Source organism: Ylistrum balloti, unplaced genomic scaffold, assembly GCF_031769215.1.
Source record: "Ylistrum balloti isolate Yb309-2 unplaced genomic scaffold, AGI_CSIRO_Ybal_v1 Utg369764, whole genome shotgun sequence".
In the NCBI taxonomy this organism is placed as follows: domain Eukaryota; kingdom Metazoa; phylum Mollusca; class Bivalvia; order Pectinida; family Pectinidae; genus Ylistrum; species Ylistrum balloti.
The window spans coordinates 478,752-622,930 of record NW_026781961.1 but is presented as its reverse complement, the minus strand read 5'-3'; the positions used below and the strand labels follow the sequence as shown (position 1 = coordinate 622,930).

Sequence of the window (144,179 nt, the reverse complement as noted above, 5' to 3'; positions counted from 1 at the left end):
GTCGATATAATGACAGTAATATGTCGATAGAATCACAGTAATATGTCGATACAATCACAGTAATATGTTGATATAATGACAGTAATATGTCGATATAATGACAGTAATATGTCGATACAATCACAGTAATATGTCGATAGAATCACAGTAATATGTCGATACAATGACAGTAATATATGTCGATACAATGACAGTAATATGTCGATAGAATCACAGTAATATGTCGATATAATGACAGTAATATGTCGATATAATGGCAGTAATATGTCGATAGAATCACAGATCACAGTAATATGTCGATATAATCACAGTAACAGATGACAGTAATATGTCGATATAATCACAGTAATATGTCGATAGAATGACAGTAATATGTCGATAGAATGACAGTAATATGTCGATATAATCACAGTAACAGATGACAGTAATATGTCGATATAATCACAGTAATATGTCGATAGAATCACAGTAATATGTCGATATAATGACAGTAATATGTCGATAGAATGACAGTAATATGTCGATACAATGACAGTAGTATGTCGATATAATGACAGTAATATGTCGATACAATGACAATAATATGTCGATAGAATCACAGTAATATGTCGATACAATGACAGTAATATGTCGATATAATGAGTTATATGAGAGAAACAGTGCTAAGTAATATAACGGACGGAGTGTTGTCAGAGAAATGTACAATGTATAATTACAAACACCCTACCTTGCTAAGTAATATTATGAAATTAGGTTGAGAAGAAATCCCGCTACTTACTCGGGTAGTGATGACACAGCAGTATGTGATCCTCAGCGCGGTCTTTATCCTGTAACAAGAAATCCTCGCTAGGAAAAATGACAACGCAGTCCTGATCAGTCTCTAGTTCTGTGTTACCGTTCGGTTGCTCAGGTCGCCATCTTATCCAGTGAGCGAGCCCAAGCTGTGTAACAAAACTGTTTTCTGTTTCCCTGTCATCAATATCCAGCCAGTATCCAGTTGAAGACGATCCGAAATTGAACTCCGAGTCAGTTGTCCTGATTCAAAATCAGAAACAACGTATTTGTATCTTAAACGTTATTGTCGGAATGACCTTGACACATATAGTTTTGCTGTATTCGGTAATGACGGAAATCAACTGTATTTCAGCAAGTGCGTTAATTAAACAAAATTACTTTCTGAATATACTTAAATATTACCTTTAAAAAGATAAAAAGTGATTTTACATATTTTAATAAACAAGTTGATGTACGAAAATTTGAAAAATCGATGCTATATTCGATGAAGTTTGGAATTATATTTCCAGGTGCAGCAATTATTTTGGTGTCCGTCATCAGGCAAAATTCAGCGTACTGTCAACGTCATGTAAACACAGATTGAACAACAAATCTGTGGAAGTTTCGGTAGTCAGATTTTCAATCAGTGTTGCATGATACATTGAATACATGGTCAGTGTCTTAAGATATAAGCTGTATTTTGGCTCGGGACAGAAAGACAAAATACTGCTTACATTTTAAGACATTGACTATGTATTATCTATGAACAGGTCACAGAATATTTAAAAATACAACTATCAAACGACATACATACTAGAACTCCATGTTAAGACTGATTATCATTATCACGGGGCGGCATTGTGAGTCAGGGTATTGTGGCGTCGTATTGCGATATTAGGGTATTGTGACTTCATTTAAGGATTGAACTTGTTTCAATTGGCATTCATGGGCTTATGAATCAAAATAAAAATAAAAATTCCCCGCCATAATTGTCGAGGGACCTGTCAGCAGGCTTACCGTGTGCTTCCACGTAAAAAGAATAGTGCGCTGGATAAAAGAATATTCATCAAAAATATTCAATGTACTAACAAAATTTAATACACGTGAACAAACGGATAATGTATATTTCAATGTTTAATTCAATTGTCATCTACAAAAGGTAATATTACAATCTTTTAATTTTGTCAAAATCGCGGATGAGTGCACTCCGCTATTGTGTAACGTTACAACGGAGGTCTAAGCCTTCCATATGTTTACAAGCTGTGGAAGTTAAAACAAGGTGCTTAAATGAAGAACTGGTGCAGAAACCAGGTGTCGACATTACATTATTTTTGTTGAGATTCACATTGCTATTTGAGGTGAGTGCTACGGTGTGCTTTTTCGGTTGTATCGTCTCAGAAGGGGACGGTGACTCGACAGCCTGAAAGGGCCAACATTTCTATCGGACGCGAGGAAGTGATTTATTAAATGAAAAAAAAAAAAAAATTTCAACTGTTGCATAAGCATTCAAAAATTAGGCAAAAGTAATCTCTTACTCTAACTGTACAAGGGGAGGCAACCTCAACTAGTTTCCATTACTGTTAAATTCGTACGCCAGTTGGCAGTTATGAAGTGATATTGCGCAACTACAGTTGTTAAGGTTATTTATTGGATGGGCTATTGTGACGTCATTTGACGTGAGAACCGCGGCAGTAGTGGTAGACTAAGGAGGAGTGACGTCAGGAGCGCTATCAACCTGTGGAACAGTGATGCAGGTTAAGAGCAGTGTCGTAGTGTTTGTGTTGTCTTGGTTTCTGAACTGTGGGTCGTTGACTGTAGAGCAGGTGTCGTAACGACATTTAACACTGCAGGAGCAGAAAAGATGGCGGTCCTGACGACAATTTTGGGGTTTGACTGCGATGAGGCTTGCAATATTGACTGTGAGGTGTTGACTTTAAGAGGAGTGCCATTTTCTTCGAACAATGCATATATACGTAGAAGGGTGCAACGAAGTGTACAAGAGGATTGCATAAGGAAAGGTTGGAATCATTATCGTAGGCAAATACTGACAACTGGGATATTGGAACTGCCCTAGTATAAAGAATTAACAACCAATATGGTCATCAATTGACACCAGTGTATCTCCACGTCATATCTAACTGTACGATAGATAATTCGTAATAACATACAGATGTTCGGGAAGCTGTTTCGGGCAGATCATTCAGCTTTCCAAAGTGTAGCTAATCTGGGATGACCAGCCTTTTATGGACCTACTCGACAGGTGGGTTAAAAACACAAGACTTATGTTGTGTATTCTGTCAAAGTGGGTATGTACAAACGACACCAGACAGTGGCGGCCATTTCAGGAACTACCCTTTTTATTGTCATCCCCTATTCATACGCCAGGATAGTGTAATACATAAAACGACATTCCGGATCTACACCCACATATATGTAACACTCCTCCCCTTTTAGTTCTGAAGACAGTTAATTTGAAAATTGAACAAATGTCACGTTCATTTTTTTTTTTTTTTTATAAAAATGAATAAAGCAACTTTCACCACTGACCAGTCTTACATCTTCTTATTTCAGTCAGTCAAGATTATCACAACGGTTAAACTAAAAACAACTAGCTACTTGACTAGAAACAATAAATGAGAATTATGCTAACTGACTAGATTAACAAAGAAACTCGCGTAGAGCCCTGGGGCTCTGCAGATCACACAGGATTATTATGCCCGTACACACCATGATCTGACCCTACAAATCTAACCTAACCGGTGCTCTCCGATTAGTTCTCACGGGGTACCGATGTTCAACCCTTGTCATAGGTGACGCTTTCTTGCTTGAGTCCTTTGGGCTGTTTACTTTACCAACATCCTGGGGAACACTGGAGTTTGTCACGGTTGTAGGCTTGGCAATCACCATATCAGCCTCTACGGGATGCTCCACCAATGGGTTCCCGGATACATCCTTAGGGACCGACCCCAGAATTTGATCGGTGTGGCGTCTCCAGACCTGTCCTGGTGAGGTTTCCACTTTGTATGAAATGGGACCTGTTCTTGCCTTTACAATTCCATGTGCCCATTTGGTATCTCCTCTGTAATCCCTTACTTGGACTTGGTCACCAACTTCAAAACGCCTAGTTTTACCCGGATTGCTGTCCTTACACATTCGAGCTTGCGCCTTTTCCACTCTCTCCTTCAAGTTAGGCCGTAGCAAGTCCAACCTTGTCCGTAAATTCCTACCCATGAATAGGCTTGCAGGTGTCTCTTCTGTAGTGGATTGGGGCGTGTTCCTATAGGACATCAGAAAACATTGTAGTTTCCTCTGTATCGACCCGTTATCCTTCAATGCTGACTTTAGTCCCTGTTTGAAAGTCTGAACAAACCTTTCCGCGAGTCCGTTCGTCCTTGGATGATATGGTGCCGATGTAATGTGATGGATCCCATTTCCACGCATGAAATCTTGAAACTCAGAAGAAACAAATTGCGGCCCATTATCACTCACTAGTTGCTGAGGGATTCCATTTCTGGCGAAAATACACCGTAGCACTTCAATGGTCTTTGAGGCTGTTGTAGAACCCATCTGAACGACCTCGGGCCACTTGGAGTGGGCGTCCACCACTACCAAGAACATACTGTTTAGGAAGGGTCCAGCAAAATCCACATGGATCCTTCGCCAAGGTGTCATGGGGAATTCCCATGGGTGAACTGGCGCCTCTTTTGCTGTGTTTCTGTTACCCTGACAACCATTACAGTTCTTAGCGAGCTGCTCAAGATCCTTGTCAATCCCTGGCCACCATACATGACTCCTGGCGAGAGCTTTCATCTTGACAATTCCCGGATGTCCTGAGTGGAGTTCCTCTAGGACTCGAGGTTGCAGTTCTTCTGGAATTATCACTCTAATTCCCCACAGCAGAATGCCTTGTTGAACGGTAATATCATTCCGTCGGTCATAAAAGGGTAATGCTGCTTTGTCCTTCTGTGACCACCCGTGTAAAACGTCATTCAACACTTTACAAAGAGTTGGGCTCTTTCTGATCCCTTTCACAATATCTAAAGCTGAAACAGGTAATGTTTCAATCTGGGAAACTTGGAACAGGTGTGACTCATCTAAAATCTCTCGTTCACTCTGTGTCCGAGCTGATTTTAACGGAAGACGTGATAGCCCATCTGCATTCCCATGCAGCTTAGTGTTCTTGTATTGTATGGAGTAAGTATAAGCCGATAGGAAAACTGCATATCTCTGCATGCGTGCTGACGCACTAACAGACATTCCTTTCGACGGACCAAAAATAGAGACTAATGGCTGATGGTCTGTGATTAGTGTGAAATGTCTCCCATATAGGTAAGCGTTAAAATGTTTAATTCCCCAAATTATAGCCAAAGCTTCCTTATCAATTTGGGAATAATTTCTCTCCGCTGGATTTAACGTGCGCGAAGCAAACGCGATCGGGCGTTCAGCGCCACTCGGCATGACATGAGACAGGACTGCACCCACGCCGTATGGTGAGGCATCACAAGCTATGGAAACAGGTAGGTTTGGGTCATAATGAGCTAAGACCTGCTCTGATGTCATCTGTTCCTTTACCTTGACAAAGGCCTGTTGACACTCCCTAGACCACACCCATGGTGCATTCTTCTCCAACAGTTTATGTAAGGGTCTTAGAGTTGATGCCAAGTTCTGTAGGAACTTTCCATAGTAATTGACCAGGCCCAAAAAGGCTCTGAGCTGCGAGACATTTCCTGGTACTGCTGCCTCAACAACAGCTTTGATTTTCTCCTGAGTCTTGTGTAAGCCTTCCGCATTGATGACATGGCCACAGAACTCTATCTTGTCTTTAAAAATGTCACATTTCTCAATGTTTGCTTTTAATCCATACTTCTGAAGTCTACCTAGTACACTACCCAGGTTCTGTAGATGTTCCTCCTCAGTGCGTCCTGTAATTATCATATCGTCAATTATACATTGGACACCTGGGATGCCTTGTAGGATCTGCTCCATAGTGCGCTGCCAAATTGCTGGCGCTGCAGCGATACCAAACACTAATCTGTTGTAGCGGAACAATCCTCGGTGTGTATTAATTGTCAGCAGTGGTCTCTGTTCCTCAACAACCTCCATTTGTAGATAGGCGTTCTTCAGGTCGATTTTAGTAAAGTGCTGACCCCCAGACAGATTCGCAAATATGTCTTCAATCTTAGGCAAAGGATACTTGTCAATCACAATCATTGAGTTAACAGTAGTTTTGAAATCCCCACAAATGCGGACCGACCCATCTTTCTTGGGCACTACTACAATGGGAGTAGCATAGCTACTATGATCAACCGGTGTAAGTATACCTAGGTTAACAAGTCTATCAAGTTCCTTGTCCACAGCTGGCCTAAGAGAGAAAGGCACGGGCCTCGCTTTCATGAACTTGGGTTGACTATCCTCCTTTAATGTGAACCTGGCCTGAATATCCTTTACTGTACCGAGATTAGGTTCAAACACCTCCGCGTATCTCTGGAGAATGGATTTTACTGAATCAGCACGGTTACTATGGTCTGACACTGTCGAAACTGCATGTATTTCTGCCCAGTTCAGTTTTAGTTCACTTAGCCAACTCCTTCCGAACAATGGAGGTCCACCGCGCTCCACAACGTACAGAGGAAGATCACTTATTTGGTTGTTGATGTGTACTTTGACTTCCTTTACCCCAATCGGAGTGATAGTCTCACCTGAATAGGTCTTGAATACCTTTGTGGTGGGGTTTAATGTAACTTTCCCAAAATGCTCCACTAAATCCTGTTTCCGGATTACTGACACTGCTGAACCGGTGTCCAGTTCCATCCGTAGTGGTGTCCCATCTACTCTGGGCTTTACCCAATAAGGACCTGGGGACTGTGTATCATGTACCGTGTATATGCCACCTACAATGTCACCATAGTCATAATACTGGTCATCTAGAGAGTGTACTTTCTTCCCATTTTTCTCTGTGTGTACCTCTCGCCGACACGCCCTTTTAATGTGACCTACTTTTCCACACTGGTTACATTTTTCATTTTTGAAGAAACATTTTTGAGGATCATGTCCTGGACGTGTGCATCGATAACACGGCTTCTCGTGTGAACTCACCTTGGGTTTGTTTTGCTGTGATGATTTCTGATTTCTAGAGCTGAACTTTGGATTCTTTGATTTCAGGCAATGTACACTCAGACCCTTGTGTTTCGCTTGTAATTCAACCGCATCCCGTGCGGCGGTTTCCATGGCCACTGCAATATCCACAGCTTTATCAAAACTTAAATCTTTTTCCGACAGCAACTTTTTCTGAACTGTCTCATTCTTCAACCCGCAAACGAACCGGTCCCTCAGTGACTCCATCAACACGACTCCAAATTCACAGTGCTCCGATAATTTTCGTAATTGAGCTACATAATCTCTTACACTTTCTCCCTCCTTCTGATCACGCTTATGAAAGCGGAACCTTTCCGCGATAAGTAAGGGTTTTGGGGACAGATGATTCTTTAATATCGCCACCAGTTCATTAAATGTTTTTGTCGCTGGCCTGTCCGGTGCAGTTAGGTCTCGTAACACATTGTATGTCCTTCCGCCAATCAGACTGAGTAGCGCCGGAACTTGTTTTTCATCTTTTATCTCGTTTACAAGAAAATATTGACCTAGTCTTTCACTGTAGGACTCCTACGACTCCGTGTCGGCGTCGAATGATTCTAATCGACCTATGCGACCTGCCATTATTATACCAGTAACAAAAGTTTATCGAGTTCACAGGCCCCCGTTGATCTAGCGAACGAACCACGTGGTGTAAGCTTCACAATTAAAACAGGGCGAAACTGACCTTCTGTTGACTGTGATGGCGAATTTCAATGCATGATACTGTTACTGTTATGTCGTAACGGCCATCCTCGTCGCCAATATGTTGTGTATTCTGTCAAAGTGGGTATGTACAAACGACACCAGACAGTGGCGGCCATTTCAGGAACTACCCTTTTTATTGTCATCCCCTATTCATACGCCAGGATAGTGTAATACATAAAACGACATTCCGGATCTACACCCACATATATGTAACAACTTATATTAAAGAGGGGAGGCGAATGAGATATACAGACAGAGGGCGTAAAAGTAAACTGCGGACGTACATCTTGACTGCGGACGTACACCTTGACTGCGGACGCACCTTGACTGCGGACGTACATCTTGACTGCGGACGTACACCTACAGGCTATTGAAAAATAACCATCGTCTAACATGATTTCTTTGGATTTACGTATCATGAAAACATTTTAAAATGCTGTTTGCGTTTAAAGATTTGTCAATTTACACATTTCATTAATGGAAAGAAAATTCAGCCAGATGGCCGACAATTTCACGTAACTGTGGCTACGACAGCCCATCGCACAGAAAATATTATAGCTATGCTGGAGAGTCAGTATGTAGATATTTAGGTACGCTCTATTAACGTATAGCTGGCATGTTCGAAAAATAAATAAAGAAAATGCCTTCCTCCCGCAGTCAACATCCCACAGTTCATACCACAGGCCTCTCGGTCAACAACCATATGTAATAAGCCCACTCCTGTAAATAGGCCCACAGCGCACTGTTGCTTCGCGAGCGTATACCGCTCCAGCAGACGCCTTTCCAAGGTACCTGTTGAAACAAGCATGGGCACAGTATTAACATAATTTATTCATCACGGATATTCGTAACCTGTTGTGCTTCCTATGTTTCTCTCGATAGTGTGACGTCTTTGGTTGTGTGATGTCTTTTTGGTGTAACGTCTTTGTGTTACGTCTTTGCTTGTGTGAGTTTTATTGGGTGACGTCCGTGATTGATGTCTTTGGTTGTGTCATGTCTTTTTGGTGTGACGTCTTTGCTTGTGTAGTGTCTTAACTTGTGACGTCTTTGTTTGTGTAGTGCCTTAACTTGTGACGTCTTTGTTTGTGCAGTGTCTTAACTTGTGACGTCTTTGTTTGTGTAGTGTCTTAACTTGTGACATCTTTGTTTTTGTAGTGTCTTAACTTGTGACGTCTTTGCTTGTGTAGTGTCTTAACTTGTGACGTCTTTGTTTTTGTAGTGTCTTAACTTGTGACGTCTTTGCTTGTGTAGTGTCTTAACTTGTGACGTCTTTGCTTGTGTAGTGTCTTAACTTGTGACGTCTTTGTGTAGTGTCTTAACTTGTGACGTCTTTGTGTAGTGTCTTAACTTGTGATGTCTTTGTTTGTGCGACTTTTTTGTTGCTTGACGTCTTTGATTTTGTGAAGTTCTGTTAGGTCTTTGTATCTACGATTCCTTTGGTTCTGTGATTACTTAAATTATGTATTTTTTGTGATTCCTTTGGTTCTATGTTTTTTTGTGATTTCTTTAAATCTGTGTTTTATGTGATTCAGTTGGTTGTGCACTTTTTTGTTCGATGTGTTACTTCTGTTAGTTAATGGTATCAACCTATTCATAAAATTATGTGACAAATCTTGTACGATAAATTTACTTTCACTGCTTTTCATAGAAACTTTCTCTCCATATACAAACAATACCCAGTGTATGAGAAATACCCACAGTCTGTTTATGGACTAATCATTTTTCGTTAAATATGTATTTATGACAACGAAGAAATACGGAGAACTACAAACAACACGTTTTCTTTATTCATAGTTTGTCCTTGTTTTAATTACTGACATGTTGACATTTTCCTTTTTTCTAGTTTATATATCTCACGAATACTAAACTTACATGAGACTTTCCAGACTGACCATGACAGATTCGCTTGGTATGATCGCCAGCCCGCCACTTTCGTTCTGACATGACCTGAAATGTTCCAAGGCGGAGGCATTTATGAGTGTGTCCTTGGCCCAGTAACACACGTGGTATTGAGGAAGTAGAAAGGATGTGGATGGACACACAGCTGGAGTAAAAATTATATAACAAAAAATCTCATTAACGGTACCTTAAAATGAAAGCATTTATATATAACTGTTTTATTGTAAATAAAACCTTTTGTACAACTGCTTTATTTAACTCGATTCTGGCTGTATTTGTATTTCACTTCACTGTAAAATCTATATTAAGATTCTCTATGTATATGTTAAGGCGAGAATCAGAATTCACAGATATAATCTATATTAAGAATATCTGTGTATATGTTAAGACGAGAATCAGAATTTACAGAAATATTCTCTATTAAGAATATATGTGTATATGTTAAGTCGAGAATCAGAATTCACAGATATAATTAATCTATATTAAGAATATATGTGTATATGTTAACTCGAGAATCAGAATTCACAGAAATATTCTCTATTAAGAATATATGTGTATATGTTAAGGTGAGAATCAGAATTCACAGAAATATTCTCTTTTAAGAATATATGTGTATATGTTAAGACGAGAATCAGAATTCACAGAAATATTCTCTATTAAGAATATATGTGTATATGTTAAGTCGAGAATCAGAATTCACAGATATAATTAATCTATATTAAGAATATATGTGTATATGTTAAGGCGAGAATCAGAATTCACAGAAATATTCTCTATTAAGAATATATGTGTATATGTTAAGACGAGAATCGGGATTTACATAAATAATATATATTCAGAATATATCTGCATATGTTAAGACGAGAATCAGAATTCACAGAAATATTCTCTATTAAGACGATGTCTATGTTAAGGCGAGAATCAGATATTATACATATCTCGTACACAATTTTGTAAAAATAGCACCAAAAATTTCAACTGATATAATTCAATGACTATAACGTCATTTCAAGCATGACGTCATATGCACGAGAATAATAGAACGTGTAACTTGTATGTGTTGAGACCGATTTATTTCGCCCCGAATGAGATGTTACAGAAAGCCAGTCCGAGACAGAGATAAACTTAATGTTAACATGTACGGTTAATAGATTCTATTTCTTTTACACATTTTGACCAAATTTGGAGCTCTCTACTATTATCAGTTCTACCTCCTTTTGCGGTAACACGTCAGAGAGACAATCAAGTATGACGGCATTTACTATGTCGCCTATAAAAAAAAACCATAGAACGGTCGAGAACGAAATAACATCTGAATAATCCACGTGATTTGCGCGCTCACATGAACGATTGACAAAGTGTAGACTTGTAAATTTCATATCAAGTCACTGAACTATTGATAGAATTGGAAATAAAGTCACTGAGGATGACATTACCGAAGAGTTTATCAAACCAGACAGTGTGATAAAGACCTTGCTTATTCGTGCAGCTACACCTTTTGATATACTGCTGATGTTTGTCTTTAAATAGGTACAATATATTGACCATATCCATTGTATAAACCCATCAGAATCGGGATACAATTAATTCCACTAATACTACCACCATCATGCTTTCTAATAAACAGATTGATAAGCTTAGTTATTTTGATTTCTCTTTCGTTAATCTTCCATTTCTATGTAGTAGCCATCCTGCACTAAGACACCGCTGTCTGTTTACAAAAACAACACGATGGAGTGTGCAACTGTAAAGAACAAATCCAGTCTACCCCTTTATCGTAATGTAGATCTCTAAAATATATATAACACGATGGAGTGTGAGGCTGTAAGGAACATATCCAGTCTACCCCTTTATCGTAATGTAGATCTCTAAAATATATATAACACGATGGAGTGTGAGGCTGTAAGGAACATCTCCAGTCTACCCCTTTATCGTAATATAGAACTCTTATATATATATGATTAATTTTTCTTTTTTTTTTACATACAAAATGCTGCAATCTGATTGGTCTAAATAAAATTCATACCTCTATGAAATAACATAATAAGCCACGCCCCTCTTCGCCGGAACTATTCCCCCCGGCAACATCAAAGGCTCACAGAAACCTTTGATCTTCACCTTCAACTTCCGGTTTGTGTCAAACCAACTGTACTTAAAATTGTTTTCAAAGGAGCCAAAATATACACTGTACTACTGAAAAACCCCAATAAAAGGCATTAAAGGAAAGAATAATAATAATAATAAACAAAAAGTTTATTCTAGCGTCGTCTGCTACCCCTTTACCGTAATATAGATCTCTTATATGTAACAAAATCACAGAAATACATATCGCCTTTATGGTTGCTTTGATAAACGAGATTTTGATTGTGACGGAGTGCTAATATAACTTTCCCATTAGCAACAAACTTACGTCACATGACTACAATCTTGATATAAAGATCCAAAACGAAGCACGTGAACTAAATGAAAACAATTTCGCAATGTTTTATTCAAAATGATTTGTCTCCACGAGTTTTTACACTATACCATTTCATTTTTTCATGGGTTTTATTGTAATCCTACAAAGTCTATAAAACACCAACTTGTTTTCAATAACGTAAAGTAGGAATAATTGTCTCCTAGTCATATACCTAACGGTGTATCTTCTCTAATCTGCAGCATGTGGTCTTCTTTTGCAAATAAGAATGCCGACATATCTTCCTATTTGAAAATAAAACGTAGAAGGTTGAACTCCTGTCAATATATATAATAGAAACAGTACATACCTGCTAAACTGGCTTGGGCGGTACAGACATAATCAATCGGATCATAGTCGAAATCTAACGAAATCAAACTTTATATCGCTTGATAAGCATGTTATTTTTTTCTTAAGATAAAAAATATGGCAGCTATTGTTACTTGGCACTTCAAATGGAGAGACATTTCATCTTCGTGGGGAAGTATGGTAAAAATGACAACAGAGAGCGTGTCAACTTCACTAAGACCGGTGTCGTTAGACGCGAGTTTTCATTTTTGTGACACCTCTAAAACTTTCTACTTTGTAGTTCTGATACATATATAAGTAAAGATTCTGTTTTCAAATAAATATGTGAAATTAACAAGAAGCAGGAAATAAAGTCAACAAAATCTTAATTCATAATCAATGAGTCGAGGTCAAACCAGGAGCAACACAAAGATTTGTATTGTTTAATCAACTGAAGACCAGACCCCAACTGCTCAAAGGTCCACGTTAATGAAAGGCAAGTGAAAAATCAAAACTCTTGCTATTGAAAACCCAAGAGCGTTAAAGGCAAAATTAGCACTCAAATTATTTCATTTTGACCTTTCACTACACAATTGCAGAAATGAAATGATGAAAAATGTTTCAATTTTTGTTTAATTCATATTTGCAAATTTTCACCAACCACTGATTAACCGGCCATTGAATAACCAGAACCAGGAATTCTGAGGAACGGTAAGCGTGTTCTACTTTATCGACGAAACAAAACATGCACCATTGAAGATCAACCTTCATATTGTTAACTGAAAGATTTTACAAAACATTCACCATTGAAGATCAACCTTCATATTGTTAACTGAAGGATTTTACAAAACATTCACCATTGAAGATACCAAGACCTGAAATGTTGAACAAAACATTCACCATTGAATGTTAACTGGCAAAACATTCACCATTGAAGATACCAAGACCTGAAATGTTGAAACGAATGAGGCAACCGAGGAATAAGTTGATTGGTCGAATGAAAACCTAATTTAAGGCGCATTGATTTCATAATTCAATTGATTTCAAAAATTTTAATAGTGTTTTTATAAGTTACCGTGGTATGCTTTTACTGTGAATTTTACTTGGCTTACAGCCTAATTGATGTGTCCACATACAGAGAAAAAAATCTTCTCAAATGAAGTGCCTTTATATTTCTAGGAAAACCAATTGTATCATAATGCTTCGGTATATGTCTTGGCGTGATATGTTTTATCAAAGATAAAAGACGTGCTGATATCAAGTGATGGGAGATCTTTCCTTCACTATTAACCGTTTGCTATTGATCTGTATTTTAAGAAATATATTAAAATAGGATTCTATATTGAAAAGTGATCCATTTTAACATGTTTTCTAAGGAAGGGGTTCGGATGTGAACTGTTATTAAAACAATCGAAAGAAAGAACTTGCTATAAATCTGATTACCTTGACCTGGAAACAGCACTTTTCACGAGCGAATAAATCAGTACAATTGAAAGTTGGACTCAGGACGTGATAGAGTCGACAGCCGTATGATAGGTCGTTCCAACAAGCCGTGTACGCAAAACACGAACTCATCAGCGCACATGTCTTCGCACACTCCAGGCGGGACCTTGTGTTTATCATGGTGAAATTCAACTGATTTAACATTCCGGACAACTGACCACATGGACTGTAAAACCCAACTGAAAAGCTCGCACATTGCCCAATAGGAATAGCCAACAGAAGGCTTACCACTACACGATACATGTCGTTCTGTAAAGTGTGGCCACAGACACGATGAGAGACGGCAATGGTAGCGCTCATTTATTAAGGCAAGGTCCAAGGATATTCATCAGAACTTCATAAATCCTACTTCAAATTGATGTGAGATGACCTTTGGTATTTTGCTACCTAGATACCGAGGTTTTTTTCAGTCACAAAAGTGAAGAAAAGAGTGTCCTATCGACCAGTTAAGTGTGCGAGGTATCTGTATGTGTGAGCCGGATGTAAATGATTTTATCAGTGTTATTCGGGCTATGTAATGTGAACAAAAATAAAACAGATTTGTTTGTTTCTCAATAGAAAGGCGGGGTTTTTTTTATCAAACTGAAACATGAAGATTCCTTTTTTTTTATTGATGTCGTGGGTACTCTTTGTTCAAGGATTCGTATTGAGTTATATTTATTCTTGAAATCAAGTGTCCACGAAACAGCGACATTTTCCTTTTTTCTTTAACCGAGAAAATTGAAACACACAAAAACACACAATTCTACAGTAAACTGATGTGTGATGAAATATAGTGGTATAGCTGATAAAACAGTGTTACATAAACGGTACGCTGGGCAGTTACACAAACGGTACGCTGGGCAGTTACACAAACGGTACGCTGGGCAGTCCTTGTGATGTTGTTACACAAACGGTAAGCTGGGCAGTCCTTTTGATGTTGTTACACAAACGGTACGCTGAGCAGTCCTTGTGATGGTGTTACACAAACGGTACGCTGGGCAGTCATTGAAATGTTGTTACACAAACGGTACGCTGGGCAGTTACACAAACGGTACACTGGGCAGTTACACAAACGGTACGCTGGGCAGTCATTGTGATGTTGTTACACAAACGGTACGCTGGGCAGTCCTTGTGATGTTGTTACACAAACGGTACGCTGGGCAGTCCTTTTGATGTTATTACACAAACGGTACGCTGAGCAGTCCTTGTGATGGTGTTACTCAAACGGTACGCTGGGCAGTCATTGAAATGTTGTAACACAAACGGTACGCTGGGCAGTTACACAAACGGTACACTGGGCAGTTACACAAACGGTACGCTGGACAGTCATTGTGATGTTGTTACACAAACGGTACGCTGGGCAGTCCTTGTGATGTTACACAAACGGTACGCTAGGAAGTCCTTGAAATGTTGTTACACAAACGGTACCCTGGGCAGTTACACAAACGGTACGCTGGGCAGTTACACAAACGGTACACTGGGCAGTTACATAAACGGTAGACTGGGCAGTTACATAAACGGTACACTGGGCAGTTACATAAACGGTAGACTGGACAGTTACACAAACGGTACACTGGGCAGTCCTTGTGGTGTTGTTACACAAATGATACGCTGGGCAGTTACAAACACGGTACGCTGAACAGTTAACAAACGGTACGCTGGGCAGTTACACAAACGGTACGCTGGGCAGTCATTGTGATGTTGTTACACAAACGGTACGCTGGGCAGTCCTTGTGATGTTGTTACACAAACGGTACGCTGGGCAGTCCTTTTGATGTTATTACACAAACGGTACGCTGAGCAGTCCTTGTGATGGTGTTACACAAACGGTACGCTGGACAGTCATTGAAATGTTGTAACACAAACGGTACGCTGGGCAGTTACACAAACGGTACACTGGGCAGTTACATAAACGGTAGACTGGGCAGTTACATAAACGGTACACTGGGCAGTTACATAAACGGTAGACTGGACAGTTACACAAACGGTACACTGGGCAGTCCTTGTGGTGTTGTTACACAAATGATACGCTGGGCAGTTACACACACGGTACGCTGAACAGTTAACAAACGGTACGCTGGGCAGTTACACAAACGGTACGCTGGGCAGTCCTTGAGATGTTGTTACACAAACGGTACGCTGGGCAGTTACACAAACGGTACGCTGGGCAGTTACACAAACGGTACGCTTGGCAGTTACACAAATGATACGCTTGGCAGTCACACAAACGGAACGCTTGACAGTTACACAAACGGTACGCTGAGCAGTTACACAAATGGTACGCTTGGCAGTTACACAAATGATACGCTGAACAGTTACACAAACGGTACGCTGGGCAGTTACACAAACGGTACACTGGACAGTCCATGTGATGTTGTTACACAAACGGTACGCTGGACAGTTACACAAATGGTACGCTGGGCAGTTACACAAACGGTACGCTTGGCAGTTACACAAATGATACGCTAGGCAGTTACACAAATGATACGCTTGGCAGTTACACAAACGGAACGCTTGACAGTTACACAAACGGTACACTGAGCAGTTACACAAATGGTACGCTTGGCAGTTACACAAACGGTACACTGGACAGTCAATGTGATGTTGTTACACAAACGGTACGCTGGACAGTCCTTGTGATGTTGTTACACAAACGGTACGCTGGGCAGTTACACAAACGGTACGCTTGGCAGTTACACAAATGATACGCTAGGCAGTTACACAAATGATACGCTTGGCAGTTACACAAACGGAACGCTTGACAGTTACACAACGGTACACTGAGCAGTTACACAAATGGTACGCTTGGCAGTTACACAAACGGTACACTGGACAGTCCTTGTGATGTTGTTACACAAACGGTACGCTGGGCAGTTACACAAACGGTACGCTTGGCAGTCCTTAAAAAAGTTGTTACACAAACGGTACGCTGGGCAGTTACACAAATGGTACGCTGAGCAGTTACACAAATGGTACGCTGGGCTGTTACACAAATGATACGCTAGACAGTTACACAAACGGTACGCTGGGCAATTACACAAACGGAACGCTGGGCAGTTACACAAATGATACGCTAGAAAGTTACACAAACGGTACGCTGGGCAATTACACAAACGGTACGCTGGGCAGTAACACAAATGGTACGCTGAGCAGTTACACAAATGGTACGCCTGGCAATTACACAAACGGTACGCTGGGCAGTTACACAAACGGTACGCTGGGCAGTTACACAAATGGTACGCTGGGCTGTTACACAAATGGTACGCCTGGCAATTACACAAACGGTACGCTGGGCAGTTACACAAACGGTACGCTGGGCAGTTACACAAATGGTACGCTGGGCAGTCCTTGAGATGTTGTTACACAAACGGTACGCTGGGCTGTTACACAAACGGTACGCTGGGCAGTCCTTGAGATGTTGTTACACAAACGGTACGCTGGGCAGTTACACAAATGGTACGCTGGACAGTCCTTGAGATGTTATATTTTGTCGAAAAAATGCGTTTATTTCAACTGTTTCTTGTGTAAGAGTGAAAATGTTTAACTTACACTACAAAAACACTAGGTATTGATGTGATTTGATGTGGGGATGTTCAACACACCACAAAAACACTAGGTATTGATGTGAATTGATGTGGGGATGTTCACCACACCACAAAAACACTAGGTATTGATGTGATTTGATGTGGGGATGTTCAACACACCACAAAAACACTAGGCATTGATGTGATTTGATGTGGGGATGTTCAACACACCACAAAAACACTAGGTATTGATGTGATTTGATGTGGGGATGTTCAACACACACCACAAAAACACTAGGTATTGATGTGATTTGATGTGGGGATGTTCAACTTACACCACAAAAACACTAGGTATTGATGTGATTTGATGTGGGGATGTTCAACACACCACAAAAACACTAGATATTGATGTGATTTAATGTGGGGATGTTCAACTTACACCACAAAAACACTAGGCATTGATGTGATTTGATGTGGGGATGTTCAACACACCACAAAAACACTAGGTATTGATGTGATTTGATGTGGGGATGTTCAACTCACACCACAAAAACACTAGGTATTGATGTGATTTGATGTGGGGATGTTCAACACACCACAAAAACACTAGGTATTGATGTGATTTGATGTGGGGATGTTCAACTCACACCACAAAAACACTAGGTATTGATGTGATTTGATGTGGAGATGTTCAACACACCACAAAAACACTAGGTATTGATGTGATTTGATGTGGGGATGTTCAACACACCACAAAAACACTAGGTATTGATGTGATTTGATGTGGGGATGTTCAACACACCACAAAAACACTAGTTATTGATGTGATTTGATGTGGGGATGTTCAACACACCACAAAAACACTAGTTATTGATGTGATTTGATGTGGGGATGTTCAACACACCACAAAAACACTAGGTATTGATGTGATTTGATGTGGGGATGTTCAACACACCACAAAAACACTAGGTATTGATGTGATTTGATGTGGGGATGTTCAACACACCACAAAAACACTAGGCATTGATGTGATTTGATGTGGGGATGTTCAACACACCACAAAAACACTAGGCATTGATGTGATTTGATGTGGGGATGTTCAACACACCACAAAAACACTAGGTATTGATGTGATTTGATGTGGATGTGATTGGATGTTCAACTCACACCACAAAAACACTAGGTATTGATGTGATTTGATGTGGGGATGTTCAACTCACACCACAAAAACACTAGGTATTGATGTAATTTGATGTGGGGATGTTCAACTCACACCACAAAAACACTAGGTATTGATGTGATTTGATGTGGGGATGTTCAACACACCACAAAAACACTAGTTATTGATGTGATTTGATGTGGGGATGTTCAACTCACACCACAAAAACACTAGTTATTGATGTGATTTGATGTGGGGATGTTCAACTCACACCACAAAAACACTAGGTATTGATGTGATTTGATGTGGGGATGTTCAACACACCACAAAAACACTAGGTATTGATGTGATTTGATGTGGGGATGTTCAACACACCACAAAAACACTAGGTATTGATGTGATTTGATGTGGGGATGTTCAACACACCACAAAAACACTAGGTATTGATGTGATTTGATGTGGGGATGTTCAACTTACACCACAAAAACACTAGATATTGATGTGATTTGATGTGGGGATGTTCAACTCACACCACAAAAACACTAGGTATTGATGTGATTTGATGTGGGGATGTTCAACTTACACCACAAAAACACTAGGTATTGATGTGATTTGATGTGGGGATGTTCAACACACCACAAAAACACTAGGTATTGATGTGATTTGATGTGGGGATGTTCAACACACCACAAAAAAACTAGGTATTGATGTGATTTGATGTGGGGATGTTCAACACACCACAAAAACACTAGGTATTGATGTGATTTGATGTGGGGATGTTCAACACACCACAAAAACACTAGGTATTGATGTGATTTGATGTGGGGATGTTCAACACACCACAAAAACACTAGGTATTGATGTGATTTGATGTGGGGATGTTCAACACACCACAAAAACACTAGGTATTGATGTGATTTGATGTGGGGATGTTCAACACACCAGGTTTTTATTATTATTATCCTGTACGGATGTTGATATCTGTAGAGTAATATTTGTGACCAATTGTCCTGCTTGGTATGTCCACTATAGTCACTGACCAAGGCACACATTTCAAACATCCAAGATATGACTGTGATAGACAACCGTGCACACGATTACAGAAATGTATCGAGAATTATGTGCGATACGCTACATTATCCAGTTGACACACTGAAGAAAAAAAAGATAAAATTTTCTGCGAACTTCCAAATTTATCCTCGATAGGCAATACAACTCCATCTTACAGGTGTTCCGTGCCTCGTGATCGAACTGTGTCTGCTTTGTTGTGGTGGTTACGAATGGGGCGTTTAAAAAGTTGGATGTGTTAACCGTGACAAGGCATAGCAAATTAATGTGTAGAAACTAGCTATAGAGACCTATCCTACAGCTCTATGTCCGGTCAGTGTATAACGTCTGAAGGTATGTTTTTGGTATCAGGAAATCTGGTGCGTCAAATATAGGTGAACTAACAAACGGTTTTTAGTTAAGTCTAGTTGATACGTTTTACGTCTCTTTCACACCCTGAAGATGTAACACAAATCGACAACCACAATGTTGAAGTCTATCAGAAATCCTAAATCAAATTTTCGCACACACCATATACGGTCCAGTTTGCTCTATAGTTCAGTTCTCACCCTTTCTACCACACATAGATGATCTGCAAAGATGAGGACGCGTATCCCAGTGCTCCAAGGTGACCCATTCATATGTTCATGTTTTCCTCTTGTCTGAAGATCTCAGTAGCATCTGCATACCAATACAATGGCTTAAAATGTCTGTGTTCCTGGACAACAAAGTATTGATATATACAGAACGACCTGAAACAGCTCTTCCATGGTCGAAACGAACCCGCCTGAGCTTATAACAGTTGTCATCTATAGATGGTTGAATGGGGTATCCTTCCTGTTTCTTGTTTTAGGATCGACCTCAGTTGTCATCTATAGATGGTTGAATGGGGTATCCTTCCTGTTTCTTGTTTTAGGATCGACCTCAGTTGTTATCTACAGATGGTTGTATGGTGTATTCTTCCTGTTTCCTGTTTTAGGATCGACCTCAGTTGTCATCTACAGATGGTTGTATGGGGGTATCCTTCCTGTTTTAGGATCGACCTCAGTTGTCATCTATAGATGGTTGTATGGTGTATCCTTCCTGTTTCCTGTTTTAGGATCGACCTCAGTTGTCATCTACAGATGGTTGTATGGGGGTATCCTTACTATTTCCTGTTTTAGGATCGACCTCAGTTGTCATCTACAGATGGTTGTATGGGGGTATCCTTACTATTTCCTGTTTTAGGATCGACCTCAGTTGTCATCTATAGATGGTTGTATGGTGTATACTTCCTGTTTCTTGTTTTAGGATCGACCTCAGTTGTCATCTATAGATGGTTGTATGGGAGTATCCTTCCTGTTTCTTGTTTTAGGATCGACCTCAGTTGTCATCTATAGATGGTTGTATGGTGTATACTTCCTGTTTCTTGTTTTAGGATCGACCTCAGTTGTCATCTATAGATGGTTGTATGGGAGTATCCTTCCTGTTTCTTGTTTTAGGATCGACCTCAGTTGTCATCTATAGATGGTTGTATGGGAGTATCCTTCCTGTTTCTTGTTTTAGGATCGACCTCAGTTGTCATCTATAGATGGTTGTATGGGAGTATCCTTCCTGTTTCTTGTTTTAGGATCGACCTCAGTTGTCATCTATAGATGGTTGTATGTGGGTATCCTTCCTGTTTCTTGTTTTAGGATCGACCTCAGTTGTCATCTATAGATGGTTGTATGGGGGTATCCTTCCAGTTTCTTGTTTTAGGATCGACCTCAGTTGTCATCTATAGATGGTTGTATGGGGGTATCCTTTCAGTTTCTTGTTTTAGGATCGACCTCACTTGTCATCTATAGATGGTTGTATGGGGTATACTTCCTGTTTCAGGATCGACCTCAGTTGTCATCTATGGATGGTTGTATGGGGGTATCCTTCCTGTTTCTTGTTTCAGGATCGACCTCAGTTGTCATCTATAGATGGTTGTATGGTGTATACTTCCTGTTTCTTGTTTTAGGATCGACCTCACTTGTCATCTATAGATGGTTGTATGGGGTATACTTCCTGTTTCAGGATCGACCTCAGTTGTCATCTATGGATGGTTGTATGGGGGTATCCTTCCTGTTTCTTGTTTTAGGATCGACCTCAGTTGTCATCTATAGGTGGTTGTATGGGGTATACTTCCTGTTTCAGGATCGACCTCACTTGTCATCTATAGATGGTTGTATGGGGTATACTTCCTGTTTCAGGATCGACCTCACTTGTCATCTATAGATGGTTGTATGGTGTATACTTCCAGTTTCTTGTTTTAGGATCGACCTCAGTTGTCATCTATAGATGGTTGTATGGTGTATACTTCCAGTTTCTTGTTTTAGGATCGACCTCAGTTGTCAGCTATAGATGGTTGTATGGTGTATACTTCCAGTTTCTTGTTTTAGGATCGACCTCAGTTGTCATCTATAGATGGTTGTATGGTGTATACTTCCAGTTTCTTGTTTTAGGATCGACCTCAGTTGTCATCTATAGATGGTTGTATGGTGTATACTTCCTGTTTCTTGTTTTAGGATCGACCTCAGTTGTCATCTGTGGATGGTTGTATGGGGTATAATTTTGCTGTTTCAGGATCGACCTCAGTTGTCATCTATAGATGGTTGTATGGTGTATCCTTCCTGTTTCCTGTTTTAAATCGATCTCAGTTGTCATCTATAGATGGTTGTATGGGGGTATACTTCCTGTTTCCTGTTTTAGGATCGACCTCAGTTGTCATCTATAGATAGTTGTATGGGGTATCCTTACTATTTCTTGTTTTAGGATCGACCTCAGTTGTCATCTATAGATGGTTGTATGGGAGTGACTGACTGACTTTCTTTATTTCCTCTTTGCAGTGATTTCATCAGTACATATGTTTGTCGATATAATTACATATTAGAGTTAATTCTACAGAAAGAAAATGTTCATTTTGCAGAGTTAAATTTCAATTAAAGTGTTCATTTCGCAGAGCATAATATATACAAATTTCGCAGTGTTCAGCATCAAAACCGACCATCTTTCGTAATCAAGTGCTAAATCCTGCTTACTTCCGAGAATGAAGCTAGTCTTTTGCTGGTCTTCCAAGTTATCGAAAGCCACGTATTCGTGGACGTCTAGGAAATTGACATAATACTCAAATAATCTGTCTCGGCTTGTGAACAAATATGGACATTGAATAAGGAAATGTACTGCTATGTCGTCGACATGTCTTTTACACAATTTACAATTAACGGGTTCTGTCATATAACGATACGACAATTTAATCAGTTCTCCAAGTTTCCATGTGAAACTTGGATATTCTTTGCCGAGGATCCACAAAGGATGGGGCCCACAACTATCCTGAATTGAGCAAAACGTCTTAAGGGAAGGTTCCATCACGATTCGCTGACTCCACTTTGAATAGTAAAAGTCATGGACTACTCGGTTACAGAACTGTCTCCATGATGAACGTAAGGGACAGAAGCCCTCAAAGACATAATCGAATATGCTAGACGATATACCTAGTTTTGAAGCAGTTATGAATATATCGTATATGAAACTTTTTGGACTAATGTTGTTTCTACCGAATAAAAAGGTACATAATCTAATGATGAACAGCATTTTCCAGACAAATGTATTACTAGCAAGACACAGTTTGTTCCAAAACATAAGCTTTCTTTTTTCAACCTCGCCACAAATATCGAGCAGGCCAATTGCCCGTATGGTCACCAGAGTTGGAGATCTTTTCTCGAAACCCTGACACCTACGAGCCAAATACCTTTGCGTCAGTCGAAGATCTTCTTGTGAGCGATTGGTAGGAGCTCCCCATAACTCCGAGCCATAGAGAATTCCTGGCTGGACAATTGATTCAACCAACTTGCAACTTATGAGAGGGTTCATACCCCCGTCATGAATTCCTGCGCTTATTAGGGCATTTAGCGACTGGCGCCCTTTTGCGCATGATCGTTTAATGTCCTCGTTACATTGTAGGGACTGAGTGAGTATAATCCCGGCATATTCCTTCTCTGTGGCCCACTGTATAGCTTGTTCACCCAACTTACATTCAATTTGTGGAACACTCTTTTTCCTACCTTGATGGAATCGTAGCAGCGAGCTTTTCGCTGGATTATAGGCCAATCTCCACTTGCAGGAAAATTCATATACCGTGTCAAGGAGGTTTTGAATATTGCCGACAGAAGACGAGAGAAGCAACGTATCATCCGCCAGGAACACCGCTGGTATGTGGAGCCCATGAATTTGTAGACCAAGACTAGTAGAGTCAAGTTTTGAAATCAGGTCGTTGATCATTACAAGAAACATCCAGGATGACAAAGTCCGACCTTGACCGACACCTTGCTTGACCTCGTACGCATTCCCCATTATTCCTTCGTGCAATACACAAGATGTCACATCTCTAAAGGAATTTTGTAGAATACGCCAAATTTTACCATTGAATCCATTATGGTACAATTTATACAGTAGTCCATTTACCCATACACTATTGAAGGCCTTCGCATTGTCCAAGAACGCGGCGTACACATTCGTGTGCATTTCTAAATAATGAAGTGCCGCTTCTCTCACTATAAATGCTGCTGTGATGCTACCACAAAGTGGTCGGAATCCTTGTTGCAGTCCGTGTGGGAAGTTATTGTGTTCGGAAACCTTCGCAATTCTCTTGTACATGACCTTTTCAAAAAGCTTCTGAAGAACGGGAGTCAGAGTTATATCTCTATAATTATTCATATCGAGTCTGTCCTTTTTCCCTCCTTTGAATAAGGATATCACTATTCCATGCTTAAATAAAGGTGGATAGTCTTCGATTTCAAGAATAGAATTGAATATTATGGTAACGAGATCTAACAAACAGTTACCAGCAAATCGAATGTGCTCCACAACTACATAATCGTGACCGCCTGCTTTACCGTTATTCATATCCTTTAATGCAATAGAAACTTCTGTCGCTGTAATTTCGTTGCGACAGATTATATCGTCATTGAAAAAGGATTCCTCGCGCAGCCGATTGATGTCATTGTCGATTAGACGTTTATGCTCATTGTCAAAATGAGGCTTGGATGTAACCTGAGCTAGTTTGCTGTAGTGTGACGTCCATGCATTACGATTTATATCAGGATCACGAGATATTTCGCCATTAATTCTGATCTCGGACGATTCATGCCTATTCAACTTCCTTGCGCGAATGGTCCTGTAGAATGTTCCGGAATCCATCTCCGCTGCGGCTTGCAGTTCTTGAAATTGCCTTTGCTCATACTCTTCCCGCGCTCTGCTAAGCTCGTTCCGAAAATTACGCTTACAGCGCTTATATTCGCAATACGATTGAGTCTGAGATCCTCGTGGTTTACCTTCCCCCAGCCATATTAACCGCTTTTCACGCATGACCTTGTGGAGTTGTTTAACTTGTCCATTTTTCCAATAAGGCTTAAGGTATGGTCGATATCTTTTGAAGGGCAAAGTTTTCCTTGCCGCTTCATGTACAGCAAAAACAACGTCATTTACTGTACGTTGTAACAAGTCGACATTACTTATCCTAGCTACATTGTCTGTATATGTAGATAGAATTTCAGAGACCTGCAAAGCATAGTTTGCTTTTTGTTGAGCGGTACATTTATTCCAGTTTACGGCATGTGCACTGCGTTTCCGTCTACTCAAGAGAGCTGGTACCTTGTAACGTAGGATTATGGGAAGATGATCAGAAGCGTTAAGATAATTGTCATCAAGTATAATACATTCACTTACGCAGTCTACTTCGATGAGAGATTCATGTCCATCCTTCGAAACAAATGTTGATAGACCACCTTTAGCCCAAGCTTGAGAATTGACCGATATTAGACTTTTCTCGTCTATAAAGCTTTCCAATAAGCGACCTCTTTCATTTGGATTCACGCGATTCTTTTCTCCGAAACGTTTTCCGATTTGAGCATTGAAATCGCCTACAACAATTACATGTCCTTGGTCTGAAAATTTATCGTAGAGGTCGGAGATATATTCCAATGTTTCTCTATACTCACGCAATGGAACATTCGTAGATGGAAGTAAGACACCGATGACAAAGACACAAGACTTGTTGTGAAGCTGTACAGAACAGCAAAGTACTCTGTCACTTCCGTCAGACAGAACTGGACATACATTTAATTGGTTGCGCCATAATATAGCTAAACCACCATATCCACGATTGCATATTCTATTCTCAGGTTCAACTGGAATTCTTTTGTCGCTAACCCCGTAAGCTTTAAAATTTGCATCGATGCTATTTAAGAAGTTCATCTGCTCTGGCAATAGCCAATGTTCTGTTATAACGGCAATGTCGGTATCTGCCAGAAGTTCGGTTAATAACGGTGTACCATACATTACACCGCGAATGTTCCAACAGAGAACTGTGAAAATTATACATATAGAGAACGAGTATATCTTTGTGGAATGCTTTAACTCCATGATGTCGTAATAGAGCGCGGTACACCATCGAATCGTTTCCGGTACTCCCATTCGCGTACCAGAATATTTTCCGGCCAGAATGTTGGATCTGTAGCTTTCCCGAAGTCACATTCACGAACATTAAGTCTGGCTGTATATGTGGGCTCATCACCTCCCCAGTATTTAATTATTTCCATGTAGGTCACCTTGACACCTCTTTCAGCGGCAAAGCTAACTATGGAGCTGATCACCTCCTCCTCTTCAGCATTGGCTGTGATTCTAGACATAACGAGTTGCCTGTTGCGCTGTTTGCGTTTTACGCCACGAAACTGATATGAGGACGTCCGTGAGTCATCACTGTTCTCGCGCTCGCCGAGTTGCTGTTTAGTATTGTAACCGTGGAAAGTTACGTTCCGTCCTCGTTGATTTGTACCAGGTTTCACGTCGTCACCTACTGTGACAGAGAGCACGCTAGAATCGCTAGCACCTTGCGCAATCTCTGCGTAGCTAGCGTGATGCGATGTAACAGACTGAAGAACAGCAGGTCCTTGTGACATAATATTTGATGATTTCTCATTCAGTACTTGCGGTACTTTGATTCTAGATTCAGACTGATCTGGGCATTGTAGCGTACTTTGTTTCGTCGAATCCATGGACGACCCCTTGTGTTCTATTTGTACTCACAAATCCTGTATGATATTTTCTAATGATTTTATTTCTTTGTCTTTTCGCTCATTTATAGCGCGGACATCACGTATTTCAGATTTCAGATCCCGAATATCTTCATGAAGATCCTTAGTGATATATTCTATCCCCGAAATCATTTCATTTCTCATGTTGACAATTAATATAAACAAATCAGCAACTGTTTGGTCGTTAAACTTGTTGTTACTATCAGAAATGGGCCCATGAGTAGTATGTGGCTGACCAGTACCGTTGTCTTCACGCACGATTGATTCCGTTCTATACACTTGTTTTGGTGAAGTGTCACAGGATAGTACTGATACGTCGGGATTTTCACACTGCGAGTTGTTTTCCATATCGAGTTTGTCTTTCGTTTTCGTCACCATATATTTAATGTCATTGCTTCCATTGCCACCGTCGATATAGTGGTATAATGAAAATATATCATCCAGGTATTTCTCAATCGCAGACGTATGTCCACCGTTAGTACGTTTAATAAGTGACCCACGGGGCGTATCCGAACTTGTCTCTATTGCCAGATCATAGAGTGATTGCCGGACGTTCGCTAGTTCATCAACACTGCTTTTGTAAATCGATCGCAATCTTTTCTTGAATTTGACTTTGTCACACGATCCGACAGTTTCTCTTATATGATTGAACATACTCTTGTCTATCTGCGTCGATGTCATAGTGTGATCATCAATGCTTATAGAGTCACTCTCCATGATGATAAACCGTACGTATCGTATCCTCTAGAGTGATTGTAATTTGGATTGGTCACTTCAAAGGTAATTTGTGATTATATAAAAGTTAATTTCACAGTGTCATACACATTGTAGCATCGAATTCATGTGCTGATTGCTTTTACTTTCAATGTACGACTAGAAGATAGAGTACATGCACTGTATGATGTTCATGAGTGGTCAGTTTAAATACTATGCACGCGTACGACGGACATGTAAACATACATGTAAGATATACTCATAGACTGTTCTCGATTTGGAGGATAAACACATCATATTAAGATAAATGGCATGATCAAGCTGTAATGACGATTGATCTCTGTAACTACTGACAAAATTGCGAGTTAAATAAGTCAATAATTTGACGATGTTACACAAAATTAATTAGAGCATACCTTGAAGGTGTTCACTTGTTCAGCCTCGTTTTCGTTTGTCATCTGTGGATGGTTGTATGGGGTATCCTTACTATTTCTTGTTTTAGGATCGACCTCAGTTGTCATCTATAGATGGTTGTATGGTGTATACTTCCTGTTTCTTGTTTTAGGATCGACCTCAGTTGTCATCTATAGATGGTTGTATGGTGTATACTTCCTGTTTCTTGTTTTAGGATCGACCTCAGTTGTCATCTATAGATGGTTGTATGGGGGTATCCTTCCTGTTTCCTGTTTTAGGATCGACCTCAGTTGTCATCTATAGATGGTTGTATGGGGGTATCCTTCCTGTTTCCTGTTTTAGGATCGACCTCAGTTGTCATCTATAGATGGTTGTATGGGGTATCCTTCCTGTTTCTTGTTTTAGGATCGACCTCAGTTGTCATCTATAGATGGTTGTATGGGGTATACTTCCTGTTTCTTGTTTTAGGATCGACCTCAGTTGTCATCTACAGATGGTTGTATGGTGTATACTTCCTGTTTCTTGTTTTAGGATCGACCTCAGTTGTCATCTATAGATGGTTGTATGGGGTATACTTCCTGTTTCTTGTTTTAGGATCGACCTCAGTTGTCATCTATAGATGGTTGTATGGGGTATACTTCCTGTTTCTTGTTTTAGGATCGACCTCAGTTGTCATCTATAGATGGTTGTATGGTGTATACTTCCTGTTTCCTGTTTTAGGATCGACCTCAGTTGTCATCTATAGATGGTTGAAGGGGATATACTTCCTGTTTCTTGTTTTAGGATCGACCTCAGTTGTCATCTACAGATGGTTGTATGGGGTATCCTTCCTGTTTCCTGTTTTAGGATCGACCTCAGTTGTCATCTATAGATGGTTGTATGGGAGTATCCTTCCTGTTTCCTGTTTTAGGATCGACCTCAGTTGTCATCTATAGATGGTTGTATGGGGTATACTTCCTGTTTCAGGATCGACCTCAGTTGTCATCTATAGATGGTTGTATGGGGTATCCTTACTATTTCTTGTTTTAGGATCGACCTCAGTTGTCATCTATAGATGGTTGTATGGGGGTATCCTTCCTGTTTTAGGATCGACCTCAGTTGTCATCTATAGATGGTTGTATGAGGGTATCCTTCCGGTTTTCTGTTTTAGGGTCAACCTCAGTTGTCATCTACAGATGGTTGTATGGGGTATCCTTCCTGTTTCTTGTTTTAGGATCGACCTCAGTTGTCATCTATAGATGGTTGTATGGGGGTATCCTTCCTGTTTCCTGTTTTAGGATCGACCTCAGTTGTCATCTTTAGATGGTTGAATGGTGTATACTTCCTGTTTCTTGTTTTAGGATCGACATCAGTTGTCATCTATGGATGGTTGTGTGGGGTATACTTCCTGTTTCTTGTTTTAGGATCGACCTCAGTTGTCATCTATAGATGATTGTATGGGGTATTCTTCCTGTTTCTTGTTTTAGGATCGACCTCAGTTGTCATCTATAGATGGTTGTATGGGGTACACTTCCTGTATCTTGTTTCAGAATCGACCTCAGTTGTCATCTATGGATGGTTGTATGGGGTACACTTCCTGTTTCTTGTTTGAGAATCGACCTCAGTTGTCATCTACAGATTGTTATATGGGGTACACTTCCTGTTTCTTGTTTAAGGATCGACCTTTAGAATCGACCTACAGGATCAACCTAAATTGATTGATTTGTGACCCAATACTCTCTCGTATTTTGTAACTTTATCATATTAAGTATGATTCCCTGAATGATATCGAAATTACACCGAATATGAAATCCTTTCTGACAAATGGACGAGTGAACCATAATACATCATTTCTAAAATATAGAAAAATTATGAAACTATATTATATAAAAAATTTGATATTTTGTATTTAGCAGAATAGAATATGTGTTATATCCAGAACCTTATCATCATTTTGCCCAAAGGCTATAGACAAATATACAAGAGGCCCAGAGGGCCTGTATCACTCACCTAGATCTTCATGACCAACATTACTATATCTATGATATGTTCCTTTAACACATGACCTTGACCTTGACTATGGGTCAAATTCATTTCTTGGACTTCATAAAAGCAAACTTTGTATATTTCAGAAGAAATTGTTTAAAATGTTTTAACACATTTGACCTCAGTGACCTTGAATATGGGTAAAGGTAATTTCTTTTTGCAAACTTTGTTTGGTTTCATCAAAGGAACCTTCCAGCCTTATATAACAATTCTAGGCCTTCCGGTATTTTGGAAGAAGTGGTTTAAAGGTTTTAACACATTTGACCTCAGTGACCTTGAATATTGGTCAAGTTCATTTCTTTTAGCAAACTTTGTAAGAAACAAGTTGCATTTAAAGGTTTTAACACATTTGACCTCAGTGACCTTGAATATGGGTCTGCAAACTTTGACCTTGAGCCTAATATAATGATTCTAGGCTCTCTGGTGTTTTGGAAGAAGTCATTTAAAGGTTTTAACACATTTGACCTCTGTGACCTTGAATATGGGTCAAGGTCATTTGTTTTTGCAAACTTGGTTGGGCTTCATCAAAGGAACATTCCAGCCATATATAATGATTCTAGGCCTTCTGAATTTTTGGAAGAAGTCGTTTAAAGATTTGAACACATTTAACCTCTGTGACCTTGGATATGGGTCAAGATTTTTTTTCTTGCAAACTTTGTTGGGCTTCATCAAAGGAACCTTCCAGCCAAATATGATAACTCTACAACTTTCGGTATTTCAGAAGAAGTTGTTTAAATGAAAACTTGACGGACGCCAGACAGATGGACAGGTGGACGGATGACGGACGACGGACGCCGCGCTATGGCATAAGCTCACTTGGCCCTTTGGGCAAGGTGAGCTAATAAATTACCTCTCGATTCGGCAAAAACTTTCTCTATCAATACTTTTAATTATGTCTTAATATATGTCTATGATATATTTGATTATTTTACACAAAATATATTGAAGATTTGTTTGTTGGTGACTTGTAGTGATAATATAGTCCAGAGATGATGATAACATACAGGACCAAACATTTCTCAGGACCAAACATTTCTCAGGACAGGACCAAACATTTCTCAGGACCAAACATTTCTAATTATTTCTATAAATGTAATTTACTTTATGATCTATCAAGTAGTTAGTACTAACCTAGACAACCTATGATTATTTCATGACATGTGGTGGGGTGCTCAGTGGAACTGCTTATTACTTCAGCTTAATGGCAAACTTTTGAATCTAATGAACGTGCAAGAAAAGGTAAAGTACTGCAGTTAAATGGACATCAGTGGCGAACAACTTTATAACTATCTTTTTACCCTTTTTATCATTTTTTTTAAACAGCCATAAGACTGTTCCTGTTGTGATCAACGCAAAATCTTAAGCAACGATTACTAATGTCCCTGTGTGTTAACATACAACAAATAACAACACATTATTTCACCCCTTTATTGTCTATAACCTGATTTTACAGCAATCTACGTGGGGATCTTCTTTACACATTAGTTTGTTTTTTAGCTATGATTAAAAATCATCTTAGATACTTCATTTCCACTATAGATATACATTTATGGGTTAATAAAACATCACTTATTCACATCTACAGGAGAATAACTTAGTTAATCTTATCAGTAATTTCACTGTTATCATGGAAATAAGAAAAACCAGAGAAATAGTATATAGACTGGATCAGTATGAAAAGCTTCAGGTATAGTATCTTCAAATCAAAATATAGTGAGATAGATATATGCAGCTAGGGACAGCAGTAGAGATAAGGCATACCTAAATTGAGCTAGTGTATTTCAGTACCCTACTAAGTAAAGATCCTCAAAAGTTCTGAACAATTGGATAATATCAAACATTTAAAAGAATAAAAGTGACCGCTTATCAGAAAACATGAATTGTGGAACATGTAAACACAAAACTTGGCTTTTTAATTAGCATGTGATTACCCTATCGAAATATATGGCCCAGACTTCTACTTTTAAATGCTTAAGACAGGCTTAAGTTCAATGAAATATCATTTAATTTTAATAAAATCAAATTTTATTTTTCCTACTGTAATTACATTGTAATTAAGTTTAGAAAAAAAAAAAGTCAAAAAGAGACTTTCATCTGTGATAATTCTTTCACTAACAGCTTTTTGCTATACGTAATGATCAGATGTGTTTGATACACATTTTTAAACACTTCAGTCAAACTTTCCAGAAAATACATTGACTTATTTCTATTCCCACAAGTTTTCTTTGGTAATGAAGATAGCAGCAAAATCGCCATGGTACAAACATCTACAGTGCTATCTTACCGATGCCATGTAGGGAATGCATAGATTTGTTATATTGAATAAAGGTTAATAAAACGCAGGTCATAAATAGTGGTCAGTTATCATCAACTGACTTCTATCAGACCCAGAGAAAGGTAGGAGAGCACCATAAACAACAGCAAATATAAACAATTATTACAGACTATAAAATGTAATGTAGTAGCCATGCACTCCAGATATAGAACAATTCAACACACTTCAGTAGTTGATTCTCTCATTTGTAAATCACAAAAATCCTTAACCTTATTTCAGGAGAAACGTACAGGGTGTCCGCAAAGTGATTCCTACACCTTATCGAGAACTCGTATTCTCCAATGTTCACAAAAATATATATGTCATCTAGGGGTTAACTCAAGGTGCTGACAAGTGTCAAAAAACATTTCATATATATACATAACGTAATATCAGAATCAATGGCATCAGTGAAATGAACTATCTCACCTTTCACATCAAGAGTCACACCATGTAAACCTTCAGTCACACCACGGCATCAAGTCGCACACTGAACAGTCACACACAGCAACAACCACAACCAACTATAATCCTAGCCACATCAAGTCTCACATCTAGTCACACCAAGCCACAGCCAAAACTAACCACACACCCAGCCACAGCCAAAACTAACCACACACATAGCCACAGTCACGCCCAGCCACAGCCAAAACTAACCACACACATAGCCACAGTCACGCCCAGCCACAGCCAAAACTAACCATACACATAGCCACACACTTTATCACACCCTTTTTTTCACACACAAATACAATGAGAACAATAACCCTAGACAAATAAAAATAATGGCACACAAATTATTTACACAGAAGCACACATAAAACATATTCCATCTACAGCATCGATGTTATGAGAGTATAACTGAACAGGGTCATTGCAGCTGTGAAGAAGAAGTTGTCATTATTTTGTCCTTACAACTATCTCCAAACCAGAACACCATATCATGCCTATATTCCAAGTGTTCACACAGCATTGCTGAATCAATAAAGGCTACACTCACTTTTAAAAGTCTGTATGATTCTACTGGTAGTAATCTGTTAGTTTAGGAACATATGATCCAGTTACTCTACAACAACAATTTCTTTCCCTAAGATATCATGAGGCACGTGATATTAACCTTATTTTAATTGGTTCCTTAAAGGGGAATAATCCTTAAACTTTCCAAGTTGGTTATCTGTCCTTTTGTTATCGTTTTATTTTCATAGATGGAAAAAACATTATGTAAATATATGTAATATAGATGTAGTTTCAAATGTACCAATATATTCACTGGTCGCCACAGCATACATTTACAAACCGGTACAGACACAAACAAACTGATGTAGAAATATAAAGCACATTACAATTACATCACGTTAGAAAATATTCAATGTTTCTTTAAACACAGATTTGTGTTGAATTTGATATGGTTCTTATACTGGAATAGTAAGTGGTCCTAAACATGTGACAACATAAACAGACAGCACTGCCAGGTACAACAGAATGTAGAAATGTCCTACTTCATGTACAGAATGATCACTACAACTACAAACATTACAACTGTTCATTCAAGTATCAAAGAAAAAATCTGGATGAAGGCTGACTGTACTTCGGTTTGACAATAAACCTTGATTGCTATTCATGCTGAGAAGTATGATCAATAAAGTAGCACTTAAAATGTATATATATATCTCCACTATGGAAATTAACTCAAGGTCTCAAGCACTTAGAACATCAATAATACAATAAATGGCTGGTCCATATCAACAACAAAAACTCAAACTTTTATTTCTTTTATTAGCCCTTCTACGGTCAACCTCAGACCTATTCATCAATGACAAGTTCTGTTAGCTACAAAGAATAGAAATTATGCTGATAACACCATATTTTATTACATAATTATATTCAGTTCTAAAGAAACATGTTTTTATCTCAACCTTTACAGAAAACTTTGACAAATACAAAAATTTGTTCATAGGTTTGTGTTGACATTCAACAATAGAATTTGTGTAATATTGAATGACTGATTTGAACCCCTTTAGCATAATATCGTGTAAATTAGGCTTCAGAATTATCAAGAAACTAATGATTTTGAAATGTAGGCTTAACAATAACAATCATTATCTTAGGGAGCAACAAACACGTCACAATTATTCATTTCAAATATTTGAATATTTACTACATAATGAAAAATATTCAATTATCGTAGATGCTTCTAAAGCTTGATCAGAGTAGTCTAGCCCCAATGTCATTACACGCTGCAACACATAATCTTCAGCACAAGTTAACATAAACCAATTACCAAATGACTGTTACCTCGTCATCTGAATCAACAAACGTAACTAAGGACTTGTTCATCACCTACATCAACCGTAACTAAGGACTTGTTCATCACCTACATCAACCGTAACTAAGGACTGTTACCACAGTAACTTCATAACAATAACTAAGGACTTGTTCATCACCTACATCAACCGTAACTAAGGACTGTTACTCATCACCTTCATCAACACAACTAAGGACTGTCAGCTTGTCACCTTCATCAACCGTAACTAAGGACTGTCAGCTTGTCACCTTCATCAACAAAACTAAGGACTGTCAGCTTGTCACCTTCATCAACAAAACTAAGGACTGTCAGCTTGTCACCTTCATCAGCAAAACTAAGGACTGTCAGCTTGTCACCTACATCAACAAAACTAAGGACTGTCAGCTTGTCACCTTCTTCAACCGTAACTAAGGACTGTCAGCTTGTCACCTTCATTAAACAAAACTAAGGACTGTCACCTCGTCACCTACATCAACAACTGATGATATCTTTGAATTCGTAAACTGAGTTTTTTTAAATTCATCAAATACATCTTCTTTTGCCCAAGAATAAATCCTAGCAACAACACTCGCACAGTTTACTAAGATTATACCCTAGCAACAACACTCACACAGTTTACTAAGATTATACCCTAGCAACAACACTCGCACAGTTTACTAAGATTATACCCTAGCAACAACACTCGCACAGTTTACTAAGATTATACCCTAGCAACAACACTCGCACAGTTTACTAAGATTATACCCTAGCAACAACACTCGCACAGTTTACTAAGATTATACCCTAGCAACAACACTCGCACAGTTTACTAAGATTATACCCTAGCAACAACACTCGCACAGTTTACTAAGATTATACCCTAGCAACAACACTCGCACAGTTTACTAGGATTATACCCTAGCAACAACACTCGCACAGTTTACTAAGATTATACCCTAGCAACAACACTCGCACAGTTTACTAAGATTATACCCTAGCAACAACACTCGCACAGTTTACTGAGATTATACCCTAGCAACAACACTCGCACAGTTTACTAAGATTATACCCTAGCAACAACACTCGCACAGTTTACTGAGATTATACCCTAGCAACAACACTCGCACAGTTTACTAAGATTATACCCTAGCAACAACACACACAGTTTACTAAGATTATACCCTAGCAACAACACTTGCACAGTTTACTAAGATTATACCCTAGCAACAACACTCGTACAGTTTACTAAGATTATACCCTAGCAACAACACACAGTTTACTTAGAATGTATCCCAATAACAACATTCATACAGTTACTATTATCAATATTCAAAACACACATTCAAACATATAGGTTAGTACTATAGATAACAACAAAACACTAAACATCACGGAGTTATCACAGCCATAACCACACAGTTAATATAATGAATTGTGATGTATTGACATCTGTGTTTTAGGTGGTTCCAAACTCAACCCCCACTGTCATAGCAGTACATAAAACACACAGGGGAAAACAGAAAGCATGAATAATCTGAAGATTTTTGATATGCATGTGTATTTGATTTTCCCTGAATAAACGTTCCTGAGATTTAACTGGATGACTGAGAATCTTCGAGTCAGGCAGACTACATATACATATACTCCTATCCAGCCAATTGTCCAACCCATAATTCATACACATCAAGTTGCACAGGGTATGTCTGTCAACGATGAGTACCTCTGGATAATGACGGATATCCCTGTCTGGGGTACATTCGATGATCGAGTGTTTCTACACTTTGTGATGGGCTTCCCTGTCTGGGGTATGACCCTGTGTGATGAGTGGACCATGTCTGGGTATAACCCCGCATAACAAGTGGACCTGCCTGGGTATGAACCTGTCTGATAAGCTACCCTCAGTGGGTGTGACCCTTTGTGACGAGTGGGCTCTGTCTGGGTATGACCCTTTGTGACGAGTGGGCTCTGTCTGGGTATGACCCTTTGTGATGAGTGGACCCTGTCTGGGTATCACACTTTGTGACGAGTGGGCTCTGTCTGGGTATGACCCTTTGTGATGAGTGGACCCTGTCTGGGTATCACACTTTGTGACGAGTGGGCTCTGTCTGGGTATGACCCTTTGTGACGAGTGGACCCTGTCTGGGTATCACACTTTGTGACGAGTGGGCTCTCTCTGGGTATGACCCTTTGTGTCAAGTGGACCCTGTCTGGGTATCACACTTTGTGACGAGTGGACCCTGTCTGGGGATATGACCCTGTCTGGCGAGCTACCCTTCTTGGGTATATGACCCTGTCTGGTGAGCTACCCTTCCTGGGTATATGACCCTGTCTGGCGAGCTACCCTTACTGGGTATATGACCCTGTCTGGCGAGCTACCCATCCTGGGTATATGACCCTGTCTGGGTATATTACCCTGTCTGGTGAGCTACCCTTCCTGGGTATATGACCCTGTCTGGCGAGCTACCCTTCCTGGGTATATTACCCTGTCTGGTGAGCTACCCTTCCTGGGTATATGACCCTGTCTGGCGAGCTACCCTTCCTGGGTATATGACCCTGTCTGGCGAGCTACCCTTCCTGGGTATATGACCCTGTCTGGCGAGCTACCCTTCCTGGGTATATGACCCTGTCTGGCGAGCTACCCATCCTGGGTATATAACCCTGTCTGGTGAGCTACCCTTCCTGGGTATATGACCCTGTCTGGCGAGCTACCCTTCCTGGGTATATGACCCTGTCTGGCGAGCTACCCTTCCTGGGTATATGACCCTGTCTGGGCGTGTTACTTGGTTAGACAAGTGTTTGTTTCTTGGAGTTGTCCTTTACTGACGAGAAATTCTACCATGATAATAACCATCAGGAAGCATGGCGGTTATCTGAACAAAGCATCCAACACTGGGAACGTTAGTGGTACTGTCACTCAATAACTACAGATCTTACTTTAAATAACAGAACAAACATATTCCTCTATAATTTGTAGATATTCCAAGCAAAAGCTACACCAACTTTCATGGAGGGAAAGTTACGCTCCACTGAACCGGGACCAATCCAAATGCAAGGTTGTCTCTATAGGTACCTGTACATGTAACTTTGGCCAGTAGGGGAGCACATCCACATCCCTTTAAGGTCTAGCAAGCAACAAAGTTTAGTGTTCCGACATGAAGCAAAAGGCCTCAGTATATACACACATCAATCTTAAACAGTGATAATCCTTCACCAATAATCATATTGTTAGAGCGCCACCTACAAGCATACATCTTTACCAAGGGGAGACAATACACTGTGGAATAGAAACATTCTAATGCTTACAAACCTATGTACAGATACAAGGTTGAAACGTGCAACACTATTCATTGCCAGTGCCCATCCCATCTTACACCAGGGGAGCTAACACATAAACCATTAGAGCAGTAATCAACTAAATTAGAACTTGGTTACAGACAGAACACGTATCACGTCATGAAAATCTACTCTGGACTCATGTTACCCATTAGCTCTTTACTTAACCAAACATTCTAAACTTGACCAAGTCCTTCCTGAAACTTTGTTCCACCAATGCTCCATGGAGGTGTCATTAATGTTGTAGCTAAAACATCAACTATAATTATCATGTCCAGCATCTCTTCAGAACAGTTTCTCTATTTCCTGTAGCATGCTATGTAGCTGGTAATATGTCGCTTCATTTCTCAGTTCCCGCAAAACTTGCCGGTTTCTAGGGAGACCATCTGTGTTGAGACGTCCATCCCGCAGGTAGTTGAGGATATACCGAAAGTGAGTTCCATCTCGATCGATGAACACTGTGCCGTCTGTCTCTGTGCAGATATTATGACGTCCACTGAACATAGCTGCCAACATTGACTCCGGGTCTTGGGTCAAGGTCAGGCGAGATGTTGTAAAGATGTTCCCGCCAATATCTAGTCTGATCCTTCCCTGAAAGCCAAACCAATACACAACGGTAAGAAAGAGTGAACAGTCCTCAACATTTCACAATGCATATTTGTGTCATAAAAACTTTATAAATTATCAAATTTAAGACAATCAACAAAATGTGTTTTGTAAACATTGGTCGTTATCGGTTCATCAAAGAAATCTATATTAGAGTATAACCAGCATCAACTTTTACAAAAGAATAATGTTTTTGTGTATATAAAACATATATACTAAGTTTTAAGCTAATAATGATTATGACAAATCATGTCTGTTTGAGGAGGCGTCGGTATCTCTCGATGCCGTACGTTCCATGGCTTTGATTCTGGTTGTATTATGTTGTTAACAGTTCCAAACAGTCAGAAATGGGTTCAATCAGAAGCTTAAAACTTAAAATAAATCATATCACATGTTACAAAATGATTACCTTGTTACAGAATATCTAATTCGTGTTGTTTTACCCACGTGATACCGTGGAACTATACAACATGAACATTCTTCATTGTTTAATTACTGCAGTGTACCCAGGTCATCAGTAACTAGGGGTCCTCCCAAACTTAGGTGAGAGCTCACCTATCTCGTCATTAACTCAAGCAGGTGGAAACAGGAGTGTTATCAAAACTCATTGTCTATTGTAGATGTGCATTATAAAGAAAGAAAAAACCAAAACATGTAGCATAACATAAGCATCACTTGACATCGAACAAAAATAATATAAACATCATCTTCATCTCACATTAAACTTACAGCATTTACTTGTAATATTAGGACTTTATAAAGTAGATTATCATCTAATGGAACACATAATGAACAAAGTCCAGCAAACTTGAAATTCCCTGACTTATCTTCTACACTATCAATATGTTTTCTCCTTTTCCTTTTCATATGTATTGTATAGGCCTCAGTATTAAGTAAGTACTCAAGGACACATTAAAGACCATGAATCCTGTATTCATTGACGATTAAAGACCATGAATCCTGTATTCATTGACGAATAAAGACCATGAATCCTGTATTCATTGACGAATAAAGACCATGAATCCTGTATTCATTGACGAATAAAGACCATGAATCCTGTATTCATTGACGAATAAAGACCATGAATCCTGTATTCATTGACGAATAAAGACCATGAATCCTGTATTCATTGACAAATAAAGACCATGAATCCTGTATTCATTGACGAATAAAGACCATGAATCCTGTATTCATTGACGAAAAAAGACCATGAATCCTGTCCTCAGTGAGGCATCAAAGAACATGAATCCTGTCCTCAGTGAGGCATCAAAGAACATGAATCCTGTCCTCAGTGAGGCATCAAAGACCATGAATCCTGTCCTCAGTGAGGCATCAAAGACCATGAATCCTGTCCTCAGTGAGGATCAAAGAACATGAATCCTGTCCTCAGTGGGGCATCAAAGACCATGAATCCTGTCCTCAGTGAGGCATCAAAGACCATGAATCCTGTCCTCAGTGAGGCATCAAAGACCATGAATCCTGTCCTCAGTGAGGATCAAAGAACATGAATCCTGTCCTCAGTGAGGCATCAAAGAACATGAATCCTGTCCTCAGTGAGGCATCAAAGAACATGAATCCTGTCCTCAGTGAGGCATCAAAGAACATGAATCCTGTCCTCAGTGAGGCATCAAAGAACATGAATCCTGTCCTCAGTGAGGCATCAAAGACCATGAATCCTGTCCTCAGTGAGGCATCAAAGAACATGAATCCTGTCCTCAGTGAGGCATCAAAGACCATGAATCCTGTCCTCAGTGAGGCATCAAAGACCATGAATCCTGTCCTCAGTGAGGCATCAAAGACCATGAAACCTGTCCTCAGTGAGGCATCAAAGACCATGAATCCTGTCCTCAGTGAGGCATAAAAGACCATGAATCCTGTCCTCAGTGAGGCATCAAAGAACATGAATCCTGTCCTCAGTGAGGCATCAAAGACCATGAAACCTGTTTTTGAGCATGCCTAATGACCATCAATCCTGTATTCAGTGACATATTATTGACCACAAATCATGTACTCATTGGCGTATTAATGACCATGAATCCCGTATTCAATCGCATGTTAATGACCATGAATTCTGTATTCATTGGCACATTAATGGCCAGTAATCATGTATTCATTGAGGAATGAAAGACTGTGAATCCTTAATGTCACAGTAGTTGTCATGAATCCTGTATTCAATCATGCATTAATGACCATGAATCCCGTATTCAATCGCACGTTAATGATCATGAATCCTGTATTCATTGGCACATTAATGGCCAGGAATCAGGTTTTCACGGAGGAATGAAAGACTGTGAATCCTTAATGACACAGTAGTTTTCATGAATCCTGTTTTCAATGATATGTTTGAATGGCTGTAAATCCTGTATTTTTTTACTTATTAATGATCATGACTCTTGTATTCACTGGCAAATTAAGGACAATAAATTCTGTATTTTTAATGAGTTAATGGTCATTAATCCTATATTCTAGAATGCAATAAAACACAATAAATCCTTACATTGCATGTATCTGTCTTACCCAAATATCGAACCCATGGGGAATTCAAGGTTGCTGTTTGGTTCATTAACATGAATGAATAATGGCTCTAGAAAATGTTACTTATTCTCATTATTTACAATCAGATCGGAACTCGAACATTACCTGGACGTTTGACACCCAACTTCAAATGATTATCTACCCTTACATTTCAAATGATTGTCTACCCCTACATTTTTTAAATGATTGTCTACCCTTACATCTCAAATTATCTACCCTTACATTTCAAATGATTGTCTACCCCTACATTTCAAATGATTGTCTACCCTTACATCTCAAATAATTATCTACCCTTACATTTCAAATAATTGTTTACCCTTACATTTCAAATAATTATCTACCCTTACATTTCAAATAATTGTCTACCCTTACATTGGATGGCCTATCAAGGAAGGTCTTGTTGTGAAAATACTTCTTTCTCTTCATATAAAACCTTAGAGCCCTGTATGTCGTGCTACTGGACAAATAGCAAGTACGTGTGGGACCATGTGACGTCATCGAAGTGGGTAGATAGTATATAATATTACCCTCGCCTGAAACAAATACCCGACAGTGGGCAAAGAGATTAACTACATAGTCATTCAGTGGTTAGGTTAGCTACACAATCATACAGTGGGCAAACAGTTTAACTATACAGTCAAAATGTGGTCATAATTATAGTACATAATCATACATTGGACAAAAACAACTACAACATCAGCGGGGACAGCCTTGGCGAGGTGGGCTCATCGTATTTAAAGCTGCATTGTGGGTGAAGAAGATTCGAGACTTACATACTATATAAGTAGCAGTAGTGTATCAATGTAATTATACATCTGATGCTTTTCATTTGTAATATATGAAATATTTTGTGGAAACAGATTGCTCAAATGTTCATGTTGATGTACGCTGAATCAGTTCCATCACCTACTCTATCAAAAATATGCAAAAGGTTGGTATCCTATTGTCTTAACAGAAGAAACTTTATCAAGACTTTAGCAATTCTCAAATCATTATAAAATGGAATGTTGTAGATCTCGATCATGGTGCAGCTTTAAATAAATAGCGTTTAAATGATGTAAATACTTTTTACATTGCCTGTAATATCTTCATATGTTTTATAACATAACCAATCAGAATTTGATAATTGCAGTTATAATGTCTATATTTAACAAAAGGAATTTTTTTACATTGACGTAAAGAGGAAAATACTTACCAATGTTTGCAAATTAAGAAACATTTAGATATTCCTAATTTGCTGATAATCTGGGAATTCTGTGAGGTATATTATTCCATATTTCGTATCATCTACTTCAGTTTAAAGAGAGCATCTAACGTGTTGCTGAGAAATGAGCAGGTATATTCCAGGCGTTTTATAAACTGTAACATGGTGTGTCACATGACATTATCAACACTGGTAAATAGACTATACCAACACAACATGTTGATTCTATCTCACAATTTTCCTCAAGTAACATTCACAGTACTCCGAAGGATATATTACAACTCCAGAATAGCGTAATTCTGTTATCTAGATGCACAGATTTTGTCTTCAAGTCAATTGTTCAATCGTTTTTTCTTATTAACCAGTTTAATGTTATTCCATTGAAATTCTTAAGCATGAATTCGATCGCCTAACCACCTGTTGTACAGTGAAGTGTCTTTCAACTCGACAAGTCAGATTTTGTTTGCGAACATATGTCTCGAAACCCGATGAATGGATTGATACACGAAATCTAGCCCAAAATATGCATTGTACACAGCACAACAAATGAGGGTACTTACCAATCAATTTGAAATCTGCTTATTTCACTTGTACATTGTACCTACCTTCAATGGATAACAAATGATTCCATCCAAGGACTAACTTTGTGTTTTTCTATAAATACTGTGATAATGTTCGTTTTTGATAAATTTTATACAGATCAGACTTGGTAAGTCAAAGATTAATGGTTTCACCTTATACAGTTTCAATGTTAGGCAAATCCTCCTGAGACAATTTGAGACAAACTGTTCAATTCTATTACACAGAGATACTGACCTGAGCAGAAACAGCCTTTCAAACGTTTACCTACCTTTTCACTCCAACATTACTCATCATCTGATCTTGGATTTCTAACACGAAACAATTAGAATGATTCCCCTCGCATCAAACATATATTCGCAAAGGTATAGATTATCAAGTTTCCGGAAGACCTGTCTCTCTTAAAGATGTGATATACCTTTTGAACATCATGCATTTCTTCCATACGGGCAAGTTCATCCCTCAGTTGTTGCCACTGTCGACAAATCTCTTCTTTTTCTTTGTGCATGTCCTTGTCGAACTTGTCCTTTTCCTGTTCCAGTTTTTTCTCCTTTTCCCTAACTTCCTTCTCTAATTTCTCCAGTTCAGCAGTCCTTGTCTCCAACTGCTGTTTCAGGCTGATTAACGTAGCTTTCTTATCAATGGCGTGCTGGTGGATTGTCTCAATCTCTCCTATTCTCGTGGTTACATGTTCCTCAATAGCTTCAGTTAGACTGTTGTGCTTGTCCTTCAGACTGGCTTTGATTTCTTCCAGGACTTTCTCTACAGGGAAACAAATGTTGTACACATAAAGTAAATATTATGAGGTGACTTCAGCAAGAACATGTAATTACTTCTATTTAAAATTTCAAGCCTATGGAAGATATTAGGAATAATAAAATAACTGGTAACAATGTTGTATGACAATCATAAAAGCAAAATGCAAAAATATCCTAGTACCACCATCACACATGATATTGTAGAGAAAGCTGATTTCTGGTACAATATCTTGATCGTCATTTTCTTACCTAGTCGAGCGTTTATCTCACAAGCTTGCTCCGTTTTGTTGGTCTTCACACTAACGCCACCGTCACACAAGTGAACGCCTAGTTGGTCGCAGTTCTGCAAGAGGTCCTTACAGATGAAGCACATGTCAGACTCGTCTGCCCGGCGGGACGACGAGGAGCTCCTTGGGGAACTACTAGACGAGCGTGATGAGCTAGCATTGTTGTGATTGTGATTCCTGTTCCAGAATCGGGACTGGTAATTGTTAAATGGCGGTGGATGATGGAAATTATTTGGTCCCCAGTTAGATGCTCTGTACCCTGGAATATGTGCGTTTTGTTGATATTGCGGGGGTACCATTTGCATCTGTTGCCCTGGGAAACGATCATCCATCATAGGCATCCCTTGTTGCCATGGAGCTCTGTGATCATTGTTGTACACAAAATTGCCCTGATGAGGTCCTTGACTTGGCATGGTGATGTTGATCGTATCTGTAAAAGGCCAAATCTCGTTTTAATCAACTGAAAACAATAGGATGGTCACTGTTAAAAACTACAACATACAGCTATTTCGTCCTTTTAGGACTAGTCAGAAAAACAAAAGGGCTTTAATTTCGAAAGCGAGGAGTCAACTGAGAAAGTCAAGACTGATAAAAAAAAATGTCAAATTCTAGATGGGAAGTTGCAACAGCCCGTAATTGAATACATTTCCTTACTTTTACATATCTCATAATTTCAGAAGAATGTCAAAAACATGTGTATGATTTAAAACGTAGCATGCAGGCATCGTCAAACCTCAGGGACTTGCATCCACTAGCAGTGGCTACCACCTATAATTTCAAAAACTGTATGAATGACACAAATGAAAAGCACATTTCAATATTTGAAATTAAAATACAGTAGAGCCAAATGATGAAAACATGTTTTAAGTTTGATTTGTAAACACCTGGTGGATTGTTATATAAACACTGGTTAAGGATGGTTATATAAACACTGGTTTGAGTTGGTTATATAAACACTGGTTAAGATTGGTTATATAAACACTGGTTTGGATTGTTATATAAACACTGGTTTGAGTTGGTTATATAAACACTGGTTAAGATTGGTTATAAACACTGGTTTGGAATGTTATATAAACACTGGTTTGAGTTGGTTATATAAACACTGGTTAAGGATGGTTATATAAACACTGATTCGGATTGTTATATAAACACTGGTTATGGTTGGTTATATAAACACTGGTTAAGGTTGGTTATATAAACACTAATTGGGATTGTTATATAAACACTGGTTAAGGATGGTTATATAAACACTGGTTAAGGATGGTTATATAAACACTGGTTAAGGATGGTTATATAAACACTGGTTAAGGTTGGTTATATAAACACTGATTTGGATGGTTATATAAACACTGGTTAAGGATGGTTATATAAACACTGGTAAAGGTTGGTTATATAAATACTGATTTGGATTGTTATATAAACACTGGTTAATGATGGTTATATAAACACTGGTTAAGGATGGTTATATAAACACTGGTTAAGGATGGTTATATAAACACTGGTTAAGGATGGTTATATAAACACTGGTAAAGGTTGGTTATATAAACACTGGTTAAGGTTGGTTATATAAACACTGATTTAGATTGTTATATAAACACTGGTTAAGGATGGTTATATAAACACTGGTTAAGGATGGTTATATAAACACTGGTTAAGGATGGTTATATAAACACTGGTTTAGGTTGTTATATAAATACTGGTTAAGGATGGTTATATAAACACTGGTTAAGGATGGTTATATAAACACTGGTTTAGGTTGTTATATAAATACTGGTTAAGGATGGTTATATAAACACTGGTTAAGGTTGGTTATATAAACACTGATTTGGATTGTTATATAAAAACAGGTTAAGGATGGTTATATAAACACTGGTTTAGGTTGGTTATATAGACACTGGTTTAGGTTGTTATATAAACACTGGTTAAGGATGGTTATATAAACACTGGGTAAGGATGGTTATATAAAAACTGGTTAAGGATGGTTATATAAACACTGATTTGGATGGTTATATAAACACTGGTTAAGGATGGTTATATAAACACTGGTTAAGGTTGGTTATATAAACACTGATTTAGATTGTTATAAAAACACTGGTTAAGGATGGTTATATAAACACTGGTTTAGGTTGTTATATAAATACTGGTTAAGGATGGTTATATAAACACTGGTTAAGGATGGTTATATAAACACTGATTTGGATTGTTATATAAACACTGATTGGGATTGTTATATAAACACTGGTTAAGGATGGTTACATAAACACTGGTTAAGGATGGTTATATAAACACTGGTTTAGGTTGTTATATAAACACTGGTTAAGGATGGTTATATAAACACTGGTTAAGGATGGTTATATAAACACTGGTAAAGGTTGGTTATATAAACACTGATTTGGATGGTTATATAAACACTGGTAAAGGTTGGTTATATAAACACTGGTTAAGGTTGGTTATATAAACACTGATTTAGATTGTTATATAAAACACTGGTTAAGGATGGTTATATAAACACTGGTTAAGGATGGTTTTATAAACACTGGTTAAGGATGGTTATATAAACACTGGTTTAGGTTGTTATATAAATACTGGTTAAGGATGGTTATATAAACACTGGTTAAGGATGGTTATATAAACACTGGTTTAGGTTGTTATATAAATACTGGTTAAGGATGGTTATATAAACACTGGTTAAGAATGGTTATATAAACACTGATTTGGATTGTTATATAAACACTGATTGGGATTGTTATATAAACACTGGTTAAGGATGGTTATATAAACACTGGTTTAGGTTGGTTATATAGACACTGGTTTAGGTTGTTATATAAACACTGGTTAAGGATGGTTATATAAACACTGGTTAAGGATGGTTATATAAAAACTGGTTAAGGATGGTTATATAAACACTGATTTGGATGGTTATATAAACACTGGTTAAGGATGGTTATATAAACACTGGTTAAGGTTGGTTATATAAACACTGATTTAGATTGTTATAAAAACACTGGTTAAGGATGGTTATATAAACACTGGTTAAGGTTGTTATATAAATACTGGTTAAGGATGGTTATATAAACACTGGTTAAGGATGGTTATATAAACACTGATTTGGATTGTTATATAAACACTGATTGGGATTGTTATATAAACACTGGTTAAGGATGGTTATATAAACACTGGTTTAGGTTGGTTATATAGACACTGGTTTAGGTTGTTATATAAACACTGGTTAAGGATGGTTATATAAACACTGGTTAAGGATGGTTATATAAAAACTGGTTAAGGATGGTTATATAAACACTGATTTGGATGGTTATATAAACACTGGTTAAGGATGGTTATATAAACACTGGTTAAGGTTGGTTATATAAACACTGATTTAGATTGTTATAAAAACACTGGTTAAGGATGGTTATATAAACACTGGTTTAGGTTGTTATATAAATACTGGTTAAGGATGGTTATATAAACACTGTCATGATCACATGTAGTCAATTTAATTTTCATATGTTGTTTTTCGTGTTTAGTTGTTTATTGTCGTGTACGAGTATTTTATGGTATGTATGGAAGTACGGTGTCAGCGGAAGTGCGGGTGCACGTGCGGAATGTTGTTTTTATCTACGGGACTACAGGTAGGGTATGCCTAGAGTAATGGCTGTTTAGTGAATGCCTGTGGTCGATTGTCGGTTATTAACATCGAAACAGGCTCTGAAATCAGACCGGGGTAAGTTAATAATGTTTAAGTATTCTGGTTGCTTCTATAATTTCTTACTTTGAATGTTTTTTTTTTCCGGTAAATGTCTTTTAGCATATATTTTAACGTGTGGTCGAATCATGCGTAACCATTGTTTACATCTATATTGGCGTTGTTTACATGTAGGTTATATATGATTATTTGGCTATTGCTATGTTATGGTGTTAGTTATAGTGTGTATAGAGTTCTTATGTTGAAATATAAATCATCATTCCAAGTTGTGATAAGTTACAGGTAAATTAGTTTGATGAATTTCACCTGTATAAAAATTACGGAAGCCCTTACGGGACATAGCTTAGCTATTGTGTACATGGATGTTAGTGTTAGGAATGGAACGACACGGGTTTATGTCTGTGTGACAGGCGAGTCAGCGTGCTAAGGGAAGGAGCAGGCGATAACACTACGCCTACATGTGGTTGACGTCTGGTGTTATGGACGTACTGGTGAGATAACCAGCCACTGCGGAGCTGTGCCAGATTATTTGTGCTAGCAGCTATTTTTTCTATACTGTACCTGCGGGAAAGTATGTTTGATGATACTGCTGTACCCGACATTCTTGCGGAGCTCTTGTCCGTGTGCCTGGATTGCGGTTCAGGTGTTGACCTTTGTGATGTTTGTCGTGAGGGAAACTTGTGACTGTCGTGCCGTGTGGATAATGAACTATGAACTTTGAACTTTCGTGTTGGAGTGAGTGTGAATGTGTCTTAGTGTGAGATTTATATGTATCTGTATAAAATATATGTAGTAAATAGTTTCATGAAAAACCGTTTGTTGTCTTCAATCCCAAACACCCTTCTCGACCGCTTGTCCTACGTTACAAACACTGATTTGGATTGTTATATAAACACTGGTTGAGGATGGTTATATAAACACTGGTCAAGGTTGGTTATATAAACACTGGTTTGGGTTGGTTATATAAACACTGGTTTAGGTTGTTATATAAACACTGGTTAAGGTTGGTTATATAAACACTGATTTGGATTGTTATATAAACACTGGTTGAGGATGGTTATATAAACACTGGTTAAGGTTGGTTATATAAACACTGGTTTGGGTTGGTTATATAAACACTGGTTAAGGTTGGTTATATAAACACTGGTTTGGGTTGGTTATATAAACACTGGTTTAGGTTGCTATATAAACACTGGTTAAGGTTGGTTATATAAACACTGATTTGGATTGTTATATAAACACTGGTTGAGGATGGTTATATAAACACTGGTTTGGGTTGGTTATATAAACACTATTTAGGTTGGTTATATAGCCACTGGTTCAGGTTGTTATATAAACACTGGTTTAGGTTGGTTATATAAACACTGATTTGGATTGTTATATAAACACTGGTAAAGGTTGGCTATATAGACACTGGTTTAGGTTGTTATATAAACACTGGTTTAGGTTGTGAAATAAACACTGGTTTTGGTTGGTTATATAAACACTGGTCTAGGTTGGTTATATAGACACTGGTTTAGGTTGTTATATAAAAACTATTTAGGTTGGTTATATAGACACTGGTTTAGGTTGTTATATAAAAACTAGTTAGGTTGGTTATATAAACACTGGTTTACGTTGGTTATATAAACACTGGTTTACGTTGGTTATATAAACACTGGTCTAGGTTGGTTATATAGACACTGGTTTAGGTTGTTATATAAACACTGGTTTAGGTTGGTTATATAGACACTGGTTTAGGTTGTTATATAAAAACTAGTTAGGTTGGTTATATAAACACTGGTTTACGTTGGTTATATAAACACTGGTTTAGGATGGTTATATAAACACTGATTTAGGTTGGTTATATAAACGCTGGCTAAGGATGGTTATATAAACACTGGTTGAGGATGGTTATATAAACACTGGTTAAGGATGGTTATATAAACACTACTTTAGGTTGTTATATAAACACTGGTCTAGGTTGGTTATATAAACACTGGTTTAGGTTGTTATATAAACACTGGTTTAGGTTGGTTATGTAAACACTGGTCTAGGTTGGTTATATAAACACTGGTTGAGGATGGTTATATAAACACTGGTTTAGGTTGGTTATATAAACACTGGTTTAGGTTGGTTATATAAACACTGGTTTAGGTGGTGATATAAAGACTGGTTAGGGTTGTTTATATAAACACTGGTTAAGGATGGTTATATAAACACTGGTTTGGGTTGGTTATATAAACACTAGTTTAGGTTGGTTATATAGCCACTGGTTCAGGTTGTTATATAAACACTGGTTTAGGTTGGTTATGTAAACACTGGTCTAGGTTGGTTATATAAACACTGGTTTAGGTTGTTATACAAACACTGGTTTAGGATGGTTATATAAGCACTAGTTTGGGTTGGTTATATAGACATTGGTTTAGGATGGTTATATAAGCACTAGTTTGGGTTGGTTATACAGACATTGGTTTAGACTGATGTTAGTGCCTGTAATAAACAGGTAACTGATAGGTTGACAAACAACTTTATAAATCATACATGGACTTATCAGCTGGATCAGGTGATATAATACCTTATCTGATGTCTATAGGTTTTTTTCCGCATGACTACATGCTTCTGATTACAGGTACATCATCAAACGAAATATCACCAAATATGTATAAAATATATTGTCAATAACAGTGCGATAATTATGTGTTTTACTTGTAAATAGCAAAAATTATATTGTTGTCATAAATTTATAATTTCTATATTGCTATCATATATAAAGGATGCACTACTGTGATGTTTTGACCTGAAGTACGACACGATTCGATATATAATGAATTCCAACATAATATCTTCAACTTTGGTATTTGTTAGCATACATTTCAACAAGGGAAAGATGTCACAAATCCATTCTGATTTTTCAATGGTATTCATTAATCCACAATATTCAGAATCTGTCTAATACGTAGAACAGACTTTCACACCAACTTGTACATATATTACGTTTTCATATAGCAACCCTGTCTCTCAATATTGGTTGGTTGGTAAACTTATTTACATACAAAACCCAAACTGACACAAACAACATATAAACTAGATAAGAGAGAACATATTCTCAAGTTTATAATAAGTAAACTTTCACCTGCGACATACATATTCCTACATTACTGTATTACATATATTTAAACCATTTCAAATAACATGTAGCTGGATACAACTTCAAAACTACTGATTATTTTAAAACTATAAAACCAGTGTCTGGAACTAGAGGTATCCCCTACAGCTGACCCTACAGAAAGAGGGAGCTGACACAGCACATATTCTCCTCTCTCTTACCACTTCCTATCTTTCCTTTCTACTCATTTTCCTAACTCTTCTGGTCACCTGAAAGGTGGAAAGGCTGTAATTGTGGACGTAAAACCCTTTAACAGTGTGACACTTCCTACATACCTTACACAAATCACAGAGCACTTATGTAGTTTTTACCTGGCTAACAACTCTACACTACTATAGGTAGTCTACTACATACCTTACACAAATCACGAAGCACTTATGTAGTTTTTACCTGGCTAACAACCCTACACTACTATGTTAGTCTAGTACATTTTGATATCAACAGTTGTACTTATAAACAAAAAACAGGATGATTTTTATGATGCTTTCAAGAAATTTTGCTTGAGGACTACTGTATTTGACGGCAGGATTCGATTAATGGAATCAATGTTTCAACGTTTTCTTATTGCAAAGGTAATTCTCTTGAGTATAGATCTTGGGTAGATTTCAACTAAATTTTACATGAATTATCACCACAAACCAAAGATTTCAAAATCCTCAATTCTGACTTGGTGGATCCCTTTCATGAATTTTTAGGACCCAGAAACAAATAATTCAGGCTGTCTATTTAAGTGAAAATTTGCATCAAATAAACCACAATGACCCCTTCTTTTTCAATCATGAAAAGTATCAATGAAAAATTTCTCTATCCAAATATACAGGATTTAAAAAGTTTGATACTGGAGGATAATCAAATAAAGGATTTTGGTCATTTTCAAACATTTTCATTTTTTGGTTGCTATACAGATTAAAGCTCGTTAAAACAAATGAAAACTTACCATTAATTTTTCTTAATATTCCAGTATCATACCCTTATCTTGTAATGAATTTATTGTAAAAAAGACTGCTGCGAAATAAACAGGGAATCACTGTTATTCAGAAAAAAAAAATAACAATGTGAAAATGAATCATTTCCTATTATACATACACAAACATGTCCAAAGACAGGACAGACAAGAGATCCCAGAAGAATCGTGGTGACCACCATTGTTTGATCTACATTTGCCCTTTGAATGTTGAATCTTTTCCGTTCAGTGCTTCTTAAGAAATAGAGATAACAATCTTGACTAGGCAAAATCCTAGATGACTGCCTGTTGGCCATTTCATTTTTTTTTTTAATCAGTCCCAAAAACAGACAGGCACAACAAGGGACCAAGAGAAACCTATATATATAAATTGAGAAAGTTTTACGCAGCATTTCTCAAGAAAAAACAATATTAAACTTTCAAAATCACAATCCAAGATGGCCACCTGTTGGCCATTTTGGTTTTCTTATCAGACCCAAAATCAAATGGGCATAACTACGGACCAAGGTGAACATATATATGACATTTAAAAGAGATCCATTCAGGACTTCTCGAGCAACAGCGATAACAAATTTTCTCAGTAAAAATTCAAAATGGCCATTTGTCGGCCATTTTGTTTTTCTGATCAGACCCGAAATCAAATGCGTACCACTACGGACCATATGACATTTAAAAGAGATCCATCCAGTACATCTCAAGAAATAGTGATAACAAATTTTCTAAGTCAAATTCCAATATGGCCACCTGTTGGCTATTTTGTTTTTCTCATCAGACCCAAAGCTGAATGGGATAAAAAAAAACTTTCAATGTCAAAATCCAATCATCAAAAAAAAGTTTATTATTGTCTTTTTTTTACTTCTCAGAGGAGTTCATTTTTAAAGATACAAGTACATTTGCACTTAAAACGGTCATTAAATATTATAAAAAAATAACAATTCACTTCGATTTATTCATAAATTTCCGCTAAGCAGGGTCCGACTGAACTTGTATACGTAAACGTAGCCACCATCTGCGACATCGCCCTGAACAACTGATATATCCGAATACACAGCTGGCGCTCCGCCTGTTGGAAGGCAGTGACCACCTGTGACTCGATCTACAAGTCATTTTAGTACAGATGATGATAAACTTCTTATAACAAAGTCTTGACACCACATATAGGTCGAAATAATCCACATGGCGACTGATTTATTTATATCACAAGTCAGCGAACAAAGAGATATCTTTCCATAAGGGCAATACACAGCGATATCACGTGATCACCAAACGTACACAATACACAGCCAGCTGTCAGAAGCCTTCGACCGTGACGAAAACGTAAACACGATTGTAAATCGCGATTTTCTGCAAACATCAAATTAAATTAGGGCAAAATATAACGTGAAATTATGAAAATTACTATAATAATAATGTTGGCCTACCGTGGTATAGCTGTGATAGGCAGATCGTCTGTTTAACGTGGAAATTTCTACGAGACACCAATGTCAGCTGTGTTCACCTTCTGCGCAGATAGATTGTAAACATTGACTCGGCAATTTCCGGTTAACTCCGATAAAATACGTTTGTTGATCAGGGGAAGCCACTCGTGTAGACCTGGTCGAACCATATAAGATTACATATAAAAGTATCAAACACTTGGCCTAAACAGTAGAATTACATTTACACTCGTCCAAATGTTTGTATTAAGTTATTTCCGTACGGTGTAATTACTCTTTGTCATGTCTATAAAGACATATTTTGGATAAAACTTTTCAGAAAAAATACATACATGCCATTGACACTGCCATAAGCGAGTCCTTGTTTCATGTCTTTGTAGAAAGAGCTACTTGTAACCGTGTAAAAGACTTGGGCAGTCAGATATACTCATGAATCCACGTTACCACTCTTTATTGATTAATCAATTAAAACATTAATTTATTGAATCAGATGGAAGCTAAATTCCGATGTTTGAAACTGATGATGAATATTCCCCGGAACAATAAAATCTCCTGTTACAATTATTGACAAGTAACAGTTGAAAACAACCATTGGCCAACTCTAACTGATTCTTAATAAAACATAACATTCATTAAAAGTAACACGGCGGTCATACGGAATTGGTTATCAACTTTAGGTCTCCTACTGGTTGGAAGTAAATGTGGTGAATACATGAACCGTCGAGATTTTTACTGCGAGACTCGTATAAATAGTAATACAATACCAATGGTAAATGTGACATCTCTCATCTTTACGAGTTCCCTAAGAGATTTTTACTGCGGAACTCGTATTAATAGTAATACCAATGGTAAATGGGGCATCTCTCATCTTTACGAGTTCCCTAAGAGATTTTTACTGCGGAACTCGTATTAATAGTAATACCACTGGTAAATATGACATCTCTCATCTTTACGAGTTCCCTAAGAGATTTTTACTGCGGAACTCGTATTAATAGTAATACCAATGGTAAATGGGGCATCTCTCATCTTTACGAGTTCCCTAAGAGATTTTTACTCCGGAACTCGTATTAATAGTAATACCAATGGTAAATGGGGCATCTCTCATCTTTACGAGTTCCCTAAGAGATTTTTACTGCGAGACTCGTATAAATAGTTATACAATACCAATGGTAAATGGGGCATCTCTCATCTTTACGAGTTCTTTAAGAAATTTTTACTCCGGGACTCGTATTAATAGTAATACCACTGCTAAATGGGACATCTCTCATCTTAACGAGTTCCCTAAGAGGTAATTGCATAGCCTATGTAAATTCTTAGAACGGCAAACATGTACACGTCGAAACGTAGATACAACGTGGGCAGAGTAGGATATGATCGGGAATCTTAGCTATTGTCATCTAGCTGTAACGTGATGGCTTGAATTGAGGAAACATTTTTTTAAAGCTCTGTCGACTTTCAGGTTAAGGTTAAGGGGTAGTTGACATGAGGCTGGGAATGCTGTGTATAACTGAGATATTAATTGAGTTCATGTTAGTGTTTAAAATTTCCTGTTCTATAATGAGACATTTAAAGTTGGTACACTTTATATAGAAATGATTAAACTTATCCATGAGTGAGATGTTGAGTTTGTTTTGAAATTTCTTGTTCTGCATTGAGTGTTTTTATTCTGTATATAGATGTGTAAATATGACGGAGATGTAGAGTTTACAATTACATTTAGTACTTTCAAGTTTTCTTGTATAAATTTGTATATATCAGTCATTACCTGTTGTATACATACTGTGACAATGTCTGACATCAGTCATTACCTGTTGTATACATACTGTGACAATGTCTGACATCAGTCATTACCTGTTGTATACATACTGTGACAATGTCTGACATCAGTCATTACCTGTTGTATACATACTGTGACAATGTCTGACATCAGTCATTAATTGTTGTATACATACTGTGACAATATCTGACATCAGTCATTACCTGTTGTATACATACTGTGACAATGTCTGACATCAGTCATTACCTGTTGTATACATACTGTGACAATGTCTGACATCAGTCATTACCTGTTGGTATACATACTGTGACAATGTCTGACATCAGTCATTAATTGTTGTATACATACTGTGACAATGTCTGACATCAGTCATTACCTGTTGTATACATACTGTGACAATGTCTGACATCAGTCATTAATTGTTGTATACATACTGTGACAATGTCTGACATCAGTCATTAATTGTTGTATACATACTGTGACAATGTCTGACATCAGTCATTACCTGTTGTATACATACTGTGACAATGTCTGACATCAGTCATTAATTGTTGTATACATACTGTGACAATGTCTGACATCAGTCATTACCTGTTGTATACATACTGTGACAATGTCTGACATCAGTCATTACCTGTTGTATACATACTGTGACAATGTCTGACATCAGTCATTACCTGTTGTATACATACTGTGACAATGTCTGACATCAGTCATTACCTGTTGTATACATACTGTGACAATGTCTGACATCAGTCATTAATTGTTGTATACATACTGTGACAATGTCTGACATCAGTCATTACATACTGTGACAATGTCTGACATCAGTCATTACCTGTTATATACATACTGTGACAATGTCTGACATTAGTCATCAACTGTTGTATACATACTGTGACAATGTCTGACATCAGTCATTACCTGTTGTATACATACTGTGACAATGTCTGTTGTATACATACTGTGACAATGTCTGACATCAGTCATTACCTGTTGTATACATACTGTGACAATGTCTGACATCAGTCATTACCTGTTGTATACATACTGTGACAATGTCTGACATCAGTCATTACCTGTTGTATACATACTGTGACAATGTCTGACATCAGTCATTACCTGTTGTATACATACTGTGACAATGTCTGACATCAGTCATTACCTGTTGTATACATACTGTGACAATGTCTGACATCAGTCATTACCTGTTGTATACATACTGTGACAATGTCTGACATCAGTCATTACCTGTTGTATACATACTGTGACAATGTCTGACATCAGTCATTACCTGTTGTATACATACTGTTGTATACATACTGTGACAATGTCTGACATCAGTCATTAAATGTTGTATACATACTGTGACAATGTCTGACATCAGTCATTACCTGTTGTATACATACTGTGACAATGTCTGACATCAGTCATTACCTGTTGTATACATACTGTGACAATGTCTGACATCAGTCTGTTGTATACATACTGTGACAATGTCATCAGTCATTACCTGTTGTATACATACTGTGACAATGTCTGACATCAGTCATTACCTGTTGTATACATACTGTGATACATACTGTGACAATGTCTGACATCAGTCATTACCTGTTGTATACATACTGTGACAATGTCTGACATCAGTCATTACCTGTTGTATACATACTGTGACAATGTCTGACATCAGTCATTACCTGTTGTATACATACTGTGACAATGTCTGACATCAGTCATTACCTGTTGTATACATACTGTGACAATGTCTGACATCAGTCATTACCTGTTGTATAAATACTGTGACAATGTCTGACATCTGCCATTACCTGTTGGTATACATAATGTGACAATGTCTGACATCAGTCATTACCTGTTGTATACATACTGTGACAATGTCTGACATCAGTCATTAAATGTTGTATACATACTGTGACAATGTCTGACATCAGTCATTACCTGTTGTATACATACTGTGACAATGTCTGACATCAGTCATTACCTGTTGTATACATACTGTGACAATGTCTGACATCAGTCATTACCTGTTGTATACATACTGTGACAATGTCTGACATCAGTCATTACCTGTTGTATACATACTGTGACAATGTCTGACATCAGTCATTACCTGTTGTATACATACTGTGACAATGTCTGACATCAGTCATTAATTGTTGTATACATACTGTGACAATGTCTGACATCAGTCATTACCTGTTGTATACATACTGTGACAATGTCTGACATCAGTCATTACCTGTTGTATACATACTGTGACAATGTCTGACATCAGTCATTACCTGTTGTATACATACTGTGACAATGTCTGACATCAGTCATCAACTGTTGTATACATACTGTGACAATGTCTGACATCAGTCATTACCTGTTGTATACATACTGTGACAATGTCTGACATCAGTCATTACCTGTTGTATACATACTGTGACAATGTCTGACATCAGTCATTACCTGTTGTATACATACTGTGACAATGTCTGACATCAGTCATTACCTGTTGTATACATACTGTGACAATGTCTGACATCAGTCATTACCTGTCATCAGTCAACCTGTTGTATACATACTGTGACAATGTCTGACATCAGTCATTACCTGTTGTATACATACTGTGACAATGTCTGACATGTCATACTGTGACAATGTCTGACATCAGTCATTACCTGTTGTATACATACTGTGACAATGTCTGACATCAGTCATTACCTGTTGTATACATACTGTGACAATGTCTGACATCAGTCATTAATTGTTGTATACATACTGTGACAATGTCTGACATCAGTCATTAATTGTTGCATACATACTGTGACAATGTCTGACATCAGTCATTACCTGTTGTATACATACTGTGACAATGTCTGACATCAGTCATTACCTGTTGTATACATACTGTGACAATGTCTGACATCAGTCATTACCTGTTGTATACATACTGTGACAATGTCTGACATCAGTCATCAACTGTTGTATACATACTGTGACAATGTCTGACATCAGTCATTACCTGTTGTATACATACTGTGACAATGTCTGACATCAGTCATTACCTGTTGTATACATACTGTGACAATGTCTGACATCAGTCATTACCTGTTGTATACATACTGTGACAATGTCTGACATCAGTCATTACCTGTTGTATACATACTGTGACAATGTCTGACATCAGTCATTACCTGTTGTATACATACTGTGACAATGTCTGACATCAGTCATTAAGTGTTGTATACATACTGTGACAATGTCTGACATCAGTCATTACCTGTTGTATACATACTGTGACAATGTCTGACATCAGTCATTACCTGTTGTATACATACTGTGACAATGTCTGACATCAGTCATTACCTGTTGTATACATACTGTGACAATGTCTGACATCAGTCATTACCTGTTGTATACATACTGTGACAATGTCTGACATCAGTCATCAACTGTTGTATACATACTGTGACAATGTCTGACATCAGTCATTACCTGTTGTATACATACTGTGACAATGTCTGACATCAGTCATCAACTGTTGTATACATACTGTGACAATGTCTGACAATGTCTGACATCAGTCATTACCTGTTGTATACATACTGTGACAATGTCTGACATCAGTCATTAACATACAGTGACATCAGTCATTAACTGTTGTATACATACTGTGACAATGTCTGACATCAGTCATTACCTGTTGTATACATACTGTGACAATGTCTGACATCAGTCATTAATTGTTGTATACATACTGTGACAATGTCTGACATCAGTCATTACCTGTTGTATACATACTGTGACAATGTCTGACATCAGTCATTACCTGTTGACATCAGTCATTACCTGTTGTATACATACTGTGACAATGTCTGACATCAGTCATCAACTGTTGTATACATACTGTGACAATGTCTGACATCAGTCATTAATTGTTGTATACATACTGTGACAATGTCTGACATCAGTCATTACCTGTTGTATACATACTGTGACAATGTCTGACATCAGTCATTACCTGTTGTATACATACTGTGACAATGTCTGACATCAGTCATTAATTGTTGTATACATACTGTGACAATGTCTGACATCAGTCATTAATATACTGTGACAATGTCTGACATCAGTCATTACCTGTTGTATACATACTGTGACAATGTCTGACATCAGTCATTACCTGTTGTATACATACTGTGACAATGTCTGACATCAGTCATTACCTGTTGTATACATACTGTGACAATGTCTGACATCAGTCATTAATTGTTGTATACATACTGTGACAATGTCTGACATCAGTCATTACCTGTTGTATACATACTGTGACAATGTCTGACATCAGTCATTACCTGTTGTATACATACTGTGACAATGTCTGACATCAGTCATTAATTGTTGTATACATACTGTGACAATGTCTGACATCAGTCATTACCTGTTGGTATATTCACTGCAACAATGTCTGACATCAGTCATTACCTGTTGTATACATACTGTGACAATGTCTGACATCAGTCATTACCTGTTGTATACATACTGTGACAATGTCTGACATCAGCCATAATTTCACTTTAGATCAATGAATAACAATGACAAACTTCAAATACAGTAATTTATTCAAATTTCAGAGAAAAATTGCAAATATGAAAGATGACAACTCATTGTGTACCCAATAGAAGACAGACTTGAATAAACAAGAAGTATTGTAAATACAAATATTTTGTTGATGTATCAATATATTATTTTTCCTCTCACTTTCTCAAAATACACACACATCTTCCATCAATGTTCCTCTTACAACACAATCAACAATTGTCCTGGTCATGAATACAGCTGGTTGCTGTAGGCATCACAGGTCTACATACAGGACAGAGTGAAAGAAACAAAAATTGGAGGTAAATGAAATATAGGACAATGGTAGGACAAATTGATTGACATCAAGATATAAAACTGTAGGACAATGGTAGGACAAATATTGGATTTCAAGATTTAGAACTGTAGGACAATGGTAGGACAGAACATTGGACATCAAGATTTAGAACTGTAGGACAATGGTAGGACAGAATATTGGACATCAAGATTTAGAACTGTAGGACAATGGTAGGACAGAACATTGGACATCAAGATATAAAACTGTAGGACAAATTGATTGACATCAAGATTTAGAACTGTAGGACAATGGTAGGATAAATTGATTGACATCAAGATTTAGAACTGTAGGACAATGGTAGGACAGAACATTGGACATCAAGATTTAGAACTGTAGGACAATGGTAGGACAGAATATTGGAGATACAGATATAGAACTAAAGGACAGTCAGATGTAAAATCTAAACAAAACACCACCTTACAACTGACATAGTCAATAATAAATAATTTATTTATCTGTTCTGATGGTAGCACTTTTCTCCAATGATTAACACTATACCAATACCAAGTAAGGTTTGGCTAATTTTCATCCACAACTCTGATATCTTTCACAGGAAAGTATGGCATTATGATAGTACAGCAATATGATCGTTCATCCAGAAACAGAATGAAAACTTATTTACCACAAAATTTGTCACACTGATATAAAATTTACACCAGATTAAAAGACATCAATTTCAGAATTTCCAACTGGATACAATTGAAAAGAAAGATTCCTCTCACTGGATTACTTAACAAAAAATTTTGGAATCTTGACTTACTCAACAGTTGAATCTGCAAATTTGACTTAAAAAAACAATCAAATGTGGGACCCTGACTTACTAACTGATCAAATGTGGGACCCTGACTTACTAACTGATCAAATGTGGGACCCTGACTTACTAACTGATCAAATGTGGGACCCTGACTTACTAACTGATCAAATGTGGGACCCTGACTTACTAACTGATCAAATGTGGGATCCTGACTTACTAAGTGATCAAATGTGGGACCCTGACTTACTAACTGATCAAATGTGGGACCCTGACTTACTAACTGATCAAATGTGGGACCCTGACTTACTAACTGATCAAATGTGGGATCCCAACTTACTAACTGATCAAATGTGGGACCCTGACTTACTAACTGATCAAATGTGGGACCCTGACTTACTAACTGATCTAATGTGGGACCCTGACTTACTAACTGATCAAATGTGGGACCCTGACTTACTAACTGATCAAATCTAAGAACCTGCTGTGTATCTGTATAGATCCAAATTAATACTTCCATGACAAACATCTGACAAATGCAAGGACAAATTGGACAAATGACTTCAGCACTATAAATAAACTGACAAATCCGTTATATGTGTGTTTTGTAGGGATGTAGCTATGGTCTGGCCATGCCTCCCAGCAAGGGATGGCTGACAGGCCAAGTGTTTCTTGGGTTGGTAATGTAGGCATGACCTGACCATGCCTCTAAGGACAGGATCAGTGATGGGCCGACTGTCGATAGGGTTGGCGATGTAGGCATGACGTAGCCACGCCTCTCAGGATGAGATGAGTGATGGGCCAACTGTCTGTAGAGTTGGTGATGTTGGTATGACGTAGCCACGCCTCTCAGCATGAGATGAGTGATGGGTCAACTGTCTGTAGATTTACAATGTAGTTATGGTCTGGCCACACCTCTCAGCATGGGATGAGTTACAGGCCAACTATCAGGTTTACAATCCTTGGCTGCAGCCTCTTCAGCACTAAGTACCTGGGGGACATGGATAGGCATCTGTACTCCTGATACATTCAGTAACTTCATCTCCAGGGGACCAAGCTTTAGGTAGTCCTACAACATACCAATTTTAAAAGCATCCTTTTTCCTGAGTAAAATTGAGTTAAAAATAAACAGAAGTAAACTGGAACAATCAAAATTCTTCTATGAATGTACAAACCATCAAAACTTTATGAATTAATATAATATCATGAGAGTACTTACTGAAAAGTCTTCTTCTTCAAAATACATGTTATCTAGGAGCTCTGTGTCAACACTCTCATCTGAAACATAAACAGATATATGTATACCTAATAACTACTTCTACCGTACTCGAACTACCATGGAAACAGTTACCGTGAATACAGTCATAATATAGTTACCATGGATACAGTCTATAAATGGTAATATAGTCTATGAATGGTAATACAGTCTATGATTGGTCAGTCTATGAATGGTAATACAGCCTATGAATGGTCTATGAATGGTAATACAGACTAAGAATGGTCTATGAATGGTAATACAGTCTATAAATGGTAATACAGTCTATGAATGGTCTATGAATGGTAATACAGACTAAGAATGGTCTATGAATGGTAATACAGTCTATAAATGGTAATACAGCCTATGAATGGTCTATGAATGGTAATACAGACTAAGAATGGTCTATGAATGGTAATACAGTCTATAAATGGTAATACAGCCTATGAATGGTCTATGAATGGTAATACAGTCTATGAATGGTAATACAGTCTATGAATGGTAATACAGTCTATGAATGGTCTATGAATGGTAATACAGTCTATGAATGGTAATACAGTCTATGAATGGTAATACAGTCTATGAATGATAATACAGTCTATGAATGGTAATACAGCCTATGAATGGTCTATGAATGGTAATACAGTCGATGAATGGTCTATGAATGGTAATACAGTCTATGAATGGTAATACAGTCTATGAATGGTAATACAGTCTATGAATGGTCTATGAATGGTAATACAGTCGATGAATGGTCTATGAATGGTAATACAGTCTATGAATGATAATACAGTCTATGAATGGTAATACAGTCTATGAATGGTAATACAGTCTATGAATGGTCTATGAATGGTAATACAGTCTATGAATGGTAATACAGTCTATGAATGGTCTATGAATGGTAATACAGTCTATGAATGGTAATACAGTCTATGAATGGTAATACAGTCTATGAATGATAATACAGTCTATGAATGGTAATATAGTCTATGAATGGTAATACAGTCTATGAATGATAATACAGTCTATGAATGGTCTATGAATGGTAATACAGTCTATGAATGGTAATACAGTCTATGAATGGTCTATGAATGGTAATACAGTCTATGAATGGTAATACAGTCTATGAATGGTCTATGAATGGTAATACAGTCTATGAATGGTAATACAGTCTATGAATGGTCTATGAATGGTAATACAGTCTATGAATGGTAATACAGTCTATGAATGGTAATACAGTCTATGAATGGTAATACAGTCTATGAATGGTAATACAGTCTATGAATGGTAATACAGTCTATGAATGGTAATATAGTCTATGAATGGTAATACAGTCTATGAATGGTAATACAGTCTATGAATGGTAATACAGTCTATGAATGGTATTACAGTCTTTGACTGGTATTAATGTCTCTGATTGGTATTACAGTCTATGAATGGTAATACAGTCTATGAATGGTAATACAGTCTATGAATGGTAATACAGTCTATGAATGGTAATACAGTCTATGAATGGTCTATGAATGGTAATACAGTCTATGAATGGTAATACAGTCTATGAATGGTCTATGAATGGTAATACAGTCTATGAATGGTAATACAGTCGATGAATAGTAATACAGTCTATGAATGGTAAGACAGTCTATGAAGGGTAATACAGTCTATGAATGGTAATACAGTCTATGAATGGTAATACAGTCTATGAAGGGTAATACAGTCTATGAATGGTAATACAGTCGATGAATGGTAATACAGTCTATGAATGGTAATACAGTCTATGAATGGTAATACAGTCTATGAATGGTAATACAGTCTATGAATGGTCTATGAATGGTAATACAGTCTATGAATGGTAATACAGCCTATATGTCTGTCTTGAAACTATAATTCTCTTACCATCCTCTGAGGAACTGTCCCCATCATGTTCTATGAAGGGTGGGGCAGCCATTGAAAAGACTTTCTTTTCCACTGCCCTCTGTGTGGCACTGCCAGCTCGAGCTGTAATCAAACAAAAAAACAGTGGTGCATAATGTTCCAGTGTAATTATCATGTACTGAGATTTACAATGTATAGATCTAATGACGTATAATTCTCCTGTATATCTACAATGTATAGATCTAATGGTGTATAATTCTCCTGTATATCTACAATGTATAGAGATCTAATGGTGTATAATTCTCCTGCATATCTACAATGTATATATCTAATGGTGTATAATTCTCCTGTATATCTACAATGTATAGATCTAATGGAGTATAATTCTCCTGTATATCTACAATGTATAGATCTAATGGTGTATAATTCTCCTGTATATCTACAATGTATAGAGATCTAATGGTGTATAATTCTCCTGTATATCTACAATGTATAGATCTAATGGTGTATAATTCTCCTGTATATCTACAATGTATAGATATAATGGTGTATAATTCTCCTGTATATCTACAATGTATAGATCTAATGGTGTAGAATATTTCAGTATATCTCAATTGATATAAAATGAGTCATCTTCCCCCAAGGATGTTTCTGACCTAATTTTTGTTAAAATCTTGTTAGTCATTCATAACTAGTAATTATTGTCAGAAATGTTGATGAACAATCCGCATTACCTGAGATTGTCTCCTCGGCCTCCTTGATGGCAAGGATTGAAGTGTCTGTACTTGTGTCATTTATAGAAATTTGTGCCAGATCCATCTCCAGAATACCAGTATTGTCCAGGTTCTCCCCACCTTCCTCAAACTGAGTCAGGAAGAAGTTTCTAGCAGAAGACAATAGGTTGTTTACTTATCAATTTACTTCTATTACTTTACATGTACCAGGTAAACCAGTTCACCCCTCATTCAGATTACATTAACTAAACAATTCCATCCACAACCAAAACTATTTCTCTTTGTAAAGTCTCCATTATTGCTATTTTTAACATAAACTATGGACATCCAAGCAGCTAGAATTGGTCGATATTTTGACATACTTATATTTCCCCATAGAAACATTACCAATCTGTAGACAAAATATTTTCTAAAAAAGAAAGTATTGAGTACATATGTTTATTGTAGTGGTTTAAATGGAAATGGCAATTAAAGCACCTTAAGATGCTTCCATTCATGGTGAGCATTTGATTCTACCATATCTGGGTGTTGAGAAGAAGATTTTTGAAATCTGAGTCAATTTGACCCCTATTCGCCCCCACCCCTCAGGCCCCTGTAGGGTAGGGACTGTATATTTCATGATTTGGTTCATCTTAGGCCGGGGAAGGTTTCTGCAAAATTTCATTGAAATTGAATCAGGAGTTTCTGAGAAGATGTAAAAAACATGTTAACTTGTTTACGGATGCACAGCACACTACGCTGGATGAAGGTGATCTCAAAAGGTCACCATGAGGCTTTGTCTCCAGTGACTTGAAAATCCTTTTATATAAACCTTACTTGTGATGAATATCCTTTAACCTTTAATGTCATCAACACTGTTAACTGATTCAACCTTTCTGTCATAGTAAACTTTAACCTCAACATCAATGTTGACCTTCAGATACAACCTTGAACTATTTTGTAATTATCACTGACCTTGACACCTTCAGATCCTCTATTTTGCACTCAAATAAGTCGGCCATCACCAGGAGGTTGGCCTTCTCTAAGTCCTCCACTTCCTTTCTAAGCTCTGCAGACTCTGCCTTGTGGATCTCGACCTGTTTTTTTTTTACCAAAGATGAAAAATAAAATTCATCATGTTGTATATGAGTGTTATCAGACTGAGAGAAGGACAACAAATTGAAGCTGTATTACACTGTTTATATAAGTGACATCAGTGAGTGATATTAATGGTTATCACACTATATATCCTCTAAATCACAATCAATCCTAGGATTAAATGATAAAATGAACTTTAACCTCTCGTCGGAGCCAATCATTGTCAAGAACCTCTTGCCGACTGTACTTGTCTAGCTGACCTATGGCTTTCTGAAAAACAAAAACATGATATTGAGATAGAAGTTTTTTATTTAAGTATAGGATCTGTCTCCATGGTAACTGGTCACTCCTCAACAACCTGGTTAAGTTCTGTTTGTCTCATTCAGTAAAACATCAGACAAGTTATCAACAGTAAATACAGAATCAAATGTGAAATCATATGTCACAGACGGATAATGGATAAATTTATGGAGGAACTAATTCTAGACAATGAATATATGACAGATTATTAGTATGAATCATCAATACAAACAATTACTAGTGTTTATACACCAGTACAAACCTCTCAAACTAAATATGTCTGTATAAACTCACACACAGGACACCAGTACAAACCTCTCAAGCTAAATATGTCTGTATAAACTCACACACAGGACACCAGTACAAACCTCTCAAGCTAAGTATGTCTGTATAAACTCACACACAGGACACCAGTACAAACCTCTCAAACTAAATATGTCTGTATAAACTCACACACAGGACACCAGTACAAACCTCTCAAACTAAATATGTCTGTATAAACTCACACACAGGACACCAGTACAAACCTCTCAAACTAAATATGTCTGTATAAACTCACACACAGGACACCAGTACAAACCTCTCAAACTAAATATGTCTGTATAAACTCACACACAGGACACCAGTACAAACCTCTCAAACTAAATATGTCTGTATAAACTCACACACAGGACACCAGTACAAACCTCTCAAACTAAATATGTCTGTATAAACTCACACACAGGACACCAGTACAAACCTCTCAAACTAAATATGTCTGTATAAACTCACACACAGGACACCAGTACAAACCTCTCAAACTAAATATGTCTGTATAAACTCACACACAGGACACCAGTACAAACCTCTCAAACTAAATATGTCTGTATAAACTCACACACAGGACACCAGTACAAACCTCTCAAACTAAATATGTCTGTATAAACTCACACACAGGACACCAGTACAAACCTCTCAAACTAAGTATGTCTGTATAAACTCACACACAGGACACCAGTACAAACCTCTCAAACTAAATATGTCTGTATAAACTCACACACAGGACACCAGTACAAACCTCTCAAACTAAATATGTCTGTATAAACTCACACACAGGACACCAGTACAAACCTCTCAAACTAAATATGTCTGTATAAACTCACACACAGGACACCAGTACAAACCTCTCAAACTAAATATGTCTGTATAAACTCACACACAGGACACCAGTACAAACCTCTCAACACAGGACACACAAACCTCTCAAACTAAGTATGTCTGTATAAACTCACACACAGGACACCAGTACAAACCTCTCAAACTAAACATTTCTGTATAAACTCACACACAGGACACCAGTACAAACCTCTCAAGCTAAACATGTAAATAAACTCACACACAGTCTGTAAACTCACACACAGGACACCAGTACAAACCTCTCAAACTAAATATGTCTGTATAAACTCACACACAGGACACCAGTACAAACCTCTCAAACTAAATATGTCTGTATAAACTCACACACACACACAGGACACCAGTACAAACCTCTCAAACTAAATATGTCTGTATAAACTCACACACAGGACACCAGTACAAACCTCTCAAACTAAATATGTCTGTATAAACTCACACACAGGACACCAGTACAAACCTCTCAAACTAAATATGTCTGTATAAACTCACACACAGGACACCAGTACAAACCTCTCAAACTAAGAAATTCTGTATAAACTCACAGAGAGGAAAACAAAACAAACCTCAAAAACTAACAATGTGTAAAAACACTCACACACAGGACACCAGTACAAACCTCTCAAACTAAATATGTCTGTATAAACTCACACACAGGACACCAGTACAAACCTCTCAAACTAAATATGTCTGTATAAACTCACACACAGGACACCAGTACAAACCTCTCAAACTAAATATGTCTGTATAAACTCACACACAGGACACCAGTACAAACCTCTCAAACTAAATATGTCTGTATAAACTCACACACAGGACACCAGTACAAACCTCTCAATCTAAATATGTCTGTATAAACTCACACACAGGACACCAGTACAAACCTCTCAAACTAAATATTTCTGTATAAACTCACACACAGGACACCAGTACAAACCTCTCAAACTAAATATGTCTGTATAAACTCACACACAGGACACCAGTACAAACCTCTCAAGCTAAATATGTCTGTATAAACTCACACACAGGACACCAGTACAAACCTCTCAAACTAAATATGTCTGTATAAACTCACACACAGGACACCAGTACAAACCTCTCAAACTGAATATTTCTGTATAAACTCACACACAGGACACCAGTACAAACCTCTCAAGCTAAATATTTCTGTATAAACTCACACACAGGACACCAGTACAAACCTCTCAAACTAAATATTTCTGTATAAACTCACACACAGGACACCAGTACAAACCTCTCAAACTAAATATTTCTGTATAAACTCACACACAGGACACCAGTACAAACCTCTCAAACTAAATATGTCTGTATAAACTCACACACAGGACACCAGTACAAACCTCTCAAACTAAATATTTCTGTATAAACTCACACACAGGACACCAGTACAAACCTCTCAAACTAAATATGTCTGTATAAACTCACACACAGGACACCAGTACAAACCTCTCAAACTAAATATTTCTGTATAAACTCACACACAGGACACCAGTACAAACCTCTCAAACTAAAAAATTCTGTATAAACTCACACACAGGACACCAGTACAAACCTCTCAAACTAAACACTTCTGTATAAACTCACACACAGGACACCAGTACAAACCTCTCAAGCTAAACACTTCTGTATAAACTCACACACAGGACACCAGTACAAACCTCTCAAGCTAAATATGTCTGTATAAACTCACACACAGGACACCAGTACAAACCTCTCAAACTAAATATGTCTGTATAAACTCACACACAGGACACCAGTACAAACCTCTCAAACTAAATATTTCTGTATAAACTCACACACAGGACACCAGTACAAACCTCTCAAACTAAATATTTCTGTATAAACTCATACACAGGACACCATTACAAACCTCTCAAACTAAGTATGTCTGTATAAACTCACACACAGGACACCAGTACAAACCTCTCAAACTAAATATTTCTGTATAAACTCACACACAGGACACCAGTACAAACCTCTCAAACTAAACACTTCTGTATAAACTCACACACAGGACACCAGTACAAACCTCTCAAGCTAAACACTTCTGTATAAACTCACACACAGGACACCAGTACAAACCTCTCAAACTAAGTATGTCTGTATAAACTCACACACAGGACACCAGTACAAACCTCTCAAACTAAGTATGTCTGTATAAACTCACACACAGGACACCAGTACAAACCTCTCAAGCTAAATATGTCTGTATAAACTCACACACAGGACACCAGTAAAAACCTCTCAAGCTAAATAGTTCATATAAACTCACACACAGGACTCAAACTAAATATGTCTGTATAAACTCACACACAGGACACCAGTACAAACCTCTCAAGCTAAGTATGTCTGTATAAACTCACACACAGGACACCAGTACAAACCTCTCAAGCTAAACACTTCTGTATAAACTCATACACAGGACACCAGTACAAACCTCTCAAGCTAAATATGTCTGTATAAACTCACACACAGGACACCAGTACAAACCTCTCAAACTAAATATGTCTGTATAAACTCACACACAGGACACCAGTACAAACCTCTCAAACTAAATATGTCTGTATAAACTCACACACAGGACACCAGTACAAACCTCTCAAACTAACACAGTATGTCTGTATAAACTCACACACAGGACACCAGTACAAACCTCTCAAACTAAATATTTCTGTATAAACTCACACACAGGACACCAGTACAAACCTCTCAAACTAAGTATGTCTGTATAAACTCACACACAGGACACCAGTACAAACCTCTCAAACTAAATATTTCTGTATAAACTCACACACAGGACACCAGTACAAACCTCTCAAACTAAGTATGTCTGTATAAACTCACACACAGGACACCAGTACAAACCTCTCAAGCTAAATATGTCTGTATAAACTCACACACAGGACACCAGTACAAACCTCTCAAACTAAATATGTCTGTATAAACTCACACACAGGACACCAGTACAAACCTCTCAAACTAAATATTTCTGTATAAACTCACACACAGGACACCAGTACAAACCTCTCAAACTAAATATGTCTGTATAAACTCACACACAGGACACCAGTACAAACCTCTCAAGCTGAATATTTCTGTATAAACTCACACACAGGACACCAGTACAAACCTCTCAAACTAAATATGTCTGTATAAACTCACACACAGGACACCAGTACAAACCTCTCAAACTAAATATGTCTGTATAAACTCACACACAGGACACCAGTACAAACCTCTCAAACTAAGTATGTCTGTATAAACTCACACACAGGACACCAGTACAAACCTCTCAAACTAAATATGTCTGTATAAACTCACACACAGGACACCAGTACAAACCTCTCAAACTAAATATTTCTGTATAAACTCATACACAGGACACCAGTACAAACCTCTGAAGCTAAATATTTCTGTTTGTCCACCGTTTCCTCGGTATGCTGGTTGATTTCTGCTGTTGCTTTTTCTTGTGAACGTTCCAAATGATCTTTAGCAAAGAAAATAAGATTCAAGTTTGTTAGATATTCAAACAAAGACAAATAACAGGAGCTAATTTGAACCGAATAAATCTTCATTTTTTTGTTGTTGACAAACTGTCATTGCATCTTTCTTACTTTTCATATCACCAAAGCTGATCTCCATGTCAACTAGTTCATCCTTTAGAAGTTGGATCTGTTTCTTCTGCTCCATGTCACCTTTATCACGGAATGCCAGCCATAACTCCACCTCCTTCTCCTCTCGGCTTATCTTCCCTTCCGTCTCAGCAATTCGCTTCTTCAGCTCTGTTACACAGATAATGTACACCAGAACAATAATCAAAATATTGATGTGTTGTTGTAGAATTAAATCAACTGTGACAGTATGACTTCATCATAACTACATGATTAAGATGTTTCTTTAAATTATATAAAAATATCTGTCATGACACTGATTTCTGTTGGTCTGTCATGACACTGATTTCTGTTGGTCTGTCATGATACTGGTGATTTCTGTTGGTCTGTCATGATACTGGTGATTTCTGTTGGTCTGTCATGATACTGGTGATTTCTGTAGGTCTGTCATGATACTGGTGATTTCTGTTGGTCTGTCATGACACTGGTGATTTCTGTTGGTCTGTCATGATACTGGTGATTTCTGTTGGTCTGTCATGATACTGGTGATTTCTGTTGGTCTGTCATGATACTGGTGATTTCAGTTGACCAGACAGACCTACCTGTCAGTTCGTTTTCCTTTTGGCGTTGTCGTCCCCATTTGTCTTTCATTGTCATTATGACATCATCACGGGTTTTTACTTCTTCATTTTCAAAATATTTTTCTACCTCTTTGGCCTGCTTCAGCAAATGTTTGATCAGAAGTTCTTGCTCAGAAAGGAGCTTCTCATTCTGAAACATTCAAACCCACCACAATGACAGTTAACGTTGTCATTTTTAGAAACCTTTAGTATTTCACTGATCTAGTACTACTTTAGTTACTTTCCCCAAGTTTCAGTACTAACAACAACAAACATTACACAACAAACAATACACAACAACAAACATTATACAACAACAAACAATACACAACAAACAATACACAACAACAAACATTACACAACAACAAACATTACACAACAACAAACATTACACAACAACAAACATTACACAACAACAAACATTACACAACAACAAACATTACACAACAAACAATACACAACAACAAACATTACACAACAAACAATACACAACAACAAACATTACACAACAACAAACATTACACAACAAACAATACACAACAACAAACATTACACAACAACAAACATTACACAACAACAAACATTATACAACAACAAACATTACACAACAACAAACATTATACAACAACAAACATTACACAACAACAAACAATACACAACAAACAATACACAACAACAAACATTACACAACAACAAACAATACACAACAAACAATACACAACAACAAACATTACACAACAAACAATACACAACAACAAACATTACATAACAACAAACATTACACAACAACAAACATTACACAACAAACAATACACAACAACAAACATTACACAACAAACAATACACAACAACAAACATTTCACAACACCAAATATTACACAACAACAAACATTACACAACAACAAACATTACACAACAAACAATACGCAACAACAAACAATACACAACAACAAACATTCCACAACAACAAACATTACACAACAACAAACATTACACAACAAACATTACACAACAAACAATACACAACAACAAACATTACACAACAAACAATACACAACAACAAACATTACACAACACCAAACATTACACAACAAACAATACACAACAACAACCCATACACCACAACAAACATTATACAACAACAAACATTACACAACAAACAATACACAACAACAAACATTACACAACAAACAATACACAACAACAAACATTACACAACAACAAACAATACACAACAAACAATACACAACAACAAACATTACACAACAACAAACATTATACAACAACAAACATTACACAACAACAAACATTATACAACAACAAACATTACACAACAACAAACATTACACAACAAACAATACACAACAACAAACATTACACAACAACAAACATTACACAACAAACAATACGCAACAACAAACATTACACAACAAACAATACACAACAACAAACATTACATAACAACAAACATTACACAACAACAAACATTACACAACAAACATTACACAACAACAAACATTACACAACAACTAATTTTACACAACAACAAACATTTCACAAAAACTACAAAACTAAACAGCTGCAAAGTTTACTGAAATATTATCAGACTCCTTGCTGTTGTTGTTTTCTCCTTTTTTTCTGTTTTATCGTTTTGGTATGAGGCATGTCCTTTTTCTGATAACTAGTCACTAACAGCTCAGGTTGTTATGTTTGATTATCAACATTATGATGCTTGGTACATACATTGTTTTACATTGAATAAATTAACTAATCTTACCCTTTCTTCATGGCGGTGATTTTTATCTTCCCATCCTCTTGACTCAAACATGACATCCTCCAATTTTTTCTCTACGATTCCAATTCTAGAAACAAATACAAAGTATATATAGGGTCTTACATTAGTTTCTATTTGGAAAATGAATTTATGAAACCAGTCTAGGAATTTTACATTGTAGTATAACTAGCTTTGACAAGCTCAAATGAAAAATTGTGACGAGTTTCATAAATCACATATCAAACGTACAGGAACTTAAGATTTTTTACCACATGATCGATTATTCAGGCAAATATGGTAGAAAACCATTCCACATCAAATGAAGTCATGACTCATCTATGATCTCCACTATAACATCACACTGCAATTTGTGTGAATGTGTGACATGATTTCATTACCGTATTTAAAGTGATGTCGCAATAAGCTATATTACACATGTTTAATATGGAAAAATATATTATGGGTATATTTACTGAATAGCAAGGCAACCATGTGATAAATAGTTCTATAAATGTGCATCTAATTTAAACTAATCTATTCTGGCAGTGCTAACAGTCATCATTTTATTGTCACAAATCATTGGTCTCAATTTTATATTATTATTATTATTATTATTATTATTATTATTGACATTCTTAACGGCCTGTCAACACATAACCTTCATCAGACAAATGAACAGTGTGGAGAATACTAGCACTGATGTGCGTAATGTGCAGGGTGGTAAGGAACCAACCAACTTTTTGGTTGTACTATAATCCTATGTAAACTAAGACAATTAACAGCTTCCTAGTAAAGAAAGATAACAATACTATCAAAGTATTGGTTTACAAGAAAAAGATGCACACAGACCAATATCTCAAATCTGATCGCACCATCCCTTACACCAAAAGTTGGGCATTATATGAACCTCAACAGATGTGAAACGATTGTCACAGAAGAGCAAGACAAGAAGCAAGAACAAAATCATATCCACAGCGCCATGACAACATGTGGATACTCTGAACGGGCAAGCCAGAGAGTTAACAATGAATATGATGTAAGCAAAAAGACTGAGACAAAACAGCAAGGAAAAGAACAAAATGAAAGGACAAGTTGTTATCCCTTACATCAAAGGTTTACCAAAAACAATTCAGAGGATCTACTGTGGTCATAGAATTACAACAGTCATGAAACCTTACAAGACTCTCCCAAATATCCTAGTTCATTCTAAGAGTAAAACACCCAAAGAGAATATTGCAGAAAGTGTATATAAAATCACATGCTAGAACTGTGATGCACCATATATTGCAGGAACAGGCAGGAAATTTGGGGTCCGACTCAATGAACTTCAGAACTACGCGGAATACCAAGAAGGCAAAAAATTCACTAGATCACAGTGAAAAACATTCACAGTCCCAGATCAATAAATCTGCATTTACAGATCATTCCACACAGCAAAATCGTATCATTGACTGGGAAAATTCCAAAATATTTGACAGGAAAAATTACTTTTCAGGCGGTTGGTTAAGGAAGCTATCTGGAAATGCTGCAGCGGGCCAGTACTTAACAGGGATGAGGAGGGCCATAGACTCTTGCACTGCTATGACCAAGTGTTTAACAAAGCACAGCCAAATTGACAACAGTACATTGTTGACATGTGCAAACATATGCGTATAGGAACACATACAGATATGGCTATATACCATCTAAATGGAAATCAACTTCAGACAACATCGAAGGAGAAAGATATTGGAGTTATTTTTGAGTCTGACTTGAGTTTTGAAAATCATATCAGTGAGAAAGTGAAAAAAGCTAACTCAATGTTTGGGATGCTAAGAAGAACTTTCCAGTTTATGGACATCAAATTATTCATTCTATTATATAAATCGCTTGTTAGATCCCAGCTAGACTACGCAAGTGCAGTATGGTATCCCTACAAATATAAATATATAGATCTTATTGAAAATGTTCAAAGAAGAGCAACGCGGTGCCTACCTGAATTACGGAATTTATCATATGAAGAAAGATTAAAAACACTAAAACTGCCTACCTTGGCCTATAGACGCTTGCGAGGTGACATGATCGAGATATATAAAATGATCAGCGGAGTGTACGACGAAGAGTGCTGTACATGCATAAAGTTATGGGAGAACATGTCCGATAAACACAGTGTTAGAGTAAAACTCAAAAAAACTTTTTCCACAAAGAGCTAAATCTAAACTAAGAAGTAATTACTTTTCTGTGAGAGCAGCACGCATTTGGAACACATTACCAGAAACTGTTGTATCTGCCTCAAACACGAACTGTTTCAAAAATAGGCTTGATAAGTTATGGGAAAACCAAGATATCATTTTTAATTATAGAGCTGATATATCAATAAAGACTGTCTTAATAGTAATTCTACGGAACTAAAAGCTGGACATATTATTTTGATTTGTACATACTATATTTATTATATGAAATATCATGTATATATATTGTATGTTTTTTGAGACCAGAGTAGAGGATAGGTATATCCTGTTCTGGTAATAAACTTAACTTAACTTAACTTAACTTAACTTAACTTAACTTAACTTTGACATCTGGTGTATTTTTGGTCTATAATCTGTTTACCATCTCATCACACTACTTTCATCCTTAGTGTACATAGAATTATAATACAGCTACCAAATTCTCAACAGATGCTTTTTTTTATAAATCGGAAAAAAACCAAATTAATACTTAGATACAATAGAGCAAACTATTGAACAAGACTGTATCATACATAGGATTCATCCTTCTAGGAGTTGTCAACGATGCTCTACATTATATTGTTAGAATTGTATGATAACTAATTTTAGTTCAAATGTAACAAAAACACTATTTACTGGTATGCTAAAATTGCCTCCTTTGCTGTCATTTGGGGTTCCTTCTTCTTTCCTCCCTTCTTTCCTCCTCCCTTTCCCTTTTTGCCTTTCTTCTTTCCCATTTTGTGTGTTTTAAGATTTTTTCTGAAGGTATTTATATCACCTTAAAACTGAAAAAAAAATAGAAAAAATAAAATGGTGATTATCACATCATATCTACAAAGATAATAAATCAATTTTTTCTGTGGATCCCATTGCAATGAAACTTTTCTGACTTTATGGATTGTTAGCCTCTATGTATTTAGTTCCTTTAAATTTCTTTTTTTTTTTTTTAATTCAGTAAGCATTTTTGATAGAACAAGGAATGATGAAGAAATTCCTACCCAAGTTGACAAGAATCAAACTTAAGTCTCCAGTGTGACAACGCAAGCCTCTGTAATAAGAAGGAGTAATAAAAAATGCCCTGCAATCACCCCATTCCTATCCCTAAATCTGGGACTCTAACTAGCAACTTCAAGCTCACCAGTTAAATATTCTACCATATGACTACAGGGAAATCATTACTTCCTGTCATACAACTCAAAAGTAATCATTTAATCCAGATTTTCATCACAATAATACATCATTTTACCAGCTGTGCAAAACAAGCATGCTCTTTCATCTGATTGACCGAGACTGTATTTTAAATCTGTATAAGCCATGCTAACCCAATCCTTTTGTGAAGGAGTAACGGAAAACACTGCTGGGTTTGAACTAGCAATCCTTCCATCTCTAGTTGGACATGCTACCACTTGACATCAAGGAGATTCCTACTAACCAAGGTTATTAAGATGACCTGTACTGTCCACTTCTATACTATTCCCTCCTTCACAAAGTCTTTAACCCCGAAGACAACAACAACCCATGTTTGATATCTCTAAGTAAGCATTTCAATTTCACATAGCTTCTACCCCTGGAGTAGTCAATGGCATAAATCTGAAATATCAATTAAGGAGTAATGAAAAACACCCTGCCACTCCTGTGGTTTGAACTAGCGATCCTCTTGTCTCTAGTCGGACACTTTACCCGTTGAAAAAAGGAAATACCCACTAACCGCTACTAGAAAGGCAACCTGTTCTCGCTACTACTACACTTTTATACATAAACATGACACCTTTAGAACCATTTTGAAACATTTGTATCTTCATTCTGAGTCAACTGTAAAGATAGTGTTACTCTAAATGTGTTGTACGAAACAATCTCCGAATTATCTGTATACATACACCAATAAATGCCTTTTACCAGAACAAGCATAAAACTGTGCTGTGTCAAAATATAAACTTGACAGTCAGACCTTTAAATATATTTCTAACAGCATTCGTTATTTTAAATAAAGTGCAGTATACCTGATATATATATTATTTCCTTGTTCACCTCGTAAAATGGAACGTGGGGCGATTTATATGATGGATTACCTAATTTTTCACCCACAAACTAAACACCGTAGATGCTCGTCCACCATATTTGTTTTGAGTAGCAACAAGCGCCTCACTTTAGTTTCGTATGATTTTGGGATTTCTTTATGAAGACGAACGTGTGAAAAATGTAGATTCATACCAATATTGCCTATGATTTCTTGCAAACGAAATATATTACTGCCTATTTAACTATATCACTAAATTAGCTATTTTACGAAAATAAATCAAATAACTCACAAAACCAACATCGGACCACCTGTTCCGGTTTCGGATCGTACCGACGTCAACAAAATCTTAGCTGATAATCAGTGAAATGAGGTCAAAATAGAGAAAAATATTTGCTCATTTACCATTTAAAGATTACAAACGAGGAATAAGACCCGGTGTTCAAGAAGGATCTACATGTGCGATATTATGAACAGATCCTTGGAGTATCAAATCATTGTTGCGATACGTAAACCCAACTGGTTTGGGAAAGAAGAATGTTACTATGTAGAATTGGAAAATACACACAAGGAAATCCAAATCAGTATGTGTACTGATGAAAGAAACCTGCTCTTGCAGAAAAGATCGAGATTACCAAGTTCGATTTGGCGGGAAATATAATGATTAAATAAAAACTGTTTCTTCTTTTTCGTCACATGTTAGCACTCAACGCCACAATTTTGAGAGACACAATCATTTCTTCGCATACATTTATCTTTCTTATGTACATTATCCAACAATGGTTTGACAGGTCTCAATTTCTAACGGGCGAACTGTATATATTACAAAATAATGGTATTGTTATTTTTAATATTTTGCAGTAAAAACAATCCAGTTGCGTATGATAGTATTGTGTGCTATGGTTATATGTCTCTGGGTATGTTAATTATAACGCAATGAAATAGCGACATGACACAGCACAAAGCAAACTTTAGGTTTGTTTGGGCATTGATTTAATTTATGAAAAATGTTTTTGGCATTGATTTAATTTATGAAAAATGTCTGTTGTTTTTCTTGAAACCCAAAAATGCTGTAATCGTTTTAAAATCGTAACCTTATAGTACATTAAGTTTGATTACATAAAAATTCTGGTTAGAATATAAAACACTGTTAACTCTCCCCTACTTGCACAAGCCTGTGTCGTAGATATAGGATATGCCTGTTAAACCCCAGAAAGGTACGGCATTATGATTCATACTCAGACTGGTTTTATATAAACATACTATAGACCCGCCCAAACTAGCACGAAGGGTTCTGAAAGTTAAAATTGCTGACATGAGGGTTTCGGTACACAGAAATATTGGTGTTATTTCATGAAACAGACTATAGCCAAAGATTGAAGTCGATCTGACAAGTCACATGACCAGGCGCCATTTTGGAAGTCATTTATAGAGATGAGGATTTGACAACTTGGAATCTCAAAGTAGGATCGCAATGGGTGAGTATTGATGAAACAAATTACGTGTGTGCATCATAACAACGATGTGAAACTACCATTTAAGTGATAAAAATGTCTCTGGGTGTATATACACCGTACAGGTACACACGTTTCCCGTGTGGTGACCCGCTGACCTGTCGGTGTTGACACAGATTTCAAGACACTTCCGTAGGAGTTTGCAAATTATCGAATTACCTGTACATCTAATAACATGAGAATGATAGAGAACTGACTAGAGAAATTGACTCATGTTAATAAAAAGTCTGCATTTTATTCAGTGTTGTCCTCTTAAACAAGGTAACATAACATTACAACAATCATGACTCATGCGGAAAGTCTTTTTAAACATCTCGAGGGCGGTAGGACTTTCATGTTTTGACAGGAAGTTATTCAGGGAAGTTTCTAAGATACATCGAACAGTTGACCGTAAATGGGTGAATAATCATACAATATTATATACATATAAATGAAGCCATTAGATTTAACAGCTCTATGTAAGAGAACGTCACTCCGTGACTCTAAGCGAACACTCCGAACCTGACAGCCTTATGATGGATGGAGAGGTGTGTGAACCATGTGTATTCCCATGGCATCGAATTCATGATGTCAGAATCTCATTGAATATTACTCGTCTTTCAGTTTATACATTCTTGGCAAATTATTATTGTGAAATAAAACAAAATACATGTCAAGAAAATAGGTGATGTGATTTTGTTCAAAGAGGAAAGAAAAAGTGAGAAATAAAGGTTAAAAATCCCGGTATCCTATGTTAAACAGAAGGACAGCTCTGTTATTATTATTATTATGTTTATTCAGGCAAAGGCATAATAAAATTACACATTACAAATATCACATTACATAAGCAATTCAATAACAATTAAAATCAGTAATAAATTATTGTGGATTTCTTAAAATTTATTAATTATGAAATATGAAATATTACAGAAGAATTTCACATACCTTAAAATATCACAGTTTAAACTAGTATCGCAGAAATTAAATTACACTGTGCTTGCAAATCTTCTAAGTAAAATAGTTGAAAATTTTAGAAATATCAATAAAAAAGAGAGAAATTTGATAAAACCAGATGAAAATGCCTTTGGCCTTGGATTACCCATAAAGCCTATAAAATAGGCTTATTTCCAATGGGGTCCATTTAAGGTGTAATCATTCCGGTTGAGATGTAAAGCCATGGAAAATGAGATTGAATTAATATTCGCAGCATTAACTATAAATGAAACAGAGCACTACATTTGAATGAAAATTACATTTACATAGATATGAAAAACAAATACTGAAAGTGAATAAAATGTTTTGGCACATTTCAGGGCATTTATGAAAAAGGATGGGATTTGAAGAGATATTACATAATAATATAACATGAACAATATAACATAATATGAAAAATAATATAACATCACTACCCGTTCAACCAGACGCAAAGAAGTGGAGGTTGAGCTCAATAGTAGACGAAGGGGTTGTCAAATTCGCGTTTTGATTGTAGCATCAGAAATTGTTTTACTTTGTTTTTAAAATGATATTTATTTTTAGAATTTTTAATATTTTCTGGAAGGGAATTCCAATCTTTTGCGGCCGAAGTAGAAAAGGAAGAACTTTCTATGCTTTTAACGTTTTTTATTGAGAAGTTCATCGTTCCAGATCTAGTACCACAACAGTTCTTGGGTATTAAACTACCTATATACTTCTAAATGAAAATAATCACTCACTAGCCATTTAGGCTTATTGTTAAAAAAAACCCCAAAATAATATCATTATTATGGGTAACTAAGTCAGAAAATTCATGTCAGATTGGTGAGCAAGGTAATGTCTATCAAAGTTATATGTCAAAAAAAAGAACAAAACCTCATAAATGCCTGTCATTGTTTATTGGGCCTTCCCGTGGACCACTAGAGCATAAAACCCCTGAAAAATACATAAAAATAGCTCGATACATAAAATCTGATATTGTATTGTCATGGCTATAAGATAAAATCAGATATTGTATTGTATTGCTGTCCTAGCTATAAGTTTAGATCTGAGATTGTGCTGTCCTAGCTATAATATAAGATCTGTGATTGTGCTGTCATGCAGTGACATGCCATAAGTCGTTCACTTTTTTCATTTTACTGTATGTTCTTTGTATATATAACCTATACGATTAATTTTCTGTGATTGTGCTGTCCTAGCTATAAGTTTAGATATGAGATTGTGCTGTACTTGCTATAAGTTTAGATATGAGATTGTGCTGTCCTAGCTATAAGTTTAGATATGAGATTGTGCTGTACTTGCTATAAGTTTAGATATGAGATTGTGCTGTACTTGCTATAAGTTTAGATATGAGATTGTGCTGTACTTGCTATAAGTTTAGATATGAGATTGTGCTGTACTTGCTATAAGTTTAGATCTGAGATTGTGCTGCCCTAGCTATAAGTTTAGATATGAGATTGTGCTGCCCTAGCTATAAGTTTAGATATGAGATTGTGCTGTCGTAGCTATAAGTTTAGATATGAGATTGTGCTGTACTTGCTATAAGTTTAGATCTGAGATTGTGCTGTCCTAGCTATAAGTTTAGATATGAGATTGTGCTGTCCTAGCTATAAGTTTAGATCTGAGATTGTGCTGTCCTAGCTATAAGTTTAGATCTGAGATTGTGCTGTCCTAGCTATAAGTTTAGATCTGAGATTGTGCTGTCCTAGCTATAAGTGTAGATATGAGATTGTGATGTCCCAGCTATTAAGTTTAGATCTGAGATTGTGATGTCCCAGCTATAAGTTTAGATCTGAGATTGTGATGTCCCAGCTATTAAGTTTAGATCTGAGATTGTGATGTCCCAGCTATAAGTTTAGATCTGAGATTGTGCTGTCCTAGCTATAAGTTTAGATCTGAGATTGTGCTGTCCTAGCTATAAGTTTAGATATGAGATTGTGCTGCCCTAGCTATAAGTTTAGATATGAGATTGTGCTGTCCTAGCTATAAGTTTAGATATGAGATTGTGCTGTACTTGCTATAAGTTTAGATATGAGATTGTGCTGCCCTAGCTATAAGTTTAGATATGAGATTGTGCTGTACTAGCTATAAGTTTAGATATGAGATTGTGCTGTCCTAGCTATAAGTTTAGATCTGAGATTGTGCTGTCCTAGCTATAAGTGTAGATATGAGATTGTGATGTCCCAGCTATTAAGTTTAGATCTGAGATTGTGATGTCCCAGCTATAAGTTTAGATCTGAGATTGTGCTGTCCTAGCTATAAGTTTAGATCTGAGATTGTGCTGTCCTAGCTATAAGTTTAGATCTGAGATTGTGCTGTCCTAGCTATAAGTTTAGATCTGAGATTGTGCTGTCCTAGCTATAAGTTTAGATATGAGATTGTGCTGTCCTAGCTATAAGTTTAGATCTGAGATTGTGCTGTCCTAGCTATAAGTTTAGATATGAGATTGTGCTGTCCTAGCTATAAGTTTAAATCTGAGATTTTGCTGCCCTAGTTATAAGTTTAGATCTGAGATTGTGCTGCCCTAGTTATAAGTTTAGATATGAGATTGTGCTGTCCTAGCTATAAGTTTAGATATGAGATTGTGCTGTCCTAGCTATAAGTTTAGATCTGAGATTGTGCTGTCCTAGCTATAAGTTTAGATATGAGATTGTGCTGTCCTAGCTATAAGTTTAAATCTGAGATTTTGCTGCCCTAGTTATAAGTTTAGATCTGAGATTGTGCTGTCCTAGCTATAAGTTTAGATCTGAGATTGTGCTGTCCTAGCTATAAGTTTAAATCTTTGTATGTAAACTTGTGTTTTCCTCTTGGTGGCATTCCCAGTCTTGATAGATTCTGCACTGGTGGCATGGAACTCAGCTTATGGCATCAGTGTTTTGATAAAGCTCTCAGACTCCTTGCTCAATTTCTAGGTCATATGAAATGATCTCCAGCGAGAAACGAAAGTACATTGAAGAGGGCCAAAAAACGTTATTTTCTTGCGGTGTTTCTAGACCAACACTGGAACAGGACGAAACAATTATAATTGCCAAACAAGAAGAAAATAAAACCACGACAGCCAGAAAATTTCAGCAAAAATGGTTACAACAATTTAAATGGTTGATGTACTCTACTACTGTGACTGTCTTGTGCATAAAAATAAATGTTTATCGTTTGACTGTGGCCTGAATGTTTTTTGTGCTTTCGAACAAAATGGCCTTAGAAAATTTCAGTCTTTAGGACATCTGTCCTAAAGAAAGCTGGGCCAATCTGAATCACTGTTCAAGTCTAAGTACGTATTTTGTGTAATGTTTTAACAGCAATTCACGTAATTACTAAAACTGTTGTACCTACACCATCATTTTGTGTGCTTGTTATTCGTTTATTGCACAGAATACTTTTTAATATAAATAAATGTCGGTTTTTTTAAAATAATTTTATTAATGTTGAAAATAATTTCAGTGTTCAAATAATCTATTTTCATACATCACGATGATCGATTACAGATTTCTTAATCGATTAATTGATCAAACATCTCAAACAAGTGATACTCGATTAACTCGATTAATCGGAACAACACTAGTGAGGACACCAGTGACTCAGTAGCACCTGTATCTGTGAGGACACCAGTGACTCAGTAGCACCTGTATCTGTGAGGACACCAGTGACTCAGTAGCACCTGTATCTGTGAGGACACCAGTGACTCAGTAGCACCTGTATCTGTGAGGACACCAGTGACTCAGTAGCACCTGTATCTGTGAGGACACCAGTGACTCAGTAGCACCTGTATCTGTGAGGACACCAGTGACTCAGTAGCACCTGTATCTGTGAGGACACCAGTGACTCAGTAGCACCTGTATCTGTGAGGACACCAGTGACTCAGTAGCACCTGTATCTGTGAGGACACCAGTGACTCAGTAGCACCTGTATCTGTGAGGACACCAGTGACTCAGTAGCACCTGTATCTGTGAGAAACTTGGCATTGACTCCATTGATATCCAAGTGTACAATTACCCCTGACTCTGCACCACTGTATTCCTACACACATTACAGAAGCCTGGCATTTGAAGTTTCATCTTCAGCATTCTGAGCTAAAGTTGCTAGATATTTACAACATTTCCTTTTCATATGACCAGATTCTTTACAAAAGTAGCATTGTACTTTATACCATCCCTCTAATGGGTCATTGGAAGTGCTGCCTGATTTGTTTGCTCCTCCACTGTTTCTGTTATACCTTTAAGTCATGCTCATCTTTCTCCAGTTTTTTGATAGACTTCTCTAGAGACACAAGCATACTAGTTAAGTTCTCTAGAGCCTCATCTCTGTTACTGGTGTTATAATCTGGGTCCCAACTTCTTTCAGTGAGTCCCAGGCAAAAATGTAGGCTTCAGTAACATTACATGCTGGAAGGAAGAGCTACAAAATTTATTCAAATAAATGACCTTGATCCACATTCAAGGTCACAGAATAAGTTAGAGGTCAGATGTGTCATAATCTTTTAACAATATCTCATAAATAACCAAGAAATTGTGTAAGTATTTTTTCACCTGGAACATACTGTATAGTATACTATATACTGTATTGAAGTAATATGATATGTCAGATAAGTATGTATAGTAGTGTACCAGAATTATATTGTTCAAGAATGTCATCACTTTGTAAGTTGTGAGTTTGAGATCAAACCTTTGTATCATATTTTCTGAAGAAAACTAAGAATTGTGTGAGAAAAAATATTAGGAATTATTGGTTTATAGACGTTAGATTAAAGGACTATGATTTATTGTAAGTCATCATATAGTTATTCTGGATAAGGTTTACTGCACTTATATCATTACAGTAAACCCATACAGTGTTTATTTTACAGACAAAGTAATTATGAGGATCATGGATATACTGTTTTCCTCATTTTAATCTTGTATATGTCAAAAAGAGATCAATCAATATTCCTGAAATTTTTTTGTTTTTTGATGTTTGTTGTCTGAAAAATATTTGAAATATTTCAACTTCTACAAGTATTCTCATAAGGAAAGAATACCTCAATGTATTAAGACATTTGATACAACAAATTCTAAACTGAACCAAACACTTTGATGAATATTCCTGCTTAAATCCTTATTCAAAGAAACGTTTCCAGCCAAAATCTCATAAATAAAAAGAAGATATGATAATGTTTCAGAGACTGCACTGAAGTTGTCATAATCACCTTTTGAAGGAAATTGAAAAAAAAACCTCACTTCAATAAATCTGTGGTCAGTTCAAATAGGAAGGTTATCTTTCCTATGAAAACAATTATTTTCTGTCTAGTTTGAACCCTTCTGTTCTTTTAATTTGTTTTTACTAACAATCTGAACCATTTAAACTCTTTGTGAGATCTTACGTATGCCTAACAATTGATGGGATTGGCAGTATCTGCACCACGTGGTCACAATTCACATCAATGGTAAATGGTGGAGTGTTTTAATTAACCATTGCTTAAGTGATAGTATATACTTGTTACTTAGTTCATTGATATAGTAGCTTGTGCCAGATGACACAACTTGAGGCTCAAACTCTTTATCATTAGTGATCAGAGCAAGGAATGTTGGCATGTGCATTGTTAAAGATGAACATTGTTAAGACAGTCATACCAAAACTATCCCTTGTTGGTTTGTGCTCAGCCATTAGAAGCAGATATGAGCTTTCAGGCCTACATAATATTTGGTTTTGGATATTCAATATGAAGTAATGAAGTTTAAAAAAAGATATGCCATTTCTTGAAAGTTAATCAACATTTAGTTGTTATAAAACATCTGTATCTTTATGTCTTGCAGTCTTGTTTTAAACAATTCATTATGATTTTGGGCAATGCAAAGTCTGATAGGTCAATCTCAAATTTGAATAAAAATCAATTTCACAGGCATTCACTGTAAATTTTTATGGTTGAAACAATATTGACATGATTTTGTTCAGGCTGGCAGAAGATTTACCTTAGTTTTAGGAACTTCAATCAAACTATGCATGTACAGAAGACCCCATTTATTCTTATAAAATGCCTGGAGAAACTGTGTGTTGAGATTGTTGAACAGCAACATCAATTAGCTTGATATTTGCTGCTGTTCTTGCTTGTTAACAAATCAGAGTTACCTTGACGACATGTCTCAACCAACTCCCCTTTATTTCTAAAGTGTTCCTAATCATGACTGATAACATAAGATGTACTCTTTGTTTCAGTGGATGTGGAAGTGACATTTGAATATGCAGCAGAACAGGAAGATGAACTCAACATCAAAGTGGGAGACATCATCAAAAATGTCACTATGTCTGAAGGAGGCTGGTGGGAAGGTGAACTCAATGGTAAAACTGGCATGTTCCCAGACAATTTTGTCAAGGTAAGTAATAGACAGTGATCAAGCACTTTACAACATATGTACAATGCTAGACCAAACTTAGTAATAGTAAGTCATCCTTACTGTGGTGCTTATGTTAGTAATTGTACCAGACGCTTATGTTAGTAATTGTACCAGACGCTTATGTTAGTAATTGTACCAGACGCTTATGTTAGTAATTGTACCAGACGCTTATGTTAGTAATAGTACCAGGCGCTTATGTTAGTAATTGTACCAGACGCTTATGTTAGTAATAGTACCAGGCGCTTATGTTAGAAATTGTACCAGACATTTATGTTGGTAACTGTACCAGGCACTTATGTTAGTAATTGTACCAGACACTTATGTTAGTAATAGTACCAGGCGCTTATGTTAGTAATTGTACCAGACGCTTATGTTAGTAATAGTACCAGGCGCTTATGTTAGTAATTGTACCAGACGCTTATGTTAGTAATAGTACCAGGCACTTATGTTAGTAATTGTACCAGACACTTATGTTAGTAATAGTACCAGGCGCTTATGTTAGTAATTGTACCAGACGCTTATGTTGGTAATAGTACCAGACGCTTATGTTGGAAATTGTACCAGGCGCTTATGTTGGTAATTGTACCAGATGTTTTTTAATTAAATTGTTTCGGATGATTTCGTGACGTCATTCATTGTATTTTATTATTGTTATTGATTTTCTTTCCTTATGCTTGTGTTTTACAATTAATATTGTCTACAAGATTGGAACCCAGTGGTGAGGTTGAATCTTTTTTCTGAAAAAGTCAGATAGACAATTGAATATTTATTGGTCTGAAAAAAGTTGGATAGACAATTGAATATTTATTGGTCTAAAAAAGTCAGGTAATTGAATATTTATTGGTCTAAAAAAGTCAGATAGACAATTGAATATTTATTGGTCAAAAAAAAGTTGGATAGACAATTGAATATTTATTGGTCTATGATTTAAACAAAGTATACTCATGAAGAAAAAGTTAATTCAACAGCCTGATGAAATAAGTGATTATTTTCCAGGCATAACTAACTGTCATATCTAAGGACAAACCAAAAGATTTCTATTTCAAAATTCTAAAATTGGTTTTATACTAGACATTATTTATAGCTGTTATACTAGACATTATTTATAGCTGTTATACTAGACATTATTTATAGCTGTTACACTAGACATCATTTATAGCTGTTATACTAGACATTATTTATAGCTGTTATACTAGACATTATTTATAGCTGTTACACTAGACATTATTTATAGCTGTTATACTAGACATCATTTATAGCTGTTATACTAGACATTATTTATACTGTTATATTAGACATTATTTATAGCTGTTACACTAGACATTATTTATAGCTGTTATACTAGACATTATTTATAGCTGTTACACTAGACATTATTTAAAGCTGTTATACTAGACATTATTTATAGCTGTTACACTAGACATTATTTATAGCTGTTATATCTAGACATTATTTATAGCTGTTATATTAGACATTATTTAAAGCTGTTATACTAGACATCATTTATAGCTGTTATATTAGACATCATTTATAGCTGTTATATTAGACATTATTTATAGCTGTTACACTAGACATTATTTATAGCTGTTATATTAGACATTATTTATAGCTGTTATATTAGACATTATTTATAGCTGTTACACTAGACATTATTTATAGCTGTTATACTATTATTATTTATAGCTGTTACACTAGACATTATTTATAGCTGTTACTCTAGACATTATTTATAGCTGTTATATTAGACATTATTTAAAGCTGTTATACTAGACATCATTTATAGCTGTTATATTAGACATCATTTATAGCTGTTATATTAGACATTATTTATAGCTGTTACACTAGACATTATTTATAGCTGTTATACTAGACATTATTTATAGCTGTTACACTAGACATTATTTATAGCTGTTATACTCTAGACATTATTTATAGCTGTTATATTAGACATTATTTAAAGCTGTTATACTAGACATTATTTATAGCTGTTATACTAGACATTATTTATAGCTGTTATATTAGACATCATTTATAGCTGTTATATTAGACATTATTTATAGTTATACTAGACATTATTTATACTGTTATACTAGACATTATTTATAGCTGTTATACTAGACATTATTTATAGCTGTTATATTAGACATTATTTATAGCTGTTATACTAGACATCATTTATAGCTGTTATATTAGACATTATTTATAGCTGTTATATTAGACATTATTTATAGCTGTTATACTAGACATTATTTATACTGTTATATTAGACATTATTTATAGCTGTTATACTAGACATCACTTATAGCTGTTATATTAGACATTATTTATAGCTGTTATACTAGACATTATTTATAGCTGTTATACTAGACATTATTTATAGCTGTTATATTAGACATTATTTATAGCTGTGTTGAGAAACTTGACAGTAATAGTATTGATATGCTCTGTTTTATATAGGTGATAGAGAAGGCCAAACCCACCAAAATAAAGGAGGAATTACCTCACAATAAACACAGAGGGGCATCAGTCAGAGAACTCGCTAGTAAAATCAAAAGTGATTTACATGTAGGAATGACAGCACCAAAAAAGAAAGGTGAATACCAATGGACAGTCATTAATATACTGTGTTGTAATTAATTGTTTGTGATAATGGATCATTAAGTATGACTATAAAACTGATGTGGAGTGTGTCTTCTGATGTTGTATTGATGAACTCAGAGTCTCTATTACCAGCGTTATATAAATTTTATTCAGTTGTGAGAGACATTTTACATATATTTTTACATTTCAGAATTACAGCCCAACGTCAAGAGAAAAAGAGCCAAGGTAGTATATTCTTATGACCCAGAAAAGGATGACGAGCTGAAGTTGGAAGTTGGGGACATTGTAGATATTTTGAAGCAGGTGAGGAAAAGACGAGGTAGTATTTTCTATCAAGATACATATGCTGGTTTTGATCTCCCCCAAAGGTGATCAAAGAAATATATATAACAAAAACTGTTTTCTTGTCAATTTGTTGCTTTTTAAAAAGCCCTTGATTTAATGGATCTGGAGTTATCTTCTTATGGAAATAAAAGTTGTCATGAAATATATTGTTATATAGATGGTTTTGTGTATGAATGACATTGTTACATTAGTGTGTGGATCAGACTAGTAGGATTTTTCAATAAAACTGAAAATTTAACCCTTTATGAATGGTTTTTGTTTTCTTTGACAATGTACAATAGTAAACACAGTGATAAATTTTGGAGAGATTATTACACACCAATTGTTTCTGTAAGACGGCTTTATTTACTGCAATATGTATATGTATCTTTAAGTTTTGACTTCAAATGAATGAAGCATCACTACCATATTTTCCAGGCTATAAGCCAAACCCCGAGTATAAACTGCAGGGCTGGTTTTTAACGATTTTCTATTTGATCCACATATAAGATGTACAGGGCTACAAGTCACACCCCTTCTAATGATGTGGTAATCGTTTGTTGATAGAACAGACATTGGAAGGCAATCAATCAAGATCGACAATGAAACATTTCATATAAGTTTGCAAATGAATTATACACAGTCCTTTATTTAAAAACGTAAAATAGCAATTATGGATCCCAGGATGCAACAGGCTATTGTAAACTTCTGTTATGACTTCCGAAACAACAATAAAAGTTCAGAAGATATCATTAGGATTCATATTAAAAGGTAGGATTATTTAAATCCACAAAAATTTTATTTTTATTTCATACTGAAAACCGTCCTATATGCAGTTGCAAATGATGGTTCTATGCAATCTATTTCAGTGACAAACAGGTGATGAACGGATACTCGTAAGAACTTATCACTGGTGTCTCATACTGGTACCTTTGATTTTAATCACTATTTTTAATTCTTTCTGGAAACGCGACATGTTACAGCAACCAATGCTCTGGTATAAAAGCCGCATGCCCAACTGCTGAGGAAAATATCCACAGATTGTAACCCAGAAAATATGGGATGTATTATGAAGGAGCATTCTAGATTTGGGAATAAACATTCAAGTCCGATTAGATCAATGTTTTCATTTCTGTTCTAATGTTTTGTATGTTGTATACAGGAAGAAGAAGGCTGGTGGGAAGGCAATGTGAATGGAAGAACCGGCGTGTTTCCTTCTAACTTTGTTGAAGAGATTGAAGAATCAGAGCCAGAAAAAACTCCTGGTAATGACAACAGAATTGATATAAAGACAGAAATACCCTAGAGCTTTTCCAATACCCTAGAGCTTTTCCAATATCCTAGAGCTTTTCCAATACCCAAGAGCTTTTCCAATACCCAAGAGCTTTTCCAATACCCTAGAGCTTTTCCAATACCCAAGAGCTTTTCCAATACCCAAGAGCTTTTCCAATACCCTAGAGCTTTTCCAATACCTTAGAGCTTTTCCAATACCCTAGAGCTTTTCCAATCAAATGTCTATACTTAGTCTAGAAATAAAGATATTCTATAAATGAGAGGTGCTGGAGAGAAAGTATACCTATTAGTCTACCATCTGATGGTGCTGGAGAGAAAGTATACCTATTAGCTTACCATCTGATGGTGCTGGAGAGAAAGTAAACCTATTAGTCTACCATCTGATGGTGCTGGAGAGAAAGTATACCTATTAGTCTACCATCTGATGGTGCTGGAGAGAAAGTATACCTATTAGTCTACCATCTGATGGTGCTGGAGAGAAAGTATACCTATTAGTCTACCATCTGATGGTGCTGGAGAGAAAGTATACCTATTAGCTTACCATCTGATGGTGCTGGAGAGAAAGTATACCTATTAGCTTACCATCTGATGGTCATTAAAATTACTCCCAGTAATTATTTCTTGAGAAACGTAGGGTGGGTCATTTTCAAAAGCATATGAATATTCCCATGGTGTCTAGTTTTTTTTATTGTTCAGTTTTGAGAAATAAGTGAGAGAAAAAAAACACACAAATGCTTTGTATCCTACATTTGTAAATTTAAATTTCCCTAGGGTAGGTTGTCTCCCTTACAAATATCAGGCACTTTTATTGAGTATTATAATTAGACTGCACATACACCATGCATATATTCAGTCCTAATAAATACACATTTTGACATATTTATATTAGGATGATGATATATACAGAAGTTTTAATTGGACATTAATAAATTCATTGTATCAAACATAGGCCCAATGTGCCTGTGCCACCCACCTGGTTTCTAACATAAAACTCAGGAACTTGTGTTGTCCTTTCTGATAATACAAACAGTTATAACTTATTGCTTCTGTTCTTCCAATAGCTTTACCAAGTATTATGAATTTAAATATGTATCTTTCGCAAGGAAGGAGACTTCAATATTTACCTTTAATTGAAGACTTTAACACAATGTTAAATGGACATTACACACCATAAATTCATATATATTTTATTATTTAATCAGATTCTCATCATATCTTTCACTGCATTTTGATGGATGTTAATGTTGTTGGTGTTTTGTTCTTTTTAAATATCTGTCCTAATTTTATTTAGACCTGTTCTGCAGATCAGACATTCAGTGTGTTAAATTTCTTTCTTGTACAGAGGAGAAACCAGCTGAACCAACAATAGAAGGCAAGAAGAAGCTGATTGGAGGTGTAGGTTTAGGCAATATATTTGGATCAGGACCAATCAAACTCAAACCCACGAGTGTGAAGACTTCAGAAAAGGTTAGTACAAGGGTCAGTTTATCATCAGTAGTACTGGACACATACAAGTTTTATTCCCAGTTTATTTAAGTTTATAAGTATTGCTCATTAGACCTGTTACCATTGATGGGCGTCTGATATATCATAAGTGGAACATTTTAGGATCGGCAATATTGCTGCAGACAAAAAGAAAAGTTTCAATTTTTAGTAAAAACATGCACATTCCAGACAGATCAAATATTAGGGATGGATCAAAACTCATACCGGTAAAATCTGACGTTTCAGCGACATGAATCCCTTGTGTATTGAAACTATTTGGCACAGTATGTTCTTTCTAAAAATAGATTAAGAAGTATTCCCAGTGACATTGTCATTCATGTATTTGTGTCATGTTTATTAGTCTAAAGTGTATTTATAACCCGACCTTGAAAAATTAGGGTCACACAGATGTAGCAATGGGCCATACTTCCACCCAGAAGTTTTAGGTTTTATTGACAAAATCTGAGGTGACAAAGGGACCTGTCTACTGGTACCATGTCTGACTTTGTAATATTCAGGGGGACATGGTCATGTTATCACAAATTGTGTATTCTGATAAGTGATATTGTTATCACAGCAAGCATGTGTTGCATGTCAGATTCTTTCATTGGTATTGAAAAATGAATGTTGGAACATAGTTTTGTATTAAAAGTTTCATTTGGAAAAATCACAACAATATCAGCAGATTTTGACAGTATTGTGACGTGGATTTTCCAATAACAGCTTTAATACCATCTTACAGCTGTTTGTAATATAATATAAATATTCTGTGATCATTTAGCCTTAAAAGGAACGGTATACATGGAAAATTAAGTTTTGAAGTTATTTTTCAGAAAATGTTCACTAGAATTGTGAATGGCAATAATTTAAGTCGTCTTGAAAGTAAGAATGATAGTGAAGTGAATGTTGACAATTTTTTTTAAATTCATTCAAGTGGAGAGTAGGACATAAATAAGATATTGGTTATTTTTACATTTCACAAAATGTGTTGCAGTCATACATCGTTGACCCTTAAAAGAAATAATGCTAGCCCTAAAAATATGCAGTAGAGATAAATCTATGTGCAAGTCCTGACTCCTGTACCTATAGAATTTGGATGGGACTCAGAATTTCTGGAAATACTTTTAATTTTTAATATTAGGTTTTCAGCAATTAGGTTGATAAGGACTCTTGAAAATGAATTGTAGATTGATCAGTGGATATAAAGGAAGATATTGTTGTGTAAGTCTCATCAATCATATGTTAGTATTTCAGATCTTATCATATTATTTTGATCTTTGATGTAAGTTACCTCCCTTGCATTAGTTTTATCTTTTTTTATATAACCACTGTTCCTTTTGGCTAGGTTTCCCATTCACCCCCTGATCTACCAGTCAAACATACAGAAGAAGAAAGCAAACCTCATATAGTTACAAAGCGTGAAAAGCCAGGTAAGTGATGTTGTAGATTTCTGTCCATCATTGCTAGTTGTATAACTTTATAAGTGATGGTGATTTACCTCCCTGCCTACATATTGGTTACTATATTCTCACCTGCCATACAATCATCAACAAGGACATCTGGTCACCAGTTTGTTAATTAAACTTATTTCAGAAAACTGTTTCTTCTATGAAGTATGTTTGGCAATTCCTCACATGATAGTGAATGTTCTTTAAGCAGTGGGTACGTTATCATTTCTAGTCACTGATGTAGGTCAGTTGTGTGTAGCCTTTATCAGTTCCTATGTATCACTAGTGTCTTTAACACTTCTCACCTTCCAGTAGTACAATAACACACTTACTCTGGTAGATGATATTTTATTTCTTATCTGGGAGTGGACTGTGAAGACTTTTGTGTTGGGAGTATCTGAGCTACTGAGTTCTAATCATTGTTGTGAAGTTTGACATAATAAGCTATAAACAAGGAGACAGTTTGATGACACTCAATAAAAGTTGTCATTGTCAGAAACCAAAAAGAAGAATTTCATCATCAAATAAACAGACATTGGAAATATACATTGAACTCTTACAGTTATAAGAATTTTAAATTTCAATAAACAGAAAGTTCACTGATGAAAAAAGAAGTTTATTGCTTGTTATGTTGAAAGGATTTGTAGGTTCTCCCCAATGTTTCCACCTAACATTATTAAAGCTTGTGCACAAATCATTGTCTCTATTTCATGTGTAAAATTCAGCATTAAATTGAATATCACAAAAATCCTTAAAATTCACAATTTGTTTTGTGTTAGAACAACTAATTTTCAGGGCCAGCATGGCTTGATGCTTTGTGTTTAGCCAACAGGATAGAACATTGGGAGGAGCTGCATGACTGTTAGTGTTGGATGTACAGTAGTTTAGCTGTGTATGGCTTGCTTATTTGCTTTGCTCAACAGGTTTGCATGTCCGACCCCCTATTCCTACCCCCCGCCCATCCCAAGCATGTAGATTGACCCCTCAACCCTGTGAATCTCATACCTTGGACTCCGATCTCGAGGACAGTGGCTCGCAGAACCTGGCCAGAAGTAGCGAGGAAAGTTTCTGCACAGATCGGGAGGGAAGGGATGGTGTGATGGCTCAGGATAGCTGGGTCAATGTATTGTTTGGTGAGCCAGGATCAGAGGGTGAGACAACAGATAGGGACACAGATGTGCAGTACAAAAATTTACTGGACCGTGATGGAGTGTCAGGAGAGGAGACAAATGTCATCAATCCTGAGGACATGATATCAGGAAAAATGACCAGTAATCAGTCCTCATCTTACGCCATCCAAAGTGGCCTCAATAAACTCTCCATAATGCAGCTTGTGCAACCAAAGGACTTCACCGAGGAAAACCTGATAGAATATGCTGATGTAGAGGTGGATGAAGAGAACAAGGAAAATGTAATGTTGGGGAAAAAATGTGCATCAGCCATTGCCTCGCTTGAGAGTAAGGGGAGCCGTTCATCAGTCTTAGGTAGTGCAAGAGGTAGAAGCAATGCCAGCAACAACAACAGCGTTGAAAATCCAACGCATGATGACTCTATGTCACAGTCAAAATCTGTAGATAGTTTCAATATGTACACAGGAAAGCAAAACTCAGGTATTTCTTCAAGGCTGGAAAGTTGGCTGTCAGGGGAACACCAATCACCCACAGTCTCTAATACCTCTGTGACTGCAGCTGTTACTGGAAAGAGGAAAGAGTCTCTATTCAAACGTGTCATGAAACTGGACGTGTTCAGGAAACGATCTAAGTCAGTGATGCCCTACAATGAGAAAAAGACTGAAGCAAGTCAAACACAGAACTGCTACAGGCAGGTGCCTTCTCTTACAGAGCTCTGCAGGAACAAGTTGGACCCAGGTTCCACAGAAACTACTCGTACACCGCTCAAGGAAATCACAGCTGCACATATGAATGAAAAACAGGATCCCAATCAGTCAACTTCATTTGAGGTGTCTGTTGATTCCCTCGATGTTGCAGTCGGGAGTTTGGAAACGGCATGTGAGAAGACTTCCTCCATGCCAGAGATATATGATGAAGGAGATGAATCACTCCTGACCATTATTATGAGCCAGAATGACATCAATAATGATGACGTCTGTGATAGGAAAGAGGATGGTGCAGGTGCACAAGGTTTCGAAAAGCAAAATTTTAAAAAATGTTCCACAAAAGAGGACAATGTCGGTAAGTCTAATGAGCTACCAGATAGGATAGTGAAAGACTCGTACCTCGGGTCTCTCAATAGGACAGGTCAATTGTCTCCCTTTATACGGATGATTGCCAACCGTTATCACTTGTTTGATCCAGAATCTCAGAAATGGAAGGAGGGATACATGGATGAACCTGAGATCATGGAACCGTCAGACAGCATTTCCCCAGAAAGCAGAACTCCAAACAGCCTCACCCAAGAAAGAACTTCAGATAAACAGGAGAGTGGCTGTCCTAATGCTGAGATGGGCTTTGTCTCAGATACAACACATGTAAAGGATGATGACCATCTCAGCACCTCGCCTGCATCCCAAAGCTATAATGTACTGCCCCCTGGCTCTGTGAAAGAGAAGGTCTTCCACTATGAACACATGTATGTGAATGAACTGGTAGATCAGGTGATTGCAAAAACGATGCATGGTCTGTGTCTGGAGCAGTGTCTGGAGGAGCTTGGAGGAATGGGACACCACCCCGAGCTACGCCGCCGATTAATGGAGGAGTTTAAACATTACACAGCAGACAGTATTCCAGACGCTCAGAGGTCTGAGGGGGAGATATCGCCTCAAGGATCTGAGTTTTTGAGAGAGGGGTCTGACGGGGAGATTATAACACCCATGGTATCTGATGGTGACACAGAAAGTGAGGACGGTTGTGTCCAGTCAAGTAGGATGTGTGGTATTGAGGATTCTCTATATTCTGCTATCACTGATATTGTCGCAGACACTGATTATGCTACAGCAATGTCTGACATGGATACAGATGGATCCTATGTAGTATCCTTTCTCTCCAATGCAGACATTGATGTCAGGATCCCTGAACCAGAGGTTGAAGGGCAATCATCCACAGGATTCAATGCTTCTGGGGAGTATGTAGACTTACCAGGACAACTGTCACATTATAGCTGCAGTAATGGCCTCTCGCACGCTACAGTCAAGTCTTGTGATAATCCAATACTACTGCAGCAAAGAAATATGGACGGTCCATGGATCTCTCCAGTTCACGCACGACTCAGAATGGGTACAAGTACATGTCCAAAAAAGGGTATGTTTCCTGTACCCGATGATGCTCAGATCTGTGGTCAATATACGCCTCGCTGTAGCATTGGTACTCAGACCCCAGACATGGTCAGTGTTGCAACCTCTGCTGACAACACACCAACAAACATGTCAACATTTGGATTTGGAAGTGGCGGAAATACAGAAGACCGAGCATCCTCACCCATCAAAGAGCTGTTGAGTTACGATACAACCCTAGAGGACAGCTTGAATACCTCTGACCTTGGAACACCTGCCAAGGTCAAGGTTAAACCACGTTACTCAAGCTCTCCTATTAAGTCATATAGGGTAGAAGACAATCAGTCAGGAAAGTTCGAAGATACAAGCTACAAGCATGACAAGGGTCATTGTTCTAATTCCAGGTTGACAAGGAACAATGGTCTTCTCCAACAAGGTAAAAGTAGTCACTCCCTTTCCTCCAGACCATCGTCTCTGGATGTGAATACAGATGAAACTTTTGACGTGAGAGACTGTACAGAGACGAGACGGAAGCGCTTCTCTTGGAAAAAACTATTTCGATCTAAAGCTAAGGAACCTGTTGTCCTTATTTCCTACAGGAGACGTTCAGATAAGGAAATGGAAGAAGATCTGACCAGAGGCTCTCCGATACCCAGGGACATAGGAAGGGCTGGTGAATCAGAGAGAACCAAACCCCTGAACTCTAGTAATCATGCCCTGTGTGAAAGCCCAGGAATTCAAGACCATCCATTGATAATGTATAGAATTCAACCCTTCTCTGAGGACCTTAACACTGTGGAAACTTTCTTTTCTCATGAAGAAGGAGTATCTCAGAGGCTTGGTCAGTGTAGAAATCAAGAACAAAATCGACATGATGTATTGAATCTTGAGTCAGGTAACCTTAAGCAAGACACAATGCATCTAAGCCAGGATGCAGGTGAGGAAAGTGAAGAGGAATCCGATGGAGAGCAATACAGTTTGTGTGACATGGAGATTGATGAAAAGGAGGAACAGGAAAGAATCGATCGGATTAGAGACACCACAGGGCATTGTGGGCAATGTGACTTTTGTGACCTTCACATCCATGGGCAGAGAATGCCATCACACAGTACTGTAGACAGCAGGGACCCTACTCAGGAGGCTGGCAGAACGAGTCAGGATGGGGTAGATGAGAAGTCTGTATTTTACGAAGACAGTGAGAGTGAAGGGGTGTCCTTAGATTCCCCTAACATTAGTCCAAGTCTTGCCATTGCTATTAGAAACAACATGGTCACTACACCAGACTCGCCCGAGGTTAACCTTGACTCATTCCTGCAGGAGGCTTTACGTCCCATTGATGACCTATTGGACGAGTCTGTTGAAGGAGTCGACCTTGAGGAGGAGGAGGTAACTCCACGATTGGATAGCTGTAAATTAAACAGCTGTATTTCAGAGTCACCAGAGAAATACCCAGGGTTTACATATATCTCACCATCTATGGAAAACATCCTAGCTATGGATGAAGATGACTCACAATATGGACAAGGCGATGTGCCTTCAGCCAGATATGACTGCCAAACCGACACCAGCAATTTATCCTTGGAGTATGTTTTAAGTCTAGAGAGGAAGTTTCAGGAGGAAATGTTCAGTCCAGAGGTAATAAACACATCACAAAATACTCCAGTAAACACACCACAGCACACTCCTCGAGGTGATCAAATGGAAAGATATTCAAGTTTTACCTACATAGGAGAGTCTCTGGGAGGGGATGCTGAAGATTTGCCTAGAGATTTCTGTGAGAAGGAGGAAGGTACGTCCAACCTGAGCAGCAGTGCTGAAGGATTATATGACTATGACGACAGTTTCGAGAGCTCTGAAAGTGAGGAAGAACAGAAAGGTGAAGCAATGGAAAAGATCATTGACTCAGATGAAGAGAAGGAGGACATTGAGGAAATCATTGAGGTTGACTATTCATTTGACCAATATACAAGTGATTCATCAGAACTGGAAAGCCAAAATTTAGAGGATGGTGGCACAAGAAATTTCTTCTCGGGGTATAGATCGGAGAGGACTCCTTCCTTCATCACTGAATATATACACAGTACACCCTGTCATGGTCAAGACATGTTTGGAGCATGTGCTCAGCCAACTTTGGAGAAGAAAGGGTCACAGTTACAAAGGGGAGATAATCCAGATATTATTGGAGGACGTTCAAGCTACAGCCTTGCAAGGCTATCAACAGGGGGTGGACTAAGTGACAGTGGTCTACTGTTGTCATTCAGCTCCAGTCCAGACGAAACCAGTGATACCATTAATGTGTAGACTCAGAAGAGGTAGACTATGTGACAGTGGTCTACTGTTGTCAGCTCCAGTCCAGACAACACCAGTGATACCATTTATGTGTAGACTCAGAAGTGGTAGACTATGTGACAGTGGTCTACTGTTGTCAGCTCCAGTCCAGACAAAACCACTGATACCATTTATGTGTAGACTCAGAAGTGGTAGACTATGTGACAGTGGTCTACTGTTGTCAGCTCCAATCCAGACAACACCAGTGATACCATTTATGTGTAGACTCAGAAGAGGTAGACTATGTGACAGTGGTCTACTGTTGTCAGCTCCAATCCAGACAACACCAGTGATACCATTTATGTGTAGACTCAGAAGTGGTAGACTATGTGACAGTGGTCTACTGTTGTCAGCTCCAATCCAGACAACACCAGTGATACCATTTATGTGTAGACTCAGAAGTGGTAGACTATGTGACAGTGGTCTACTGTTGTCAGCTCCAATCCAGACAACACCAGTGATACCATTTATGTGTAGACTCAGAAGTGGTAGACTATGTGACAGTGGTCTACTGTTGTCAGCTCCAATCCACACAACACCAGTGATACCATTTATGTGTATACTCAGAAGAGGTAGACTATGTGTGAAATCCCGCAATACAAATAACATTTTTGATGTTAATTCTCCAGTAATTATATCTTTAACATGTGACCTCCAGTAATTATAAAAGCTTTAACATGTGACCTTCAGTAATTATATCTTTAACATGTGACCTCCAGTAATTATATCTTTAACATGTGACCTTCAGTAATTATATCTTTAACATGTGACCTCCAGTAATTATATCTTTAACATGTGAACTTCAGTAATTATATCTTTAACATGTGAACTCCAGTAATTATATCTTTAACATGTGATCTTCAGTAATTATATCTTTAACATGTGACCTCCAGTAATTATATCTTTAACATGTGAACTCCAGTAATTATATCTTTAACATGTGACCTTCAGTAATTATATCTTTAAATTGTGACCTTCAGTAATTATATCTTTAACATGTGACCTTCAGTAATTATATCTTTAACATGTGACCTCCAGTAATTATATCTTTAACATGTGACCTTCAGTAATTATATCTTTAACATGTGACCTTCAGTAATTATATCTTTAACATGTGAACTCCAGTAATTATATCTTTAGCATGTGACCTCCATTAATATGATTTAACATGTGATGTGAACTCGGTAACATCACAAACATGTGAATGCCTACTGTGACCAACTTAAAATTCCAGAGATATTTTAACTACATCTATTTAATACACATACTGGCACATTACTAAATATTTGTAACATATATGTCATGCATAGATAATTTACAGACATATATACATAGTTTACTAAGTTTAGGAATATTATAGAAGCAATATTAGACAAGTATGAACTTACAGATATTCCTGACATCGCTAAAACATTTCAGTGTTGGGAGTCCATTTTTATGTTCACATCTTTAACTGAATGAAGAGGACTGACGTTGAGTGTAGCTGTTGTGGTGATCACAGTTTGTGTAGTGGTCAGGTGGATTAGATTCTGTAGTGTTGTATAGAAGATAAATAATATACACATTTGTTATTATAACTTGGCTGTATCATCATTGTCTTTTCTGAATTGTCACATTTAGATGGTAGTTAGACCTGCACAGTATAAAATGTAAGGCATGTACATTAGATCCTAATATAATAGTGACTATCTGAATTATAAACACAATGCAGATAAAATCACCCGTTACATTTTATAGTTTCTAAAGAAGCAAGTTTTTATCATATATATAATCCTAGTTTTTATAATACATTGTGGTGTTGATATCTGGATTGGATAGAATTGGATTTATCATGTTAAATTGGTTTTTTATTTGTTACAATGTTTACTTTTGCCTTTGTTCAGTGTAATATTCCTTTGTTTACAAGTTTAAAAATTTAGGTTGAATTAAAAATATTGTAAATTTTCTAATGTTGATTTTTCTTTATGGAGAATGCAATAGAAATTTTGAAAAAGAATTTAGATAAAAGGAGTGTTGTCTAGGATAAATATGGTACCTATGGCTGTATAGAGGTGTTGTCTAGGATAAATATGGTACCTATGGCTGTATAGAGGTGTTGTCTAGGATAAATATGGTACCTATGGCTGTATAGAGGTGTTGTCTAGGATAAATATGGTACCTATGGCTGTATAGAGGTGTTGTCTAGGATAAATATGGTACCTATGGCTGTATAGAGGTGTTGTCTAGGATAAATATGGTACCTGTGACTATATAGAGGTGTTGTCTAGGATAAATATGGTACCTATGGCTGTATAGAGGTGTTGTCTAGGATAAATATGGTACCTATGGCTGTATAGAGGTGTTGTCTAGGATAAATATGGTACCTGTGACTATATAGAGGTGTTGTTTAGGATAAATATGGTACCTATGGCTGTATAGAGGTGTTGTCTAGGATAAATATGGTACCTATGGCTGTATAGAGGTGTTGTCTAGGATAAATATGGTACCTATGGCTGTATAGAGGTGTTGTGAGGTGTTGTCTAGGATAAATATGGTACCTATGGCTGTATAGAGGTGTTGTCTAGGATAAATATGGTACCTATGGCTGTATAGAGGTGTTGTCTAGGATAAATATGGTACCTGTGACTATATAGAGGTGTTGTTTAGGAAAAATATGGTACCTATGGCTGTATAGAGGTGTTATATAGAGTAAATATGGCATTAGGTGTGTTATGACAGATTATAGTATGGACAGGGAACATCTATATCTAAAGGGCAAAAGATTTATTATCTAGTGTTAGTAAAGGTGGGATAGGGTTAGTGTTGAACAACTTGTAACTAATATCACACCGGGGATATCCTAGTCCAGCTAAGAAATTTTGGTCAGCTGATGCTTGCAGTGGTTGACCTGTTACAGTGGTGTTATGATGTTTTATAGTAACCTGAGCATAAGGAATTTGATAGTGTAAGTACATCATAAGTATGTAATATAGACCAGGGCTGGTGCCCTGTCTCTCTCCTATATCATACGACTCTCATCCTCACCCTTACATACTTAGGCAACAAAACAGTTCCTGATTTCCTTTCTTCCTGAACGTACAGGAAATATCTGTTTCGACTTGGATTTGACTTCCTGTTAATACAGTAGATGTTGTCAGTGATATCCTTAATACAGTGATTCTGACATGTGGTAAAAGTTGTTTTTGAGGGGTTCTAATCAAAGATAAGAATCCAAATATGAAAAAGCAAAAAAAATCAGGTATTTATCAAAAATGAAATCAATAGATAAGTCTGCAGAATGATTTGTACAGAAAGGTATCCTGTTTGCTTCAAGTTTGAACAATTTAAATGATACACTTTACAGTGTGTAGATATAGAGAGACCTTTTCCAGCAATAAAGATATCCTGGTCACTTGTCATACACTTTATAATAGACATCATAAATGGTGACCTTCGACATTGTAGGAAATGAAAGGATGTAGTTGATTGTAGCAAGGCTGTGGTGTATTAATCTGGATGGTAAAATAGAAGACTGATATCATTCTACAACAATCTGACCACAGCACATTGTATATATCTGAGTAGAGGAAAACTGGTGCCCTTCGTCCCAGACGAGCACGTATATATCTGAGTAGAGGAAAACTGGTGCCCTTCGTCCCAGACGAGCACTGATCCTGTAGCACAGAGAAGGGAGAAAAAATTCTTAATGTGTTCCAGAGGAACACTTGTCTTGCGACCCAGAGAGGGAGAACAGTAGTCCTGTTTCCGAGAGGAGGGGGAAAAACTTGTCCTGTATCCAAGAGGAATGTGGTCCTGCGATCTATAGAAGGGAGCAAAGCAGACCCTCTGTTCCAGCGAGTGAGAAAACTTGTCCTGTATACTAAATTAACACTGGTGCTGTGACCCAGTGAAGGGAGAAAAGTGTGGCGGTCCTGTGGCCCAGAGAAGGGAGAAAAGTCCTAGAAGAACACTGGCCCTGTGACCCAGTGAAGGGAGAACACTGGCCCTGTGACCCAGTGAAGGGAGAAAAGTCCTAGAAGAACGCTGGTCCTGTGACCCAGTGAAGGGAGAAAAGACCTAGAAGAACGCTGGTCCTGTGACCCAGTGAAGGGAGAAAAGACCTAGAAGAACGCTGGTCCTGTGACCCAGTGAAGGGAGAAAAGTCCTAGAAGAACGCTGGTCCTGTGACCCAGTGAAGGGAGAAAAGTCCAAGAGAAATGCTGGTCATCTGATCCAGTGAAGGGGAAAGCTATTCATTTATCTCAGAGCAAAGAGAAACAGTCCTGAAACTCGTAGGAGGGAGAAGTGCTGGCCCTGTTTGCTGGTTCTGTTTCATTGTTTCCTGTCTGTCCAAGAGAGGAAAGGAACCAATACTACACTGCTACCAGTTAATGATCTGAAGCATATGTAGATCTGCTTTCGCTGGAATATCGGAACAACATCACTGGAGTGTGATGTGGATTCTAGCACATGTTTACATGGATATCTACAATTGATTATCCCAGTAACCTAGCAGTGCAGATCTAGAATACGTTCTTGTCTGCTGGGATAACTCAGCCTTGTTAGTGGACCTTTCATCGTATTTATTTCACCTGTGTTAGTTTACCTGCTAAGACATCATTACATATTGTACCGGTGTGTGGAGAGTGGTAGTTATGGAAGTAAAACCCCGCCCCCGTTCTAGGAATGGTAAGTGTTTACACGCATTATGGTTGGAGTTCTTTCAGTTGTTGTTTATTTGGTTTTACACTCAGCTGAGATGTATGTGGATGGTATTGAAATCACTGAGTTACAAAAGTTATTGTTGATAATATCAAGCTTTAATGTGGCACATCTTCCATGTTAAGATGTTGGTTATATATAGGAAAACACAACTGGTAGAAGATTTTTGATGACTACACAGCCACCTTTATCAGACAAATGACCAGTGTGAAATGTATTAGCAGTGACATAAAGGAGATGGTTTTTTGTTCTTCAATAACCTGTTTACCATTAGGTCACTCCATATATAAGTAGTGTATATAGGATTATAGTACAGCGTAAAAAACTGAAGGATTCTCTATCATCTTGTTTGCTACATACGTCAGTGTTAGTACAAAACGTTTCTTGCTTATCATTTACCTGATGAAGGTGACCTGTACAGTGTAGTCATCCAAACATCACACTAAATTCTTCTACTGGTTAAGTTATAGGAGTATTTAATCTGTTGTCAGTACCCACTCGAAGGAAATGTTCAGAGATATAGCTGGATTATCAAGGTCACACCAGACACATGCTGGTCTTATTACTTTCCTTTTGACATCATGCCCCTGTTGAATGATCTGTATATTTTAAGCCCGTGGCAATGGTTACTATCAATTTAAACTTAATTAAAAAGGTAAAAAGTGTTTGTGGAATTGATGTTGCGATAATCGAGATGTTTTCTGTAGGTTGTGTTGTGAGATCAATATTCTTAATTCATTATCATGGAAGTTTCCTCAGCCACATGGCTAATTACACATCTTCTCACTGACTTTTTTTTCTGTTATTTATGACTTCCAGGGAAGTATTAGAAATTTTGATAGTATAACAGGAGTACTACGGAATATACTGTACCAAAAACACCTGGTGAATATTACTACAAACTTAAAGATTACAATCTGATAGGCTCTTCTCTATCCCAAACCCAACCTACAAGCAGTACCCTGCTACCATTACATAGTTTGGTTGTGACTAAGTAAATCCTACCTTATAACATCATGTCCCTTGACTGTTTGTTAAATCAATCTTACTTGAAGGGTTCCTAGTTGTTTTAAATCAATGAAATTGATTTCTCTTCCTACTCTGGATTTCAGTATATGATTGTAGTGTTTATGACTTCTTGTACATCACTGCACCTGGTGGTTTCCTATGGAGTACCTAGCCAGTCTACTATATATGTATACACAGGTCCATATTGTAAATTTGATATATTACCCTGGATTCATAAAAGGTATTACTTAATGGCCAGAATACATCCTTTACCTCAATGTCTACTCTGGGATTATAGTTATTGATTTCCAATAGAGCAGTAATGACTTTGTGGCCACAAGATATAGGTTCTCTCTATACACTGACCACAGAATCCTAAAGCTACCATCAGGGTATAGGTTCTCTCTATATACTGACCACAGGATCCTAAAGCTACCATCAGGGTATGGTATAGGTTCTCTCTATATACTGACCATAGAATCCTAAAACTACCATCAGGGTATAGGTTCTCTCTATATACTGACCACAGGATCCTTAAACTACCATCAGGGTATAGGTTCTCTCTTTATACTGACCACAGAATCCTAAAACTACCATCAGGGTATAGGTTCTCTCTATATACTGACCACAGGATCCTAAAGCTACCATCAGGGTATAGGTTCTCTCTATATACTGACCACAGGATCCTAAAGCTACCATCAGGGTATAGGATCTCTCTATATACTGACCACAGGATCCTAAAACTACCATCAGGGTATAGGTTCTCTCTATATACTGACCACAGGATCCTAAAGCTACCATCAGGGTATGGTATAGGTTCTCTCTATATACTGACCACAGAATCCTAAAACTACCATCAGGGTATAGGTTCTCTCTATATACTGACCACAGGATCCTAAAGCTACCATCAGGGTATAGGTTCTCTCTATATACTGACCACAGGATCCTAAAACTACCATTAGGGTATAGGTTCTCTCTATATACTGACCACAGGATACTAAAGCTACCATCAGGGAATAGGTTCTCTCTATATACTGACCACAGGATCCTAAAGCTACCATCAGGGTATAGGATCTCTCTATATACTGACCACAGGATCCTAAAACTACCATCAGGGTATAGGTTCTCTCTATATACTGACCACAGGATCCTAAAACTACCATCAGGGTATAGGTTCTCTCTATATACTGACCACAGGATCCTAAAGCTACCATCAGGGTATAGGTTCTCTCTATATACTGACCACAGGATCCTAAAGCTACCATCAGGGAATAGGTTTTCTCTATATACTGACCACAGGATCCTAAAGCTACCATCAGGGAATAGGTTCTCTCTATATACTGACCACAGGATCCTAAAGCTACCATCAGGGTCTATATACTGACCACAGGATCCTAAAACTACCATCAGGTTCTCTCTATATACTGACCACAGGATCCTAAAGCTACCATCAGGGTATAGGTTCTCTCTATATACTGACCACAGGATCCTAAAGCTACCATCAGGGTATAGGTTCTCTCTATATACTGACCACAGGATCCTAAAACTACCATCAAGGTATAGGTTCTCTCTATATACTGACCACAGGATCCTAAAGCTACCATCTGGGTATAGGTTCTCTCTATATACTGACCACAGGATCCTAAAGCTACCATCAGGGTATAGGTTCTCTCTATATACTGACCACAGGATCCTAAAGCTACCATCAGGGTATAGGTTCTCTCTATATACTGACCTCAGGATCCTAAAACTACCATCAAGGTATAGGTTCTCTCTATATACTGACCACAGGATCCTAAAGCTACCATCAGGGAATAGGTTCTCTCTATATACTGACCACAGGATCCTAAAGCTACCATCAGGGAATAGGTTCTCTCTATATACTGACCACAGGATCCTAAAACTACCATCAGGGAATAGGTTTTCTCTATATACTGACCACAGGATCCTAAAGCTACCATCAGGGTATAGGTTCTCTCTATATACTGACCACAGGATCCTAAAGCTACCATCAGGGTATAGGTTCTCTCTATATACTGACCACAGGATCCTAAAGCTACCATCAGGGTATAGGTTCTCTCTATATACTGACCACAGGATCCTAAAACTACCATCAAGGTATAGGTTCTCTCTATATACTGACCACAGGATCCTAAAGCTACCATCTGGGTATAGGTTCTCTCTATATACTGACCACAGGATCCTAAAGCTACCATCAGGGAATAGGTTCTCTCTATATACTGACCACAGGATCCTAAAGCTACCATCAGGGTATAGGTTCTCTCTATATACTGACCACAGGATCCTAAAACTACCATCAAGGTATAGGTTCTCTCTATATACTGACCACAGGATCCTAAAGCTACCATCAGGGTATAGGTTCTCTCTATATACTGACCTCAGGATCCTAAAACTACCATCAAGGTATAGGTTCTCTCTATATACTGACCTCAGGATCCTAAAGCTACCCTAATAAGAAATAGTTTAAGGATTTCTATTAAAATGTTCCATAATGACATATGATTGTGCATGTTATTGACTAACATAATACTTGTACCTTTCATTTTAACCTATTTGTTCAAGTTGATTTTCAACAGTTTACTCCTGTTTCACTACCATGGAATTGCTTGTTTGATCAAGTTTATTGAGACATTTAGTCTCAATATTGTTAATGTGTTAATTTTAGCACTGTTTACATTTTTCAATGACAAAAGTGTCTTGCATAATTGAGGCATATCATATTTTACTTCAAAACCGTCATTTCTATATATTTTAATTGTAAATTAAAAATTAGAAAAATTTTTGATTTGTAGAAAACTTGAAATCAAACCAAATAGAGTTAACATTTGTGTCATTGCCATCGTTATCGAAAACCTATTTTGATACAGATGTTTTCTTGGTTACAGTGGATAGAGCTGTTGTACGATATTCCTACACTGCAGACAACGATGATGAGTTGACCCTACAGGAAGGGGAGATAATTACTATTCTAGACAGAGACCTGGAAGATGCAGGATGGTGGAAGGGTGAGGTGAACGGTCGAATCGGAGTGTTTCCTGACAACTTTGTAGAGGACTTACCAGCTGAAGAGGTCAGTAGTTAGACTTCTGTCAGGTCTTCATGTTTGGAGTTAAAGTTTTAATCAGCAGTTATACTCTTTACTTAGGCCTCATGTGAGGGGAGGAGGGGATGGGGGAGGTGGAGTTTGTATTTCACTGGAATAGATAATATGATTTGTAGTATTCAAAAAAGGGCTTTATACTAGGGTCGTAGGTCTTTCTAGGTCAGGCAGTGTGTCATGCACCAAAATTAGGCCATTTTGACCTTTGACATTGAAAAAAAAGACTGCTTGTCACTGATTTTTATTTGGCCCAAGTTAGGGGACATTGGTTCATGTAACTTGGGACATGGGTTCGTTAAACTTGGGACACATTTATTTTACTTCGGTCATGGGTTCATGAAAATTTGGACATGGAATCATGTTACTTGGGACATGGGTTCATGAAACTTGGAGCATGAATTTACTTTCATTTAAGAATTGACATACTAGCCAGTCTGACAAGATGGATAATTCACATTCATACCACTAAATGCAGTAGATGAAACACCATAATAGACTAGGTTAACTGATGATTCCCTCCCTGACAAAGTGTCATCAAACCATGGGAGACATTGTATTAACAGTAGTGTCTTTATGGCAATACATCACAACTTCACACTACCTTACTAAATACAGTAGGTCTGTCAAACATTCAGTGTCTAGAATTAGTCCTTCGCATATAATTTCACATTAGAGAGGGCGACTGTAATTTACAGAATTGTGTTGTTGTTTAATGTTAGGAATGGGAGATAGTTTGGCCTGCTAAGGTAACTTCTTCTTTAAATAGACCTTGAAAAAAAAATTCCATTGTCATTAAGTCCACATTACTGAACCTGCTTTATGAGACCTGACTTTTAACAAGTGACATTTACCGAAACGTTGTCTCAGAATACAGGATAACTGATGATGTATATTCACTCCTAGACAAAGTGCCATCAGCCTCACAGCCAAGGAAGAAACTTCAATGAATAATAAAACAAGAGCTGGTTAACTATACAACCAATCAATGTCCTCCAAATGTTACGTAATGAATACACATTTATTGATGGAATTATATAGGAACTGTTATCTTGAGAGGGGCTGTGAGAACTCTAAATTTTGTAGGTGAGGTAGGATGGATAGAATTATAAAGGGACTGTTATCTTGAGAGGGGCTGTGAGAACTCTAAATTTCGTAGGTGATGTAGGATGGATAGAATTATAAAGGGACTGTTATCTTGATAGGGGCTGTGAGAACTCTAAATTTCATAGGTGAGGTAGGATGGATAGAATTATAAAGGGACTGTTATCTTGAGAGGGGCTGTGAGAACTCTAAATTTCATAGGTGAGGTAGGATGGATAGAATTATAAAGGGACTGTTATCTTGATAGGGGCTGTGAGAACTCTAAATTTCATAGGTGAGGTAGGATGGATAGAATTATATAGGAACTGTTATCTTGAGAGGGGCTGTGAGAACTCTAAATTTCGTAGGTGAGGTAGGATGGATAGAATTATAAAGGGACTATGATTATGAGAGGGGCTGTGAGAACTCTAAATTTCGTAGGTGAGGTAGGATGGATAGAATTATAAAGGGACTGTTATCTTGAGAGGGGCTGTGAGAACTCTAAATTTCATAGGTGAGGTAGGATAGATAGAATTATATAAGAACTATGATCTTGAGAGGGGCTGTGATGTGGGAGTCTGATGTAGACCTTTTATCCACCCAATGGTACAGGAGGGTTGTAGGTGTGGTTAAAACCTAGTGGGTGGGGCTTTATAACGAGTGGCATGTAGTGTGTTGATTATAATGCTTTATTTTTGTGCTCACAGTTTTGTGCTCTATAACAGCTTTAACAGCTTGATGTGATTATATCTGTTTTTTTATAACAATGCTGATGGTTTGATTTCCTATTGATCATGTGCATAAGATAGTGCTGACAACATCCTGCTTCTTTCATCCTGTAATCTTCATAAAACAACCAGCTGATACAGAAATATTTGTTTTAAGTTCATAATTTCTAAAATCACAAACTTGATAATTAGTGTTACATTTGTATATGATTATATTGATTTTTGGGGGAGATTGATAATGTGATTAAACTGTTCAGCCGAAGGGATGCTTAAAGGTTTGTTGGATTTTTACAGTTGGCATGAAATCAAGCATTGTGTTTGCTGTGAATGACATACCTGTTTTTTTGTAATCACATATAATAAGTATCCATTTTATGCATTATGACTGTGATGAGATTATAATTTGCAATGTGACAATGTAAGGGTCATGCCTTTCTGCCCTCTGATGTATAACAGTATATACATATGTAAAGCCTGCCCTCAGTTCATAGAATCACTGCCTTCATTTACACTTGTTTGCATATTACGTTTGCTTATTTTCATATGAAGAATGGCATTTGAGAGAAAAATATTTTGATATGTTTAACATGTATAAAAAAATGAATGTTATGACCTCTCACCATGTTTCTATAGTAGACTAGCCCAACCAGTCAACAGAAGTGACTATCAGGGCTGTTAAGGGTGAGAAGGTCATCTCTATACTTAATTATGATTGGTTATTTCAGTCTGACAGCATCTCAAAGCCATCTTCAGTGCATCACAACAAAATGCCTCCACAAGTACGTTTTATTTATGTTTTCTGTGTCACATAACCCAGTCCTGCTTTATCTGACTTTATCATGGGACACCATGTACTCCTACCCTGCTACGTGTACCCACCTAATGAGATTGTCACACCCACTCACTGACAAAGTCACACCCACTCACTGACGATGCTACACCCACTCACTGATACTGTCACACCCACTCACTGACAATGTCACACCCACTCACTGACAATGTCACACCCACTTACTGACGATGCTACACCCAATCACTGATAATGTCACTCACTCACTGACAATGTCACTCACTCACTGATAATGTCACACCCACTTACTGACGATGCTACACCCACTTACTGACGATGCTACACCTATTCATTGATAATGTCACTCACTCACTGACAATGTCACACCCACTCATTGATAGTGTCACACCCACTCACTGACAATGTCACGCCCACTCACTGACAATGTCACACCCACTTACTGATGATGCTACACCCAATCACTGATAATGTCACTCACTCACTGATAATGTCACACCCACTCACTGACGGTGATACACCCACTCACTGACAATGTCACACCCACTCACTGACGGTGATACACCCACTCACTGACAATGTCACACCCACTCACTGACAATGTCACGCCCACTCACTGACGATGCCACACCCACTCACTGCACTTAACACAATTCACATATATTCACTGCCTATGTTATGTTCAGAAAAAGTTTGCTAACATACCCCATTATGATCAAACTGACCCCAGCACATGGTCACAGCCACTCACTGACCCGAATAAAAGGTTGAATGGACATACTGACCCCAGCACATGGTCACAGCCACTCACTGACCCGAATAAAAGGTTGAATGGACATACTGACCCCAGCACATGGTCACAGCCACTCACTGACCCGAATAAAAGGTTGAATGGACATACTGACCCCAGCACATGGTCACAGCCACTCACTGACCCGAATAAAAGGTTGAATGGACATACTGACCCCAGCACAAAGTCAAATATACCCTAGAACAACGTAAGATGCACTAGGCAAATTTATAGCATAATGTCACATTAGATGTGATCTGTAACAGTGCATGGATATACAGTTTATTTCTTCAATTATAGATAGAATTATTACCATAATTTGTTTAGGAGTAGGAACTGAGTTCTGCTCCTTGTTCTATGTCACACCAAATTTCTAAGACTTGTTCTTACATCTGTGGATGTCAGTGGAATATGGTACACTAAAATATAGTACTATTTATCCAAAGATGGATTTTACTAGAGACTGGAGACAGTCCTTTGCTTTCAAATGTGTCATTGACATATTGAGGTTTATACCAAGTGATATAAAGTCACATGATCACCTGCTGACCACCTCAAATCAGCAGATGAACATTAGCAATTCTGAACTGAAATTTCTACAAATTCTCAATACAAATATCCAATACTGTATAACATGTTTGTTTTATGGGAAAAAGGTATTTGTAGGGGAAAACACTGTTAAATGGTATTTGAACAGATGCTGATTCAAACAGAAAGTAGTTTAATCCAACAAACCACAGAGAAGAGATAGTGGTGATGGGCACCCATCCATGGAGGATCTCTTTTAAAAAGGAGAAAAAAATGTTTTTATACTTCTTTAATGCAGTAATGTAGATTTGATGTGATTTTTTCTCAATATTTGATCAGTAACATTGTGATGGACAGCAATCACAAAACAAAGCAGTCCAGACTCTACAACCGCTCTTCCTTACAGTACAGGTAACCATTCACAGGTAACCGTTCCTACTACACAACAGGTAACCATTCACAGGTAACAGTTCCTACTACACAACAGGTAGCCATTCACAGGTAACCGTTCCTACTACACCACAGGTAACCATTCCTACTATACAACAGGTAACCATTCACAGGTAATCGTTCCTACTACACAACAGGTAACCATTCACAGGTAACCGTTCCTACTACACAACAGGTAACCATTCACAGATAACCTTTCCTACTACACAACAGGTAACCATTTACAGGTAAACATTCCTACTACACAACTGGTAACTATTACTACTACACAACAGGTAACCATTCACAGGTAACCATTCCTACTACACAACAGGTAACCATTCACAGGTAACTGTTCGTACTACACAACAGGTAACCATTCCTACTACACAACAGCTAAACATTATAGAAACAGTACAGGTTATCATTTGTGATCATTGACTGTGTGACATGATGAAGTCAGACCCCTCCCCATGTTCTGTTTTGTGTTGTGGATTTATATTTTTTTAACATGATACTTTTGGTCCATTTTCAATAGTAATCATTCCTGTATGTTCAGTATTGTCCTAGACAAATGATCACAGGGTCTTATAATTAGTACATGTACTCATCATGTCCATATCCTCATACAATCAGGAATTGATGTGATTTCCTTCAGAAATTTTATCCAGGTCAGAGGTCAGGTAGAAGATTACCTTTGATAAATTTGTGTTTCAAAGCTCAATGTTTGTATGTATGCTGGGTAACTATAGCCTATAAACAACCTGCTTTTATTAAGTCAGTTATCATCTCCTGGTCGTACCTGGTGACTACATTGATCATCATGAGTTGGGCCCACACTATCCACATCTCCTGGTCGTACCTGGTGACTACATTGATCATCATGAGTTGGGCCCACACTATCCACATCTCCTGGTCGTACCTGGTGACTACTTAATTGATCATCATGAGTTGGGCCCACACTATCCACATCTCCTGGTCGTACCTGGTGACTACATTGATCATCATGAGTTGGGCCCACACTATCCACATCTCCTGATCGTACCTGGTGACTACTTCATTGATCATCATGAGTTGGGCCCACACTATCCACATCTCCTGGTCGTACCTGGTGACTACTTCATTGATCATCATGAGTTGGGCCCACACTATCCACATCTCCTGGTCGTACCTGGTGACTACTTCATTGATCATCATGAGTTGGGCCCACACTATCCACATCTCCTGGTCGTACCTGGTGACTACTTCATTGATCATCATGAGTTGGGCCCACACTATCCACATCTCCTGGTCGTACCTGGTGACTACTTCATTGATCATCATGAGTTGGGCCCACACTATCCACATCTCCTGGTCGTACCTGGTGACTACTTCATTGATCATCATGAGTTGGGCCCACACTATCCACATCTCCTGGTCGTACCTGGTGACTACTTCATTGATCATCATGAGTTGGGCCCACACTATCCACATCTCCTGGTCGTACCTGGTGACTACTTCATTGATCATCATGAGTTGGGCCCACACTATCCACATCTCCTGGTCGTACCTGGTGACTACTTAATTGATCATCATGAGTTGGGCCCACACTATCCACATCTCCTGGTCGTACCTGGTGACTACTTAATTGATCATCATGAGTTGGGCCCACACTATCCACATCTCCTGGTCGTACCTGGTGACTACTTAATTGATCATCATGAGTTGGGCCCACACTATCCACATCTCCTGGTCGTACCTGGTGACTACTTAATTGATCATCATGAGTTGGGCCCACACTATCCACATCTCCTGGTCGTACCTGGTGACTACTTCATTGATCATCATGAGTTGGGCCCACACTATCCACATCTCCTGGTCGTACCTGGTGACTACTTAATTGATCATCATGAGTTGGGCCCACACTATCCACATCTCCTGGTCGTACCTGGTGACTACTTAATTGATCATCATGAGTTGGGCCCACACTATCCACATCTCCTGGTCGTACCTGGTGACTACTTAATTGATCATCATGAGTTGGGCCCACACTATCCACATCTCCTGGTCGTACCTGGTGACTACTTAATTGATCATCATGAGTTGGGCCCACACTATCCACATCTCCTGGTCGTACCTGGTGACTACTTAATTGATCATCATGAGTTGGGCCCACACTATCCACATCTCCTGGTCGTACCTGGTGACTACTTCATTGATCATCATGAGTTGGGCCCACACTATCCACATCTCCTGGTCGTACCTGGTGACTACTTAATTGATCATCATGAGTTGGGCCCACACTATCCACATCTCCTGGTCGTACCTGGTGACTACTTCATTGATCATCATGAGTTGGGCCCACACTATCCACATCTCCTGGTCGTACCTGGTGACTACTTCATTGATCATCATGAGTTGGGCCCACACTATCCACATCTCCTGGTCGTACCTGGTGACTACTTCATTGATCATCATGAGTTGGGCCCACACTATCCACATCTCCTGGTCGTACCTGGTGACTACTTCATTGATCATCATGAGTTGGGCCCACACTATCCACATCTCCAGGTCGTACCTGGTGACTATTTAATTGATCATCATGAGTTGGGCCCACAATATCCACATCTCCTGGTAGTACCTGGTGACTACTTAATTGATCATCATGAGTTGGGCCCACACTATCCACATCTCCTGGTCGTACCTGGTGACTATTTAATTGATCATCATGAGTTGGGCCCACACTATCCACATCTCCTGGTCGTACCTGGTGACTATTTAATTGATCATCATGAGTTGGGCCCACACTATCCACATCTCCTGGTCGTACCTGGTGACTACTTCATTGATCATCATGAGTTGGGCCCACACTATCCACATCTCCTGGTCGTACCTGGTGACTATTTAATTGATCATCATGAGTTGGGCCCACACTATCCACATCTCCTGGTCGTACCTGGTGACTACTTCATTGATCATCATGAGTTGGGCCCACACTATCCACATCTCCTGGTCGTACCTGGTGACTACTTAATTGATCATCATGAGTTGGGCCCACACTATCCACATCTCCTGGTCGTACCTGGTGACTACTTAATTGATCATCATGAGTTGGGCCCACACTATCCACATCTCCTGGTAGTACCTGGTGACTACTTAATTGATCATCATGAGTTGGGCCCACACTATCCACATCTCCAGGTAGTACCTGGTGACTACTTCATTGATCATCATGAGTTGGGCCCACACTATCCACATCTCCAGGTAGTACCTGGTGACTACTTCATTGATCATCATGAGTTGGGCCCACACTATCCACATCTCCAGGTAGTACCTGGTGACTATTTAATTGATCATCATGAGTTGGGTCCACACTATCCACATCTCCTGATCGTACCTGGTGACTACTTCATTGATCATCATGAGTTGGGCCCACACTATCCACATCTCCTGGTAGTACCTGGTGACTACTTCATTGATCATCATGAGTTGGGCCCACACTATCCACATCTCCTGGTAGTACCTGGTGACTACTTCATTGATCATCATGAGTTGGGCCCACACTATCCACATCTCCTGGTAGTACCTGGTGACTACTTCATTGATCATCATGAGTTGGGCCCACACTATCCACATCTCCTGGTAGTACCTGGTGACTACTTCATTGATCATCATGAGTTGGGCCCACACTATCCACATCTCCTGGTAGTACCTGGTGACTACTTCATTGATCATCATGAGTTGGGCCCACACTATCCACATCTCCTGGTCGTACCTGGTGACTACTTCATTGATCATCATGAGTTGGGCCCACACTATCCACATCTCCTGGTAGTACCTGGTGACTACTTCATTGATCATCATGAGTTGGGCCCACACTATCCACATCTCCTGGTAGTACCTGGTGACTACTTAATTGATCATCATGAGTTGGGTCCACACTATCCACAGCAATAGGGGTAAAGTGTCTTGTTGAAGGACCAAACAATAACAGCAGTGGACAGTCCTGAGAGATACAAATCTATCTGGGTAGGGATCAAACCACACACATGAGTTCTTCATTTTAGAAATATAAACCTCCCTGGTGGGGACCAAAACATACACCTCCGATCTTCACCTGAGAAAGACAAACCCCCCAGGTAGGAATCAAACCACACACCTCCGATCTTCACCTGAGAAACACAAACCCCCCTGGTGGGGACCAAACCACACACCTCAGATCTTCACCTGAGAAACACAAACCATCACTGGTAGGGATCAAACTACACACCTCAGATCTTCACCTGAGAAACACAAACCATCACTGGTAGGGATCAAACTACACACCTCAGATCTTCACCTGAGAAACACAAACCATCACTGGTAGGGATCAAACTACACACCTCAGATCTTCACCTGAGAAACACAAACCATCACTGGTAGGGATCAAACCACACACCTTAGATCTTCACCTGAGAAACACAAACCCCCCTGGTGGGGACCAAACCACACACCTCTGATCTTTACCTGAGAAACACTAACCATCACAAGTAGGGATCAAACTACACACCTCAGATCTTCACCTGAGAAACACAAACCATCACTGGTAGGGATCAAACCACACACCTTAGATCTTCACCTGAGAAACACAAACCCCCCTGGTGGGGACCAAACCACACACCTCTGATCTTTACCTGAGAAACACTAACCATCACAAGTAGGGACCAAACCACACACCTCTGATCTTTACCTGAGAAACACTAACCATCACAAGTAGGGATCAAACTACACACCTCTGATCTTTACCTGAGAAACACTAACCATCACAAGTAGGGACCAAACCACACACCTCTGATCTTTACCTGAGAAACACTAACCATCACAAGTAGGGACCAAACCACACACCTCTGATCTTTACCTGAGAAACACTAACCATCACAAGTAGGGATCAAACCACACACCTCTGATCTTTACCTGAGAAACACAAACCATCACAAGTAGGGATCAAACCACACACCTTAGATCTTCACCTGAGAAACACAAACCCCCCTGGTGGGGACCAAACCACACACCTCTGATCTTTACCTGAGAAACACTAACCATCACAAGTAGGGATCAAACTACACACCTCAGATCTTCACCTGAGAAACACAAACCATCACTGGTAGGGATCAAACCACACACCTTAGATCTTCACCTGAGAAACACAAACCCCCCTGGTGGGGACCAAACCACACACCTCTGATCTTTACCTGAGAAACACTAACCATCACAAGTAGGGATCAAACTACACACCTCAGATCTTTACCTGAGAAACACTAACCATCACAAGTAGGGACCAAACCACACACCTCAGATCTTCACCTGAGGAACACAAACCTCCCTGGTAGGAATCAAACCACACACCTCAGATCTTCACCTGAAAAACACAAACTTCCCTTTTAGGGATCAAACCACACACCTCAGCTCTGTACTTGAGGTTGTAAATGGTGATGCTATATTGACTGAATTATAATGACCCCTTCCTGAGGTTGAGGTTAATGTTCAATATGTTTTCAAGAAAGTCCAGTTTTGGTTTCTAGCCCTGGGTTTTCCCTTAATTTCCTGGTGTCTTGCTGTCAGACGCCAGCAAAGTACCATGCTTTCTCACATCAGATATAACTTGTTCCTGTCCCCAATAGTATACACTAGGAAATCCTCTTCTGTTAGACCGATAGAAATTGTTAAAATTTTGATATGTAAGTAAGTGTGATAAGATTGTCTCTTACCTTCTGTATACTTTGTCAGGGAAATACTACATTGGTATAATATATCATCCTCATCTCCAACATAATTCCTTTAGCACACCACTTTGCCAGATATCACATATTCACATATACTGATGAACACAGCAAAGGGAATGGTAACATTTGATTTGAAAAATTTAACAAATATCACAGATTATGAAGTACTATTACATCCTGATGGATTTTAGTCATATGTTAATCCTTCTCTCCCCTAGAGAGTCACTTTGAACTGAGCCTCTATTAGGAGGGATGATGTTATCAGTGGTCTGAAGGGATCATGGGTCAGACCAAAGTCTCTATATGAAATAATATTACATAGCTAAGTGTAGAGGAAATTCAACTTCCCTCCATGTGTGATCATAGATACCAATCAAAACTGCTGTCACTGTGTATGTGCTGAGTCATTCTTTTTAGAAAAGTTTGTCAGTGTTCACTTTATACAGGTTTGTCAGTGGTCACTTTATACAGGTTTGTAGGTGTTCACTTTATACAGGTTAGTAGGTGTTCATTTTATACAGGTTTGTCAGTGTTCACTTAACACAGGTTTGTCAGTGGTCACTTTATACAGGTTTGTCAGTGTTCACTTTATACAGGTTTGTCAGTGTTCACTTTACACAGGTTTGTCAGTGGTCACTTTGTACAGGTTTGTCAGTGTTCACTTTATACAGGTTTATCAGTGTTCACTTTATACATGTTTGTCAGTGTTCACTTTACACAGGTTTGTCAGTGTTCACTTTATACAGGTTTGTCAGTGGTCACTTTATACAGGTTTTAAGGTGGTCACTTTATACAGGTTTGTCAGTGGTCACTTTATACAGGTTTTAAGGTGGTCACTTTACACAGGTTTGTCAGTGGTCACTTTATACAGGTTTTAAGGTGGTCACTTTATACAGGTTTGTCAGTGTTCACTTTATACAGGTTTGTCAGTGTTCACTTTACACAGGTTTGTCAGTGTTCACTTTATACAGGTTTGTAGGTGTTCACTTTATACAGGTTTGTTGGTGGTCACTTTACACAGGTTTGTAGGTGTTCACTTTATACAGGTTTGTAGGTGTTCACTTTGCACAGGTTTGTCAGTGTTCACTTTACACAGGTTTGTAGGTGTTCACTTTACACAGGTTTGTCAGTGTTTACTTTACACAGGTTTGTAGGTGGTCACTTTATACAGGTTTGTCAGTGTTCACTTTATACAGGTTTGTAGGTGTTCACTTTATACAGGTTTGTCAGTGTTCACTTTATACAGGTTTGTCAGTGTTCACTTTATACAGGTTTGTAGGTGTTCACTTTACACAGGTTTGTCAGTGTTCACTTTATACAGGTTTGTAGGTGTTCACTTTATACAGGTTTGTTGGTGGTCACTTTATACAGGTTTGTAGGTGTTCACTTTATACAGGTTTGTAGGTGTTCACTTTACACAGGTTTGTCAGTGTTCACTTTATACAGGTTTGTAGGTGTTCACTTTACACAGGTTTGTAGGTGGTCACTTTACACAGGTTTGTAGGTGTTCACTTTATACAGGTTTGTAGGTGTTCACTTTGCACAGGTTTGTCAGTGGTCACTTTACACAGGTTTGTAGGTGTTCACTTTATACAGGTTTGTCAGTGTTTACTTTACACAGGTTTGTCAGTGTTCACTTTATACAGGTTTGTCAGTGTTCACTTTATAGTGTTCACTTTATACAGGTTTGTCAGTGGTCACTTTATACAGGTTTTAAGGTGGTCACTTTATACAGGTTTGTCAGTGTTCACTTTATACAGGTTTGTCAGTGTTCACTTTACACAGGTTTGTCAGTGTTCACTTTATACAGGTTTGTAGGTGTTCACTTTATACAGGTTTGTTGGTGGTCACTTTACACAGGTTTGTAGGTGTTCACTTTATACAGGTTTGTAGGTGTTCACTTTGCACAGGTTTGTCAGTGTTCACTTTACACATGTTTGTAGGTGTTCACTTTATACAGGTTTGTCAGTGGTCACTTTATACAGGTTTTAAGGTGGTCACTTTATACAGGTTTGTCAGTGTTCACTTTATACAGGTTTGTCAGTGTTCACTTTACACAGGTTTGTCAGTGTTCACTTTATACAGGTTTGTAGGTGTTCACTTTATACAGGTTTGTTGGTGGTCACTTTACACAGGTTTGTAGGTGTTCACTTTATACAGGTTTGTAGGTGTTCACTTTGCACAGGTTTGTTCACTTTACACAGGTTTGTCAGTGTTCACTTTATACAGGTTTGTAGGTGTTCACTTTATACAGGTTTGTCAGTGTTCACTTTATACAGGTTTGTCAGTGTTCACTTTATACAGGTTTGTCAGTGTTCACTTTATACAGGTTTTTAGGTGTTCACTTTATACAGGTTTGTCAGTGTTCACTTTATACAGGTTTGTAGGTGTTCACTTTATACAGGTTTGTAAGTGTTCACTTTAAACAGGTTTGTTTGTAGGTGTTCACTTTAGACAGGTTTGTAGGTGTTCACTTTAAACACTTTACACAGGTTTGTAGGTGTTCACTTTATACAGGTTTGTAGGTGTTCACTTTGCACAGGTTTGTCAGTGGTCACTTTACACAGGTTTGTAGGTGTTCACTTTATACAGGTTTGTCAGTGTTTACTTTACACAGGTTTGTCAGTGTTCACTTTATACAGGTTTGTCAGTGTTCACTTTATACAGGTTTGTCAGTGGTCACTTTATACAGGTTTTAAGGTGGTCACTTTATACAGGTTTGTCAGTGTTCACTTTATACAGGTTTGTCAGTGTTCACTTTACACAGGTTTGTCAGTGTTCACTTTATACAGGTTTGTAGGTGTTCACTTTATACAGGTTTGTAGGTGGTCACTTTACACAGGTTTGTAGGTGTTCACTTTATACAGGTTTGTAGGTGTTCACTTTGCACAGGTTTGTCAGTGTTCACTTTACACAGGTTTGTAGGTGTTCACTTTACACAGGTTTGTCAGTGTTTACTTTACACAGGTTTGTAGGTGGTCACTTTATACAGGTTTGTCAGTGTTCACTTTATACAGGTTTGTAGGTGTTCACTTTATACAGGTTTGTCAGTGTTCACTTTATACAGGTTTGTCAGTGGTCACTTTATACATGTTTGTCAGTGTTCACTTTACACAGGTTTGTAGGTGTTCAGTTTACACAGGTTTGTAGGTGGTCACATTACACAGGTTTGTAGGTGGTCACTTTACACAGGTTTGTAGATGTTCAGTTTACAGTTTTATTTTAAACCAAGTCAGACCTGTCTTTACATTACACAGGTTCACATGAACAGGTCAGACAGCTTTAGATATTTTCCCCGTCCCTGTAAAGGTTTTCTGAGAATGACTGCTGTGTTATGATATATTATGTTGTTGTGCATGTGACACCTATACATAACAAACGTGTTTCAATGCATGCTATATGTACGTAGATGGATTAGCAGCAACCTTAATTGTTTGTGTTTTTGTACACACTTTATTTTGGTCATCAATTTAGAGTTTTACAAGCCTGTACATTAGTGGAAAGATTGAAAATGTGGCAATGTTATATGTTAATGATCAGCTACATGTTCGTTTTATTTTGAATTAAAATCTGGCATCCAGTTCTACACTTTATTCTACATGTCTTGACAAATGAAAATCAAAGAGTTATTATCCTTGAATACATTCTAACTGGAGATAGGGACCGTCACTGTTCATTTCTTTCCTTGGAATACACATTCTAACTTTATATGTAGTTGTAAACTTTTACCTTGTTCCCATTATTGTGTTTAGAAGAGAAAGAGTTTGAAGTGGATTAGATTATCCAAGTAATGTTTTAGCCTGTGTGTGCACACATTGTATTAAGGATGTGTCCTGCATCAGTCTGCCCTACATTTAACTGTATATAAACAGTAGGTATACCAGCTAATTGCTTGGGGCTAATTGTGTCCTCAGGACACATGCGTATGTGTAGCTGTATGTAAGGGGAGTGACATTCACTGGATCTCTAACTAGTCAATACTCCAGAAGGAAAATGGGAGCGGAATGATTCGGGAGTTAATCGGGACAATTCCTGGTGAGATGTGAAGGAAGTATTAGATAAAGGGAAATAGAACACCATTGTTTACAGTCATGATGTGCCACATCATTGCTGGATGGTCAGGATTTTGTAGCAGTATAACTTTGAATCATTAAGAACTGGGTTGAGAACTTTAAACCAGATCAGCATACATATTTGAATTAACTCAATTTTGAAGACATGTTCAGTAGAGAAAAAAAATTCCTGTGATGAATGAATACAAGCAGAAATACACAGAAGTCATTTGACATTTGTGTTTAGAGGGCTATGTGTAGTGTGTAAAGCTGTGATGACACCTTAGGTGGGGGAAGCATGGACGTAAAGATAGTCATTAATGCCACAATGTGATGAGGACATAACAGACAGCAGTGTGAGGAATTCCTTCTACCATAAACAGCGTAGTCTGAATTATTCCATATCTCGTGCCAGCCAGAATTATTCCATATCTCGTGCCAGCCAGAATTATTCCATATCTCGTGCCAGCCAGAATTATTCCATATCTCGTGCCAGCCAGAACTATTCCATATCTCTTGCCAGCCAGAACTATTCCATATCTCGTGCCAGCCAGAACTATTCTTCTTGTACCAGCCAGAACTATTCTTCTTGTACCAGCCAGAACTATTCTTCTTGTACCAGAATTAGCATTGCTGGTGGTCTTGAATCAGTTGGGATACTGTGGCACATTAAGGATCTTTCTTGCCTATTTTTACCAACACTACAGAATAGACTGCATAAAAAGGAGAATTCAACCCATGTGAAATAGTTCTGTGTAACTTTGTAGGAATTTTTGTGGAGTTAGAAATGCACTGACTCCTGTAAATTGCTCATCCAACACAATGTTGTCCTCCAAAAAATCCAGTCCATCGCCTCTCCTGCCGGTTGTACCTCTTATCGTCTTCCTTACTTCTATATCTACTAGTTCAAATTACATCATATTATTTTTGTTTTGGCATTGATTTTTCAAATTTCTAATTTAAAAAAAAAAAATGTTTGGAACAAAGTGATGGGAAAGGAATTTAGTTTAATCCTGGTTATTATTTTCTTTACTTACATCAGGCTATGTCATTGAATCTGAGCAGCAATAGGCAGGATCATGTGTCAAGAAAACATCTGTACAGTGATTAGGAATCAATGCAAAGTCGACTAACTTCATTAGTCATATAATAAAGTTTTATGTTTAAATAATACCTAACAATAAGATTTCTGTAATAATAGTGGATTTTCATGATCACCATGAATGAGATCCTTGTGTGATTGACATTACTGAATACTATACCTCTTCAGACACATACTCTGCCTCCTGCCTGATAGAGTCTGCTAATGGTTGTGAGCTGTCTGTAAGATTATAATGTATACCGGTAATCTGTCAGATCTGAACAGATCCACACAATATTAAAATATCTGTTTAGATCTGTCCATTCTTCCTAGTAGAAAAGATCAACGTTAGGTAAAGCAGAATGGGTGATCCATGTCTTTGTGTAGAATTGCTTGTGGCCTTGACCCTATTCTCCTGAGTTTGTGTTTTTGACCCTGAAAAACTATGAACATGACCTTATAGTATCCAAGGTGACAATGACTTTGCTTGTGTTATAGCCACGTCCCAAGAAGCCCCCACCACCAGGATCCAACAAACAGCCACCAAAACTTCCAGAGAAGGCACCTGTGTCTGATGCTGCCAAACATGACAAACATGATAAGCCCCTCCCACCAGAGCCTGTCTCTACAGAGAAGATGAAGAAAAAGGAGGGTAAGTACCGCATCACATGAGACATCAGTCTCACCAGAGTCTACCTCTACAGAGGAGACTAAGAAAATGGAGGGTAAGTACCCCATCACAAGACACATCAGTCTCACCAGAGTCTACCTCTACAGAGGAGACTAAGAAAAAGGAGGGTAAGTACCCCATCACAAGACACATCAGTCTCACCAGAGTCTACCTCTACAGAGGAGACTAAGAAAAAGGAGGGTAAGTACCCCATCACAAGACACATTAGTCTCACCAGAGTCTACCTCTACAGAGGAGACTAAGAAAAAGGAGGGTAAGTACCCATCACAAGACACATTAGTCTCACCACTACCTGTACAGAGGAGACTAAGAAAAAGGAGGGTAAGTACCCCATCACAAGACACATTAGTCTCACCAGAGTCTACCTCTACAGAGGAGACTAAGAAAAAGGAGGGTAAGTACCCCATCACAAGACACATTAGTCTCACCAGAGTCTACCTGTACAGAGGAGACTAAGAAAAAGGAAGGTAAGTACCCCATCACAAGACACATTAGTCTCACCAGAGTCTACCTGTACAGAGGAGACTAAGAAAAAGGAAGGTAAGTACCCCATCACAAGACACATTAGTCTCACCAGAGTCTACCTGTACAGAGGAGACTAAGAAAAAGGAAGGTAAGTATCCCATCACAAGACACATTAGTCTCACCAGAGTCTACCTGTACAGAGGAGACTAAGAAAAAGGAGGGTAAGTACCCCATCACAAGACACATTAGTCTCACCAGAGTCTACCTCTACAGAGGAGACTAAGAAAAAGGAGGGTAAGTACCCCATCACAAGACACATTAGTCTCACCAGAGTCTACCTGTCTACCTCTACAGAGGAGACTAAGAAAAAGGAGGGTAAGTACCCCATCACAAGACACATTAGTCTCACCAGAGTCTACCTGTACAGAGGAGACTAAGAAAAAGGAAGGTAAATGCATCAGATCTATGTACCAGGTAATGTTAAAAGCAAGAACATAACTTACAAAAGGAATAGGTTCAATGGCTAGAATAATCCACCTATACAAAATGAGTTGATTCCATGCTGACAGTTTGAAACAATGGGATATGTAGGGCTACAACAATTACCCACCTTCCATGTAATGTCCGCGGGTAAAAAATGCAAATTGAAGCTGCCGATTTCATTTCACGTACGCTAATGTCGTAATGGCCGAGAGCATGTCGCATTGTGTATAACATACAGGTACCATTCAAGAATTCACTTAATTGTTTATAACAACAGTTATTCTCCATACTGGCACAGTAAGCTTACCAGTATGACAAGTCCTCATTTCGATAAGTGGTGTTTTGATAAGGGTTAGCCCAGCAGTGTTATAAACAGCTTGGGTCGTCTCCTCACCTCGAGTGTGAGTGAGTGACAGCGTGTGATTAGCCAATTAACGATAACTATACAGTAACATGACCCACCCATGACCCACGGCGCCACTGACCCTACTGACACACCATCAGACGACGAGAACGCCATTTATTACAACGACCAGACAGAGGAAGACAACTTCAATGCCGAGGAGTTCTTCCACAGTGACGACGACGACGACTTCTGGAGTTTCGAGAAACGCGATTAAAACGGCCTGCTATGTATTAAGACTTTCTGATAAACGATTCATAATCAATAAAACGTCTGATTATTTATTTTATTCTTGTACATGTTATATATTGTTATTTTGTAAATAAAATGTAGAATGAAAATGTTGTGTTATTTTGTATATGCTCATGGGTATGCTTTTTCAATGGGGAAAGGGGAATAACTCTAACTTTATTCATGTGACAAAGTCAAACAAAATGGCTTCCTATTACGAAGGACGACACAATACGAACCTGTAACGAGAAAATGGAAGGAATTAACCATGGAAACTATAATAAATAATCATAAATTATCATGTTTGGTTGAGGAAACATCATAGAAAAAACCATAGAACGATAATATCAGGTATGCTTGGCTTTTAAGAACACAATTCAAGGAGATATGATATGAATTGTCGGAAGGAAAAAAGTGTCATTTCCTCTATATCTCTGTAATGTCCACACCCCCTTTTTTGGATTGATTTTCGGTGAAAAAAAGTGCGGACATTACATGGGTTTTTACGGTAACAAGATATATAGGAAGTAAATGGTTTATGTTACAGACCAGACAGATAAACACCATCCTCATGCTCTACCTGGCAAAAAACCCAGTGTACCACCTCCTGTCGGCAGAAAGCCCATACAGTCGAAACCTGCAGAACCGAAACCTCAGATTCCTGTACAGAAAGATGAGCCAAAAGTTACACATACAAAGGAGGAAAAGAAAGAGACATCTGGTGGTAAGATTTTTACAGAAATGAAAGACATATGAAGACATAAATATAATACTCTCACTTACAAGCAATGAAATGGACAAATTTGAATGTGAAACCTGTAACTGATGGTAAGGTCTTCCTGGATTTATCTGTTTGTCTGAAGTAGATTAATATTGTTAAAGTCATTGAAACCTCATCCTCTAGCATACTGGAACAGCTGTAGTACTCCTCATCCTCTAGTATGCCGGAAGAGCTGTAGTACTCCTCATCCTCTAGTATACTGGCACAGCTGTAGTACTCCTCATCCTCTAGTATACTGGAACAGCTGTAGTACTCCCCATCCTCTAGTATACTGGCACAGCTGTAGTACTCCTCATCCTCTAGTATACTGGAACAGCTGTGGTACTCCTCATCCTCTAGTATGCCGGAACAGCTGTAGTACTCCTCATCCTCTAGTATACTGGCACAGCTGTAGTACTCCTCATCCTCTAGTATACCGGAACAGCTGTAGTACCCCTCATCCTCTAGTATACCGGAACAGCTGTGGTACTCCTCATCCTCTAGTATACTCTACCGGAACAGCTGTGGTACTCCCTCATCCTCTAGTATACCGGAACAGCTGTGGTACTCCTCATCCTCTAGTATACCGGAACAGCTGTGGTACTCCTCATCCTCTAGTATACTGGAACAGCTGTGGTACTCCTCATCCTCTAGTATACCGGAACAGCTGTGGTACTCCTCATCCTCTAGTATACCGGAACAGCTGTGGTACTCCTCATCCTCTAGTATACCGGAACAGCTGTAGTACTCCTCATCCTCTAGTATACCGGAACAGCTGTAGTACTCCTCATCCTCTAGTATACCGGAACAGCTGTGGTACTCCTCATCCTCTAGTATACTGAAGCAGTGGTACTCCTCATCCTCTAGTATACCGGAACAGCTGTAGTACCCCTCATCCTCTAGTATACCGGAACAGCTGTGGTACCCCTCATCCTCTAGTATACCGGAACAGCTGTGGTACCCCTCATCCTCTAGTATACCGGAACAGCTGTGGTACCCCTCATCCTCTAGTATACCGGAACAGCTGTGGTACCCCTCATCCTCTAGTATACCGGAACAGCTGTGGTACCCCTCATCCTCTAGTATACCGCTGTGGTACCCCTCATCCTCTAGTATACCGGAACAGCTGTGGTACCCCTCATCCTCTAGTATACCGGAACAGCTGTGGTACCCCTCATCCTCTAGTATACCGGAACAGCTGTGGTACCCCTCATCCTCTAGTATACCGGAACAGCTGTGGTACCCCTCATCCTCTAGTATACCGGAACAGCTGTGGTACCCCTCATCCTCTAGTATACCGGAACAGCTGTGGTACCCCTCATCCTCTAGTATACCGGAACAGCTGTGGTACCCCTCATCCTCTAGTATACCGGTAGAGCTGTGTTAAGCCTCCTCCTCTAGTATACCGGAACAGCTGTGGTACCCCTCATCCTCTAGTATACCGGAACAGCTGTGGTACCCCTCATCCTCTAGTATACCGGAACAGCTGTGGTACCCCTCATCCTCTAGTATACCGGAATCAGCTGAACAGCTGTGGTACCCCTCATCCTCTAGTATACCGGAACAGCTGTGGTACCCCTCATCCTCTAGTATACCGGAACAGCTGTGGTACCCCTCATCCTCTAGTATACCGGAACAGCTGTGGTACCCCTCATCCTCTAGTATACCGGAACAGCTGTGGTACTCCTCATCCTCTAGTATACCGGAACAGCTGTGGTACCCCTCATCCTCTAGTATACCGGAACAGCTGTGGTACTCCTCATCCTCTAGTATACTGGAACAGCTGTGGTACTCCTCATCCTCTAGTATACCGGAACAGCTGTGGTACCCCTCATCCTCTAGTATACCGGAACAGCTGTGGTACCCCTCATCCTCTAGTATACCGGAACAGCTGTGGTACTCCTCATCCTCTAGTATACTGAAGCAGTGGTACTCCTCATCCTCTAGTATACTGAAGCAGTGGTACTCCTCATCCTCTAGTATACCGGAACAGCTGTGGTACTCCTCATCCTCTAGTATACCGGAACAGCTGTGGTACTCCTCATCCTCTAGTATACCGGAACAGCTGTGGTACTCCTCATCCTCTAGTATACTGAAGCAGTGGTACTCCTCATCCTCTAGTATACCGGAACAGCTGTAGTACTCCTCATCCTCTAGTATACTGAAGCAGTGGTAGTTATCTTCATTGTGACATTTGTAAATACTGATATTTTTAATTCTATATACTTTTGCTCTATTTTAGACACATTTGATAATGTGCAGACCTCAGACAGATTGACTCACATAACTACCACTCGAGCGAAAGGTCCCAGCAAGCGACCCCCATCACAAGTAATGTTCCACAATGTGAGTCCCCGAACCCTAACTGTCGCTAAGCCTTACATCTGGACCAGTTGTCTCAAAGCTTGTCAATAACATTTACAATGTTGGAAAATTTTGGGTACAGGTATTTCTCAAAATTATACATTAGAAATGTGAAAAGGTTTAATTTCCTAAATTTGCGACATTTTCAAAAAGAAAACAAAAAGAAAGCAATAGGACAAATTGATCCTGAGTATGAACTATAAGTAAGTATGGCTATTGTCATGCTTTGATTTAAATGGCTGGTCCTGGATTTTGTCTCTTTTGTGCCATATTCTTCGTACATCAAGAAATTAGAGATTCTCCTTGTGACGTTGAAAACTGTTTATAAACATATTTCATTGAAATTTTGTATGTGGACTCACAAGTGATCTCCATTTTCTGGTACAGAAGTGATGCCAGTTTGTTTATATATGTCTGTGGTGTTTGTGACTGTATCATTATGATGTCATGTCTTATATGTTAGGAAGTGAATCATCTCATCATTTTGTGTTTTTGCTGACGTGAGAGATCTTCTTCACTCCTCCAATATTTCAAGAATGGTGTTGAATTTTTCCTTAACTGACCTGAAGGCTCCCACAGTGTTGATACCAGTATAAACTGTTAGACTGAGGTATCAAACACCTACATCATATGAGACTTTGCTGTGATACTGTACAATTTTTTAATCTTTTTTGTCTAGCTTGGGAGAAGGAATTAGAGAAAATGGTATACATCCAGTGTATTGACTATGAGGTGAAATGAGGGACTAGAACGGAAACTGTTTCCTTCTCAAATTATGATAATGTTGAATTTTTTTTTTTTTTTTTTTGTGATTCATGTTTTCATGGTATTACCAACAATGGAAGCAAGAGGGTGTGACTGTACCATCTATTTGATTCAAGCTATAGGTAATACAGATTCATGGCTCGCAAGAAATAGATCAGGATTTTCTTAATAAATATTAAAATCATGATAACTGTTTCCCCGTCTTTGATTTTACTCTCAAAAACAGTATACCTTGACAGTAGGAGTGGCAGCATTTATTTATGAATCAAAGCAGTTAAGCACCATGTAGATGGAGTTAAATGAAACATATTCTACTTCTTCTGAAATGCCATGAATTTTTCTTTTTTTCATGAATTTTCCCCGTCTTTGATTTTACTCTCAAAAACAGTATACCTTGACAGTAGGAGTGGCAGCATTTATTTATGAATCAAAGCAATTAAGCACCATGTAGATGGAGTTAAATGAAACATATTCTACTTCTTCTGAAATGCCATGAATTTTTCTTTTTTTCATGAATTTTCAGGGACTATCTCAGATTACCATGGCCTTCACTTAAACATCACCCTGTGTATGTCCATGCTCCATTGTAACAATAGAGTCATGTTTTCATTCTGATTTCACTTCTGATGTATTATCACTTGGTGTATAATGAGTGATGTACAGGTTTTAACTCACACTCCACACTAATATACTTCTGTTGTGTTTACATGCACTCTGCTTTCTAACCGAAGGGGACACGTATTATACACTCACACACCTAATATAGTTAGAAGAGGTTGTTTTGGATGTACTGGCTATTTAGCATGAATAAATCAGATTTTTTAAATCTGTTAGCTGAGAAATATATTATTTGTTTTTAAATATACTGTAATGAAAACAATGTTTTTTCTGTGACCATTTGGCTTTCATAGTAGTCCTGATTTCTTGAAGTTTGATATCAATTAAGCACAGACTTTTAGAAACAATTTAATATATAAAAAAAAATTTGTCAAGCTCTTTCATTAACATCATGACTTGCTTTTCATATTGTAATAGTTTTAAAAGATACCAGATCATGTTTTTTAGAGACTAGAAGAGACAGTGAATGTATTTTTTAGAATTTCGGTATCCAACTAGGGATCAACATTCCATATCAACATTTTCACTTCAGTTTTTGGGAAAAAAATCATTGAACATCAACAAGCACTTTTTGACAACATCATCTCGTGTATGAAATATTTGGATTTAGAGTACTTCTTTGTTAAATATTAAACATAATTTTCTCTTTCCTCATGCAGAAAAGAAACTAGTGAGAGCATGTTGTGAGGTTTTTAAAATTACTATGTTCAGATATACTGTAATTACTTAATTAAGCCAAATCTGGCCAGATCTTGTGAAATCTGACAACTCAGATTATAATAAATAAAAACAATCACAAAATGAAAGTAGAAGTAACAGGAAATGGGTCATCAAGCAAAGAGATCCACTCCAGGAGACATAGGTGACATGGTGCAATATAATTAAGCAGGTTTTGATTCCCTTCACATTCCCTATAAAAACAAAAATAGATATGTTAAGGCACATATAACTCCATCATTTTCACTTTGACATCAAATTTTGTTTAAAGATAGCAAAGGTTTTTACACGATGAGACTGAAGAGTAGATTTGAGAATTGAGGTCCTAGATTGATTGATATTGTTATGTGTATCAGAATGTGTTGTAGTATATGTCCACATGACCTAATGCTGTCATGTGGCATTAATTAAAACATCAAAAATTGTTAATTTTTCTGAAATTTGCCAAATTATGTGAATAATTTGTTGTTATCAGTGTTACTATGTAGTAGACTTACTGTTGATTTATTGCTTTAAGGGTGCTCATTTCTTCAGTAGTCTAGTCTTTCAATATTAAATGTGTTGTTACATTGTTTTCATCAAAACAAAACAAAAGAAAGAATGTGCAATTTTGTGACCTGGAATTGATTACCAGCACAAGCACTTAATGTTTTATCCTCTTATAAATGACAAATTTACAGAGTATAAATCTAAAACCATACATCATATAAATCTGAGACATTTACTGAATTCTAAACTCAATCTGTTTATAGACAAAATAAGTAAACATTGCTATTTGAAGACAACAGAAATCTATTGAGGTTCCAAATCAACTATTACTGTACTTACTCAAATTGCTTAGCAGAAAAAAAAGTCTTCGTTGATTTAAGATTCAGTGAAGTGCAGTACAAGTTCATGGGTAGATAACTCCAGACCTGAGAACCCTTAAACATTGATGGTTTGCGTTGTGTAATATGTAGTGCATGACTGTATTTTTCTTTGGTTGCAGAAGCATAAAAACCAAATGCGTGTTGTTCAGCAGGTATTGCTAATATGTTTTGGTTGCTAGGCTAAGTGTCTTATACAAACGTCATTCTGCCAACTACACTATACTGGATATATCATTAGACTAACTACCTGGCACAAACAACTTGTCCTTTTGTCATTCTAAACAAGTTAATTGAAATATGTTATACACATTTACTACCTTCAGATTGATAAATAAAGATATATGTTACTCTTTGACTTTAATAAACAGAAATAAAAACATTACAGTTCAAACTTTTAGACTTTAATGAGTATACATAAAAATATATGATAGGCAAAACTTGTAGACATTTATATAATCTGGTCTGATTGTAATGTGATACTATATATAAAATTAAATCTGGCTGGCTTGAATGTCTTACTATATATAGAATTAATTCTGGCTGGCTGGAATGTCTTACTATATATAGAATTAAATCTGGCTGGCTGGAATGTCTTACTTTATATAGAATTAATTCTGGCTGGCTGGAATGTCTTACTATATATAGAATTAATTCTGGCTGGCTGGAATGTCTTACTATATATAGAATTAAATCTGGCTGGCTGGAATGTCTTACTATATATAGAATTAAATCTGGCTGGCTGGAATGTCTTACTATATATAGAGGCTGGCTGGAATGTCTTACTATATATAGAATTAAATCTGGCTGGCTGGAATGTCTTACTATATATAGAATTAAATCTGGCTGGCTGGAATGTCTTACTTTATATAGAATTAAGTCTCTCTCGAAATTCAAGGAACAGAGGAAAACATTTTCGACTCATCCAAATTTCAACTAAAAAGAAGTGTATAAATAAGGTTGAAGATATCAGTTTCCCTGAAGTTTATTATGGTTGAACAAAGCAGAGCTACGATAGAACGCAAAAGTAGTAGTTCTATGTTATTTGAAATGGCAATAAATAAACAAAGAATTTATTTCCACTTTCTCCTTTTATTGGTTGTTCATCAAAAGTCCTTAAAAAAATTTTTAGGAAAATGTTTGTACCAAAAGTTGTGTCCATCCAGTACAGTGAGTTGGCCTTCATTCTGCTTCAATGCTTGGTGCTACTGCCTTCATACTTTCTTTGTGGGTATGGCACTTCCTTACCAGATAGTACCATACTACTGTAAATTGGGAAATTTTAGTTGCAGCTTAATTTTTCTGCTAATTTTGCTAACTACACTTAAACTTCACTGTAAACACTATCTGGTCCTGTTGTCCATTTTACACCTTGATAACTAGGTCTCACACCCTTAACCTATGCAAATCTAATATTTTTGTGTTTTAAACTGTGGCCAGTACATTTCACATGTAGAGTTGGTTATTACCTTAAAATAATGTCCTTTTGGAAATATTTGAAAAAAAACGTACATGTCTTTGACTCTGGAATGGTTGAGGGAATTCTGGAAGACTATGTACAAACGAAGACTGCAATTATAAATTAATTTGAAAAAGTGTTGAATTTTCAATATATATATTTTCAACATATTTCACATTAGACAGGAAAAGATATGATTTCACCCGATAGAAATACCTGAAAGCAAAAATTAAATATTTGATATGATTGTTTTCTGAAAATCCACACAGACTTCATGACCAGCAAAAATTAGACATACAAAATTTAAATTATTCTGCAAAAATAACACCATACAAAAATATTTCCAATTTACAGTACTTCTGAGATTACAAAGTAAGCAACCTTTAATTCTACTTCAATGCTTGATGGTACTATACTGCTTCCAATGGACCACCTCTATGGGTATGACATGATAAAGAAATAGTGCCAGATTAATTGTGAGATCAAATTACAAAGTATTGTATATGTGTTAACAGTCTTACAACTGGTGTTTATAGAGACCAGATTGACAGGTTAATCACAATGGAGCCGATGTAGTGATAGAATTGTCAGAAGGAAATTGTGTAAATATTGTTCTAAAGGGGTTATAGTCGAGATTAAACAATGCTTTCTGTCTAAACTGTACCAGTATCATATGTCAAATTTGTTATTGACATCGCTTCCTTTCAATAATCTAATCTTTACATCTTCATTTCCTCCAATTGTTAATTGCAGTCCTGCTGTTTTATCAAAACTCAACCAAACCTAGTCTAATCTCAAATCTTTTATTTCCTCAAAACTAACCATTAACTACAGTCTAATCTCAAATCTTTTATTTCCTCAAAACTAACCCTAGAGTCTATTTTCAGATCTTTTATTTTCTCAAAACTAACCCCATACCAGAGACTTACAGACACACCTTATGTTTGTTTATAAGAATTCTGATGTCTTGGGACATTTCTGATCAAACTCTTCTCATTCTCAAATTCTCTTATGAGGAAATAGTAACAGAATGTATGGAGTAAATATTAGTGTATAAACTTGTATATACCAGCAGTTATTTAGCAATGTTACATTCAACAGGTGCTTTATCAATTAAACTATGAATGTAGAACAGAATCTAGGTCAGAATGAGAGGAGTGTCCAGCATAGCACATATGTATATTAACAAAATATATCTTTTCTTTCATTAGCCTATGTGTTTCATCTGTTGTCCTGCGCTGTCTGCTGTCCGTTAACTTTCCATTCAAATGACTTCTTCTCAATTACCAAAGGGCCCATAGTGCTGATATTAGGCCTGTAGCATGCATGGATGAAGGGCTACCAACTTTGTCAAAATGAATGACTTTGACCAACTTTCAAGGTCACAGAGATCAATCTAATGAAATCTTCAAACAACTTCTTCTCAATAACAAAAAGGCCTAGGGTGCTGATATTGGGCCTGTATGATGCTGGGTTAGAGGGCTACCAAGTTTCTTAATATGATTAACCTTGACCCCCTTTCAAGGTCTCAAGGGTCAAATGTGTTGAAATATTTAAACAACTTTTTCACAATAACCAAAAGGCCCTGATAATCAACCCGTAGCATGCTGGGATGAAGGGCTACCAATTTTGTTCATTTGATTGACTTAAGGTCACAGGGATCAAATGTGTTAAAAGTTTCTTTTCAAAAATGTCCAAGCTGTTGATATTGGTTCTTTAATATAAGTGGATGATAGGCAACTGATTTGTTCAAATAATTGACCTTGACATATATTCAAGATTTCTTGGGTTAATTGAGTTAAAATCTTTAAATATATTTTTCAGCCAGTAATTGGTTCACAGTAATGGCATTTGTGTAGTAGTATGTATGAAGAATATGATTTCGGGTTTGAAGAAAATGTGTTTATGAACCAATAATGTCTCCTTTGTAAGCTGTAAAGTAATTGAGCAATTTATTTTAAGCCTATTTGTCCCCTTTTATATATAGGTTTTTATAGTCAGATGACTGTTAAGGCCTGTGTGCCTCTTGTTTATAGTTGAATAGAATAGATGTAGATGATCTAGAAACATTCTTTGAAATAACTATTTACTATTATTATTAGTAACTTATTACTATACCCCTGTGTAGGTGAGATTACTGTACCCCTGTGAGATTACTATACCCCTGTGTAGGTGAGATTACTGTACCCCTGTGAGATTACTATACCCCTGTGTAGGTGAGATTACTGTACCCCTGTGAGATTACTATACCCCTGTATAGGTGAGATAACAATACCCCTGTGAAATTACTATACCCCTGTGTAGGTGAGATTACTGTACCCCTGTGTAAGTGAGATTACTGTACCCTTGTGTAGGTGAGATTACTATACTCCTGTGTAGGTGAGATTACTATACCCCTGTGTAGGTGAGATTACTATTCCTGTGTATGTGAGATTACTATACCCCTGTATAGGTGAGATTACTGTACCCGTGTGTAGGTGAGATTACTATACCCCTTTGTAGGTGAGATTACTATACCCCTGGGAGATTACTATACCCTTGTGTAGGTGAGATTACTGTACCCTTGTATAGGTGAGATTACTATACTCCTGTGTAGGTGAGATTACTATACCCTTGTGTAGGTGAGATTATTATACCCGTGTAGGTGAGATTACTATACCCCAGTGTAGGTGAGATTACTCTACCCCTGAGGTGAGATTACTCTACCCCTGAGGTGAGATTACTCTACCCTTGTGTAGGTGAGATTACTATACCCTTGTGTAGCTGAGATTACTGTACCCTTGTAAAGGTGAGATTACTATACCCCAGTGTAGGTGAGATTACTATACCCCTGTATAGGTGAGATTACTATACTCCTGTGTATGTGAGATTACTCTACCCCTGTGTAGGTGAGACTACTATACACCGATGTAGGTGAGATTACTATACCCCTTTGTAGGTGAGATTACTATACCCCTGGGAGATTACTATACCCTTGTGTAGGTGAGATTACTGTACCCTTGTATAGGTGAGATTACTATACTCCTGTGTAGGTGAGATTACTATACCCTTGTGTAGGTGAGATTATTATACCGGTGTAGGTGAGATTACTATACCCCAGTGTAGGTGAGATTACTCTACCCCTGAGGTGAGATTACTCTACCCTTGTGTAGCTGAGATTACTGTACCCTTGTAAAGGTGAGATTACTATACCCCTGTATAGGTGAGATTACTATACTCCTGTGTATGTGAGATTACTCTACCCCTGTGTAGGTGAGACTACTATACACCGATGTAGGTGAGATTACTATACCCCTGTGTAGGTGAGATTACTATACCCCTGTGTAGGTGAGATTACTATACTCCTGTGTAAGTGAGATTACTATACCCCTGTCAAGGTGAGATTACTATACTCCTGTGTAAGTGAGATTACTATACCCCTGTGTAGGTGAGATCACTTTACCCCTGTGTAGGTGAGATTACTATACCCGTGTAGGTGAGATTACTATACTCCTGTGTAGGTGAGATTACTATACCCGTGTAGGTGAGATTACTATACCCCTGTGTAGGTGAGATTACTATTCCTGTGTATTTGAGATTACTATACCCCTGTGAGATTACTATACTCCTGTGTAGGTGAGAATACTATACTCCTGTGTAGGTGAGATTACTATAACCCATGTGTATGTGAGATTACTATAACCCTCGTGTAAGTGTACATAAAGGTATATATTTATTTATAGGATGACTCAAATGTAAATGGTGATATACCGTCGATAAAGGAAGTGAAGGAGCCCCCAAAACGTCCCGTATCCACACACAGTAAGGAGGAGGTAAAACATTTTGTAGTTCATGATAATTTAAATCAGATAATTAGACATAGGTGATATAATAAATTCACCACCATTAAATGTACACTATCTTCAAACATTTACACGAGATGTTAGTTAATTGTAGCTTAATTCTAAAGTGATCAGAAATGAAGATAGCTGATGGCTACATATCTTTTAGAGCTGAAGGACAGGTATGCTACATCATGTTTTATTTTCCAGTCTCCACCTGCCAAGCCCCAGCATGCCCCTGCTAGACCACCAGAGCCCAACCCAGGTTTGTGATGCTTAATATTCACTTGATCTCAATTTTCTTTTGTCTATCTCAAGAAATCATAGAATTTTTCTGAAGCAAGGCTAAAATGTCATTCATCTAAATAGCCTGAAGTTAAAGTGGGTATCAAGAGTAATTATAACTAATTCACTTCTGTGTTTCATGTTGATACTTATAAACACCTGTTTTCAGGCAATGCTATGCTACTGTCTGCCATAGAAGAACTCAAGAAGGAAATACGAGAGTTACGAGCAACATGTGTATCTAAATCAGCTATGGAGGACTTGCGTAGTGAAAATGAAAAGTTACGAATGGAATTTGAGCACATCCGAAGTAAACAGTCACGACAAATAAAAGACTTGATGGCAGAAGTGGACGAGGAGAAGAAAATCCGATTAAACACACAAGTGGAGATTGAACGAATCCGCAAACTTCTCACCGAGTCACACGTGTGATTTTAGCCTGTGTTCTATTTACTTTCTCAGGAGCATGCAAGGTGTGCGGGTTGATCACAGTGCTATACATGGTCTTACACAAGTCTGACCCGGTCTCTGAAATTGAATTTTGTACACGATATGTAAGGCTGTTATGTTGCTGAATTTCTATTGTTGGTGCAGCAGTAATGAACTGCATCTGATGAGACAGTGAGTTTGTGTGTAAAACATATATAGAAATGTTGAATTCTCATCTAGAACTGTAAAGTGAGCAGCTCTCACCCACATGTATGTGAGAGAAGTTGTGAGGGTATACGTGTAAGTATGGTGATAAGACATGGGCAACAATCAGATCTATTTAGATGAGGTTGTAAGAGAAAGTGCTGAAACAAAGGGGTTTAAAATGTTACTGTTGAGTATGTAGGTAGAAATGTTGATGTTGTACTGAAGCACAAAACCACAGGAATCGGTTACCTCAGGGCAGTAGGTTACTGTCAATTGATGACTGACTCATTAGATACAGGAACTGGTTACCTCAGGGCCGTAGGTTACTGTCAATTGATGACTGACTCATTACACACAGGAACTGGTTACCTCAGGGCAGTAGGTTACTGTCAATTGATGACTGACTCATTAGATACAGGAACTGGTTACCTCAGGGCAGTAGGTTACTGTCAATTGATGACTGACTCATTAGATACAGGAACTGGTTACCTCAGGGCCGTAGGTTACTGTCAATTGATGACTGACTCATTAGATACAGGAACTGGTTACCTCAGGGCCGTAGGTTACTGTCAATTGATGACTGACTCATTAGACACAGGAACTGGTTTCTTTGGGGTGATAGGTTTCTGTCGATTTGCAACTGATACATTGAACTACATGAACTGGTTACCGTGGGACTACTGTTAGCCAGTGACTGAGACTAGTGTAGAATTGGAATTGAAATCTAACATTTCTTGTCATTATCACATGACTTTCCAGGCAGACTGGTAGTTGCCAAGAAGGCTGCATTGCTGTATGTTATAGAATATCATAAAAAAGACAGTTTAATACAGAAATATATATATGATATTATTATTGGTTCTGTTAATCATGTATAAAGTGTCCTAGGTGCCCTAATAACAGGCCTTTAAGACAGACTGTCAGGTTAATCGTTGTTATTATACGAACATGAAAGATAGTTGATATCAGTGAACTCTGCTTTACTTTTGACAAATGACACTTATGTACACCACTAACAAATCACCCAGATCTGTTTCAAACTTTGTTCATACTACATGAAAGTTGTAACTTTGGAAATCAGATAAAACTAAATCAAATCTCAAAATCAAAAACTCATAATACTTTGTGTTGATATATAACATTAGGGACTGATTTCTCGAGTTAATCTCTGTCTTGGTTTGGAGGCATTTTCCTTTCTAGGACAATGCCTTAATTGCTAGTGGAGCTAGAGTGAGCTTTTTCAACATACATTCCTAATATCAAGTTCTGTAAGTAGCTTCTAGTTTATATACATTTATAAAACATCAAAAGTTATGAAATATTTTGTATCATAAATTGATATCCTATATATTACTGCTTTCATTTAACTGTGTATGTTCTTCATTAGTTCTATCATTGTAGCCACTGATGTTAGGTTAGCTGTACATAGCTACCGACTTTTTAGCTCAGAAGTTTTAAATAAAGGAAATTTTCTGGACTTTGTAAGCATTGTTTCCACCTGAGATAATCATGCATTATCAGTGGTATTTATGCTCCTTATTTCCAAGTATTAACATACTACAAATAGTGTTGTGATACGCTGCAGATATACCAGTATATTGAAGGTATGAATAGCATTGATTGGATTGTGATACATAGTTTTATACAACACTCATACGTGTGATGCAACACACAAACTTGTGTTGTAACACAAAAACTGGTGATGTGGCACACAACTTGTATTGGAACACACATCCTTGTGATGCGACACACAAACTTGTGCCGTAACACAAAAACTGGTGATGTGGCGCACAAACTTGTTATATGACATCCAAACTTGTTATGTGACATCCAACTTTGTGATGTAACACACATACTTGTGAGTGTATTTAATTGGTATTCACCTCTAACTAAACTGAGAAAATATTGGAAAGAAATACTTTGGAGGTAGATATATTAAATGCAATTATTAATACAATATCGCTCTATAGTTAAATGTATATAATTGTGTATAAACTTCATAGATAGACTTTAGTGATGTGTAAGTATACGGGAGATATTGAGATTATCATGGCCAAGCATCTATTTATCTTATTGTACCAGTAAACAATGTCATATTTCTATTGTACAGGTGGATAGGCTATGTTTGTGTGTGAGGGGGTGGCTAGGTGCGTGCGAGTGTGTGTGTGTGTGCGTGTGTGCATGTTAAGGTGGCTAGGTGATAGGAAGGGTGTGTGTGTGTGGGTGTGAGTGTGTGAGGGTGGCTAGGTGTAAGGATGGGTGTGTGTGTAAGGGTGGCTAAACATAAGGATGGGTGTGTGTGTGTTAGGGTGGCTAGGTGTAAGGATGGATGTGTGTGTGAGGGTGGCTAGGTGTAGGAGGGTGGTTGTGTGTGAGGGTGGCTAGGTGTAAGGATGGGTGTATGTGTGTGTGAGGGTGGATGGGTATGTTCATCGATAGAGAGCTCTTATGATCTGATAAATTAATCCTGGTTCTGTACTGATGTAAATAATAAGATCTGAAAATGTTTGGATGGTGAATAATGGAGGGACTTGGGATTTGTTTTTGGTATACTATTATACTGCAGTTGGCTGTTTAAATCTAAAGGGTGTGATATTGGATTCAATGATATTATGGAACTTGTGTCAAGAATTTCTCAAATTGACATTTTTGTGCTGCTGAAGAGAAAAAGTGTAAAGCAGTCTTGTGTTTTGATAGCAGTAATTGTCAGAGTAGGATTTATAACAAGCATGTATTTTCCTTTGAATTAAAAATACACAGACCATGCAAATACACATTTGGGAAGCCGTATAAGAGTATCTGTTGTCAGCCCGTGTTGGCTTCTCACCAGCATGACTTTCTCAGTAACTTGTGGTAATTATTGAAGTGACTAATTTAGATAGCATGAATGTTTATATCACTGGAACTTCCAGCCGTGTTACATCTTGTACTCACTGTATGTTAAAAGTTATAGTCCAGAAAATGGTGGAACACCACAGAAAACTTGTAGTATTACTTTGTGTAAAAAAAGCATATGTATCATATTTATTATACCTTTTACTAATTTGCTGGCAGAATCTTTTTTTAATATTTAGTACCTACAAAGTTATTATTATTTTTTTTTACCGTATTAGGTAGTATTTCTGGTTACATATCAATTGTACTGCCATATTTTTGCACATGTTAAAATTCCACCTATATATCTATGTCTGTATGAAATGTTTCTAGTAGAGTTTATATTTCTGTGGATCCTGATGTTGGCACCAGGTCTGCATTTCATTGGAATGCAGGAATTTAGTTAACAGTTCACGTTACCTTACCTTACCAGTAAAACAACTCCCATCATTTCTTTCAAAAGAAATGCCTGAGAATACAAATTTCTTGCTTATAGAAATACTTGCATGAGACATATGTTAATCTGGTGTTACACAATACGATCAAATCAATGAAGAGTCATAGACTGTATGTTGTACCTGTAGACATTCGCCTGAAAGGCATGTAAATGTTGAGGTGGGTTTTATTACTGTACAAAATAAGAATGCACCACTATGTTTGTTTTTTTTTCACTGTACGATATAAGGAAGTACCACCATGTTTGTTTTTTTTACTGTACAAAATAAGGATGCACCACCATGTATTTTTAAAGCAAAAAATATGAATTAGACTGCAATATGCAGTATTTTTTGGATTTGCCTGTGAAGAACAGTGTTTAGTGAGCTATGACATGTACAAGAATCAACTCTAGCACTTAACTGCTTGGGTCACAGCTTCAGTAAGAAAACTTCCTCTAAAATTTAGCAAACTATCTACTTATTCAATCTTGTTACTTGGTCTACATATAACTCTTTAAGATTTTCTGATGAGGTAAATATTTGTTGTAACAAATTTATTCGGCGTTCGATACCTGTGCCACGCTAACTTTGGTTCCTGCTATTGTTGCTACTATTTTTGCCTGCTGTTTTGAACACAGTATTACTGCTGGTGCAGGGCACACATAAAGTACATGATGGTGCAGGCATATATTAGTACCACTGAAGGTACAGGGCACACATTAGTACCACTGAGGGTACAGGGCACACATTAGTACCACTGAGGGTACAGGGCACACATTAGTACCACTGAGGGTACAGGGCACACATTAGTACCACTGAGGGTACAGGGCACACATTAGTACTACTGAAGGTGCAGGGCCCTTATTGCTACCACTGAGGGTACAGGACACATACTATAACTATTGATGGTGTTTGTTCTGTGAGTCTGTTTCTATAAACTTCTAGCCTTTCTATTGGAAATCACAATGGGACAGATTTCTCATGGTCACTCATTGGAATTTGTCTTCAAAAATGAAAAAGTGTCCTTAGTTAATTTCAAAATGGGACATTCAACACAAAACCCTGTCTCTAACATGAAAAGAATCCCTTAAAATAATCCTATTTCATAAGGTTTGGATACATGTCGGCGAAAATGCTACATACGTAATAAACAGGAGAGACTCTGTACTATAGTGAACCGCCAAATTATCTGTGTACACTGTTAGGCATCTGTCACATCACTATATTGTGATACCACTTTCATTATATAAATAATTTGTAACATTCCAGCGTATATATAACTGTATATTTCTACATAAAGATTAATATCTTGCCACATCATGTTTTGTTGTTTTTTAAAATCCCTACAATCAAACTAGTGGGAAAGAAGGTCACATGATCTCTCACCAGTTAACAAGCAATATATGCAAATGGGTCCCATGTATCAATCCAAATTCAGTTTCTTAAATGACTTGTGATGCTAACAACAATTGGATCAATGTCCATTTTCTTACTGTTTCTAGACCACATCTAAAGAAACCAGAGATCCCAGAGGGATCTTGCTGCCTACCATTGTTTGATCTTTATTTGATCTTTGTAAGTTAGATCATTCCCTTCTTTTCTTTTGAACATTTGAACATTCTTTTGCAGAAATGATAATCTTTACCTGCCAAATTCAAAATGGCCGCCTGGAAGCCTTTTTTTTTTTAAAATCAAACCCAAAATCAAATGGGCACAACTAGGGACCAAGGGGAGCCTATGTGTGAAGATAGATCCATCCAGTACTTCTCAAGAAATAGCGATTACAGAAATTGTTTACAGACAGACAGGCCGCGGACACAGAGCGGTATGAAAAGCCTACCATTTGATGATGGTGGGCTAAAAAGCATATCTGTCTTGTAGTGTAATATGCCCTTTTTTATGGTTTCTGCTATGGAAGACATTTACGTGTAATGAAGCTATGTCTGTTGAACCTTGAAACTTCTGAAGTTCCACCAGTAGTATTGAGCTCATACTTGCATGAAATGATCTGGAGATGGTCCTGACCAAGGGTTCTTATTGTTCGGGTATGTTTGAAATCATCGATGGCTGTCATGGTCGCCATCTTGCCAAAAATTTATTTGAAACTTCTCTAGTTCCAATGGTGCCATGAGCTAAAAATTGATGGGAATGAAAGGTTGCCAGCATATTGTTGGTATTTTTCAATCTTGTCAAAACTGTGACATGGCAGCCAGGGATGCCATTTTATAACATGATTGTGCAATCATGTTTTTCCTCAAATTTCTCAAATTTCACCAGTTGGATTGAGCTCCAACTTACTTTCAAAAATAGGTAACACTTGTTACAGTTACCTACTCCTCACCAAAACTACCATCTGCATTATGGGAAACAGCTTCTTAGTAAGATTTCATTTAACGTAGAAAAAAATACACTTCTCCCTGCGGAAAGTTGTTGTAGTCAGATGACCATTATGGTTATCAAGACTTTCAAGTTAAAAGGAGTCAAATATGTGAAATTATTCAAACAACTTCTTCTAAGGGTAAAAATATTGGGCCTTTAGCTTAAAGGAGAAAGGTCCACTAGAATTGTTCAATTTAATGACCTTGACCCACTATTTTATAAAGGGGCTCAATAGGAGAAATGTGTTCTATCTTTGAAGCAGTTGAGATCTGGCCACCCCATAACCATATATATCAATGACGGGCATCAAGAGATAAACATATTCATGAGGGAAGAATTGGACAGTCCTTGATAGTGACTACACCCTTCCTGACTTAATTTCTAGGTTACACCTTTGAAACTTGAAATCCCCATGCTATAACCATATGTAGCATTGCTAGGCATCGAGATATAAACTCAATCATGATGTGAAATTTGGTCCTGTGGTGTATTCCATCCCTAGATACATAGTTTCTGGGTTATATCTTTGAAATAGTTGAAGTCCCCAGCCTACAACCATATATATATATAGAATTGTACGGCATCAAGAAATGAACACATTCATTATGTAAGAATTGACCCTTGGGCGTAGCACACCTCTTGGAACTTTTTTTTGGTCATAATTTTGACATCATTGAGATACCAACCCAGTAGTCAATTAAGTCTTACTGGGCATCAAATGAGAAAGACAATCATGATATAAGAATTTACCCATTGGTTTTGCCCTATTGATGAGGTAAAGTGACTGAGCTTCAACCTAAATAGAAATGTATACCATTGCTTGGTTATAAGATCCAGGTAAGCGATACAGGCCCTCTGGGCCTCTTCCTTTATTAATGATGGGGTTTGGCCCCTTCTTTGAAATCCACCTCATCATGTAGGAATGTTTTGATTTTGCCCAGATTTGGTCTAAAGCATCCTTTGGTGAAGAGGAATCAGTTGTGAAGTTTCTGTTGCCTGAATCAGGAAGGATGGGCCCATTGGAGCTAATTCTTTAAAATCTTTCATCTGTAGGAATAACTGGATAATGTCTCCTTTAGGGAGGAGGGGTGAGGCCTAACGAAGGAAATAAATACAAGTGTTTTAAACACTTTTCCCTTAGTTTAAATTTAATTAAATTTCAGAAATCTAAACCAGGTGAGGTGGGCTTGTTGTTACCTATCTCTAAGAGCACTGTTGTCAACAACAAAATCTGTAATATCAAAACTATGGTAGTCAAGTGAACATTAAAAATAAAAAGTGTAACAACAGAAAACTGTTAAAATTTAA

General features: G+C 37.6%; 4 protein-coding genes across 9 annotated transcripts in view; 1 reads left to right on the top strand and 3 right to left on the bottom strand.

Annotated features, from left to right (window-relative positions):
* Positions 1–31,132: 31,132 nt before the first annotated feature.
* Positions 31,133–52,929, bottom strand: LOC132543776 (uncharacterized). Of its 2 annotated transcripts, XR_009553981.1 has the most exons (5): positions 52,858–52,929; positions 43,581–44,048; positions 42,992–43,335; positions 34,407–38,240; positions 31,133–34,372 (listed from the first exon to the last, which is right to left on the bottom strand). XR_009553981.1 is itself a non-coding variant. In XM_060207300.1 (4 exons), the coding sequence occupies exons 2-4, from the start codon at positions 44,029–44,031 to the stop codon at positions 37,935–37,937; spliced, it is 1,101 nt and encodes a 366-aa protein (XP_060063283.1). In that variant the 5' UTR covers positions 44,032–44,048; positions 52,858–52,929; the 3' UTR covers positions 31,133–37,934. The 2 variants fall into 2 exon arrangements, 1 of the variants encoding a protein (XP_060063283.1); XM_060207300.1 differs by having other exon boundaries at positions 31,133–38,240.
* Positions 52,930–59,259: 6,330 nt separating this feature from the next.
* On the bottom strand, positions 59,260–117,648 carry LOC132543795 (coiled-coil domain-containing protein 83-like). 4 transcript variants are annotated; one of them, XM_060207322.1, is made up of 12 exons: positions 117,470–117,648; positions 75,629–75,777; positions 72,786–72,870; positions 70,991–71,159; positions 70,392–70,559; positions 70,173–70,264; positions 65,485–65,553; positions 65,161–65,282; positions 64,207–64,355; positions 63,494–63,595; positions 61,562–61,620; positions 59,260–61,411 (listed from the first exon to the last, which is right to left on the bottom strand). In XM_060207322.1, exons 2-12 carry the CDS (start codon positions 75,727–75,729, stop codon positions 61,241–61,243), a joined length of 1,287 nt encoding a protein of 428 aa, XP_060063305.1. In that variant the 5' UTR covers positions 75,730–75,777; positions 117,470–117,648; the 3' UTR covers positions 59,260–61,240. The 4 variants fall into 4 exon arrangements, with proteins under 4 accessions (XP_060063305.1, XP_060063307.1, XP_060063306.1 ...); XM_060207324.1 differs by lacking the exon at positions 117,470–117,648 and adding an exon at positions 99,939–100,008; XM_060207323.1 differs by lacking the exon at positions 117,470–117,648 and adding an exon at positions 77,062–77,098.
* Positions 78,421–141,807, top strand: LOC132543794 (SH3 domain-containing kinase-binding protein 1-like). Of its 2 annotated transcripts, XM_060207319.1 has the most exons (15): positions 78,421–78,487; positions 85,664–85,821; positions 88,300–88,435; positions 88,634–88,746; positions 89,930–90,032; positions 91,403–91,527; positions 92,891–92,975; positions 107,166–107,350; positions 123,116–123,269; positions 125,438–125,614; positions 127,893–127,996; positions 131,103–131,135; positions 136,162–136,251; positions 136,471–136,525; positions 136,715–141,807. In XM_060207319.1, exons 1-15 carry the CDS (start codon positions 78,484–78,486, stop codon positions 136,975–136,977), a joined length of 1,785 nt encoding a protein of 594 aa, XP_060063302.1. In that variant the 5' UTR covers positions 78,421–78,483; the 3' UTR covers positions 136,978–141,807. The 2 variants fall into 2 exon arrangements, with proteins under 2 accessions (XP_060063302.1, XP_060063303.1); XM_060207320.1 differs by lacking the exon at positions 131,103–131,135.
* A 2,356-nt stretch (positions 141,808–144,163) lies between these two features.
* The window catches only part of LOC132543784 (DDB1- and CUL4-associated factor 6-like), a 22,656-nt gene continuing 22,640 nt past the window's right edge, over positions 144,164–144,179 (bottom strand). Inside the window, exon 18 of the mRNA XM_060207308.1 lies at positions 144,164–144,179. This exon is cut by the window's right edge and continues 799 nt beyond it. The gene's annotated coding sequence lies outside the window, so the exon portion shown is untranslated.

What these genes read in the sequence shown, in the direction of transcription:
- LOC132543776 (XM_060207300.1), bottom strand. Translation starts at nt 44,031, where the DNA reads ATGCCAAGTCAAGGACCTCATCAGGGCAATTTTGTGTACAACAATGAT. An exon ending in TGAGATAAACGCTCGACTAG is followed by an intron (nt 43,336 to 43,580) that starts GTAAGAAAATGA and finishes GTTTCCCTGTAG; the next exon opens with AGAAAGTCCTGGAAGAAATC. An exon ending in AAATGCATGATGTTCAAAAG is followed by an intron (nt 38,241 to 42,991) that starts GTATATCACATC and finishes TTTGGCTTTCAG; the next exon opens with GGAAGGATCAGACTAGATAT.
- LOC132543795 (XM_060207322.1), bottom strand. Translation starts at nt 75,729, where the DNA reads ATGGGAAAGAAGAAAGGCAAAAAGGGAAAGGGAGGAGGAAAGAAGGGA. An exon ending in GAGGATCTGAAGGTGTCAAG is followed by an intron (nt 64,356 to 65,160) that starts GTCAGTGATAAT and finishes GTCTTCTGCTAG; the next exon opens with AAACTTCTTCCTGACTCAGT. An exon ending in TTGAAGAAGAAGACTTTTCA is followed by an intron (nt 61,412 to 61,561) that starts GTAAGTACTCTC and finishes GGTATGTTGTAG; the next exon opens with GACTACCTAAAGCTTGGTCC.
- LOC132543794 (XM_060207319.1), top strand. An exon ending in TTGTAGATATTTTGAAGCAG is followed by an intron (nt 88,747 to 89,929) that starts GTGAGGAAAAGA and finishes TGTTGTATACAG; the next exon opens with GAAGAAGAAGGCTGGTGGGA. An exon ending in GAAGATGAAGAAAAAGGAGG is followed by an intron (nt 123,270 to 125,437) that starts GTAAGTACCGCA and finishes TTTATGTTACAG; the next exon opens with ACCAGACAGATAAACACCAT.